This window comes from Chiloscyllium punctatum, chromosome 41, assembly GCF_047496795.1.
Source record: "Chiloscyllium punctatum isolate Juve2018m chromosome 41, sChiPun1.3, whole genome shotgun sequence".
Classification (NCBI taxonomy): Eukaryota; Metazoa; Chordata; class Chondrichthyes; order Orectolobiformes; family Hemiscylliidae; genus Chiloscyllium; species Chiloscyllium punctatum.
The window spans coordinates 51,187,619-51,331,797 of record NC_092779.1 but is presented as its reverse complement, the minus strand read 5'-3'; positions in this window follow the sequence as shown (position 1 = coordinate 51,331,797).

The following is a 144,179-nucleotide window of genomic DNA, read 5'->3' as shown; positions in this document are numbered from 1 at the left end:
ACTAAACTGAGTGCCCAACTGTCCCTCAGGTAGATTGTTACAACTCACTGGGTGTAATGCACTGGAAATAGAGTTCCACAATTCCTAGATTCATCACAAAAGATAAATCTAGAGTACACAAAGTTTCCAAATTCATCATGGTTTCAAATCCAGATTCATCAAAAGGCCAGGTTTTTGCAGTGAACAAGAATCACAAGAATTGTTGGATTTAATTAGACTCTAGCTATAAGTAAACGGTTGTAAGACCATAAGACATAGGAGCAGAAATCAGGCCATTCAGCCCAGCAAGTTTGCTCTGCCATTCAGTCATGGCTGGTAAGTTTCTCAACCCCATTATTCCGCTTTCTTCCCATAACCCTTGATTCCCTTGATACTCAAGAACCTAATGTAAACCATTACCAAATAATACTACTAATTAAAACTCTAATCCTCTTGTAAACTTCCCTTTGCACTCAGACAAAGCGACAGGATAATTAGGAAGAAACTGGAAAGATTTTTTTCCCCTATATTTGTGAATGAGATGATTCTTATGATTCTTCTGCTGGCCAGCACGTTTCAGTCATTTTTCTCCAGATACTTGACAGATTGGTCAGAGACAAAGATGGCTGGTGCACTCATAAAAAGTCTCTTACTCATTAGTTAAAAGTCATAGTTTACAACAACCCCTAACTCCCTAGCCCTTCTTTGGTGGAGGAAAGATAAGCTGATTTACTTAGTTTAAGTGGGTTTTTACTGTAGAGAACATAGACACTGCTCCTGAACAGAAGAGAAAACTGAGCACCTCTGTCTCACTGTAACTTGTTCCCAGCATCAAACAGTTCAGTTACCCAAGAACCAACCACACAACTGTTAGCAGGTAAAAAAGATCTCTGTCACTGGTAACTGGTTATTTGTCCATAAATCAAGTAACCTCTTGTTGCCAGAAGAAGCTGCATCTGGACATTTTCCTGACTTCCAAATCACCTATAACTCAAACTTTAATTACTATTTGTTCAAACAATTGTTTACAAGATGCTTTTCTTAACAGTGTGGTTACGTTTTTCAAAATCACAAACACCCTTCCAGAACCATGGTTAAAACCGCTTTCTAATTTCAATCTACTTTTTGAAATGGCACAAAATCAAAATATGTGGTCTTTACAAGAGGTAAATGATCCCACGCATTATTTTGAGGAAAAGTTGAGAGGAGATTCTGGTGCACTGGCCACTATTTATCCCTTAAACAACTTCACTAAAGTAAATGATCTGGTTAGTATGTAGGACCTAGCAAATCACTGCTGCTTATTCCTTATTTTATTATGAAGATTCCACATATGCAGTAGTTAATAGCCTATGAAATACTTGGGATATCCTGAAAGATACAATACAAATTTAATTTGTTCTTCATTCTTTCAGAGAATGTCCTTCATTGTCAGGCCAGTATTTGTTACCCTTGAACTGAGTGGCTTGCTAGGACATCTCAGAGGGTAGTAATGAGGCAACCACATTTGCAATGGGTCTGGAATTATATGTAGACCAGACTGGATAAGATTAGATTAGATTAGATTACTTACGGTGTGGAAACAGGCCCTTTGGCCCAACAAGTCCACACCGCCCCGCCGAAGCGTAACCCACCCATACCCCTATATCTACATTTACCCCTTACCTAACACTATGGGCAATTTAGCATGGCCAATTCACCTGGCCTGCACATCTTTGGACTGTGGGAGGAAACCGGAGCACCCGGAGGAAACCCACGCAGACACGGGGAGAACGTGCAAACTCCACACAGTCAGTCGCCTGAGGCGGGAATTGAACCCGGGTCTCAGGCGCTGTGAGGCAGCAGTGCTAACCACTGTGCCACCATGCCGCCCACAAAGGAGGAAAGATTTCCCAATCTGAATGAGATTAGTAAACAAGATGAGATTTTATCACAATTGGTGATAATTACCTTGGTCACCATTACTAAATCCATCTTTCAATTCCATATTTATTAACTGTTGTGGGATTTGAAGCCCTGGATTATTAGTCCAGTAATGTTACAGCTATAACATTGTCTCCCCTAAATGTATTGATTCTTATTTTGTGTGTTCCCTGTAGGATTTTGCACACCTCAATAAGCTCACCTCTGCTTTTTCTGATAAATAATCAGGGAGTTTATGTTCACATAAACTGCTTCAATGTCAGTCTCTAAACCACTTCTGAAATTTGGCTGTAATACTTTGGAAATCTGACTATTTTAATGAAAGGTTACTCCATCTTTTTTACTTCAAAAATTTACTTTATTCATAAAAATATCTTTATATATGTTATACAGCATCACTAGAATGGTTCTGTTCTATACAGTAGCATCTGAAGAAACAAACCAACATTGAAGCTTGACTCTATCCAAACAAACCTAACGCATTTCCTACTTGTGCAGGGTTATATTTACATATATTTCAGGCATGGAGCTGCTCGGGTTGAACCTCAACAAAACCCATTGTGTCTTTCTCCAGACTTCCTTTGCAAATGCACATTCCAGATGGGGATATGTGACAGTCTCTACTCACCTTCCCCATCCACACCCCCCCCAACTCCCCAACAGCTTTGAGGGCAGTGTGCAGTAGCACAGATCAGGCGTACAAGAGAGATCTGACAAGTTGTGCCCCTCTCAGCACTAGGAGAAAATGAGGACTGCAGATGCTGGAGAGTCAGAATCAAAAAATGCGGTGCTGGAAAAGCAAAACAGGTCAGGCAGCATCCAAGGAGCATGAGAGTCGACATTTTGGGCATAAACCCTTTCTCAGGAATTTGTAGAGGGAAGGGGGCTGAAAGATAAATAGAAGGGTGGATTGGGCTGGGGAGGGGGGGGGGAAGGTAGCTGAGAAGACGATAAATGGATGCAGGTGGAGGGTGATTGTGAAAGGTTGGTGGGAAGGGTAGAGTAGATAGATGGGAAGGAAGATGGACAGTTAGGACAAGGTCAAAAAGGCAGTGCCGAATTGGAGGGTTGGTTCTGGGATGAGGTGGGGGAAGGGGAGATTTGGAACCTGGTGGTCAATATTGATGCTTTGTGGTGGAAGGATCCCAAGGTGGAAGATATGGTATTCTTCCTCCAGTCGTCAGGTGGCTTGGATCTGGCAGTGGAGGAGGCCCATCCAAAGCCCGCAAGGATCCTTTCACATCCAGCAGATTTTCCTGCACATCCACCCTCCTCATCTCCTGTATCCATTGCTCTTGACGTAGTCTCCTCTACAGCAGGAAGACAGACCAACTCACAGAGCATTTCAGAGAACATCTCTGGGACATGTACACCAAGCAACCACACCACCCTGTGGCCAACCACTTCAATTCCCTCACCCAATTCCCCCAAGGACATGCAAGTCCTGCCTCCTCCACCTCCAAATCCAAGCTACCCGATGCCTGGAGGGAGAGCGCCTCATCTTCTGCCTTGGGACCTTTCAACCACACGGCATCAACAACAACTTCACCAGTTTCCAAATCTCCCCTCCCCCACCTCATCCCAGATCTAATCCTCCAACTCAGCACCGCCTCCTTGACCTGTCCATCTTCCTTCCCACCTATCTGCTCCACCTGTTACTAATCCCGCCACCTGCATCCACCTATCACCTTCCCAACTGTCTTCCTCCCAGCCACCCCCAGCCCCCTATTTATCTCTCAGCCCCTTTCTCTTTCACATTCCTGATGAAGGCCTTATGCCCAAAATGTCGACACTCCTGATCCTTGGAAGCTGCCTAATCTGCCGCCACATTCCTTCTGATTACTAGTGAAGCAATGTTGGAAGTTCTGATGATGAGGCATACAGACGTTACTCCATCTAGTGGCCAACATTAAAGGTGTTAAAACCCATTCCAATAATTGAGGAAGGTGATAAGAAATACATCACAACTGAAAAGTCCTACTTAATTGATAGAGGAGCTAATTTGTAGACTTTTTAAAAAAAATGCAAGAAATGGAGAGCTGTGTTAATGGGGGCACTTAAGTTATCCAAATAAAGGCTCTGTCAATAACGGTACAAAGGGCAAAAAATAGGGACAAAGTTATTTAAATATACACAACAGCCCAACAACTAAGAAATCAGTGCTGTGGAATTGGAATCCCCTTCAACTAGTCTTTATGAAAGACCCCATATGCACATGTATATATAAATAGTTCCTGCAGGATGTAAGTACTGTGAAATAAAAGCAAAGAAAAGTCAGTCATTAGGTAAAATACTTTGGATCAGCAAGAGGAATTCAAAATTGTCTGATTACTGTCATTGGATAATAGTACAAGGAAGTGCCATTACCTACAATTAACGGATGAATGTAAGAGATTTAATCACCCAATACAATAGTATTGGGATCTGGCCATTGTTACTATGATGAGTTTCCATTCAGGAGGGAAATGGATAATTCAAAAATGTAAATAAAGGACTGTGGTTGCTGGATACCTGAAACAAATATAGAAACAAATATTGGCAAAACTCAACTGGTCTGGCAGCCCAACTGTAGAGAGAAAAACCAAGTTAGTGTTTTAATTCTAGTGACCCTCTGTCAGTTCAGAGTAATGTTGACTATGAAACCATCATTGATTATTGTAAAGACTCATCTGGGTTGCTAAACTCTCTGAAGGAAGGACATCAGTCATGCTTCGCCAACGTGGCCTACTTGTGACTCCAGATCCACAGCCATATTGCTGATTTTAACTCCCTCTGAAATGGCCTTGCAAGTGCCTCAATTCATGGGTAATTAGTGATGGGTAACATTTTGACCTTGCCAGTGATGGGCACATCCCCTAAAAGTAAATGATCGTTGAACAATATCTGGCTGCGAGGGATTGGAGTCAAAGAAGGCAAATAAGCAATGGGAGGAGTTCAAAGAGGAGTTAGTTCCGGTACAGAAAATGCACACACGCAGGAAGGAAAGCATGATCATCTAAACGCGTTTCTTCACTGACTAAAGTTCGTGATTAAAATGAACAGAAAAGGGCGAATGACAAACACCAGATTCCGAATCTAGTGGAAAATCAAGCTGGATACAAAGATGAACAGTAAAAGGAAATAAGTGAGAGAAAAATGTGGAAATGTGAAACTAATACAATCTTTTAAAAAAATCTTTAAAAAAAAACATGTATACTGGAAAAGAATAGTTTAAAAAAAGAATGCAGCTGATTAAGAAGAAAGCACCTTCTGTGGGAGATAAAGGGGATTGCTGAATGATTACTGAGCGCTTGTCTTCTTCAAAGAAGTGGTTGTTACCAATATCATAGAAAAGGAGATGATAGAGAAATTGTATGGAGTCAAAAAGGGTGGTAGTTAAAGATTGGCAGTACTCAATGAAAAGCCATGTCCAAATGGGATGCATCCTGGGTTACTGAGAGAATCAGGGATGTGATAATGGAGGTTCTGGACATAATATTGCAACTCTCCTCGGATAGGCGAGGGGACTAGAGAATTGCAAATATGACACTCTGTTCAAAGTGACAGACCAGGTTAATAAAGTAATAAAACGTGTAATATCCTAGGATTTATAATAGAAACAGAGAGTACAAAAGTGAGGAAATTATGCTAGTAAAACACTAACTCCCATTAGAGCATAGAAAGGTGAAAGAACATTTGATAGGAGCAAAAATGGGAAGTCAGATACCGAGAGCTCAATACCATGGAAATTGTAGAAGAAGAGAATAGAAAGTACAGGAATTAAATTAAAAAAGAAATTAGCAACGTAAAAGAGGGCATGAAACTATATTGAGAGCAGTGAGCAAGAGGATAACTAAAGTAAGAGAAAGGCTAATTAAAGACTAAAAAGGCAATTTTTTTGTAATGATGAAAGACATGAACATGATTTAATTAATTAACATTTGTCTTCACAAAAGGAGATCAATGCAAACATTCTGGCTAAAGACATGGAGAGTGAAGTATTGAGTTGGACCAAGGGAGAAAACATTAATGTGTTAGGCATTTTTGAAAGTAGATAAATCATCAAGAAAAATAGCATCAAATTCACAAAACAAGATGATTTATTGATAACCAAATCTACCAGCAAATACAGAGAAGGAAGCATGTTATGCATTGTGAATTTCCAAACCTTACTGATTGTTTTATGTAGTTCTGTCATTTGCTTCATAGGAACAGCAGCTTGTCTTCATTTCCCTGGCCCCTCCCAATTAATTTCTATTTAGTTGATGATTTGCATATTAATTGCCCATTACAACTGTTGCAGGAAGTTAGGATTCATATTTAATAGCATAAATATCCTTTAAATGATATGATCATTGTTAATCAACTTCTGCCAGAAAGTGAATAATTTAAATAGTTGAGTTTCATTTCGACATGTTGTGAATTCTTCTTGTTTAAAAACTCACTTTAAAAAATTTAATGTTTCTCTTCATCAGTTTTTCTTTCTCTCTTTCAGATCATTATCTCCTGTTCTTATTTTTTTCTATTTAATTTTATTTAATTTGCTTTGTCTAGTTCATCCTTCTTCTGTATTGTCCATGCTTCTTTCCCAGTCTTTACATCATGTTTGTTAAGGGGGTCCAGTGTTGGTGCCATCAAACACTTAGTTCCCAGATGCCCCATTGCCTTCACAGATCCCCCATTCTCACTTCCAGCAAGTTGTGATGTAAATAATATTTGTGTGGAAAAACACAAGAAAACAATAGATTATGCTACAAGATGTCACACTCCAGCATAATTTGACCCAACATCTTGTAAATGATATATTAAAAAAAACTTTTTACCATTATAAAGAGTTCTTATATTTTTGGGTACTCCGTGGGCAAGAAAAACTTGTAATTTCACATACTTGATTTTTTTTCCCAAGCTCTCGTGTATTTCTGGGGAATTTTGTAATCAAAATATTTATGGCAATGGCATGGCCCAGCCATGAGACTAACACAAAGATGACAATCGTATTAATTAGCACTTAGTGATCCACATTGTTTGTTTATCATTAAAGAAAATCTAGAGATTGAAAAGGATAATGCAACAAATCACTATGTGCAAAAGAATAGCCACACTTCCAAATCTGTGGTCCAATCAAATATGTACAAATGCTGTTGCCAGGGTTATTCTACTATTCTGCTTTACAACACATGCGGTGAACATAATTGATGATAATCACATTGCAATTCAGGTTAGAGGTTAGAGGTTAGAGTTATTCAATGTCATATCCTGTCACCAAACCACCCTTAATTCACGTGTGGAGAATCCTTGACACTGATCCAACTGCCTCAGAGCTCAGACTCAACAGAATATCTGACACTCCTATTCTTATCTGTCAGCCAGGATTCCCTGTCTAGACCAGATTAACAGCCCCAATCAGGAAACTCATATTCTATGAGGTCCACCTGGCTGACCTCACTATAATCACTACACTAATCACTAACCTCTACCTAAATCATGGATGCAGGGACATCTGCTGAGTCGATAGTTGCCAATAGTCTTTCTATTTCTGTATTTATTTCTAAGAAGAATAAAGAAGATCCTTGCATTCTCCCATTGTTCTGACAAGATCATTTAAGTTGTGTTCCCCAATTCCTTTATCTATGCTTTGTATTTGGTAGAGTATATTCAGAATTCAGCTGAGTAAGAATGGGGCCCACAACCACCTGATGAAGGAGCAGTGCTCCGAAAGCTAGTGATTCCAATTAAACCTGTTGGACTATAACCTGGTGTTGTGTGATAAGTAACTTTGTACACTCCAGTCCAACACCAGCATCTCCAAATCGTTTAAGTCTTGAGTATGTATGCTTTCAGGATAAAAAAAAATTCAAAACAGTTAATGATTGGTGTTCAGAGAGGAAGAGATATAGCAAGAGTGGCAACAACAGATCCCTTTCAGGTGTAAAGGACAACAGACTGGCTTTAATGATCAAAGAGTTTTAAATTATGAAGGTGATGCTGTGGACTCGATCTGATTAAACCTCATTTTCTTTATTAGTTCCAAGGGAATGTGAGTATCACTGGCTTAGCCAACATTTATTGCCCATTCCTTGTTGCCCTGGAGAAGGTGGTGGTGAGTTGTCTTCTTGAACTGCTAAAGTCCCAGTGCTGTGGGAGTTCCAGGGTTTTGACACAGCAATGTAAAAACATATAGGATATTCAATGGAATGCTGTGTGCTGGCGAGCGGGTTAGATATCTTAGTAGAATTGAGACTTGGGTTACATTATGAACAGCAAGAATAAGATTTTCTAACTTGAGGGTTAGAATCCCAAGTGAGGGTATGAGGTAAGGTTACTGGAGTTAGAATCATTGAATCTCTAAAGTGAAGGAAGTGGCCATTCGGTCAATCTGCACCGATCCTCCAAAGAGCAACCCATCCCCATAAACCCACATGGTCTTTTTATCATGGCTAATCCACTTAATGAACACCACAGGAAATTTTTAGCTTGACCAAGCCACCTAACCTGCACATCTTTGTGACTGTGAGAGGAAACCAGAGTAGTGAGCTCTGAGGCAATAATAGATGCCAAAGATCTCCAACAACCCCTGCTCCACTCTCACAGGCCTTTAGCTCCCACCTTCTTTCCGTTTTCATTGAAGAATCATGACAAGTTTCACGGCTTGAAACTTGGTCACAGTGGGAAAAGGCTTTGGGAAGTACTGAGCTAGAACGCAGCACATGAACTACACAGAATGACTAAAGTCACAAAATATAAGTTATAACATCAGCCTCAGCTCGATTGTACCTCTCTCTTGTCTTTCAGAAAGTAATGGGCCTAAGCCCCACTTCAGAATCTTGATCACAATCTGGGCTGCTGCTCCAGTGTATCATTGAGGGACGATTGCACAGTCAGAGATACGATCAATTATGCGTTTAATGGGTTCTGTGATAAGCCACATTTGTTTCATACTCCATACTGAAGTTATAATGACAGAATTTTACAGCCAAATTCTGTTGGATAGCTACATGCAAGAAGAACTGCAAAATAAAAGATAGACAAAAAGAGGTGTTGGAGGTGATTTCCTCCTATTTCAGGAGCAGCAACTACTGTTTCATATGCTAGGTAAAAACAATGACTGCAGATGCTGGAAACCAGATTCTGGATTAGTGGTGCTGGAAGAGCACAGCAATTCAGGCATCATCCAAGGAGCTTCGCAATCGACATTTCGGGCAAAAGCCCTTCATCAGGAATCATATGCTTGCATTGTTTTAGAACTTTGGAGACAAAAATGTCAAAACAACAGCAGTTTTAAAGGGGAGAGGAACAGACAAAGGAAGCACAGGTGAGGTCAGTGCAGGAGAGAGAAAGAGAAAGAAACTGACAGAGCAGTGAACCTGCACAGTTACTGCCTTTGATGTTTGAATTCGTGTATCGCTGGACATCGGAGTGCGCCTGAGCAACTAAGTAGTGAAATTCACAACTGATTTTGGAGAAACCTGCCTAAGAAAGGTCGCCGCACAGAAATAAAAGTGAATATTTAAGTGTGGCCTTACAGTAAGTCTGTAGTAGTGAGTAGAGTGGGTTCTTTCTTGATTTTTTTTGAGATATGTCTCTTGATTAAACTTAAAAATGTCCTTCTAGTTCTGGACTCCCCCACCCCAGGGAAAAGACCTTTTCTATTTACCCTATCCATGCCCCTCATTATTTTATAAACCTCTATAAGGTCAACCCTCAGCCTCCAACACTTCAGGGAAAACAGCCCCAGCCTATTCCGCCTCTCCCTATAGCTCATACCCTCTAACACTTGGGCAGAAACATAGTCCTTTTCAAAAATATTTAACAATGAGCTGCCAGAGGAAGTAGTGGAGGCTGGTACAATTGCAACACTTAAGAGGCATTTGGATGGGTATATGAATAGGAAGGGTTTGGAGGGATATGGGCCGGGTGCTGGCAGGTGGGACTAGATTGGGTTGGGATATCTGGTCGGCATGGATGGATTGGACCAAAGGGTCTGTTTCCATGTTGTACATCTCTATGACACTATGACTCTAAGTGTCCACGTTGTGAGAAAAATAGACATACAATCAATTAATCTTTGAGGCAATAATGCAAACTAACATATCCTGTTGCATGCTGATTAGTACAAAAGAGACTTAGAAAAGAAAATAAAGGAGAAAAGAAAATAGGGTGGCATGTTGGCTCAGTGGTTAGCACTGCTGCCTCACAGCACCAGGGTCCCACATTCAATTCCAGCCTTGGGTGACTGTGTGGAGTTTGCACATTCTCCCCGTGTCTGCGTGGGTTTCCTCCGGGTGCTCCAGTTTCCTCCCACAGTCCAAAGATGTGCAGGTCAGGTGAATTGGCCATGCTAAATTGCCCGTAGTGTTAGGTGCACTAGTCAGAGGGGAAATGGGTCTGGGTGGGTTACTCTTCGGAGGGTCAGTGTGGACTGGTTGGGCCGAAGGACCTGTTTCCACCCTGTAGGGAATCGAATCTAATCTAATCTAGGAAGTGTAAAGCACATTCAGTACACTCGCTTCATTTCAAACTAAGCAATATATGGAACAATTCACAAGGAAGAGAATTCCAATGGAGGAAAGTAACCTCACCTGAAGTGAGAGGCGCATCTATTTATGACTGGGGAGGTGATCCTCTTGTACAAGTGGTAGATTTATAACATTAATTTTCCAGACAGGTTTTAATCCTGTTATACCCATCTCCAAGGAAATTGCATAAGATGGGAAACGTCTGTACTGAACCCGCAAGATGGATGGCACAGAAGGTCCAAGCCTGGGAATGCTATATGGTTCATGTACTTGTTTGGATATGGACTAATTATTCATATATTACTCCTTTACAGGAAAGATTAAACAGACTGGTGCCCTTTTGCCTCATAACAAAAGGTTTGAAGGGTGACCTAATTGAAATCTTTAGAATTAGGAAGAGGTTTGTTACAGTACATTTTGAACTGTTATTTACAAGTATTGGGGTATCAAAAACCAAAATAAAAGTTTGCTAATAAATCCAATAAGGATTCTCTTTACATAGAATTTTCTTTACCAAGAAAGTGGTTAGAATATACGATTGATTACTACATGGGTATGTAGAACAGCAGATAAATAAATGTGTTGAAGAGGAAATTTGGTAAGTGTATGAGGGAGTGAGGAATAGAAGGATATTCTGATTGATTAACTGGGGTAGGGTGGGACAAAACTGATATGGACCATAAACAGTGGCGTAAATTAAATGTATTGAATGGATTATTTCTAAGCTTTTTACATGCATGTGTACGTATGAATATGCATCCATATAAATTCAGAGCAGAACTTGGCAATTTGGCCCCTCAAGCGTTCCCCACCATTTAATAAGATCACAGCTGATCTGGTTACTGCCCAATCCTACCTCCCCATGATAGTCTTTCATCTCCTTGCTTATTAAGAATTTATCTACTCTGCCTTAAAAAGTTTCAAACATTCAGCTTCCACTTCTTTTGTGGAAGCAATTTCCACAGACTCACAACTATCTGTAAAATTAAATTATCCTCACCTCTATTTTAAATGAGCAAGCCTTTATTTTATAACACTCTTTTCCTGGTTATAGAAAGGAAACATCCGTTCTCCATGAATCTTGTCAAGGCCTCTCAAGACCATAAATGTATCAATGAAGTCATCTCTCACTCTTCTAAATTAAAGTCAATACAAGCCTGAGTCCAACCATTCTTCGTTTATGTAAGAAATCGCCATTATTCCAGGTATTTGTCTTGTAAATCTGCTCTGAGCTAGATCCCTTTGTAACCTCCTTACTTCCTCTTCACAACTAAACTTCTTATCTTTCTTTGTGTCATCAGCAAATTTAGCAGCCATACCTTTGGTTCTTTGATCCAAGAAATTTATATAAATTATAAAAAGTTGAGTTTCCAGCATTGATCCCAATGACAATATCTCATTACATCTTGCCAGTTTATGCCTACTCACTGCTTGTTATAAGCTAGCCAATCTTCTATCCATGCCAACATTTTATCCCTAACACCATGAGATCTTATTTCTTACAATAATTTTTGGTATGGTACTTTATTAAATGTCTTCTGAAAATCTAAGTACTGGTCTACTGATCCATTTTTATCCAAACCATAAATTAATTCCTCAAAGAGTCACAACAGATTTGTTAAAGATCATTTCCCTTTCACAAAACCATGTTGAATCTGCCTGATTAAGTTGAACTTCTGTATGTGCCCTGTTATAATGTTTTTAGTAGTAGCTTCTAACATCTTCCTGATTTCAGATGTTATGCTAACAGAACTGTAGTTTCCTGCTTTCTGTCTCTGTCTCCCTTTTTGAATAAATCTTTCCGATTTAATGGAATCTTCCCCAATTAAAGCAAATTTTGGAAAATTAAAATTATCTCACTGATCTTTTTGTTAAGACTCTGGAAAGTCTGTGTTTGTAATTCTATGTACGCAGAAAATTTCACATTTATTTCCTGTTGAACTAGGTTGACACAGATACAGTATGTGGTGGATTCCAGTTCTGCATTTATCCAATTGAGAATAATTTGTAGGGATATAATCAGCATCAGTCAGATATTTCAGTGATTTCTGTGGATTTCAGAACTTTCACAGAATTGAGTATAATTTGATTGGACATCATGTGATCAAATATCCAGTAACACATTAAAGCAGGATTGCTAATGCTACATCTGCCTGCTCAGATGAAGTTGTTGCAAGCTGATCTGCCATGATTTTAAATCTGTTCCATTAAGCAAGTGACAAATATATCTATTCAAAGCTGCAGTAGTCCTTTCTCACATATATATTTGGGCAGCTGTGTTTGTCCAAATACCACAAGGAAGTTTGGGTCCTTGCTATTTCCCAAATGATACAATTCACAATACTGCAAAACATGGTGTAACTGGTTCTCCACTGCATTGCATGACAATGTGGTCAATGTGTGTATGCAGTGATGTTTATCTCCTGAGCAAGTCATGTAGTTTGCTTGTCTGACACCAAACTCTTAAAGCTCTACTCAGAGTTCAAGAATTCAATGTCGAGAAATCCCCAGAAGTTATGGATAAACAGATCCATGAAGAGATCATCCATCTCCATGAACTCATTGGAGTCACTGAATCATAACCAATCAAAATGGAGAAGGGTCATCCAGGAAGGCATGTAACAAATCAAAAGAATTTGTCAGGAACATGGAGAGGTGAAGTCGAGGTGTCAAAGGGATTGTGCAAACCTCCAAACAACCCATCTACCCAACACTTTAAGCACCATCTGACCCACCCATGACAGAGTTTGCAGATCCCCTATTGGACATATCGGCCATCTCAGAAATTATCGAATCAGAGCAGAAGCAAGTCATCTTCAGTCTTAAGGGGCTGCTTAAGAAAGACAACTGTAGGAATGTTCTGATCTGCTACTAGGGTGGTGCCCTCCATTCCTTTTAGAGGGTCACTCATTTTCGTGATGATATTGCAATCATTGTTGTGTTATTATGACGCTTTCATCGGCTGTGTTCCAATGATGGTCCTATCTAAGGAGAGCTATGAACAGGTGCACTTTGCCATGACACCTTATGTTGGTTGCTTGCTGACTGGGAGAGTGGGAAACATCTATCGCTGGTCACCTTACGTTGTCACAAGGCTCTAAATGGTTGTATCAAGAGTGATATTGAGTGTTGCCTGACAGCAGTATTCACCCAACCTCTGTCAGAAGAAGAAAACACAGACAAAATGAAAAAAATGAAGATACCATAATGTGCACATTTATCGTTTGCTAGTGAAAACAAGTTATGAAAATATTAACATGTTTGAAATTTGTGAAAAGTGTAATATTCTTTCAAATTATGACCCAGATATTTTAATGGTGATAGACTTTTCCATAGTCATTCATCTCCTTGTTAATCTGATAATGCAAAATCTTAAACTCAAACTTCAAAAATAAATCACATAATCAGCTCTCGAGAAGATAGATGTAAATGAGTGAAAAGTAAACTTAGTATAAGAGAAATAATATTATCTCCCAAAGTGATAAATGTTTGAAATAGTATACAAAGCTGAGTTGTGGAGTTTTGAGGCTGTTCAGATTCAATATGTGAATTTAATGTAGTCAGGCATCAACATTCCAATCTTATTTCTGCATCCTCCGTTTTTAGATTCAAAACCATTTTTGAAATTTCTAGCTGCAATATGAATGAATGCAGTAGGTGGCGCACAATGATCAGTCAATGTGGGAAACAGGTTGGTGAACTGCCAGTTACTAACTGGGTTAGATGTCACTGCAGTTGCACAGCAGGTGGTCCAACTGAGAATATTTGGAGGTTGTTTTAATGAAAACTCATGTTGAGATTGAGTGACTATCCAGTACTTGCTTCCAGTACTATCTCTCATCTTGATAAAATTAATTCATATGTCTTCAATTACCTTTTGGTTAATGAATCTGAGGTTTTAATGCAAACCTTGAGGAGAGAAAACTTTTTTTTGTGAACGTAACCCTCTTAGATATTGAAGCTTTGGTTTTCTGCCAGTATTTTATTGCAAACAATGCTTTGAGGAAACAAAATGTTACAAGAAGCAAAATGTGATGGTGAGGAACATGCCTTTTATTTTGGAATGCATTAGTTCTATGTCTATGGCGCTCCATTAGCAACCTCGGGGTTCCAGATAATGATCATTTCCAACAAAAGAAAATCTAACTACTCTCTTGACATTCAATAGCGATATCCTTTTTAATCAAACCTTCTACCATCAAATCTATATCAGGTCAAAATGATGGAACCCCCTTCCCCAAGAGCATTGTGGGTCAACTTACATTGCATAGACTGCAGGGGTTCAAGAAAGCAGCTTCTCACCACCTTTTCAAGTGGAATTATAAGTAGCCAGTAAATCTTGTTCTTGCCAGTTATGCCCATATTCAGCAAATGAATAAATAAAATCAAAAATATATCTCATTTTGTAAGACTGCAACATTATTGCTCTGTTGAATGATGTGAAACCATATAACTGTACTGGCATCAGACACCAGTGGAATCAGGATGCAGGAATGACCCTGTCCCTTAATGATATTATTTGTCCAGAAGATTTCAACCTAAATGTCTAGATGGAATAGAAAATAGAGGAGAACTGGTCTACAGATACACAAATCACTAAAGTAATGACATGGTTTAACAAGGCCCTGTTAAAAAAAATCAAAGCACCAAGTTAATTTTTTAGAGGAAAGGCAAGTTACATTTAACTTCTGTAAAACATTATACACAATATGGGTATTGTATACAGTTCTGGTCTCCACATTATAAACACAATATCAATGCTCTGAAGAAGGTTCTAAAAGGATTTGTTGACATAATACCTGAATGGGAGGTTATACTTATCAGTAGAGTTAAAAACAGGCTAGTCCTTTTAACCTCTCCAGAAAAGAGAAGACTGAAGACTGAGCAATGCCATTATAATTATGACAGTGTTTAATGGAGAACAGATAAAGAAGGTGCTTCCAATGTAATTTATATTCGATCCTGAGATGTGAGCATCTCTCACTGGACCAGCTTTTATTGTCCATTCCTAGTTATGAGACCAGAACTGTGCACCTTAAATATGTCAGAAATAAATTCAGTAGGAAATTCATGAGAATCTTCTTCACTCAGAGAATTGGTAGAATGTAGAACCCAATAAGTAATCCAGGTAACTAAGTAGGATGTATTTAAAGGGAAGGTGAGCTAAACATGAAGGAGACATGAAGGATTTATGGATGAAGCTATTTAAAGATTGGGGGAGACCCATGTGGATCATAAATGCTGATGTAGACCTGTTCTTTGGTCCAATAATCCGAATGTGTTCGAAGGAAGGAATGAGTTGCATGGTCAAATGTTTTGTTCCATACTTTCCTGAGATGCTTCATTGATTAACTGTAATGGCTTTTACAATTGGAGTGTATTAACAGTTTAGCATGTGATATATTATAAAATTGGGGACCCGAATACTTGTTGCATTAACAAAATAGCAGCCATTAGAATGCACTGTTCTCCGTTATCCATGTTGTGAATGTCAGATTATCTTGCTGATAGTCTATTTAATAACACAGTTTACACAGGGAATATTTAACTCGGCAATTAATTCCATGGATATGTTTGCAATGCAGATCAAATAATTCTCCACACACAGTCTTATAAAAACTGTCTGCTGATTAATTAGCCGTAATTTCCCTCATCCTATAGAACCAGCTGCTGCACAAACCAAACCAACACAACCAGCAGATGGTGAAACAAACCCACCCTTTTATTGTTTAACTGAGCCAGGCAATTTACAGGGAAAGCGACTGCCGTACACACACAAGCAATATGTTGTAGTCATTTTTTTAATGAAAGATTTATAATCTTGGCCCTGTGTTTCCAGATACTATGCCCAAATTATCCTATAATTAACACATCTGCGATGTCAAATTTTTATTGCCCTCTTCAGCAGCAATTGCAAATTAATCCAATTAATCTATTATGCTTCTCTTCAGAGACAGGCAGTTTTATTTATTTTTCAAACCTTTGAGAACTCATGGTCTTTCAATATTTTCTGAACTGATGGATTCTTCCAACACAATCAACCCTGTTTGTGCATTGACATCTAATGCAGGCACAATAGACGTAAAGACCCATAAAGGTGAAACGTGACCATTGATTTCCATTGCGAAGACAATGTTTCTTTGAAATATTGTTTCACAAGTGGGAAATACACGCAAACCACAACACACATTTAAAGTGGCAGTGATGTGAGGGTAAAATGTGTCCTAGTTACAAACCCATTTGGAGCATCTGAGGGTCACCTGAAAGAAGGAACGAATCCCTCAAAAGGCATTGCTTTGATGTGGAACAGAAACAAAGACGACTGAGTTGGTTTGTTCGAGTCAAGAAATGTTCCAACTCGCCTGACCTGCTTTGGTAGAAACGTCCCTAATTGTCATGACTTTAGCTCTGGTAGCAGGGTGGGTGGTGGTCAAGTGGGAAATAGATGCAGGCATGTTGACTCCAGATACACAGCATAGATGGCCACAGAGGTGCATTGAGTACTGAGGCATACTGATTAACAGACCAACTTTAGTTCTCTGAGACATTACCTTCACTCTATTAAGGACTGATATGTTCTTTACTCACCCACCTCTATGTCACCGCCACACTCTTCATGATAACTCATGCCCTAACCTACCCCACATGATACCTCAAGCTCTTCATGCCAACCCATGCTAATTCTGGCACTTCCATGCCTATTGTCTGACATGGAGAAATTCTCTCCAACGGCATGATCTTTGTTTTGGGGGTTGGGGGAACATGATGGGGATGGAAAGCCAGATGGGATCAGGCCTTCTGTCCCGGTGCAAATCAGAGGTGACGCAGGTGTTGTCAAGTGTCAATCTATTTAAAAGACGCACTTCAATTCTCTTTGTCTCAATTGGTTAGTTAAATCTTAGGCCTTTTGTTCTGTACTGTTCCATCCCATCAAGCCACCTCCATCAACTATGTCAACTTAATGCCAACAGCTCACTATCTTAGCCCTAATATCCTCCATGCCAATTCACTCATCGGGCCCATTCCAGGAACCATGTTGAGATGAAATAAAATAAAGGCTTTAATATTTATTGCAGTCTTCACTGTATTAAAAATACACTCAAAAGCCCATGCAAAACTTTTACTTCTTTTATTCATAACCCACATCAAAGACATTTTAAAAAATATGTCTTTGAAGTGTGAATCTAGGACAGCTCTGCCAAGATATCTATAGTTTTTGAAAAGCAGTCAAGCATTCATAATGTCACAATTATAGTTCTTGGAAATTTCAACAAACTGTTATTACAGAATAGAATTATATAATTCTCATCAACACAGGCAGCTGTTTTTTTTTAAAAAGAGATACATTTAAACAGCTGGTGATTTAAATTATCTCACATCCTGACAGTTCTTTCCATCATTTTTAAATAGCTTTAGAGTTATGTCATTTCCACAAAATGCTAGGCAAAAGTATGTTACAGAAGCCAGAGAATTTTAGCTCAAAAAGCAAAGAGAGAGTAGACAACATTCCGAGGAAAGAGAGACAACAAGACAGGAATTAAAAGATGAGTGTTCATGAAGGGTAGGAAAATTGAATATTTAGGTTCTAGAGAATGGGCTCTAGGCCAAGACAGTGGGCGTTATGTTGCGAACCATCTTTTTGATCTGTTGTAGTCTGTGTGGTTTGGGTACACCTGCAATGCTGTTAAGGAGAAAATTCCAGAATTTTGATCCAGCAACAACGAAGGAATGGTGACACATTTCCAAGTCAGGATGTTATGTCGCTGTGGAGGTGGTAGTGTTTCCACACTGCACTTATTTATTGAGATGGCAGGAAGTTTGGCAGGTGTTTTTAAAGCAGTCTTGGCATGTTATTGCAGTGCATCTTGTAAATATTCGATATGACTGCCATTCTGGTGATGGGAGGAAGTGATTATTTATAATGGTGAATCAGATGCCGACCAAACTCTTGAGAAGGTGGTTGTGAGCGATCTTGAACTTCTCTGGTCTGTGTGGTGAATGTCCTTCCACAGTGACATTAAATGCTGTGTTCGGTGGATGTTTAGTTGATGGTTCGGCTATTGATCAAGTGAACCAATCTGCAGTATTGATTTTTCTAAATGTAGTTGGAGTTATACATACCCAGGGAAATGGAGAGTACTCATCACACTCCTGAATTTTACATTACATGTGTGATCAGCTTCCAGATGTCAGAAACAATGATTCCTCTAAGCTGTGCTTGTGCCCAGCCATGCAGCAACCATGAAGGCACGACATATATTGTTCATAGACTGACCCCTTGATGACACTGACCTTGTCCACAACTGAAAAGTTCTATGAACTGAAAAAGAAAAATACCATGAACATAAAACACAATTTAAAAAGATCACTGGGCAGGAGTTGGAGTTTCAAGATGTACAACATGGAATCAGACCCTTTGGTCCAATCAACCAACTGGACTTCCGAAAATGAACTCGCCCCATTTTCCTGCATTTGGCCCATATTGCTCTAAACCTTTCCTATCCATGCATCTGTCCAAACACCTTTAAGACTCATGATTATTTGGTGATGGCAATGCCATTGAATATCAATGTGATGTGGTTTCACCTGCCGGTGAGTGCATGTATGTTACTTGTTACTTATCAGCCTAAGCCTGGATGCTGTCCAGGTCTTGCTGCATATGGGGATGACCTGCGTCTTATAAGAGCAATGACGAATGGAGATGCAAACACCTGCAACCACCCCGATTTCTGATTTTATGATGAATGGCAGGATGGTTAGGATTCCTACACCATGTCTTAGGACCATAATCATTAGCAGCCAACATCCACACTTTTTCTCTGTACCAGATATGATTCCAGCTGTGTTCTCATTGATTTCAATTTTTACTGGATCTCTTTGCTGTACATTTGATTGAATGCTGCATTGCCATCGCATAAGACGAAGACTATAACAAATTCTGGAGCTGAGTGGTCCTGACAGATTCCAAACTGAATATTTGTGAACAGTTTTTCATTACTCTTGGTTATAGAAAATCATTGAGTGTTATTAGTATCACTAAGAATAACCTGTTTAATTTCACTGAGTTATTATTAGTTACTAGAGGAATCCAAGTTCCTCTCTCCTCTAGTTGTCTTCCTAGAAACTTTCCCTATCTCTTGTTTTTCATTTTCCACCTCTTTAGAAGTGACCACAAGGTTTTCAGAATGCCTTCTACAATACATGCTGCATGGAACCATGAGTAAAAGACAATTAATTATAGAGGATCCAACCATAATCGAATCTCCCGGGATAACTCAAATCAAAGTTGGCAACTCTGGGTACTACTTCCCATGCCTCTTCCATGGAAGTCCCAGGGCTCATACATTGATGGAACTGAAAGTGGCACTGTGAAGACCAAGGGAGTTGAATGTCAAGAAACAGTTTCCAATTCCGTACTTTCTGTTTCAAAACGTAGCCACACTCCAAGTTACAGATTGGATTGGTTGCATTCCAATAAAGTATTGTGTGTACAGTGTTCAAGTCTAATAAAACCTTCAAAGTAAGAGACCATTTACAGCCTCTTAAGACACAGAATGGTTGCAGTGAGTGTAAATGATTCTTTTGAGTTCACTTATGTCTCTTTTTTTGTGTTCCTTCATACCATTTAATACTTTGCCAGCCTTTACTCCACAGAGCTCCTGTGTACGTTTCTCAGTAAACAGTGAACACACAACTGGGACAGTTTATGATATTTTAGGCATGTACATCAACACACACCTGTATATGCCAACATGTGCACACAGTTTTTTAAACACTGATACTTGAGTTAAATAAAGTCAGTGACTCCGTTCACCTTTTTGTTTGGTAGAATATTTCCCCTAATTATAAACCTCATGAAAGAGATCCTACCAGGAGTTAAATAATAGCAACTCATTGTAGGCCGAACATAAAAAACATTTGTTTTATATACTGCTTCTCTGAGAAGGACTATTATAAAAAGATGTCATGTTCCTTTTATTGTATTGGCTGAGCTGATGGCACCTCTAATATACACTGTTCATTGTCACAGTGTCTGCACCTGCGTACCACACACAGAATCCACAGCAGCTGTGGATTGTAATTGGGAAACATCATTTCCTATGTCTCATTGAAAGCTCTTGTCGGCTTGTAGATGATAACATTTGTGCTTGCAGAATCATTTGTTCAGACAGTGAAAACAGTGCATTGGCTCTCTCCAATGAGCACATAATGTAGTGACATAGAGTTACTGTAGTAACCCCCTATGGCAGTCCTGGATTAAATAGGTTCAGATTGCATTTGCCATTATGCAGCCTTGAAATGTCTTGCTGCACCTGTCACTTGTATAGATGCCAACAGCTTTCCCCATTGGTAATGCTCATCTTCAATATTCCTGTTAAACAGCAAGTTCCCTTTCTTCAGTAAATGATGCTCTTCTATTTATCTCTCTATGTGCACCTTTAACTTCACACGATCTCTTCCCTTTTGAGTAAGCAAGTTTGATTGCAGCACTCCCAACACTGTCCCAGCTGATCTGAAGTTGTGTATTAAACCTGTGCTTTTCCTAATCTATATGGTTCAACTGCTCACCTGGATGTTTATATTATAGCACTCAATGTTGTTAAATCTTGTTGTTGCAGATGGATATTGCGAAGGTTTTCATGTTTTTACCTTAACTGGTGGCAAATTAAATGTATACTCTTCAATATGAAGGTGTTCTGTGCCTGAGAACAGATTCTTTACCCAAATTTTGCATCAAATCAACATTAAATAAAGGCTAAATGCAGAATATTAAAACTGGAGTGATATCAGGAAGCACCTTTTCCATGTATGAGATCGCAGATTTGTACAATTCTCATAGCCAAATAATTAAAATGATTATTACAGATATCAATAGATTTTAAAAGAATATAGGACTTACAAACTAAGAGTTGGCTGTTTTGCCTTTGGAACCTACTCCAATATTAATTCAGATCATGGCTGATCTTAATTGTAGTCCAATCACTCCTTTCCTGTCTGTATGCTATAAGCTGTGACTCCATTGTCTATCAGAAATCTATCTAACTCAACTTTGTATAAATTTAATGATACAACCTCCAGTATCTCTGATAAAGAGAATTCAACACACTGAGAGGGAGACCTCTTATTTTTAAACTTCTAAATTCTGATAAGTATGTAGGCTAAATCTGTTCAACATCTCTTCATAAGATAATGGCACTGTGGTTAGCACTGCTGCCTCACAGCGCCAGACACCTGGGTTCAATTCCTGCCTCAGGTGACTGACTGTGTGGAGTTTGCACATTCTCCCCGTGTCTGTGTGGGTTTCCTCGGGTGATCCGGTTTCCTCCCACAGTCACAAAGATGTGCAGGTTAGGTGAATTGGCCACGCTAAGTTGCCCGTAGTGTTAGGTGAAGGGGTAAATGTAGGGGAATGAGTCTGGGTGGGTTGTGCTTCGGTGGGTCGATATGGATTTGTTGGGCAGAAGGGCCTGTTTCCACACTGTAAGTAATCTAATCTAAAAAAAATCTAATAAGCCCTTCATCCCAGAAATAAATGGTGTTATTCTCTGCAATTTGTTTAAAAATTGAGGGAGGTCATGGAGAAATGGCAATGTCACTTAACTCACACTCCAGACTCCCAAGCAAATGTTCTGGGGGCATGTTTTGAAGCTCACCATGGCAGATGGTGAAATTTGAATTCATTAATAAAAATATCTGTAAGTAAATAGCTAGCCTAATGGTTATTTTTGTAAAAAGATATGTGGCTTACAATTTCTATAGGAAAATAAATCTGCTATTCTTGCCTATGACTGTACCTACATGTGACTCCAGACCCACGCAATGTGATTGATTCTTAACTGCTGTCTGGTTAATTAGGAGTGGGCATTAAATGCTGACCCAGTCAATAATGGCCACATCAAGTGAATTAACAAATGAATTAAGGCTGGAATATTCCCTGTCTCTGATCACCATGGGTAGTAATAACTCAGTTGGGAAAATGTGGTGAAATTGGAACTATGCAATTCTCTACATCATGAATAAAATTATGCAACTAGGTTTTGAACAGAGAAACCTACTTGCAGGCAAGATCTAATTTTGACTCACTAATATGCATTTTCCGATTCTCCCACACAATTAGACAGCAATAATTCCTGACATGAAAGTTAGAGTCGATACCTGGCAGCTTTAGCTTGCTGCTTGCTCCTCCAAGTGTCCAACAATTCAGGTTACACTCAGGCAGTGACTTCCCTCACCAACCCCCCCTACTGATCCCGTCCATGGAAAATGGCATTGGCTACTTTCCAACCTCACTGCACCATTATGGCGCATCTCTCACCCAGTTACAATATAATTCTTCACTACATTGCACTTCAGAGCACACTGGCACCTTTTTTTGTAAAGCTGCTGTCAGGACACTTTGCCTAGTGGGACAAGTAGCCTTCTCTTGGATTGGACCTGTGGTAGGGGATGGGGATTGGGGAGATTAGGGGAGGGGTGGAAGGGGTGCTGTCAGTGGGGGGAGCCAGGCTTAGGTGGCTTGTATCACTACAGTCTGCACACTAGGCCACAGTCAGTCCTCCAGGTCCAGTGCAACCAATCCTGGGATTTGAGGTAAGTAAGATGGAGAGCTGCACAGAGATCAGTCAAGGGTCTGGTCCCTAAACACTTGGGGCTGCGGGCTGTCTGTCCAACTCAATCAGAGGGTTATGTTCGGTCCCAGAGTCTGTTCAAGAGGGCCAAAGACAGTTATTGGAACTGCTACTGTGATAGGGAAGTTGGAGCAGTCAGTTTTGAGATTGGACTCACTTTGCTCGAATGCAGAGGGGACGATAATTGTGAAGTGGGGATCAACTCAACATATAAGCGGGGGGGAGAGGATGGTGTTAATTAATAGTTACAACCACCATAACTTCAATGGGTGGATCTGCGCAACACTGTACTTGACATGACTAAGCCGTAGGTTGATGGCCTGGAGATAGGTGGAAGATGAATATGTTAATGAAAAGTTCGGGTGGGAACATGTGGAAACTCAGAAATGATGAGGTTGATAGGTATTGCAAGGAAGAAAAGAAAACAAAAATCCAGAGAGGCTTCCATGTTACCAGGCTAAGCCTGTGACTCACTCTACCAAACATGCATTCCCTTTGTTGATTTTGGGGATGGGAAGTCCGTGATCACAGTTACCTCATATACGCAGCCAGCAATTTATGGCAATTTTTTGATAGTAATTGAGCTTGTTATGTTGTTTGTACTTTGGACATTTCAACCAGTTTATGTATTAAAAACACTTTACTTCAGTGTTCTTGTCAATGAGATAGACAAAGGGACACAGAATTTGGGTCAACTCGATTTTAGGAGCAAAATATTCTTTATTAGTAACACTGAACATTTCCCAAATTTCCGCAGTATTAAATGACTGTCTAACTCTGTCCATCTGAAAAAGGATATAGCCCACAATGATTCACATGTTTGAATTGAGTCATTGGAATCTTCCTCTCTTGATATAGGGCTGGCTGTCTTTCATGAACATGACTCTTGCAGATCAGGATAGATCTTCACCTGGGTCTTCTTGGGTTACGGCATGGTCTTTCACCGTGACACCTGCTGTGAGTCTTCACTGAGGATTGGCTTCCAGGTGTGTTCTTATTCCCTTTCTCCCAGGTCTCTCAGAATGTTCTGTGGTCTTTGGACAATGGGGTCATGAATAGGGCTGTGCCCACACCCTTTACTGTTCCTGTGCCAGGGAGGTATGGAGTGCACATCCCTCATGCACTGGCTGGAAATCAAAGTGCCAGAAAGTCGGATTGATACTTCTCCATTACACAACCCTTTGGTTGTAACCGACTCCCTCTCTTTGACCTTGGATTCCACTGTTCTCTGTAACTGATATCTGCTGTTAAATTTAGTTTAGCTAATTTTCTGTCAGACCCAAATTCTTCACCTGTGGGTCAGTTAATAACCCAGTTTTGGGCTTGTGGTTGCTTGACCATGGGTTAAGAGGCAGCAGGATAGATATGATACATCAGTTAATTAAGCAATGAAAGTTAAGAACCATGGTAATGAGAACACGTCCCTAATTCCTATAGAATGGAAGAGCTGGTGACCTTGTCTTTATCTTAATTTCTCCTTGAGCTGATGTGGGAGAACTCCTGGTCTCCTTCCATGGGACAGTGGTGTGATCCCTGGATCCTTTCTCTCCTCGTCTCTCTCCATCTGTTGATGTGCATTAATTTGAGAGTTGGCCGTCTTTGCTGTTAATCAGCTGTCTAAACACTTTGGCCAAAGACTTCTTAAGAACAAAATGTTGCTTTCAAAAGTACTGCACTCACAATACAGCAATGTGGTGCCTGATAAATCTTTTATTTACACTTGTAAAAGGCCAGTTTCTACTGTAACAGAGTTAAATGAGGTCTCAAGCTACACACAGGAAATACTAAATATGGAATATTAAATGAATACAGTTTGAAAGGAGAGTATAATTTCCAATACCTCCACCCTCATGCAAATTACAAATGTGCAATGGAGCTAGAAATGGCTGCAACCACATCTGCATCCTGTCTGAGTATGTGGGCTGTACTTGTCAGAGATGTGAGACCCTTCAAAAGACAATCACGTTAATCAGGCACTTTCAGGTTGAAGACATCTGGAATCATAGTAACCTGCATGTGAAATACATGCAGTGGCCAACTGTGTGGATGCAAATCCTGGTCACAAGCAATCTTGACCATGTTATTGGTCATTGCAGATTGATCATAATTTCTGAGAGGCACAGGTAATCACAGGCAACCTTAAAAGGGAGTCACCCTCAGGCCTCAATTCACAAAGGCAATCAAATATTACACAGAATGCCCATGATACAGTTCTGATTTCATTGAACTGTTAAGTGTTTCTCAACATGCCTTCAGATGCAATGCTGCCTTTCTTGGTTGATGTCAGGTTAGGGTGGGGGGTGACAAAATATCAGTAATCAAACTGCAGAGGATGGTTATGTAATGATGCCTATGTCCTTGTGAACTCTCAAGTTCATGCTTAGTTTCAAGGATCAGATGCTTTACAAGGAACATTCCTGGGAGACAAGGGCAACTCTCAGCAACTATGGATGTTGATTTAGTGGCACAAGCCCTGACTGAGGCTGAGTGCAAATGCAATGCATTCCTTTCTTCACTCAGGGCCTCAGAGAACAGGTCATAGTCCAACTGAGGATGAGATTCCGATGGTGGGATTGGTCTTGAGGGAGGTGTGAGGTGGAGGGGGTGGGTGAGTTGGTTCTTGCAGTATATTTTAGATAGAGTATGCTGCATTATCCTCACCTGCTGTACTCTGCACAACTGTGTGAGGCACAAAGGGGATGTGTTGGACACCAAAGAGCTGAGAGCAAAGCAGCAGTCTGAGGAGGAAGATGGGAACATTGGGCAGGAGGAACATTACCGTCAGCATAATGGAGCTGTGCAGTGCCAGCCACAACTAGCCAGACAAGACTTTATTGACACCTGGTTCCAAAAGATGTAACTTAGGTGCAATGATCATTCATTGACTGTAAATTTGTCCCGAGGATAAAAAAACAGATTTTCTTTGTTTTTCCTATGCTTTTGCTGCTGCTAATAAAAGTGAGTATTTTCAACACTTTAAAAGGCTTCCCAGCATGTAACGCTCCTACATTAAGTAATGCTGTGCATTAAGGAAAGAGTAGCACTCCCTTAGATATGGTCCTAAAATAGGATGTTGTTAAAATGGTGTTTGGTTCTTACAACTGTATGACAGTTGATCAGATAGGTGTTGATGTAAAATAGCAATACACTTACAAATGTGACCTTGTATTTCCAATTAAGTGCCATGGTGCCACCATGTACTCTCTGAGGCTTTTATTTTTCATTCCCCTCCAACTATATGTAGGGAAAGGCAGCTTCTGGCAGGCATTGCTTGACCTGGACTTTAAAATGGAACTGCTCCCAGAAGTTCTGGGAGGTCCTGCCAGTGGTGAGTACTTCCTTTATAATTTTAGAAATAGTGGAGACAATACCATCCTCAGAAAAAGAAATGTCCCTGTTTTCTGGTACAGGTATCCAGGGATATGGAGCACAATTTGGTTAAATGCAGTAAAGGTACATGATCTAATTGAACGGGGAAACAGATTTCAGGAGCTGAATGGCCTACTCCTGTTACACTGTGTGAAGTTCCCACTGATATGCTTTAACATTAGCAGAATGTCCCCATTACACTGATGTTAATGTGACATTTCAACTGCTTCTGATCAACCTCCATTTGATCCTTCTGAGTATAGTTGCCAGTTCAATACCCATTAGTACCAAATTACATACAATTTAGTTATACATGCAATTATATACTTTTATTTAAGAGCTCTCCAAATGTAGTCCAAAAAGCAGGACCATCGGGGCAGACAGCACATTGTTTTTAATAACCTTCTGTTGTCCAATATCTATTTCAGATTTGTGATATAATGTTCAACAATAGCACAATAAACAAAGCTAAATGTATCAACAGATTTTTAATATTAGCCAGTGTTAAACACATATAATAAAAGAGATAATTAAAAAGAAGAGTGCAAAGTCCTTGTCCAGCTGTCTAGATCTTTGACTGTTCCCCCATACCTCTGTGCTCCTTCTCCTTTCCTGTAAGAAAATCCCTGATAACTATTTAATTGGTCAGACATTTTATCATTTGTCCTCGTAACTGCTTACATTGTTTAGTATCAAATTACGTTTGATTACGCTTTTGTGAATTAGCCTGGGATGTTTTAAAGCACTATGTTAATAGATGTATACAATTGTTGTACAACACACCTTTGACAAGTTAGGCCATGGTGAGAGCTTTTTGTTTTTCCAGTTTGCACTTGCCAGTTTTCACACTGTCAAATTTTAATGGCTAATTTTAACTAGGTAGGCACATTCATTTTGAAAGCAAAAACCCATTTCACTGAGGACCTTTAGTGCTCATCATACAGAAAGAGGCAACTTTAATCCTTCATGTTGAGGCTGGAATGAGATCAGAATCCCAGAGGTGAACCAGATGATATTTCAATACATCACCTCAGAGCACTATGTTTTAACAGTCTGTAGAAAGAAAGCACAACCAAATAGCAATTTTGTGGAGAAGGATTTGAAATACTTCATGTGCATATTGTAATACACATGATATATAATTTAATGCACTGTGAAACTCTATATCTATCACATGTTACAAACTGGTGTTTGGCAAGTACAAAACTGTAACATACCAACTAAAGCAAAAGAACAGTTGTTTCATAACATGGTAATAACAATGCTGTAAATAATTAACAAGTGTGAATATTAAACCAGCTGCTGAAAAACTAGACTGATGAATTAATAATATTTCAGTAACCCTGCAAGAACAGAGCTAGAACCAACTCATAAATATTTATAACATCACGCGGGCTGCTTTATTAGTGCTGATTGAGAAATATTTTAACATCTTCCACTCACATTCAGCATTGGGTCCGAAGCTGTGCACCGTCCTGTATCACGTGCAATGCTCAGAGGTTATTATCGTGGAAATGGAAAACAGCATCTAATAATGAACAAGTACCCCACTTACTTGCTATCAGCTTGTCACAATTGCTAATTGTGGAGGTTATTGATTATTTAAGTGCATTATTATAATTACTCCATTATCATGTCATTGAGCTGTTTCTATTAACCTGTTCATTAATGATATAGAAGATGGTATTAGTAATAACATTTGCAAATTTGCTGATGATACTAAGCTGGGTGGGAGGGTGAAATGTGAGGAGGATGTTAGGAGATTACAGGGTGACCTGGACAGGTTAGGTGAGTGGTCAGATGCATGGCAGATGCAGTTTAATGTGGATAAATGTATGGTTATTCACTTTGGTGGCAAGAACAGGAAGGCAGATTACTACCTAAATGGAATGAAGTTAGGTAAAGGGGCAGTACAAAGAGATCTGGGTATTCTTGTACACCAGTCAATGAAGGTAAGCATGCAGGTACAGCAGGTAGTGAAGAAAGCTAATAGCATGCTGGCCTCCATAACAAGAGGGATTGAGTATAGAAGCAAAGAGGTTCTTCTGCAGCTGTACAGGGCCCTGGTGAGACCGTACCTGGAGTATTGTGTGCAGTTCTGGTCTCCAAATTTGAGTAAAGACATTCTGGCTATTGAGGGAGTGCAGCGTAGGTTCACGAGATCAATTCCTGGAATGGCGGGATTACCTTACGCTGAAAGACTAGAGTGACTGGGCTTGTATACCAGTTTAGAAGACTGAGAGGGGATCTGATTGAGACATATAAGATTATTAAAGGATTGGACACTCTGGAGGCAGGAAACATGTTTCCGCTGATGGGTGAATGCTGAACCAGAGGACACAGCTTAAATATACGGGGTAGACCATTTATGACAGAGATGAGGAGAAACTTCTTCACCTAGAGAGTGGTGGGTATGTGGAATGCTCTTCCCCAGAGGGCAGTGGAGGCCCAGTCTCTGGATTCATTTAAGAAAGAGTTGGATAGAGCTCTCAAGGATAGTGGAATCAAGGGTTATGGAGATAAGGCAGGAACAGGATACTGATTAAGGATGATCAGCCGTGATCATATTGAATGGTGGTGCAGGCTCGAAGGGCAGAATGGCCTATTCCTGCACCGATTGTCTATTGTCTATTGTCATTCATTCATTGTACCAGAACATACTAATTTAAATTAGAAAATGATTTCATTGGTTTTCTTCAAAACTACAATGTGTCTAAAGTAAGAACTTTGATCAAAATTTGTTGATATTTTGACATTTGATCATAAAGCTTGCCATTGGTCATTCAATGAGAAATACGTTGCTCCAAATAATTTCTAAGGTTTACAGGCAGGAGGCTGGAAGAACCCAGCAGGCCAGGCAGCATCAGGAGGGGGGAGAAGTCAATGTTTCAGGTGGAACCCTTCTTCAGGACTGGGGAGGTGGGTGTAAGTGGAACTGCAGATAATGGGGAATAAAACAGGATTCAGCATAGACTCTTGAGGTTGCACCAGTAATTCTTTTCCCCGTCTGTGTTTGTCACTGGCCTTTATTTTCTATTCTACTCCATCTGGGTTCTATCTAATCCAATTTTAATGGATCTAATTAATTCATTTCTTGTTTCATTAGCCTCAAACCTTTTAAAAACTTCATGTGAAACTTTAGCAACTGGCCTCTGAGAATTCCAAAAAATATAATATAAATAGCCTGCCTCCAAAAATACAGTTGTGTGAAATAATTTAGGAAGACCCTCAAAGATCAGCAAGGCAGCCTATGTGTGGAACTGCAGGAGATGGGGGAGATACTAAATGAGTTACTGTGGAGTTACTGCATCAGTTACTGTGGAGAAGGACATGGAAGATATAGAATGTGGGGAAATCAATGGTGACATCTTAAAAAATGTTCATATTACAGAGGAGAAGGTGCTGGATGTCTTGAAACATATAAAAATGGATAAATCCCCAGGACCTGATACAGGTATACCCTAGAACTGTGTGGAAAGCGAGGGAAATGGTTGCTGGCCCCTTGCTGAGATGTTTGGATCATTGATAGTCACAGGTGAGGTGCTCAACACTGCAAGTTGGCTAATGTGGTGCCACTATTTAAGAACAGTGGTAAGGAAAAGCCAGGGAATTATAGACTGGTGAATCTGATAACAGTGGTGGGCAGTTGAGAATGTGGTGCTGGAAAAGCACAGCAGGTCAGGCAGCATCAGAGAAGCAGGAGAATTGATGTTTCGGGCATAAGCCCTTCATCAGGAATGATGCTTGTGGGTTGAGTCACTGAGAGTGAGATAGGTGGATGAAGGAGGGGGAGGAGGTGATAAATCGGAGAGGAGGGTGACAAAAATTGTTAGGAAAAACGATGGACAGGTCAAGAGGGCAGTGCCGAGTTGGAGGCTTGGGATGGGGGTAAGGTGGAAGGAAAGGAAATGAGCAAATTGGTGAAATCCATATTAATTCCGTGTGGTTGCAGAGTCCCAAGGAGGAAGATGAGGTGTTCTTTCTCCAGGTGTCGGGTTGTGAGGGTTTGGTGATAGAAGAGACCCTGGACTTGCATGACCTTGGTGGAGTGCAAGGGGGAGTTGAAGTGTTCAACCACTGGGCGGTGGGGTTGGTTGGTGCGGGTGTCCCAGAGATGTTCTCTGAAATGATCCACAAGTTGGCGTCCTGTCTCCCCGATGTAGAGAAGATCACATCGGGTTCAACAGATACAGTAGATGACGTTTGTGGAGGTACAGGTAAATTTCTGTTGGATATGGAAGGATCCTTTGGGGTCTTGGACAGAAGTGAGGGGGGGAGGTGTGGGCGTAGATGTTGTAATTCCTGTCGTGACAGGGGAAAGTGTCAGGAGTGGGGTGAAGGCTGGTGGGGGGCATGGATCTGACAAGGTGGTTGCAGAGGGAATGGTCTCTCCGGAATGCTGATAGGGATGAGAAGGGAAATATATCCCGAGTGGTGGGGTCTATTTGTAGGCGTTAGAGGCTGATGCAATATTTACAGAGGTTAGGGGGATGGAAGGTGAGAACCAAGTGGGTTCTGTCCTTGTTGCGTTGGAAGGGGTGGGGTTCAAGAGCACTGGAGGGCCTTGTCGATCACATGGGAGATGAAATTGTGGTCTTTGAAGAAGGCGTCCATCTGGGATTTTCTATGGTGGAATTGGCATCCTGGGAACGGATGCGGCAGAGACAGAGGAATTGGGAATGAGGGGTGGCATTTTTAAGGGAGGCAGGGTGGGAGGAGATGTGGTCCACGTAGCTGTGGGAGTTGGTGGGTTTGTAGTAGATGTCTGTGGATAGGCGGAAATGGAGATGGACAGGTCCAGGAAGGGGAAGGAGATGTCTGAGATGGTCCAGGTGAATTTGAGGTCAGGGTGAAAGCTGTTTGTGAAGTTGATGAACTGTTCAACCTCCTTGCGGGAGCACGAGGTAGCGCCGATACAGTCATCAATGTAGCAGAGGAACAGGTGGGGGGTGGTACCGGTGCAGCTGGGGAAAATGGACTGTTCCACATAGCCGACAGAGACAGGCATAGCTGGGGCCTTTGTGGGTGCCCATGGCCACCCCTTTGGTTTGGAGGAAGTGGAAGGACTGGAAGGAGAAGTTGTTAAGGGTGAGGACCAGTTCAACCAGATGAATGAGGGTGTCAGTGAAAGGGCACTGGTTTGGAGGGTGTCAGAGGAAGAAACAGAGGGCTTAAAGGCCATCATTGTGGCAGATAGATGTGTACAGGTACTGGATGTCCATGGTGAAGATAAGGCGTAGAGAGCTGGGGAAACAAAAGCCTTGGAGGAGATGAAGGGTGTGGGTGGTATCCCAATGTAGGTGGCAAGTTTCTGGACTAAGGAGAACAGGATGGTGTCAAGGTGTGTAGAGATGAGTTCAGTGGGACAGGAGCATGCTTGCTTGGAAGGCAGCTATACTCACCACCATGGTGGCAAGTTGTTGGAGGGAATTCTGAGGGATGGATGTACATGTATTTGGAAAGGCAAGGACTGATTAGAGATAGTCAACATGGCTTTGGGTATGGGAAATCACGTCTCACAAATTTTAATGAGTTTTTTGAAAAAGTAACAAAGAGGATTGATGAGGGCAGAGAGGTGGATGTGATGTATGCAGAATTCAGTAAGGCATTCGACAAGGTCCCTCATGGTAGACTAGTTAGCAAGGTTAGAGCATATGGAATACAGGGAGAATGAGCTATTTGGATACAGAACTGGCTCAAAGGTAGAAGACAGGGTAGTGGTGGAGGGTTGCCTTTCAGACTGGAGGCCTGTGAGCAGTGGAGTGCCACAAGGATTAGTGCTGAGTTCACAACATTTTGTCATTTATATAAATGTTTTGGATGTGAACAGAGCCGATATGGTTAGTAAGTTTGCAGATGACACCAAAATTGGAGGTGGATAGCGAAGAAGGTAACCACAGAGTATGACAGGATCTTGATCAGATGGGCCAGTGGGCTGACAAGTGGCAGATGGAGTTTAACTTAGACAATTGTGAAGTGCACTGCATTTTGAATAAGCAAATCAGAGCATGACTTATACACTTAATGGTATGAGGATTATTGTTGAACAAAGAGACCTTGGATTGCAGGTTCATGGTTCTTTGAAAGTGGAGTCTCAGGTTAATAATATAGTGAAGAAGGTGTTTGGTATGCTTTCCTTTATTGGTCAGAGTATTGAGTACAGGAGTTGGGAGGTCATGTTGCGGCTGTACAGGACATTGGTTCGGCCACTTTTGGAATATTGTGTGCAATTTTGGTCTCGATCCTATTGGAAGGATGTTTGAAACTTGAAAGGGTTCAGAAAAGATTTATAAGTATAGTGACAGGGTTGGAGTTTTTGAGCTATAGGGAGAAGCTGAATAGGCTGGGTCTATTTTCCCTAGAGCACTGGAGACTGAGGGGTGACCTTACAGAGGTTTATAAAACCAAAAGGGGCATGGATAGGGTAAATAGACAAGATCTTTTCCATGGGGTGGGTGAGTCCAGAACTAGAGAGCAGAGGTTTAAAGTGAGACGGGAAAGATTTAAAAGGGATCTAAGGGGCAACATTTTCACACAGAGGGTGGTGTGTGTATGGAATGAGCTGCCAGAGGAAGCTTGGAGGCTGGTACAATTGCAGCATTTAAAAGGCATCTGGGTGGGTGTATGAATAGGAAGGGTTTAAAGGGTTATGGGCAGATGCTGGCAGGTGGGACTAGGTTAATTTAGTTCATCAGGTTGGCATGGATGAATTGGACCAAAGGTTCTGTTTCTGTGCTGTACATCTCTATGACTCTATGTTGAATCTGTAATTATTATTGTGAATATTCGAAAATAACTTAAGACATGATTTCATTCCACAGCGAGGTATGCAGAAATCAGGAGAAAGCCCAGCTCTGTGAACACGACAACTGTTTGGATTTTCAGTGTGGAAGTGTGGACTAGTTTGGGAGTTGGACAAGGCAATCCATGAAGAGCCTGGGAGGCTGCCCAGTTCCTGAGGTAGACTGGGCAGAGATCTGGTCTTGGCGCTCCAACACAGTGTTTTAAGTTAAAAAAAATTATAACAGAAAACATTCCCCTTACTCTCACTCCCGTAACTCTCCATACCCTCTACCCATCCCTACGACCCCTCTTGCCTCATGCCCACCAATGCTCCTTTTTTTAAACTTCCATTGCTCTCATAATCTATGTGCTGAAACATGCCCAGTATCCATCTCCCATTGTCCCTCATACCACAGATAATCCCAATCATATCTATGGCTCTTAAATATTCCCTATGCCAATGCAGTGCCAATCAGATCAGCATATACCACTCCATTTGGCTTACCCTGTCTTAGGAACAGGACTAGACCACTCAATCCATTGAGCCTGCTCCACCATTTAATACTAGTATGGCTGATTGAGCACTTCAATGCCTTTTACTCACCCCATCCACATAACACATAATATTGAGAATCGGAATCCATCAATTTCTACCAAAAACAGACTCAAAGGTTGAGTCTCCACAGCCACCTGTGGTAAAGAATTCCAATGGTTCAGAACCCTCTCAATAAAATAATTTCACCTCATCCCTAAGGGGCATCCCCTTATTGTATCCCCAGTTTTAGATTCCGACCAGGGAAAACATCAAACTTGCATCTAGACTGTCTGCCCTCACTAATATTTTGTACGTTTTAATGAGATCAGCTCTCATTCTTGGAAACTCCAGAGAATATAGGCCCAGTTTCACTTGATAGTCCTGCCATCCCTGAAACAGGTGTGGTGAACTTCCTATGAGTTTATGCATTTTTTACGCACAAACATGCCTTTTAACAATCCCAAAGGGTATTTACCTCCATCAAGGGTACCTTACATTTCCCAAAAAATAAAGTGCCTTACCTCCATCAGAGGTATCCCATGACAAGATCCAATTGGGCATTTTACCCTTCTAAAAGAGGAGAAAGGTAGAAATTCCTCCATTCCTCATCACACTCACTCCACCTCATCCCCATAATCCTTATGCCTCACCCATGCCCTTTACCCATATCCCGCAGTCTTTCATTTCCCTATGTCATCTTAGTCTCTACTTCCACCCACCATCCTATACTTCTTCAACTACTATGTCAACTTATTGACTATTCATGATTGCAGGAGAAAAAATAGTTCTTTACATATTTTTACATCTTAGACTCTCTATAACTATATTGAGAAAATTAGCTTAATAAATACACGTTTTGGCACTTGATAGTGCTTCTAGATGCTTATTGACAGGTTTACACTTGTGGGTATGCCTTGGCAAGTTGAACAGTTCCAAGAGATAAAAATGTACTCTATACACACAATTACTCCTATAGTTAATAGTTCCAAATACACCTGATACCAGACCAAGGATTCCTGACTCCTCCCCCAGGTGTCCTGGCATCATATAGAACATAGAACAACACAGTGCAGAACAGGCCCTTCGGCCCTCAATGTTGTGCCGACCTGTGAACTATTCTCAGCTCGTCCCCCTACACTATCCCATCATCATCCATGTGCTTATCCAAAGATTGTTTAAATCCCTCGAATGTGTCTAAGTTACTGACAATGGTAAGTAGGGCATTCCACACCCTTTCCACTCTCTGAGTAAAGAACCTGCCTCTGACATCTGTCTTAAATCTATCACCCCTCAATTTGCAATTATGCCCCCTTGTACAAGCTGACATCATCATCCACGGAAAAAGACTTTCACTGTCTACTCTATCTAATCCTCTGATCATCTTGTATGTCTCTATCAAATCCCCTCTTAGCCTTCTTCTTTCCAGTGAGAACAGACCCAAATCTCTCAGCCTTTCCTCATAAGACCTTCCCTCCAGACCAGGCAACATCCTGGTAAATCTCCTCTGCACCTTTTCCAATGGTTCCACATCCTTCCTGAAATATGGCAACCAGAACTGTACACAACATTCCATGTGTGGCCGCACTAGTATTTTGTATAGTTGCAGCATGATATTGCGGCTCCAGAACTCAATCCCTCTACCAATGAAACCTAACAGACCGTATGCCTTCTTAACAGCACTGTCGATCTGGGTGGCAACTTTCAGAGATCTATGTACATGGACCCCAAGATCCCTCTGCACATCCACACTACCATTAATCTTTCCATTTACCCAATACTCTGCCTTCCTATTATTCTTCCCAAAGTGCATCACCTCACATTTAGCTGCATTGAACTCCATTTGCCACCTCTCAGCCCAATTCTGCAGTTTATGTACGTCCCCCTGCAACCTGTAACTTCTTCCAAACTGTCTACTACTCCCCCGACTTTAGTATCATCTGAAAATTTACTAATCCATCCACCTATGCCTGCGTCTAAGTCATTTATAAAAACGACAAACAGCAGTGGTCCCAAATGGTACTGGATGGTCTCCAAAGGCATTAAACTAGCTATCCAAAACAAAGAACACTGAGGACAGGTTATAATAAATAATGGTCCATGTGCCTTGGCCACACTTGATCCCGAAGCAATATTAACAGGAAGTTACAAACAAAGCTGTGTGTTTAGCACCACAAGCAAGAAATGCACACACAAAGGAGAGCTACAAGCAGACGAGTTGAGGTGAAAGGCACAGATGCAGAAACAAAGAGAAACTGACAGAGACAAAAAGATAATTCTGATGAATCAAAGAAGTGAGTCACTCTCAGGAAGATGTCTTTTTTTAGCATTTGACAAAAAAAGAAGACAGGAGCTCTTGGAGTTACTGTAGGGGCTTTCCAAAAAATGGCCCAGAACCTGGAAAGCGGTGGAGCTTTTTTCCCCCAAGAAGTGGCTCTTTTATGAATTGGAATGTTATTGGTTGGTCTGTTGAAATGGAAACTTTGGAAAACTACACTGTCAGGATTGACATTACCTGAGGGGAAGAGGGATTGCATGACTGTGCCTTGTTGATGTTAAATCGTGGGCTTGTGAACCTTGAAGTTGAAAGCCTCCTGACCCACACTGCCCAAATAAAAAACAGCATATGTGTAGGTATGTGGTACCAAATGATTGCTACAGGTGATGTGGGTACTGATTGAGTCAGACATATTTTGACCTATAGACTATTAAAAGTGAAATGGATTTTTAAAATTTGAAAGATCATTTGCCCGTTCCTTCATGTTTGATTTGCATTCATTGATTCATAATAAAGTAGAAATTATAAACAGATATACTTTTGCAAATTTCCTCATTTGAGCATTCAGTAAAATTAATTATTTTTGTTTATAGTTTTGCAAAGGCCATTTTAACAGCAGGCTCTGTCTTCTCTTAAAATGAATGAATGATATCAGCCTATTTATTGCTTTATTTCCATAAAGATTGGTCTGAAGTTCAGAACTTAATCTGGTCTGAATTCCTTATTTTTAATATTGAGATAATAGTCCCACCTTCTCTGTCTTTCAAAGTCATGAAAATAATGAGAACTATATCTTCTCCTTCAGATTTTTGAAGTAGAAGTCTAAATACTTGAAGTATAGTCTAAATACCTTCAGTCATTTCTAACACTATTTTTAAACTGAGTACTCTTGATGTCACTGCCAAGTGAAGATGGAACTTTCATATTGAGCTAAGTTTGTTGATTTTCATGATGTTGATTTCTGTTGTGAATTCAACGCAATGCTGGCCACTTGCTGCTAGTGGGTTAAAACAAATCTTCAGCCATATTTTAGAGAACAATACAATTCAGTTTATTAAGAGTGGCCTTTCTGGATTTTATGGGAAAAGATACAATGACACTTCCATGTCAAATTTAGATCCAAAGTAGACAGGCTTCCTCCATTGCCTCAACGAACCAAACTGCAAATTGGAGGAACAACACCTCATCTTCGGCCTGGGCAGCCTACAGCCCAGGGGACTCAACATTGAAATCCTCCAGTTTCAATTAACCTCCCTTCCCATTTCCAGAACCGTTATTCTCAAAACATTGGATGGGCAAACTTTTCAGGTTCTCCCTCATTTGAATTTCCTGAAATATTGCATAAATACACTCCTGTATATACAGCTTTTACTAGGTCCAATGTTTCAGTGAAGATTAGAGTGGTGCTGGAAAAGCACAGCAGGTCAGGCAGCATCCGAGGAGCAGGACAATGGATGTTTCGGGCAAAAGCCCTTCATCAGGAATGTTGATGATTCCTGATGAAGGGCTTTTGCCTGAAACATTGATTGTCCTGCTTGTCGGATGCTACTTGACCTGCTGTGCTTTTCCAGCACCACTCTAATCTTGACTCTGATCTCAAGCATCTGCAGTACCTACTTCTGCCAATGTTTTAGTGGTTAGGGTACTTCTGACTGCAATATTTTATTTTCTTGGCTTCCCAGGCCAACGGGCAACATTCATATTCTTTCCCACAGAAAAAATCTAAATATATTTATACAATATAATATAACACAGGGACAGGCCGTTCGGCCCACCAAGCTTGCACCAATTCCTACTCCTTATTTAGATCTGCTACTTATTTCCTATATGTGATTTCTATCCCTTTGTTTGCCACCTGTTCATGAGTCCATCAAGATATGCCTTAAATGTTGGATTGTACCTAGGTACTCTGAACCTAAGATGGCACCGTATGTTGGTCACATTATTACACCGTAGCTATTCTTGTAACTGAAGAAACTGCACCTAGATACCGTCGTACCTAAGAGGGTGCTGTAAGTGGCACTTATAAACTTTTCACTGTACTCCTTTGAGTACATGTGATAATAAAGCTAATTCTAATTCTAAATGTTGCTAATGTGTCTGCTTCCACCACCTCCACTGAAAGTACTTTCCAGGCACCCACCACCTGCTGTGAAAATGTTTCCCTGCACTTTCCCCTCAAATTTCCCCCTCTCCCCTTGATCCCTGCCCTCTTGTAGTTGGCCTTTCCACCTTGGAAAAAGCCTCCAATTATCCACCTTATCTCAGCCTCTCATAATTTTGTAGATCTCTATCAGGTCACTGCTTAGCCTCCATCTTTCCAAAGAAAACAACCTTAGTTTATTTGACTTCTCCTCAAACCTAAATCTCTCTAGACCAGGCATCATCCTGGTAAACCTTCTCTCCAATCTTTCCAAAGCATCCACATCCTTCTGATAAGTGTGGTGTTCACAACTGCACGAAATATTCCAAATGTGGGCTAACTAAGGTTTAATACAGCTGTAACATAGCTTGTCAATTCAATGCTCTGAGCAATGAAGGCAAGCGTGCTGTATGCCTTCTTGACCACCTTATCCACCTGTGTTGCCACTTTTAAGGATCTATATGCCCAGATCTTTCTGTATGTCAATGTTCCTAAGCATTCTGCCATATATTGTACAATTTGCACATGAATTTAATCTTCCAAAATACATCCATTTGATTAGCCCATTGGATGATTGGTATGTGGAGCATTGCTAACAAAACTGACTTCTTATCTTAGGGTCACCCAAGATTGGAAACTTTAATGTGCACCTCACTGAACCTAAGTTCTTGAATGTTTTACTTGCCCTCAAGACTTCAGCAGTAGCATGCATCAGCATAATTTTCATTTTCAGTACATTGTAACTGGCATTGGATCTATTCAGAATGAATACCAGGTTAACTGCCCAATCAAACTTCTTAACCAAACAAAGATAAATAGAAATCATTGGAGAAACTCAGCAGATCTTCCAGCATTTTTTGGAGAAAGCCAGAGTAAATATTTCAAGTCCTGTGACCCTTCTTTAGAAGTAGGAGCAAGGAGGAAAGGTGGTATTTAAGATGATGCTGAGAAGTGGGAGGCTAAAGGAGCGAACAAATAGGTGGAGAGGGAGCCCAGACAGAGACAGCAAAAAGAATAGACAGCGAAAAAGATGTTGATAGTTTGCTCAGGAAGTCAAGAAGCTAGATAAATGATAATGTCGACTATGAGTAGTTGAAAATAGGTTGGCTTCTCAACCGGTCTGTTTCTTCTCTGGATGCAAAATCATCCTTTTGTAAGGACCTTGCTGGATTTATCAGAATGCGATTAACAGTTTGAGTAAGATTGCGGATCCATGAAAATTATTATGTTTAATGTCTGACCTGATCATTTTAAAGGCTCCCAAAACCTGTCTTCCAAACTTCAGTACCCTTTTTATTTATTCCATGACGCATCACTCCAATTCTGTTAAATGTCTCCACAAATAAGTGACGATATGCACCATAAAAATTCTTGCCAATTTTTCTTTGTGATACAAGTAGAACATTGTCCAGTCTGAATTAAACTAAATGAAACCCACTTTTGCCAAGGCAGACCTGACTGAGAAATGCCACCTGACTGTGCATTCAATTCATAAGCATGTTTGTTTTTATTTTCTACACCCCAGTCCCTTCTCTTTTTCTATCACCAGTTTCTTTTCGTAGTTTCAAAAATATTCTCTTTGAAACTTTACATGGCACAAAATTGCAGCTTTTAACGTTGAATGACTTGTGTGCTTTGTAGTATGTTTCTAAAAGATCTAAGAAGATCTTAGAGATCACCTTTTTCCTGCATTAGGGAAATCTACTCTAACATCTTGACCACGGGATTTGTCTTTAATGGTGATGGCCTTCTGTTCACTGGTTCCTTCTGGCATATAAATTACTTTGGTGCCAACTTTGGCTGATGCCCACTGGGGTACTTGTCCTGTGCCTCCATTGCCGTCTATGTTTAGTCACCCCTTCATTTGCCATAATCTTCAACCTATGCATCTGTGAATTATTTGGGGCTTTATCACTTTGTACAATTTGCCCAGATTGTGTAGATTTGCATCTGTGTCAATGAACCTTGCAAATTGCACCCTTACAGTTTGGTTGCTACTACTGCATTTCTAACACTAAATATAACCATATCCAAACCTTTCCACTCATTCTGCCTTTCTCTTTTGTAATATATGGCTCATTGTCCCTGAATTAAAAGATATTCTTGATGCCCTTATGTGGTACCATAAGGCTCACTGAATTTTGTCTGAAATTTAAAAGTTTTTGTGAAGATCGGGAGCTGGCTGAATTTGTTGTTGGTCTGTTTGCCAATCCGATAGGTTTGTTGGCAGATGTTTCATCCCCTTTCTTAGTGACATCATCAGTGCTGTGTTGCCTCCTGTGAAGTGCTACTGTACTGTTCTGCTTTAAATTGATGTGATTCTGTTTGAGCTGTTTCCGGCTGCTGCCAGTTCCGGATTTTCCGTTGCAGCAGTTTGTATAATAGATCCAGGTCAACGTGTTTGTTGATGGAGTCCAAGGATGAGTACCATGCTTCCCAGGAATTCCATTGCTGTTCTTTGTTTACTCTGTTCTAGTATCATTGTGTTGTCCCAGTCAAACTCATGGTTCTTGTTGTTAATGTGTGTATGGATATCAGGGAGAGTTAGTCGTGTCGTTAAGTTGCTAGCTGGTGTTCATGGATGTGGGTTGCTGGCTGTTGGTTTGTCCTACACAGTGTTCTCCGAAACCGCAATGAATGTCCCTGCACACATGGCACTCAACTACCCAGAAAAACCAGAAGTAATTGTAGTCCATTCCCATAAATAAAGGATCATTTATTACCAAAGGAAATTTTGGAGGAACTTTGAAAACCAATTGATGCGGGCTGTCATCCCCAACAATTGGCCGTGTCCTTCACATAGACTTCCCAGGCCACTTGGTTGCTCTGCTGTGACATTATGAAGCATCTTGTTCTTTACTTCATTACTTCTTTCACTCACTCCATGTTCACGAAGTGCAAGATATTTTTTCTTAGACTTATCCCTTATCTCAGGCCCATTACTTCAACTTTATTAAAAGTCTCTTGCTAATGAGGGACTCACTTTGGCCTGTGACAGTGCCTTCCTATATTATGTTTACATATATTTCACCTATTGCTCACTGTTCTATTTGATTCTACTTATTATTGTCACATGTACTGAGATATCGTGAAATGTATTGTTTTGCGTGCTAATCATACCTTACATAACTACACCAGGATAATAGAACAGAATGCAGAATATAGCATTACAGCTACAGAGAAAGTGCAGAGAAAGATCAACTCTGATATATGGGAGGTCCATTCATAAGTCTGATAATAATAGGGAAGAAGCGTCTCTTGAATTTGTTGGTATGTGTTTTGCCCGAAGGAAGATGGTGGGAGAGAATATAACCGGGGTGAGAGGGATCTTTAGTTGCATTGGCTGCTTTCCCATGGCATTCTGAAGTCAAGAGTGTGATGCTGGAAAAGCACAGCAGGTCGGGCAGCATCCGAGGAGCAGGAGAGTTGACGTTTTGGGCATAAGACCTTCATCAGAAATGAGCCTGAAACGTCAATTCTCTTGCTCCTTGGATGTTGCCCGACCTGCTGTGCTTTTCCAGTAACACCCTCTTGACTCTGATCTCCAGCATCTGCAGTCCTGTCTTTCTCCGAGGCAGTGGGAAGTATAGCTGAAGTTAATCGAAGGAAGGCTGGCTTACGTGATGGACAGGACTGCGTTCACAACTCTGTAATATCTTGTGGTCTTTGGCAGAGCAGGTGCTGTACCGTGCTGTGATGCTTCCGGAAAGGATGGATTATATGGTGCAGCTATAAAAATTGTCAAGTGTCATTGTGGACATGCCAAACATCTTTAGCCTTCTGAGAAAACAAAGTTGTTGGTGTCCTTTCTTGGCTGTAGTGTTGATGGTGATGGACTAGGATAGATTGTTGGTGATATTTGGTGGGTAGCATAGTGGCTCAGTGGTTAGCATTGCTGCCTTACAGTACCAGAGACCTGGGCTCGATTCCTCATCAGGCGACTGTCTGTGTGGAGTTTGCACATTCTCCTTGTGTCTGCGTGGGTTTCCTTCTGGTGCTGTGGTTTCCTCCCACAGTGCACAGATGGTTAGGTGGATTGGCCATGGGAATGCAGCATTACAGGGACAGGGTAGGGGGTTAGTCTGGGTGGAATGCTCTTCGGATGGTCGGTGTGGACTCAATGGGTGAATGGCCTGCTGTAGGGAAGCTATGATTTACTCCTGAGAGCTTGAAGCTCTCAAGCATCTTCATCTTGGCACCATTGATCCAGACAGGGGCCTGTCCTCCATTCTGCTTCCTGAAGTCAATGACCTGCTCTTTCACCTGACTGACATTAAGGGAGAAATTGTTGTCTTTACACAATGTCACTAAGCTCTCTATTTCTCTCCTGTACCCTGTCTTGTTATTGTTTAAGCTTCAACCCAGTATAGTGGTGTCATCAGCAAATTTGTAAATGGAGTTAGAGCTGAATTTGACCACACAGTCATGAGTTTATAAGGAGCATGGCAAAAGGGGCTGAGTAGGGAATCTTGTGGGGAAATGATGTTGAGACATATCATGGAGAAGGTGTCGTTGCCTATCCTCACTGATTGTGGACTGTGGGTCAGGAAGTCTCAGATCCAGTTTCAGAAGAGGGAGCAGAATCCTTGGTCTTGGAGTTTGGATGAGTTTGGTTGGAATTATGGTGTTGATGGCTGAGCTGCCAATAAAAAGGAGTCCGATCTAGGTAATCTTGTTATCCAAAAGTTCCAGGGACAAGTCAGGGAGATGGTAATATACTCATTGTCCCTTATTGCTGAATCCTTCCGTAGGATGTTTAACCTGTGCAAAGGTGGGCAAACTTCCAAAGCAGTTTTACAATAATTAGGAATTTAAAGGGAAAATAAAGGCTATCATCACGTGCCAATAACACCCAATCAACATTTTGAAGAAAGACGTTATCCTCTGTTAAATAGGAATTCAATAATGTTCAGGTTGTGAGAACTGTAACCCCACTGATTTCCCGAAAGCAATTGTCATGTGGTGTTCCAGGTCTGATTTCATTTGAGCCTGTCATAAACAGACTGCCCAACTGTAAAGGCATTTGACATGACATTACATTTGTGCTGATAAAGTGGTTTACCCCAGCTATGTCATAGCAAATCAACACTCCTTTTTAATGATTTTAAGCATGGTATCATTCCTAACCCTGTAACAGGTAGACCTCTCAAATTCCTTAACCTTGATTTGATTCTTACTATTTAATGAATGTTTTAACCAATTCAATTCACAGGCTAAGGAGATGCATTTACTACTGGATGAGTCTGTGTCTGTAGCATTTGTCACTGGGCTGAAGCTTCTGGTAACAAATACAATTCAATCTGCCTGATTAGTATCTCCATCTTCTATCTTTTGAATCTTCTATGATTTGTAATTTTTTTTGAAAACTTTGCTATTTCGTTTAGGACAATTAGTTGCAAAATGGTATTTCACATCCCACTCGTTGACCACACATCAGGCATTTCTGGGTTATAGAGTCATACAGATAGAGATGTACAGCATGGAAACAGACCCTTTGGCCCAACCCATCTATGCCGACCAGCTATCCCAACCCAATCTAGTCCCACCTGCCAGCACCAGACCCATAACCCTCCAAATCCTTCCTATTCATAAACCCATCCAAATGCCTTTTAAATGTTGCAATTGTGCCAGCCTCCACCACTTCCTCTGGCAGCTCATTCTATATATGTACCACCCTCTGCATGAAAACATTGCCCCTTTTATATCTTTCCCCTCTCACCCTAAACCTATGCACTCTAGTTCTGGACTCCCCCACCCTACAGAAAATACTTTGTCTATTTATCCTATCCATGCCCCTCATAATTTTGCAAATTTCTATAAGGTCACCCCTCAGCCTCCGATGCTCCAGGGAAAACAGCCCCAGCCTGTTCAGCCTCTCCCTATAGCTCAAATCCTCCAACCCTGGCAACATCCTTGGAAATCCTTTCTGAACCCTTTCAAGTTTCGCAACATCTTTCCGATTGGAAGGAGACCGGAATTGCACGCAATATTCCAATGTCCTGTACAGCTGCAACATGACCTCCCAACTCCTGTACTCAATACTCTGACCAATAAAGGAAAGCATACCAAACACCTTCTTCACTATCCTATCTAACTGTGACTCCACTTTCAAGGAGCTATGAACCTGCACTCCATTACACTTCCAATTTTGGTGTCATCTGCAAACTTACTAACTATACCTCTTATGCTCACATCCAAATCATTCATATAAATTACCTAAAGTAGAGGACCTAGCACCGATCCTTGTGTCACTCCACTGGTCACAGGCCTCCAGTCTGAAAAGCAACCCTCCACCACCACCCTCTGTCTTTGTTGATGTTTTTTCATCAGTAACTGGTCACTTAATCCACAGACCAATCAGCTACTTGTTGCTGGCTGCATCTCCACTGGAACACAGACCTAGGCTCCAGCACATCTTTAAACCATCACGACTGCATGAGCCAGCAGCTGTGTAAACAGTGCTTATAAATGAGTGTCAGGTTACTGGTTTCTAAAAACTGCAGAAATCCCTTGGTAATCTTCAGTTTTTGACATGTGCTTTTCTCATTTTAGTACCCAATTAAAAAAGAAAAAAATAATAGAAATACATGGTCCTTACATCAGCAAAAATTGGATGAGAAGGTATCTTGGCTAATCAGCTCAGAAAGTTTGTGAAGTTTCCTATAATAACAGATATTGCAGCAGAGTGCAAGATTTGCTTTGTTCAGTGACAAGGATAAATAGTTACGGCTCACAGTGCCAAACATCACCAAGAGAATAAGACAAGGCAAAACTGAAAATAATGTATTGGATGTTGGCGCTTTTGAGTTTTTAAAGCCTCATGACTGAAGGAATTAGAGAATGCACATTGAGTCTTAATTCCAATACATTGAGGACACTGTGAAGAGGGAGAGTGTCAGATGCTGTATTTGTAGCTACAGAGGGAAGGAATGTGGAACAAGTAACTGATCAGAACAATGTCACTGATATAAACATGGAGAAGAAAGATTGCAATCAAAGGATGTTGGAAGGTCCTGTCAGTAATGTGAAGGGTGCTCGAGCTGTGTTTCTAATTTGGAATGTTACCTGTCAGTCAGATGATATTACAGCCTGAATTTTCACTCCTAAATCAATAACCATCACAGAGCAAGGAAATTTCCTGGCCCCTTACATTCTCTATGCTGATCTCTATACCTCTACCTACCACAAAACCCATTATTGCCCGATGGTAACTTAGTACAAACTCATGGTCACCACCTTTTCACTTATTCCCAGTACATATCAAGGACAGACCTCAAAATTCATGCTTAACTAAAGTAACATAAAACTCTAAGCAGCCTTCCTTTGAATATTGTTTTCTTCGACATGGCCCTCTGTGGTTTATGCACGGCAGTGACTTCTGGAATCAAGTGAAGTCAATGCTGTGAACATTGTGAGCATGCTGAGTCCCACGCGTGGTCCCTCAGAGATGTGTGTATATCAAAATGCCTATGGGAGAGCATTTTGGAAATAGTGCCCATAATTCTGTAAGTTTTTAATATTCAGGGATAAGGACAAGAGTGAAATCAGATGAAGGTCTTAAACTGGGGGGAAGGCTAACTATAACCAAACTAGGCAAGAATTGAAGAATATGGATTGAGAGTGACTGGGGTAAACCAACATCTGACATGTGGGAGTCCTTTAAAGACCAGTTGATTAAAGAGCAGGGCAGGCATGTTCCTGTGAAAATGCAAGACAGGAATGGCAGGTTTCAGATGACAAGGGAAATTACCAGCTTAGTCAAAAGCAAAAGCATACCTAAGGTCTAGGCAACTAAAACAGACTAAGTCCTTGAAAAATAAAGAGGAAGTAGGAAGGAGCTCAAATGGGGAATTGGGAGGACTGAAGAGGGTCATTAAATGCCCTTTGGCAGCAGAGTTAAGGAGAATCCCAAGACATTTTACACATATATTTGGTGCAAGAGTATAGCTAGGGAAAGTGGAGAGAGGTTATGTGTGGAGCCAGAAGAAATGGGTGAGATCCTTACTGAATGTTTTACATTGGTATTCACCAACGAGGGATATTGATGTTAGGAAAAGATGTGTGAGTACTCTCAGGTAGGTCAACTAATGAAGGAAGAAGTACTGGGTGTCTTGAAATGCATTAAAGTAGAAAAGTCCTCAGAACCAGATGGGATCTAACCCAGGATACTGTCGGAGGCAAAGGAGGAAATAGATGGCTGCACCTTCTTTGGTCTCAAGGCAAGGTTCCAGAGGAATGGAGAATGGCCAATGTTGTCCCTTTGTTTAAGAAGGGATACAGAGATAATGGAAGTAATTACAGGTCAGTGAGCCTGACGTCAGTAATGGGGAACCTGTCAGGGAACATACTGAGGGACAGGATTTATTCACATTTTGAAGCGAAAGGACTTGTTAGTGATTGGCAGCACGGGCTTGTGTGGGGAAGGTCATGTTTCACCAACCTGATTGGGTTTTTGTGGAGATGACAAAAATGATTGATGATGGAAGGGCAGTGCACATTGTCCACATGGATTTTAGTAAGGCATTTGATAAGCTAGCTCATGGAAGGCTGATACAAAAGGTCGAGTCTCATGGATCCAGTGTGTGCTGACTAAATGGATACAGACCTGGCTCAGTCATAGAAAACAGAGAGTAATAGTGGAAGGGTACTTTATAGAATGGTAATCAGTAACTACTGGTGTTCCACAGGGATTAATGCTGGGACCTTTGCTGTTTGTAATATATATATAAATGGTCTGGAAGAAAATGTAAGTGGTCTGATTAGTATGTTTGTGGATGACACCAAAATTGGCAGTTGCAGATAGTGAGGAGGATTTTCAAAGGATACAACAGGATGTAGATAGATTGCAGATTAATGTCAGATGAAGTTTAATCCAGACAAATGCGAGGTGATGCATTTTGGATTAGATTAGATTCCTTACAGTAAAGAAACAGGCCCTTTGGCCCATTTTGGAAGATCAAATGTAGGTGCTAATTATACAATGAATGGCAGAACTCTGAGGAGGGATCTGGGTGTACAGGTCCACAGGTCCTTGAAAATGGCAACACAGGTGGTTAAAGTGGTCAAGAAGGCTTACAGCATGCTTGCCTACACTGGCTGGGGTATTGAATGTAAAAGTTGGCAAATTATGTTATAGCTGTATAAAACTTGAGTTAGGCCAATGTTGGAATATTACATGCAGTTCTGTTTGCCACACTACCAGAAGGGTGTAGATGCTTTGGAGAAGATGCAGAGAAGATTTACTGGGATGTTGCCTGGTGTTGAGGGTTTTAGCTATGAGAGAGGTTGGATAAACTCGGATTACTTTCACTGGAAGGACAGAGGCTGAGTAGCAACTTGATAGAGGTCTACAAAATTATGAGAGGCAAAGATAGGGTGGACAGTCAGGGGCTTTTTCCCAGGGTGGAAAGATCAACTACAAGTGGGCACAGCTTCAAGATGAGAGGGGGAGCGGTTAGGGGAGAAGTGTGGGGAAAGTTTTTCATAAGGAAGGTGGTGGGTACCTGGAGCACATTGCCAGTGGAGGAGGTGGAAGCAGGAATGTTAGCAATGTCTAAAGCATATCTTGATGGACACATGAACAGGAGGCATAGAAACCACACACAGTCAGTTCTTCTGTATTGCAATGGTTGCATTCTTGTACAACTCTGTGTTATAGAAAAATTACACTTTAGAAACAGTGCTTAAAGTGTTGCCACTTTAATCACATTACAGCCAACACATGTTTTAAAAGTTTACACTGTAGAAACAGCATCCCCGCTTCATCAAGTGTGTTACAACGATTTCATGTTGACAAAAGGCATGTTATGATAGAACGTCCTAGATGGACAATAAATACCAGGCCTAAATAAAGGGTTAGGAATTAGTGCAGGTTTGGTGGGCTGAAGGGCCTGTTTTCTGCTGTATGTTCGTTGTTCTTCATTCTTAGAGGGAATATTGACTCTAAGTGTTTATTGATGACTTTATTATATTAAAACAATGCACTTGGATTTCAAAATATTTCACTGCATTTAATTCTTCAACAAACTAATTCTTTATAAAAAGAAGCAGTTTTATTCATAACCTATGTCAAAGACTTTCTTGGAGTTCTCAACCAAATTGTGACCTGACAGGCACCCGACAGTGAAATGTGTAATAATTACTGTGATCATAGTATCATAGTAATAGAAGTAGGATTAGGCTATTTGGCCTATCAAGCCTGCTTCACCATTCGTTAAGATCATGGCTGATCTATCCATTGTCTCAGCTCTTCCTACTTGCATTATCCCCATAACTCTTAATTCCCCGATCAAACAAAAGCCCATCCAACTGTATCTTGAATATATTTAATGCAGCTGCCTTTATTGTTTCGTTGGGCACAGAATTCCATAGATCCACTACTCTCTCGGAAAAGCAGTTCCTCGTCTTCTCTGTTCTAAATCTACTCCCCCTAATCTTGAGGCCATGTCCCCTAGTCCTAGTCTCACTCACCAGTGAAAACAATTTGCTCGCTTCTATCTTTTCAATCCCTTTCATAATTTTATATGTTTCTATAAGATCCCCTCTCATTCTTTTAAATTCTAGTGAGTACAATCCCAAGCGGCTCAACCTCTCTTCATAGGTTAACCCCTCATCTCCAGAATCAACCTGGTGAACATCCTTTGTACTGCCTCCAAAGCCAGTATATCCTTCCTCAAGTAAGGAGGCCAGAACTGTGCACAATACTCTAAGTATGGCCTCACCAACACTTTGTTCAATATCTCTCACAATGAAAGCCAATATTCTGCTTGCCTTCCTGATTACCTATTGCATCTGTAAATCAACTTTTTGCAATTCATGTACGAGCACTCCTAAGTCCCTCTGCATAACAGCATGCTGCAATCTTTCATTATTTAAATAATACTCTGACCTACTATTTTTATTTCCAAAGTGGATAACCTCACATTTACCAACATTGTAATCTCCCTTCTCACCTCTCCGCTCCACCCTCCGCTCCGACCTATCACTATCACTCCCCACCTTCATCTACTTAGTGCCTTCCAAACCACATTCCCCCAGCCCCACCCCACTCCTATTTATCTCTCAGCTTCTTGGGCCCCCTCCGATATTCCTGATGAAGGGCTTACACCTGAAATGTCGACTCTCCTGCTCCTCAGTTACTGCCTGACCTGCTGTGCTTTTCCAGCATCACACGTTTTGACTCTGATCTCCAGCATTTGCAGTCCTCACTTTCTCCATTGTACTCCATCTGCCAGACCCTTGCCCACTCAATGTCCTCTCTAAATCTCTCTGCAGACCCTCCACATCCTGTGCACAGTTTGCCTTTCCACTGAATTTAGTGACATCAGCAAACTTGGATATGTTACACTTGGCCTCCTCTTCCAAATCATTTATATATATCATGACAAGTTGCAGGACAAACACTGAACCCTGCGGCACCCCGCTCAACACTGATCTCTAACCAAAGAAAAGGTCATTTATCCCACCTCCCTGCTTTCTATTGGTTAACTAGTCCTCTACCCATGCTAGTACATTCCCTGCAACTCCATACATTCTTATCTTATGGATGAGTCTTTTATGTAGCACCTTATCAAATGCCTTCTGGAAATCCACATATACAACACCCACCTTGTTCCCCTCCATTCACCGCGCTTGGTACATCCTCAAAGAACTCCAGTAAGTTTGTCAAGCACGACCTTCCTTTCCTGAATCCACGCTGCATCTGCCTGATAGAACCCTTTCCATCCAGATGTCTCACTATTTCTTCTTTAATGATAGCCCCCTGACTACCAATGTTAAGTTAACTGGCCTATAGTTACCTGCCTTTTGCCTACACCCTTTTTCAAACAGCAGCATAACACTCTCTGTCTTCCAATCCACCAAGACCTTCCCAGAATCCAGTGAATTTTGGAAAAATTACCACTAACGCATCTACTATAACTTCCACCATTTCTTTCAGCACCCTGGGCTGCATTCTATCAGGACCAGGGGACTTAGCTACCTTTAGACCCTCACGTTTGCTCAACACTACCCTCTTAGTGATAACAATTGAATTGAGGCCCTCAGCTCCCATCGTATCCTCAACATCATTCTTTGGCATGTGAGACACAACTTCCACTGTGAGGACCGACACAAAATAATGATTCAAGGCCTCAGCTGTTTCAGCATTACCCAATATAAATTCCCCTTTCACATCCTGCAAGGGACCTACGTCCACTTTAGCTCCCCTTGTCCGTTTTATATATTTATAAAAACTTTTCCTACCTGTTTTTATATTTTGCGCTAGTTTGGATTCTTAATCTATCTTTCCTTCCTTTATTGCTTACTTCATGGATTTTTGTTGCTTTTTCAAGTTTTCCCAGTCTTCCTTTTTCCCATTACACTTGGCTGCGTTATAGGCCTGAACTTTTAACTGGATGCCTTCCTTTATTTCCTTGGTTATCCAAGGCTGGTCCTTCCTACCCTTGCTATCCTTGTTTTTGACCAGAATATACTTTCTTTGAACACTATGAAAAATAACTTTGAACCTCTTCCACTGTTCCATTATATAACTTGTGTCCCAGGCTAATTTTGCCAACTCCTTCCTCATCCCATTATAGTCTCCCTTGTATAAGCATAATACCCTCATTTTAGATAATACTATTTCACTCTCTATTTGCATCCAGAATTTGATCATACTGTGATCACTCTTTCCAAGAGGATCCTTAACTATAAGATCATTAATTCTACCTGTCTAATTACACAGGACCAGCTCTAAGATTGCATTCTCCCTTGTAAATTTGGTAACATGCTGTTCAAGGCAGCTATCATGGGGCGGCACGGTGGCTCAGTGGTTAGCACTGTTGCCTCACAGCACCAGGGTCCTGGGTTCGATTCCAACCTCGGGTGACTGTCTGTGTGGAGTTTGCACATTCTCACTGCGTCTGTGTGGGTTTGCTCTGGGTGCGCTTGTTTCCTTCCACAGTCCAAAGATGTGCAGGTTAGGTGAATTGGCCATGATTAAATTGTCAATTAGATGCATTAGTCAGGGGGTAAAAGGGGCTTGAGTGGGTTACTCTTCAGAGGGTCGGTTTGGGCCTGTTTTCCTCCTCTCTCTACAAGAATCTCAGGGAGTCCCTCTCCCACTGCAACTCCCAGGTCATTTCCTATGCTACTTTCTCCCCACCCCCACCCTCCTCTAGCTTATCTCTCTACCCTTCAGGCTCTCTGCCTTTATTTCTGATGAAGGGCTGTTGCCCGAAATGTAGATTTTACTGCTCCTCGGATGCTGCCTGACCTGCTGTGCTCTTCCAGCACTACTAATCCAGAATCTGGTTTCCAGCATCTGCAGTCATTGTTTTTACCTTATTATTGAGGGGATTAGCCACAGGGGATCCCTGCACTGACTGCCTATACCCTTTCCCTTTCCTGACAGTTACCCAACTACTTTCATCTTGTAACCTAGGTGTGACTACTTTCCTATAGCCCTAACAGAATTAATATTTACTGTGAAATCTGAAAGAGAATGCCTTGCTAAATTTAATACTTTTCTGAACTTTGCAAACACTTTTGCTGAATTCCGCAGTTGAGGAGACAGCTTGCCTTTGCTGAACTTTGTAAACAGTCAACCTGGCCTTGTGAGCAGTTGAATTCAGCAAAAGAGCTAAGGAAAACATAAAGACAATTATCTCCATGGAAAGGGAATGAGAAAATAAGAACTGGAATGTTTCCCAGTCCTTGTCCTTGAGTATGTAATAAGAATGCTATAAAAGGAATATGTGAATTTTGTTCATCCCCCTTACACAAGGCATTTTTGCCAAGTGTATTGGTCCTGCATGCAGAGGATTAAAAATAAAGCTTTTTCTTTGCTCTTGCTAGCAGTTGAGTCGAGTCGATTTAATTTCCATGACAGTAAACTTGGGGGCTCGTCCCGGGACCCTGTGACTGGGTGAGATTCTGAAGATTCCCAGGAGGCATAGGCGCCAGCGCCTTGAAGGTTTTTTACTTCACCTCGAGTGCTGAATTGGCCCTTTTGAGTGAGAGGACTGGGAATCTGTGGATCACCCCAGCACCGGGACGAAAACTGGGTGCCGATGTCACCAAAATCAAGTATAGCTGGCCAGCCGTAAACGTCCATACCAGATCAACCGACCTGCAAGCGGAAGAGAATGGAGACTTTAATGCTTTTGTTGCAGCGCTGGCAATCGCCTGCAGGCAGGCATTCCCAGTGCGAATGGACATGACCAAAATTGCAATGTGTAAACAACAAGAAGGTGAGACAGTGTCCCAGTACCTTACACACCTCACTAAAGTCCATAAGGCCCATAGTGGATTGAGACCACCCGAGGACATAACGGCGGCAGAAATCACAGTGTATGAGGCACACCTGAGGAACAGCTTCATCAATCGAATGAAGGACGAAGTTAAAAGACACATGTATTACCTGGGACACGGGAAAGCTGAATTTGATAGAACAACATGTGATGCATGCTGAAAAATTGCTTATCCAAGAGAAGGATAAGTGGAAACTAAAGACGGAAAAGCAAGCACATAAAGCTCAGCTTACTATGATATAAATGGTCACCCAGCCATTGGAGGGAGATGCTGCAGGAAGAGAGAGAGGCAGAGGTGCTGGCAGAGGTAGATCTGGCAGGTGCTTTGTTTGTGGAGCAATGGACCACTGGGCGAGGCAATGCCCACACAGACAGCCTCAGTCAACCCTGGAGGCTGGACAGCAGGGTGACTGACAGGGGAAGGCTGAGGTGGAGGTGGGCAGCCCACAAGGTACAGGTAAGCCTCTTTCCCTTACGCTTGTCAACGAAGATTTGCTTATGGTAATCTCTTCTATTAACATTGCAGGTACTGAGACATGTCCCACCTCTATATTGAGCGCTGAGATTGCAAAGTGTGGACAATATGTTCAATATCACAATGATGCGTATAAGTCAATGCCTACCTCTATGTTATATGTGGAAGGTATACCTGTTACCTTTTTGGTAGATACAGGAGCATCATATTGAGTTCTTAAATTAAACCAGTTTAGACAATCAACATCAATAAAGATGAGTGGAAAGTTTCTGAAGACAATGGGGGCATCCGGAGTTGTGGTGCGAGAGAGATTTTCCGCGCCACTATTTTGTGAAACTAGTAATGGGGAAACATTCCAATTCCCATTCTTGTTATTGGAATTCTGTCCTTTAAATTTGATGGGTCGGGTTCTCATAGTGAGACTTGCGTTGGATTTGCTTAGTACTCCGACAGGCTTGCAGATAATTCAAAGGACAGATTTACCCGTGCAGGCTGTAAAATATAACCCACGACCCCTGATGTATGTCTATGAGTGACGATTAAGCCAGAGAGCGATAAGTTCAGTGAGCAATTCACTCGCCCTGGAAGCAAGTAACCATGTTAATCCTATTAGCACCGATTTTCTTGCTGGAGATATGCTGGACTGCACAGCACATATACACTGTGATGGCTCTGATGAATCATTTGAGAGGATTGATTCAGGAGATTGGTTAAACCAGATCAGTTATTATTGTGCGAATTTTATTGGAGTGATCACAGATGTGCAGTCAGTGTGAACTCATCTCAAGTATCTGTGACGGCAAGCAGTCCCTATCTTTTTGACGTGGAAGGCTCCGCTCCTCACCTGTCACTGGTGAAGGCGTCCAGTGACAGGTGGCAGGATTTGGAACCATGGGTGCCAAAGGCACAAAGAACTAAAGGTTGGGTCTTCAAGGACGATGTGGGTATCTGGTTCAATGCAGATATGCCGACATATACGAAGAAACTAAATTGGCTAACTCAGACAGATAGGACAGTCCAGGTAACCCCCAGTAGCCCTGAGGAGCCTAGGAGGGTAGCCTGGCGTTTTCCTAAGATAGACGTTTTGGACCCAAGATCAAAAACGGTCCCTACTGAGTTGTGGGCAAAGGGCAAACATGATGTGGGGCTCATACGGGGCTGTGAACCCATAAGAATAACCCAAAGTCTGAGTATCGTCCTTGCAGAGCACAATACCCATTAAAAACCAAGGCCATAGAAGGAATTACTCCAGTCTTTGAATCCCTCCTAAAGGCTGGAGTGATAATCCCCTGTGAACACTCACCGGTGAGAACCCTCATTTTTCCGGTCAAAAAGGCAAGCATTCCCGGTGAACCGGAGGAATGGAGGTTTAGTCAAGACCTGCAGGCAGTCAATAACACCCCACACGCCCCAAATGTTCCCAACCCCTATACTATATTAGCTCAAATTCCACCACACAGTAAATGGTTCTCTGTTGTGGATTTAGCAAATGCCTCCTTTAGTGTACCGGTGCATCCAGATAGTCAATTCTGGTTCGCTTTTTCATTCAAAGGGAAATCATAAACCTTCACGCGACTTTGTCAAAGTTACTGTGAGTTCCCCACCATATATAATGAGGATCTATGGAGGAGTCAGGAGACTCTTGTTTTAACCCTGGGCTCAGTGCTTCTGCAGTACGTAGATGATTGCTTGATAGCGGCACCAACAAAGGAACAATGTGAGAAGGATACCCTTGCGTCGCTCTGTCATTGAGCGAAGGAAGTCTCACAAAGCCAGTCTCACAACGCTACAATATGTGTGCAACAACAGGTGAAGTCCTTAGGTCACTTAATATCTGAACAAGGAAAGGCCATTGGTCAGGACAGAGTTCAAGCAATCCAGCAAATTCCACAGCCTCACACGAAGAAACCATTGCTATCCTTTTTGGGCATGTGCTCCTACTGTAGCATGTTTATCCCACATTACGCAAGCCCTGAGGTGCCCCTAAGTGATACAGCCCATGGCAAGGAGTTGCAGAACCAGAGTCCGTTGCAGTGGACCCCAGATGCTGAGGGTGCCTTTGCTGAATTGAAAAAGGCGCTCCAAACTACACCTACGCTGGGGATTCCAAACCCAAACAAGCTTTTTGTACAAACGGTAGATGAGAAGTGTGGCTGCATGACACCATGGGGAAATTGAGGCCGGTAGCTTATTTTTCAGCTAAACTAGACCCCATAGCGCCAGGATTGCCAAAATGCCTGTGAGCCGAGGCTGCAGCTGAAAAGGCTATTGTAGCATCCAGGGACAAAGTCAGCTATGGTGAATTAACCCTACTGGTCCCACATGCAGTATCCTTACTGCTTTCTGAGCAAAAGACAGCACACATGTCGGCAGCACCTTGGCTCAGATGCAATACTGTGTTATTGGAGATGCCTAACATTACAATAAAGCGATGGAACGTCCTTAACCCTGCTAGCCTTCTCCCCACAGAAGGAGATGGAGACCCACATGACTGTGTCGCTGTAACTAATGAAATTTGCAGCGCTCGATCAGATTTGCAGGATTCACCACTTCAGGATCCAGATATGGAGTTTTTTGTGGACGGGTCAGCATTCAGGAGCAAGGAGACAGGCCAGAATTGTGTTGAATATGCTGTAGAGACTACCTATGAGATAGTCAAAGTAGGATCACTCCCTTCTCATCATTTGCCTTGACTGTAAATTGCCTGAGGGAAGGACAGTGAATATTTACACTGACAGCAGGTATGCATTTGGGCTGTACAGGATTTTAGTATTCTGTGGAAACACAGGGGCTTCTTGGACTTCCACTGGAAAGCCCATCACACACCCTGGCCTGATGTCTGACTTCCTGGAAGTGGTCCTTTTGCCTAAATCAGTCACGGTGTGTAAGTGTGAAGCCCACATGAAAATTAATGATTCCATTTCTCAAGACAATGCAAGGGCAGACTCAGTGGCAAGAACGGCAGCCCAGCAGGTGCCAAGTGATCAGTTTGACATGTGTATGACAAAACTTTGTACCCCAACAGCAGACGTACGGGAGTTACAGTCACAGGCCACACTGGGAGAAAAGCATGAGTGGACAAAAGCAGGATGCAGTGTGAGGGAAGGAGTATGGTGTGGCTCCAGTGGTAAACCCTGTCTACCACGATCATTATTTCCATTCTGTGCCAAACTGACACACGGTAATGAGCATGTGTCAAAAGGGGGGATGTATGACAGTATTTCGGCACACTGGTACACTAAGGGATTCACTAACTACTCTCAGAAATATTGTGAACAATGTGTTATCTGTGTCACTAATAATGTGAGGAAGGGAATACAGATGGGTCGGGCAGCACAACCCCCAACCCCAAAGACCCTTTGAACATTTACAGATGGGTTTTATTGAACTAAGGGCTTTTGCCCGAAACGTCGATTTCGAAGCTCTTTGGATGCTGCCTGAACTGCTGTGCTCTTCCAGCACCACTAATCCAGAATCTGCAGTCATTGTTTTTACCTTTGTTGAACTAACGCCCAGCGAAGGGAAAAGATATTGTCGGGTAATAGTTGATACGTTTTCCAAATGGATGGAAGCATTTCCCACATCTAAACAGAATGCCAGTCCAGTAGCCAAGGCTTTACTAACTGAGATAATTCCGAAATGGGGCATCCCTGAAAGGATCAGTAGTGACAATGGGACACCATTTGTCAATAATGCCCTACAGCAGATCAGTGATTATTTGGGAATAAACATGAGACAACACTGTGCCTACCACCCAGCCAGCGGTGGGGCAGTGGAGAGAGAAAATACTACCCTAAAAAATAAATGGACAAAATGTTGTGAGGAACTAGGGGTGACATGGACAAAGGCACTTCCGATTGTGCTAATGTATATGAGATCTAGGACAGGACTAGCCAATCTTAGCCCGTTTGAGATTTTGATTGGTAGACCGCCCAACACAGGAACTGGCCCAAGACCTAGAGTAAGACAACTAACAGACCACTGTGAGGATGTGATGTTGTGTTACTGTAGAAAACTCTCTACACTTTTGTCTCAAACACAGAATCAAGTGAAAGCAGCACTATCCCAACCAGCAGGAGGGAAGTTGCACAATCTAGAACCTAGAGACTGGATCGTGGTGAATGACTTCAGGAGGAAAAACTGGAAGGCGAAGAGGTGGCTGGGACCGTTTCAAGTGCTCCTTACAACACAAACAGCTGTTAGGATCGCAGAAAGAGCCATGTAGATACACGCCAGCCATTGCAAGTGTGTAGCTGGGCCTGAGGAGACACCGGACAACACCAGAACCAATTAAGTGCAAGTAGTTATTAGAAGCCTCATACAAATATGGGGCTGCCCCAGCTCACACTGTTAGCAAGCGCCCTGGCAGGACTATTCATCAGGGCAGGGGCGTCCGGAATACGGCCGCAGATGGTAATCTTAACTGAAGGTTCTAAGGGGACCTTCACATGCGACCCATGGCCGTTTAGAAACCAGGACGACTATAGATGGGATAATAAATATTTATATAGGGATCCTTGTGGCACCGGTGACTAGCACTTAGTATTAGCAACCATGGCCAAAGGGACACCTGACACAGGAAATAGATATTCTATGATCAAGGTAGGAGGTGCCGGGGCATGGGTGACAATATCCAAACCTCAGAAGAGCGATGGGGGAGTCTGGTGGTGTGGAATAGATAGACCCTTCTCTGACATCTATAGGCAGATTCATATCTATTAACATTATTGTGAAATCTGAAAGAGAATGTCTTGCTTAATTTAATACTTTTCTGAACTTTGCAAACACTTCCATTGAATTCTGCAGTCGAGGAGACACCTTGTCTTTGCTGAACTTTGTAAACATTTTAAACATTGTGAGCAGTTGAATTCAGCAAAAGGCGAAGGAAAACATAAAGGCAGTTATGTCCACGGAAAGGGAATGAGAAAATAAGAACTCGAATGTTTCCCAGCCCTTGTCCTTGAGCACGTAATGAGAATGGTATAAAAGGAATATGTGAATTTTGTTCATCACCCTTACACAAGGCATTTTTGCCAAGTATATTGGTCCTGCATGCAGAGGGCTAAAAATAAAGCTTTTTCTTTGCTCTTGATAGCAGTTGAGTCAAGTCGATTTAATTTCCACCACACCTTCTCTATCAAACCCTCAGTCTCCTGAATGGTTTAGAGTTCATCCAGCTCCAGCTCCCATTTCCTAATGTCGTCTGTGAGCAGCTGAAGCTGGGATGCATTTCTTGCAGGTAAAGTCTGCAGGGACACTGGTGGTAACCCTGACCTACCACATCATGCAAGAGGAGCATGCAACTGCTATAGCCTTCATCCCCACTGCTCTAAATAAAAATGGAAAAACAACATTACCTGGCCTCACAGTAGCCACCTCTCACCAAAATCTCCCAACACAAAGTCTCCACATCTTTCTTCACACAGCACTATCTCTCAGCACGGCTGCTCCGGGCATGAAAATCTTTCCAGTCCTCTTCAAAGTGCCCCTTTTTGTTTTAGTTTTCTTTATTTTAAAAATGTACTTTATTCATAGAAAGTAATTTTTGGTACTTGTACAATTGGTGAAACCATTCAGATGTCTACTGTCTTTACTTTCAGAGAACACATTGAGTTATTCATGCTCACAATTCCCTGTGTTTACTATCAGCCTCATGGCATTTAGCTGAGGCATCACGTGGGGCCCAATTACTGCATGAATCCCTATCATTCTTCAGCAGAAGGACCTTACGCTGTGGTTCTTGTTTTATTTCAAAAATATACTTTATTCATTGAAATTTTTGGTATCTTTACAGTTGGTGATGCCATTCAGATATATACTTTGCATGTCTTTACATACAGAGGATAGACTGAGTTATTGGTACATAAAATTCTGTATGTTCACCATCCAGCCGCTTGGTATTTAGCTGAGGTGTTAGCAGAGCCCAAATGCTGAGTGCACCCCCCCCCCCCCCCCCCTCCCGATATTCTTTAGCAGAACGACTTTACACGGTGGTCTTTCTCCACTGTGTCTTGGCAGCAGCTGCCCCAAGCTTCAGCGCATCCCTCAGCACGTAGTCCTGGACCTTGGAATGTGCCAGTCTGCAACACTCAGTCGGGGTCAACTCCTTCAGCTGGAAGACAAGCAAGTTTCAAGCAGACCCAAAGAGCGTCTTTCACCGAGTTGATGATCCTCCAGGCACAGTTGATGTTCGTCTCGGTGTGCGTCCCAGAGAACAGACCATAGAGCACAGAGTCCCGTGTCACAAAGCTGCTTGGGATGAACTTTGACAAACCCCACTACATTCTTCTCCAGACTTCCTTTGCATAGGCACATTCCAGAAGGAAGTGTGTGACTTCATAGCCACTTCGAGGGCAGCGTGCAGTGGGGCAGAGTCCGGGCATGAGAAAGGATCTCACAGGCAGAGCCCTTCTCCCCACCAACTAAGCAATGTCCTGATGCTTGTTGGAAAGTTCTGGCGATGAGGCATTCTGCCAAATGACAGGATCCACCCTCACTGTCTGCACACTGTATCTGGCTGTTTGCTACCTACTCCATCATCTGATCCATACCTCCGTTTCCCACGCCCATGCCAATCTAGTTTAAACCCTCCTGAAGACCTCTAGCAAACCTTCTGTCCAGGAAACTCGTGCCCCTCCAGTTCAGGTGCAACCCGTCCTTCTTGTACAGGTCCCACCTTCCCCAGAAGGTATCACAATGATCCACATATCTGAAGCCCTCCCTCCTATACCAGCCCTTCAGCTACGTGTTCATCTGTACTCACTCTCTATTCCTAGCCTCACTAGCCTGTGGCACTGGTAGCAATCCTGAGATTAGTACTCTGCTCATCCTGCCTTCTAGCTTCCAACCTAAATCTATATATTGTCTTTTCAAGTCCTCCTCCCTTTCCCTACCTATGTCATTGGTACTGATGTGTACCACGATGTCTGCTGCTCTGTCTACACCTTAATGTAGGTGTTTACATTTTTGCATGGCAAATTATTCTAAATGTGAGCTGTTCCTGTCATACTGAGGAAAACAAGACACCTGGGTTTATACTTAATGGAGTTTAGAAGGATGAGGGGGTATTTAATTGAAACATACAGAATACTGAATAGTCCAGACAGAGTAGATGTTGAGAAGATGGTTCCTTTGGCAGGAGAGACTAAGAGCCAGGGACATAGCCTTATGACAAAGGGAAGACCTTTTAGAACAGAGATAAGGAGAAACTTTTTCAGCTAGAGAGTGGTGAATCTATCAAATTCACTCCCACAGAAGGCTGTGGAGGCCAGGTCATTGAGTGTATTTAAGACTGAGTTGATAGGTTCTTTAGGATTAAGGGGAACAAGGGTTATGGGAGAAAGTGGGAGAATGGGGTTGAGAAACTTACCAGCCATGACTGAATGGTGGAGCAGACTCGATAGGCTGAATGACCTAATTTCTGCTCTAATGGCTTATGTTCTTCTGGATCCTGAGTAAACAGGCAAGGTGTTTGCAAAATTAGCAGTTTAAGAACTACAGTACAAAAACAAAATCAAAACTGGAAATGGAAGATGGAGTTACGAGAGAAAAGGGAGTCATCAAGGGAAAGTGAAAATCAGCCTCAGATTTGAGATCTCCATTAACATTTAAAATGGAATGAATGTGATTCCACATTTGCATGAGATCATTTTCAATTTTGGAGAGGTTATTTTCCAATGTTGGCAGAATTAAACACAATTCAATTTTTGGTAGAGAATTTAGTTTGTACATATTGTGCAAGTGCAGCATCTTCAGGCAATTCAATGCACTTCCATAATGAATCAGCAGCGGGATACTCTTTTCTCAAATTTAGCTAACTCACAGAGAACCTTTTGACTTTGGAATATAAATTTGCCTGAATATTTGCACAGAAATAATAGCAGGAATAATTAGACTGGCTGTTTTAACATGAATAAGGAGAAAGTGAGGACTGCAGATGCTGAAGATCAGAGCTGAAAAATGTGTTGCTGGAAAAGCGCAGCAGGTCAGGCAGCATCCAAGGAGTAGGAGAATTGACATTTCAGGCATGAGCCCTTCTTCAGCAATGAAGAAGGTGTGCCAAGGAAGCTAGGATAAAAGGTAGATAGGAAGGACTTAGGGGAAGGGTATTGGGAATGCGATAGGTGGAAGGAGGTTAAGGTGAGGGTGATAGGCCGGAGAGGGGATGGGGCAGAGAGGTCAGGAAGAAGATTGCAGGAAAAGAAGGCGGTGCTGAGTCCGAGGGTTGGGACTGAGATAAGGTGGGGGGAGGGGAAATGAGGAAGCCGGAGAAATCTGCATTCATCCCTTGTGGTTCGAGGGTTCCTAGGCAGAAGATGAGGCGCTCTTCCTCCAGGCGTCGTGTTGCCATGGTCTGGTGATGGAGGAGGCCAAGGACCTGCATGTCCTTGGCAGAGTGCGAGGGGGAGTTAAAGTGTTCAGCCACGGGGCGGTTGGGTTGATTGGTGCGGGTGTCCCAGAGGTGTTCTCTGAAATGTTCCGCAAGTAGGTGGCCTGTCTCCCCAATGTAGAGGAGGCCACTTCGGGTGCAGCGGATACAGTAAATGATGTGTGTGGAGGTGCAGGTGAATTTGTGGCGGGTATGGAAGGATCCCTTGGGGCCTTGGAGGGAAGTGAGGGGGGAGGTGTGGGCGCAAGTTTTGCATTTCTTGCGGTTGCAGGGGAAGGTGCCGGGAGTGGAGGTTGGGTTGGTGGGGGGTGTGGACGTGACGAGGGAGTCGCGGAGGAAGTGGTCTTTCCGGAACGCTGATAGGGGAGGGAAGGGAAATATATCCTTGGTGGTGGGGTCTGTTTGGAGGTGGCGGAAATGACGAAGGATGATACGATGTATCTGGAGGTTGGTGGGGTGGTAGGTGAGGTCCAGTGGGGTTCTGTCCTGGTGGCAATTGGAGGGGCGGGGTTCAAGGGCAGAGGAACAGGAAGTGGAGGAGATGCGGTGGAGAGCATCGTCAACCACGTTTGAGGGGAAATTGCGGTCTTTGATCTGGGTTGTTCGGTATTGAAATTGCTCCTCCTGGGAGCAGATGCGGCGAAGGCAAAGGAACTGGGAATATGGGATGGTGTTTTTACAGGGGGCAGGGTGGGAGGAGGTGTAGTCTAGGTAGCTGTGGGAGTTGGTCGGTTTATAGTAAATGTCCGTGTTAAGTCGGTCGTCCGAGATAGAAATGGAGAGGTCTAGGAAGGGGAGAGAGGAGTCTGAGACGGTCCGGGTAAATTTGAAGTCAGGGTGGGAGGTGTTAGTAAAGTGGATGAAATGTTCAACCTCCTCGTGGGAGCACAAAGTAGCGCCGATACTGTCATCAACGTAGCAGAGGAAAAGGTGGGCACCATACGGGTGCCCATGCCTACTCCTTTGGTTTGGAGAAAGTGGGAGGATTAGAAAAAGAAGTTGTTCAGAGTGAGGACCAATTCAGTCAGTCGAAGGAGGGTGTCAGTGGAAGGGTCCTGGTTGGTACGGCGGGAAAGGAAGAGGCCTTCGTGATGGGGGATGGAGGTGTACAGGGACTGGATGTCCATGGTGAAGATAAGGCGTTGGGGACCGGGGAAGTGAAAATCATGGAGGAGGTGGAGGGCGTGGGTGGTGTCCCGAACGTAGATGGGGAGTTCTTGGACTAAGGGGGACAGGACCGTGTCGAGGTATGCAGAGATGAGTTCGGTGGGGCAGGAGCAGGCTGAGACAATGGGTCGGCCGGGGCAGTCAGGTTTGTGGATTTTGGGCAGGAGGTAGAAACGGGCGGTGCGGGGTTGTGGGACTATGAGGTTGGAGGCGGTGGATGGGAGATCCCCTGAGGCGATGAGGTTATAACATGAATATCAAGGCTGTGATATTCAAAATGATGATGGGGTTTGATGAGGTAAGTTAAGAGTAGTTGTTTTCATTGGTGGAAGGATAAATAACCAAAAGTCACAGATTTAACATAATTAACTAATGAACCAGCAGAAAGATGGGGAGGATACATTTTAAAGTGTTCTATCAAGAATTGTAAAGTTTGGTCTCCTCATAGTTTGTCACCATTTCTAAAATTCTAATATACTAGTGTCTCTTTTCCATCCTTTGATTCAAGTTGAAAGTGAAGGCATTTGGTAAGGTTCCCCATGGTAAGCTCATTCAGAAGGTCAGGATGAATGGGATCCAGGGAAATTTAGCTGTCTGGATACAGAATTGGCTGGTCGACAGAAGACAGTGAGTGGTAGTGGAAGGAAAGTATTCTGCCTGGAAGTCAGTGGTCTGTTCTTGGGCCTCTACTCTTTGTAATTTGTATTAATGACTTGGATGAGGAGATGGAAGGATGGGTTAGTAAGTTTGCAGATGACACAAAGGTTGGATGTGTCGTTGACAGCATAGAGGACTGTTGTAGGCTGCAGCGTGACATTGACAGGATGCAGAGATTGGCTGAGAGGTGGCAGATGGAGTTCAACCTGGATAAATGCAAAGTGATGCATTTTGGAAGGTCGAACTTGAAAGTTGAGTACAGGATTAAAGACAGGATTCTTGGCAGGGTGGAGGAACAGCGGGATCTTGGTGTGCAGGCACATAGATCCCTTAAAATGGCCACCTAAGTGGACAGGGTTGTTAAGAAAGCATATGGTATTTTTGGCTTTCATTAACAGGGGGATTGAGTTTAAGAGCCATGAGATCTTGTTGCAATCTATAAAACTTTGGTTAGACCGCACTTGGAATACTGTGTCCTATTATGGGAATATGGGATGGCGTTTTTACAGGGGGCAGGGTGGGAGGAGGTGTAATCTAGGTAGCTGTGGGAATCGGTCGGTTTATGGTAAATTTCCGTGTTAAGTCGGTCGCCCGAGATAGAAATGAAGAGGTCTAGGAAGGGGAGAGAGGAGTCTGAGACAGTCCGGGTAAATTTGAGGTCAGGGTGGGAGGTGTTAGTAAAGTGGATGAACTATTATAGGAAAGTCGCCCTATTATAGGAAAGATGTGGATGCTTTGGAGAGGGTTCAGAGGAGGTTTACCTGGATGCTGCCTGGAAGAGAGGGCTTATCTTACAAAGAGAGGTTGACTGAGCTCGGACATTTTTCATTGGAAAAAAGAAGGAAGAGAGGGGACCTAATTGAGGTGAACAAGATAATGAGAGGCATAGATACAGTTGATAGCCAGAGACTTTTTCCCAAGACAGAAATTGTTAACACGAGCGGTCATAGTTTTAAGCTGTTTGGTGGAAAGTATAGAGGGGATGTCAGAGGCAGGTTCTTTACGCAGAGAGTTGTGAGAGCATGGAATGCGTTGCCAACAGCAGTTGTGGAAGCGAGGTCATTGGGGATACTTAAGAGACTGCTGGACATGCATATGGTCACAGAAATTTGAGGGTTCGGTTTACCTTACATGAGGATCAATGGTCGGCACAACATTGTGGGCTGAAGGGCCTGTTCTGTGCTGTACTGTTCTATGTGCTATGTTCTATGTTCTAAACTACACAACTGCCAAGAGTATCTCACCATAGATTTCCATTAATAATTTCCATAGTTTCCATTAATAAAATTCCATTAATAAAACTGACATTAAACACTTCAAGAGGTTTGTTGTGTGCTGCTATGTGAACATCGATCGTACAGTGATGCACTATAAAGGTGACATTCAGGTGCTCAGACTGACTTTGTATTTCCTCGAGTTGTTTTGGCAACAGAGGCTCATCTCATAGTCTCCTTGGTGGAAAATGCACAGCTTTTAACTTAGGTTTTCACTCAGTTCCTTCTTAAAATGTAATTGAATCTTTTTGACTAATTAAGATCCTGTTTTTACACAAATTGATAGCTCAGCTAGCTCTAGGTGGCAACCTTCTCAGTGACAATTATAAGTTAGACAGAACCTGCTAGTAGGTCAAGTGAGAGACCTTCTCATTTGTAAATGTCTGCTTGCTCAAGTACCATTAGCAATTAGAAATAACAACAATCCCTGTTCACGGAAGAGATGAAGTGAGTTGCTTTAATTTTGTCCAAATTGCATATTGTCTTAAAACCTTAGACTACAGACAGCTGACCCTTGCACACTGACATTAGTTGCAGTCATAGACATAGAACATTACAGTGCAGTACAGGCCCTTTGGCCCTTGATGTTGCGCTGCCCTGAGAAACCAATCTGAAGCCTATATAACCTACACTATTTAATTCTCGTCCATGTGCCTATCCAATGCTCATTTAAATGCCTTTAAAGTTGGCGAGACAACAACTGTTGCAGGCAGTGTGTTCCATGCCCCTACTACTCTCTGAGTAAAGAAACTACCTCTGATATTTGTCCTATATCTATCATCCCTCAGTTCGAAACTATGCCCCCCTTGTGCTAGCCATCACCATCGAGGAAAAAGGCTCTCACTGTCCACCCAGTCTAACTCTCTGATTATCTTATATGCCTCATTTAAGTCACCTCTCAACTTCTTTAGTGAATACAGCCTCAAGTCCCTCAACCTTTCCTTGTAAGGCTTTTCCTCCATACCAGACAACATCCTAGTAAATCTCCTCCGCACCCTTTCCAAAGCTTCCACATCCTTTCTATGGTGACCAGAAATGTACACAATACTCCAAGTGCGGTCACACCAGAGTTTTGTACAACCGCAGCATGACCTCATGGTTCCGAAACTCGATCCCTCTACTAATTTGTGTCAATTTGTGTCTACATTTCATTGAAGATTTGACCTGCTAATGAACTAATCGACTACAAGGAATAGACCTCAATTAAATGTGGCAGGACAGACAGGAAATAAAGGTGTGAATACTGTGGAAAATAAGCTATAGCTGTGTAGCTGTTATTAATGTCTGAAATACAGTACTAAGTGAACTTAGATTGGTGTAGATCTTGACAGCTAAAAATGAGTTGATAATGAGTTGGCAACCAATTTTACATCTGTCATAGTGATTCGTGGAAATAAACAATTGGGAATAATGGAAAATGGGTTGTGAATTTCCTAACACCCACTTTATACTATTGTTCAAATCTATTTTAATGTTACCTGGTAATTACAAACAATTGAAACATGATTTCAGATGACATTAGAAAACTTGCAGATATGTGGAAATATAGGATGGCCATTAGCGTGAGAACAGCACCCACTTCCAAATTTAACTCGAACTGACGTTTGTGATATTGTCTACAGGTGACCTTTCACCCACAGCTGCACAATCACTGCTTTCAGTTCCCTAGAAGCAGCAGCAAGACCAGTCCAGGGTGGAGACATTTCGCCTGAAGGAATATTCATGGTTTAATTTATCTGGAACACTGAAGCAATTACAAGGCTCAGTCGTGTACAGAATGTGTCCTTTACTTTAACTGTCAGGGCACAGGAGTTATCTTTGCCCTCTGAATTTTTAGAGAAAGAATGAATTTTGGTCAATTGCTTAATTACGTTTTTCCAATGTGGTGCTGATGAAATGCTTCATGCAGTTGCTTTTACTGATAAGTACCACTGACACAATGTGTGGGACTCTGACTACAGATGATACCTCCTGCAATAATGGAGCAAAACTGAGTGATTGGAGCAAATTAACATAGGAGCCTACAGGGTCAGTGCCAAGTCTCCAGACATATATGAGGCTCCTACCAGAAGCCCATGCAAATATGTTTCATTCATGTGTAATATATTCTGGTGTGATGTGACTTATGTTTTATTTAAATGTAGTTTAAAATAATACAATAGACATTTCACTTAAGTACTTAATTGTGGTGTGATTGCAGATAGAACGAATGAAAAAAGGATGTGATAGAAATAACAGCAAAATGTAAGATTAGAGGTCAAATTAAAGTAAGGATTAAGGTTGACGTAAATTGTGAAGACAGAAAGTTAGAGAACATAAGTATTAGATAAGTGCCAGGATTAAAACAAATGGAATGATTCATAAAAGATAAATTAAAGAGCAGCGATGGGTGGTGTCGCATGTTAGATCAGTTAAGAAGTTACTGTAGTAGCGTACACTTTCACATGCATGCTGTTGTCTGCTGTTAAGAATAGTGATGTAGAGGCTCCTAATTTCTTTCTATCACATAGCTGCCTAGGGATCATGAGGGGCATGGATAGTGTGAATTGCTAAGGATTTTTTTCCCAGGGTAGGAAGTCCAAAACTAGAGGGTAGGGGATTAAGGTGAGAGGAGAAAGATTTAAAAGGGACCTAAGAAGCAACTTTTTCACACAGAGGGTGGTACGTGTATGGAATGAGCTGCCAGAGGAAGTGGTGGAGGCTAGTACAATTGCAATATTAAAAAGGCATCTGGATGGGTATATAAATAGGAAGGGTTTAGAGGGATATGGGCCACGTGCTGGCAGGTGAGACTAGATTTATTTAGAATACCTTTTCAGAGTTGGACCAAAGGGTCTGTTTCCATGCTGTACATCTCTATGTCTCTATGAATTTGTCCTGCACTCACCGCCTGCCTTTGGCTCATGCTGGAAGGACTTTAATGTACACCCTCCACCTGTTTGGCCTTGTTATGACAGCACCTATCCTCGCCATCAACTCCTGGGGATGGCATTCAAAAGCAGAGCTCCTGACTTGGCTGCAGGGACATTACCCAGTGTCCAACAAGACATCCCAGGCAACGAGTGCGATAAAATAAGAGAATTTAGAAAGCAGAGCCAGATGCAGTCAGATAACCAGACGGGCTGAACCAGCAAGACTGCAGCATGAGAAATTGATGCCATTTCCCCCTTGAGAGTTCAGTGGCTGACAGCATGTGTTCTTGTAGCAACCGGCTGACTACATGTTGAGTGGCACAGGGGCCACCCAACAGAAGGCCCAAGGCAGGTGGTTAGTTGCAGCAACATTGGACTCCTCTGCTTGACTGCTGCCTCAGAACAGGCCTGTGCTTCTCCTCGCCTGGCTGTCTCCAACTAAGGGTCTCGATTAGAGTGGTGCTGGAAAAGCACAGCAGGTCAGGCAGCATCCTAGGAGCAGGAAAATCGACGTTTCGGGCAAAAGCCCTTCATCAGGAAGGGCTTTTGCCTGAAACGTCGATTTTCTTGCTCCTCGGATGCTGCCTGACCTGTTATGCTTTTCCAGCACCACTCTAATCGAGACTCTGGTTTCCAGCATTTGCAGTCCTCACTTTTGCCTTGTCTCCAACTAAGGAGCTTACATGCAGCAAGAATGACAGAAGACAGAGCTCAGAAGGCTACATGATTTCGTCTTGGCTCCCTGAACATCCATCTCTAGACTGAGGATAAGGCAGGAGGTTCTCTTTCCGTGGGACAGGGATCAAAGAGTGGTCGCCTGACGAAACAAACTGTAACCGAGATTGGCAAGGAGTTCAGGAACTGTAGGGTCACCCTCTGAACCTGGAGCTGAATTATATCAGGGACCTACAGGTGGTTAATGAGGCAGTGGACACACAAATTAGTGTGCTGTGCCATCGGCGGCAGACCCACTGCCAATCCACTCAACCTCTGCCCTACATCAATTGGCAGCAGAGAGGGCATTAGATGGGGCTCCCAACTGTGGCCTAATTAAGGGCATCATTCTACAACTGCACTGATACAACTTGTCTAACCCTATGAGTTGGAAAAGCACAGCAGGTCAGGCGGTATCCAAGGAGCAGGAAATCAATATTTTGGGCATAAGACCTTCATCAGGAATGAGGCTTGTGGGCCAAGGGAGCTGAGAGATAAATGGGAGGGGGGTGGGACTAGGGGGAAGATAGCTGAGAGTGAGATATGTAGGTAAAGCTGGGGGAGAAGGGCTCATCCTGATGAAGTGCTTATGCCCGAAACGTCGATACTCCTGCTCCTCGGATACTGCCTGACCTGCTGTGGTTTTCCAGCACCACACTCTCGAATCTGATCTCCAGCATCTGCAGTCCTCACTTCCTCCGTATCCTATGAGCTGTTGATTAGTGAATTGTGAAGGGTATGGTGGGTTGCAGTGTTTGGTGTGGTGGTTCCTGCATCTTTCAGCAACCCCATCTGAACAGTTTTGTCTCCCTACACCCACCTTGTCATTTTATCCTTTCCAACATGTCTCCTACACCCCTGGCTCACCTGTCAGTGAGAAACTCAGATTTCCCTGAAGAAGAGTCACTGGACCAGAAACACGAACTCTGCCTTCTCGCCACAGATTCTGCTAGATGTGCAAAGTTTCTCCAGCTTCTTCTGTTTTTGTCTCAGATTTCCCTGAATGTCTGGACTCCCTCACTGAATGCTCTTCCCTTGGTCAGCCTACAGTACTAACAGTGCCCACTGTTCTTGCCCACTGTTCTTGCATGTCACTGCTGATATCCAAAAGTTCTCACTTGCAATTCGTTGGAAGATCTGTGAGGCAGGATGATCTACTAGAGATGGACAGAAGTCTTGCCTTGTACTATTTAAAAGGTTGTTTCCAGAAAATTTAAGCAGGGCAAGCCTAGTTAACAGACGCAGACTCACCAATCCCCAGTATTTACAGTGGGATGAAGAAGCCTGTTCTCAGTGCATACAACCAAGGCTTATTCTTGTGTCCCTATCATGGATAACTGAACCCCACCAATATAGGTATTTTACTGGTCTCCATGGGAAACATCTTGTGACTATAAGAAGATGGTACACAACAACATAGACAGGGCCAAGATTGGCTGAGAGATGCTATATCTTGATATCCAGATCGTCATGGAGAAGGAAGCACTGGAAGTGGAGGATACCAGAACAATTGAGTGATTGCAGATGGCGAGTGGAATCCAACAAGGTGAGTGGCTGTGTGGAAGGGCACAAATATGCATCTGGCACGATGGTGATTGTTCGCTGGAAACACATTGTTCCACTATTCATGTAATTTTTCTCTCAGGCAGAATCAAGATTGTGCTAAAGGATGATGGAGACCTCCAGAGACTGGGGGCCAGAGAACAGTGTCTGAGGAAGAGTTGAACTTTTCAGAGGGTGCAGCATCATGTTGCATCCCTGCACCCACTACCAATGCAAATACTCACACACGGGTGAGGTATGCACTTGTTCCAGTGTCCAAGCTACTGAGAACCTCATTTGATGCACCTCAGCAGCTGACAGAGGCTGTCAAAGCTGAGATCACTGACAATTGGAAGACTGTGCACATTCAAGTCCATGCTGAGCTCCAAGCTACTGAATGCCTCTGGAGAAATCTGCAACACAACACACAGATGGAGTGAAAGACCAGTGAACATCTGGGCAGTTTGCTCACAAGATATTGCACCCATATGTGCACCATTGTGGAGTTCATCCAGGCCAAGAATGTTGCCACATCTCGTGCACATGTGCATAACTTATTGCATTGAGAGGAAAATAATCCTCACGGGGAGACATGGAGCTAATGGCAGCTATTAGGACAGATAACCAAAGGCTTTGTCAAAATGATTTTAAAGGAGAAGAGTGAAGCATAGAAATTGCTGAGCTTATAATGCTGAGGAAGGATATGGAGATAGGGCAAGGGTCATGGAAGAATTTAAAGAAAAGGATGAGAATTTTAAATTTGAAGTGTGCTGGACTGATGGTCACTATTGATCAGTGAGCATAGGTGAGATGGGTTCATAGGACTCAGTGTGAGTTAGGATTCAAGTCAACAGTGCTTTGAATAATTTGAAGTTTGTAGAAAATAAGATGTGTGAGGCCAGTCAGAAGTGCATTGGAATAAGTCAAGCAGATTGTGGCAAATGGATTGGATAAAGGTTTCAGGAGCAGTTCGGCAGAGAGAGGGCAGAATCAAATTGTTTGATAAATTAACTAGGTACACAGCTTGGTTTACAAATATAAATACATCGCAATAACGATGATTACATCATCATTACTAATTGTGGGAATAACATTTGGACTTGTTTTTGGCTAATATGATGATGAATGAGCTTGATCAAGGTATTGCATATCTGCTAATTGAGCTACCAACCAATCCGTGACTGCACAAAATTATTCATCATTCATTCTTGAATGCAGATTACAGCTAGCAATCAGCATTAAATGGTCAGCAAAGAATGTCCCTTGTCCACTTTGCTGGGAGTGTAGTGAGAAAAAACAACTACTTTCTATCAGCAGATTCAATAAATATCATGGAGTTAAGAAGATTGGCCAAATCAGGAACAGGAATTCTTCCCAGGAATACACTATGTCCTGATGAACGGCTTATGCCTGAAACGTCGATTCTCCTGCTCCACGATGCTGCTTGACCTGCTGTGCTTTTCCAGTGCCACACTTTTCGACTCTGATCGCCAGCATCTGTGATTCTCACTTTCTCCTGTACACTGTTCTTATCAGGTCTGGTAGCATTGAATTACTATGACAAATACTTTTTCTTTGTTCACAAAATATATCTGGACCCTACATCTTCTGAGTCTGGATCGTCTCTCTCTCTCTCTGTCTCAGCTGTCCTCATTTCACTTCTTATTAACAATTATTAATAACTAAATTAGAAAATGGTGATAATGGCTAAGTTGAACATGAGGGGGTTGAGCAATTTAGCAGTATAGTGACAGATAAAGAAGAGGTGCTAAAAAGTGTAGCAGCATTCCCTGTAGAGAAGTCTCCAGGCCTGGGTGGGATGCGTCTGGATTGCTGAGGGAGGTAAAAGAGCATTGCAGAACTTTTGACAGAAATTCTGAACCCTCTGAATGTAGGAGTAGTCCCAGGGGACTGGAGAATTGGTAACGTGACACTGGTGTTTAAGAGAGGGGCAAAGGGTAACTCAGCTTGACAGGCCAAGTTAGGGTGGCGCAGTGATTAGCACTGCTATCTCACAGAGTCAGGGACCCTGGTTTGATTGCAACCTTGGGTGACCATCTGTGTAGAGTTTGCACGTTCTCCTCGTGTCTGTGTGGGTTTCCTCCGGGTGCTCCGGTTCCCTCCTACAGTCCAAAGATGTGCAAGTTAGGGGGATTGGCCATGGCAAATTGCCCATATTGTCTAGGCATGTGTAGGTTAGATGGATTAGCATGGGAAATGCAGGGTTAAAGGGATAGGGTAAGAGGTGTGGGTCTAGTGGTACGCTCTTCAGAAGGTCAGTGTGGAGTCAATGGGTGAAATGGCCTGCTTCCACTGTAGGAATTCTACAATTCTGTCTGAATTCTACAATGACTGCAAGTACAAGTCATTGAGCCTTCACCAATGAAGGAGGCTACTCAGTTTTATTAAGTCCATTGCTGGCTATCTGTAGAGAGATCCAGGCAGTCCTGTTCTACTAACACAAAAACAAATATTGCTGGAGAAACATAGCAGTTCTGGCAATATCAGTGGGAAGAAAGCAGTGTTAATTGTTTTGAGACCAATGACTCATCAGAACAGTTAGCAGCTAGGAAAAGGAGATGTTTATGCTCAAGATGAGGTTTGGGGAAGGGATGAGGTGAGTGGACTGATGGTGATGGAGCCCAGAGAGATATGAAAGGGATAGCTAAACAAGGAGATTATGGTCAGCAGGCTAGAGCAGAATAAAAACTGTATTAGTGACAATAAGAGCTAAGAATAAGAGAGAATGGGTGACTGTGCTAAGAGCAACCCATGTCGTAGCAGGACTGGTGTGGGTGGGCAAAAAACATGGAAGGACAGAATTAGATTGTAACTTTACTGAAGCCAGTGCTGAGTCCTAGAGGCTGCAGGGTCCTCAAACTGAAAATCAGATGTTGTTCTTCGAGTTTGCACTGAGGGTCACTGGAACACTGCAGCAGGTCGACAACAGAAATGTTGTCAGGGAACATGGTGGTGTGGTGAAGTGGCAGGCAATTAGAAGCTTGGGATCATTTTTGCAGATAGAACGTAGATATTCTGCAAAGCAATCATCCAGTCTGCATTTCATTTTCCCTGCTGGAGTGGAGACTACACTGTGAGCAGTGAACACAGAAGGCTCGATTGAGCGAAGTGCAGGTGAATCATTGCCTCACCTGGAAGGTGACTCTGGGGCTTTGGATAGTGAGGAGGCAGGAGGTACTCAGGCAGGTGTTACACCTTCTGCGATTGCATGGGAAGATGCTTTAGGGTGTGGGGACTTGTTGGGAATAGAGCAAGAGTGGACCAGGGTGTCGTGGAGGGAGCGATTCATGTGCAATGCTGACAAAGGAGAGGTGAGTATGTGTCTGTTGGTGGCATCCTGTCAGAGGTGACAGAAATGGTGACTAATAACCTTTTGGATGCAGAGGCTGGAGGACCCGGGGGTGTGGTGGGGGTCACCCTAAGATTTATGTAGAAGGGAAGAGAAGAGGTGAGGAGTGCCATTTTCCTGCAACTTCCCTAAAATGCCCATCCAATTTCTTTTGAAACCATTTCCTTTTCCATCATCCTCATAAACAGCGACTTCCAGATTATAATGACTCACTGCATAAAAAAAGGTCTTCCTCATATTTGGTCTGTATCTCTAACCTCAAACATTAAATCAGTGTTCTCTGACTGTGATTGGAACAACTTTTCTTCTGTGAATCTCATATAACACTGTCATAACCTTGCACAAATCTGAGAAACTTCCCATCAATTTCCTTTGCAACAATGAGAAAAACCTCAGCTTCTGCAACCTAGCCACGCAGGTAAAATCTTTCACCCCTGGCAAATCTCCTTTACATCTTCGCAGACGCCCTCACATCCTTCCTAAATTGTGATGAGGAGGATCTGGACAAAAGTTTGGTAAAACCTTCCTGTTTTTGTACTCAGTCCCTCTATTTATGAACCAAAATTCCACAAGCTTTACTAATTACTCTCTCAGTATGTTTTGTTAGCTTCAAAGATATGGCATCATAGAGCTGTACAGCACAGAAACAAAACCCTTTGGTCCAACTCATCCATGCCAACCAGATATCCTAAGTTAATTTAGTCTCATTTACCAGCATTTGACCCACCCATATCTTTCTAAAATCTTCCTAGTCATATACCCATCTGGATGTCTTTCAAATGTTGTAATTGTACAAGTCTACACCACTTCCTCTGGCAGCTCATTCCATACATGCACTGCTCTCTGTGTGAAAAAGTTGCCACCCAGTCCCTTTTAAATCTTTCCCCTCTCACCTTAAACCTATGTCCTCTAGTTTTGGACTATTACCCTGGGGAAAAGACCTTGGCTCTTCACCCTATCTATGTCCCTCATGATTTTATAAACTTCTGTAACGTCACCCTCTGAACACTCCTGGAAAAACAGCCCCAGCTTATTCAGCCTCTTCCTATAGCTCAAACCCTCCAATCCTGGCAACATCTTTGTACATCTTTTATGAACCCTTTCAACTTTCACAACACCCTTCCTAATGAAGGGAGATCAGAATTGAACATGATATTCCAAAAGTGGTCTAGCCAACGTCCTGTATAGCTGCAACATGACATCCCAGATCCTATACTCAACACACTGGCCAATAAAGGAAAGCATACCAAGCGCCTACTTCACTATCCTATCTACCTGCGACTCTACTTTCAAGGAACTATGAACCTGCACTCCAAGGTTCAGGTTTGTTCAGCACCACTCCCCAGGACCTTCCCATCAAGTCCTGCCCTGATTTGACTTTCCAAATGCTGTGCTTCACATTTATCTAAATTAAATTCCCTCTGCTACTCCTTGGCCCATTGCCCCGTCTGATCAAAATCCCATTGTACTCTGAAGTAACCTTCTTTGCTGTCCACCAAACCTCCAATTTTGGTATCATCGACAAATTTACTAACTATACCATCTATGTTCACATCTAAACCATTTATATAAATGAAAACAGCAGTGGACCCAGCACTGATCCTTGTGACACACCACTGGGCACAAGCCTCCAGAGAGAAAAGCAACCCTCCTCCACAACCCTCTGTCTCCTACCTTCGAGTCAGTTCTGGATCCAAATGGCAAGCTGACCCTACATTCCATTTGATTTAACTTTGCTAATCTGCCTACAATGAGGAAACTTGTTGAACGCCTTACTCAAATCCATATATATCACATTCACCACTCTGCCTTCATCAATTCCTTCTTCAAAAAACTCAGTCAGGTTAGAGACACGATTTCTCATGAGGTCGAAAAGCATGGTGCTGGAAAAGCACAGCTTGTCAGGCAGCATCCGAGGAGCAGGAGAGTCAAGGTGTCGAGCATAAGCTTTGGGGGTAGGGGAGAGGGTAGTTCCAAGCGGGCTGAGAGATAAATGGCAGCGGGTTGGGACTGGGGGGAATGTAGCTTGGAATATGATAGGTAGATGAACGTGGGGAGTGATAGTGATAGGTTGGAGCGGAGGGTGGAATGGATAGATGGAAGGAAGATGGACAGGTAGGACAGGTCAAGGGGGCAGTACCAAGTTAGTGGGTTGGGTCTGGGATAAGGTGGTGGCAGGGGAAATGAGAAAACTGGTGAAATCAGCATTGATCCCATGTGGTAAAGCCAAGTTGACTATCCCTAATCAATCCTTGCCTTTCCAAATACAGGTAAATCCTGTCCCTCAGGATCCCCTCCAACAACTTGCCCACTGCTGATGTCAGGCTCACCAGTCTATAGTTTTCTGGCTTTTCTTTACTAACTTTCCTAAATAGGGGAACCATGTTAGCCAATCACCAGTCTTCCAGCACTTCACCCATGGACATTGATGATACAATATAGACATATCCAATGATACAATATGTACATGTATACATAGGCACTCCTGAATTCCAGTGTTGCTATCCACTTTAGAACAGTGCCATAGAGTCATAGAATCATAGAGGTGTATGGCATGGAAACAACCCTTCGGTCCAACTCGTCCATGCCAATCAGACACCTTAAATAAATCTAGTCTCATCTGCAAGCATTTGGCCCACATCCATCTAAACCCATCCTATTTATCCAGATGATTTTTAAATGCTGTAATTGTACCAGCCTCCACTCCTTCCTCTGGCAGCTTGTTTCATACACACTCCACCATCTGCGTGAAAAGGTTGCCCCTTAGGTACCTTTAAAATCCTTCCCCCATCACTTTATACCTAGTTTTGGACTCCCTACCCTGTGGAAAAGACCTTGGCTATTCACCTAATCCATGCCCCTTTTGATTATATAAATCCCTATAAGGTCACCCCTCAGCCTCCATGTCATTTAGCTTCTATTGCCTTTTCCACCCTTCTGTTAGAATGCATCATCTCATTGCTGTAGGTATTAGCCTCCATCTGCTGCTTGCCTGTCCATTCTGATCACCTATCCATGTCCTGTTGAAGTCACGGATATCATCCCGACAGTCTGCCACACTCCACGTTTGGCATCATTGACAAATTTTGGAATGATACTCTGTGTTTCAACGTCTAAGTTATTTACGTGACTTAAAATTGTAGTGACCCATGCACTGAAACCTAGAAGCACCACTATCTACTATCTTGCAGTTCAGTTGGATTAGGATTTGATTTACTCTCTGTGAGTAAAGAAGTTAGCTACTTTTGACTTAATTTACTGTTAAGAAACGCTAATTCCCAGAATGCAACTCCCCTCTAGCAGAAACAAAATGGTGGAATCGGGTTCGTATATTTGTGATATTGCCACCTGAGATAGACATGAGTCAATAATTGTTCAGGTTCTGTAAGATTCTCAAGCATAAGATGGTCAGCTACAGGAATCTGCATGTAATGGAACACACTTTATAGAAGGGTTTGTGTTTCAGGTCAAACAGCACTTGAATATGTAATGTGAAATTGTTCCATTTGTAAATGATTTAATAATTACCACATTACCTCAGGGACTTTGTGATAATCATAATGAGGATTGGGCTTAAGTGCTGCATAAAGAAGGATGGAATTGGGTTGCATTAATGTAACGCTGGAAGAAATTTGGAAGCTGAACGTTTCAGGACACTCTTGCGAGAAACAATTCATTATAGTTTGAATAATAGGTAGAGATGCTGCTGGGGCTATGCAGGTTGATAAGACATAGAAATTCAATATTATGATCAAGGGAAATTATCTAATCAGTTGAAGAATTAGTTGAGAATTTAAAATGTTAGTAAGAATGACAAAAAGAGTGGAATTAGTGAATCATCAATGAGGAATCAGAAATGGCATAACATTTTTTTCACCTACCTTTATAAATTATTCTCCTTTTTAACTTAAATAGTGTGTGTGTGTGTGTGTCTATGTGTGTATGTGTCTCTGTGTGTGTGTCTGCATGTGTGTGTGTCTGTGTATGTCTGTGTGTGTGTGTCTGTGTGTGTCTGTGTGCATGTGTGTCTGTGTGTATCTGTGTGTGTGTATCTTTGTGTGTGTGTGTGTGTGTGTGTCTGTGTGTAAGTGTCTCTGTGTGTGTGTCTCTGTGTGTGTGTCTGTGTGTGTGCGTCTGTGTGTGTGCGTCTGTGTGTGTCTGTGTGAGTGTGTGTGGGGGGGGGAACGGTGCTGAGGGAGTGTGTCTGTTTGTGTGTGTGTCTGTGTGTGTGTCTGTGTGTGTGTGTGTCTGTGTCTGTGTGTGTGTGTCTGTGTCTGTGTGTCTGTGTGTGTCTGTGTGTGTGTGTGTGTGTGTGTCTGTTTGTGTGTGTGTGTGATGATTTTCTTTTTTTCTTCGAAAATTGAAACTTCTTAAATGACTCTTTCAATTTCTACTGAAATATGATATAATTTAAGTATGACAACTGAATGTTCGCAAAAGATGCCCTGTATTTGTTGTCACTGACCATGAATGAGTAAAAATGGATATGTAAGTGTAGGATTTGGTTCGCTCTCTCATGTTTAAAGCTTTTAATTTCTTTACAAATAATTAAGTAGTTAGGTGTTGTTCTTTTACAGGATGAATATGTCAGAGTTTAATTTAGCTGTCATTGATATTTTAGTGCTTATGGAAAAGACAGCATGCATAAAGTTCATGACCCTTGACTTTATTTCATGGACACATTGTTGAACAGTTAAACAGTTTAATAAATTAAATGGAACAATGAAAGTCAGGACAGGGAACCAATTATTTAGAAAGATATGCATTCTTTCAGAATATATATCAAGATCCCATATATTGTTTAATACTGTTGTTTAATACAAGGGACTTCTGCTCAGTGTCCTAGACAGTTTTAATCCCTCCATCAACACTGTTAAAAGAAAATCATCATTGCTGCTTGTGGCATCCTGTTGTCTGCGGCATTTACTACATTACAACAATGACTACTCTTTAATATCAACACCTTGTATTTATAAAGCACCTTTGACATAATGAAACACCCAAGATCTTTCATAAAGATATCAGAAAACTAAATATGATACCAAACCATGTAGAAGATATTAAAGCTGATTAGGGTATGAGAGCATCCTATTGTGAAACACACTATAGTAATGCATGTCCTTTCTTTATTACTAAAGTATAAAAATGATCTGAATTAGATTTCTTAATGTTCGGCATTTGCAATTAGGAACCTGCTAAAATGTTACTGTTTTGTTGCCCCTGATTGAACTTGATGCTTCTAATAACGGTTCAATGCATTACAGACTGAGCTGATTTTGTTTTACTAATTATAGGCTGTCTAGGGACATCGTCAATCCTGGCAGAGTCTCCTCTTACTTAGTAGCTGAGTGTGTGCTGAGCAAATTAAGATGAGTCCAGTTAGTGCTGAATCCCCATTCTCCCAGCAACAAGCTTATTATTTGCTCACTGGTCAAAATCTGATTATTCCTTCAGTTTCATAAATGTATAAATGGAGGACTTTGAATTATTTTTGAAGGTATGCTTATCAACAGGAAAAACAATCTTATCCATAGAAATAGTAAAGAGACTATCTTGCCCTCAGAACATCCCGAAGCACTTTGCACTGCATTTGAATTTCAGTCACTGTCAAACGTAGGGACAATTTGGTATTCCTAGAACTCTCTAACTAACAGCTCTGTGGATGCATCTTTACCTGACAGAATGCAGAGGTTCAAGAAGGCTACTCTCAACCATCTTCTGATGGCTAAGAAGGCATTTACCATGCTTATCTTCATTGCTCAGACCTTTGAGTATCAGAGTTGATACATTATATTGACATTGCACAAGACATTGGTGAGTCTTCTTCTGCAGTACTATGCCCTGTTCTGGACACCCTGGTATAGGAAGGGTATTATTAAGTTGGCAAGGGTTCAGAAGAGATTTACCACGATGTTGCCAGGAATGGAGGGTTTGAGCTATAAGGAAAGGCTGAACAGGCTGGGACTTTTCTCACTGGAGCATAGAAGGTTGAGGGGTGACCTCACAGAGGTTCATAAAATAATGAGATGTATTGTTAGAGATGATTGGAAGGTGCCTTTTCCCTAGGGTGGGGAATTTCAAGACTAGGGTGCACATTTTAACGTGTGAGGAGAAAGATTTAAGAAAGACATGAAGGGCAATTTTATTACAGACTGGTTCGGATGTGGAATGAACTTCCAGAGGAAGTGGTGAATGCGGGTACAGTTACAATGCTTAAAAGACACATGAATAAGAAATGTTTGGAGGGATGGTCCTTGAGTAGGCAGGAGAGCTAGTTTACTTTGGAATTATCATTGGCATGGACTGGTTGGACTGAAGAGTTTGTTTCTGCACTGTCTGACTCTGAGTGAATCACTTCAAAAAGAGAGATAGAATGTAACATCACCAGACTGGCGACACAATGTGAAGCAACTGAAAACAGTTTGGGTGAAAGCCAGGTCTGTGCTGTCCTCTGCCAGGAAAACACAAGAGAAGTGGTTTAAAAGCTAACTGCACCTCTATATGGTGCTAGACTGGTGTTCCAGTGCTACTGGGCTGGACTGTGCTGTGAAGGTTGTAGGTGAAGAACATCTATTAAATACTCCAGCACTTGCAAGTGCATAGACCAGACCAAACCCCCTCAAAATTTATTAAGAGGATAGCCTAGACCCTAACGTTTTCTTATTTTAAAGGCAAGTGCAAGATGTTGCATTCCAGATGCAATTGGATAGATCAATTTGATTTGGGTGGCACGGTAGTTAGTACTGCTGTCTCACAGCACCAGGGATCCGGGTTCGATTCCCACCTCAGGCGACTGTCAGTGTGGAGTTTGCATATTCTCCTCGTGTCTGTGTGGGTCTCCTCCCACAATCCAAAAGATGTGCAGGTCAGGTGAATTGGCCATGCTAAATTGCCCATAGCTTTAGGTGCATTAGTCAGGGGTAAATATAGGATAGGGGAATACATCTGGGTGGGTTACCCTTCAGAGAGTTGGTGTGGACTTGTTGGGCCAAAGGGCCTGTTTCCATACTGTAGGGAATCTCATCTAATCAAACTACCAGTCTTGAAGCAAAGCACACTTTATTCATACACTATATTTAAAATACAACAAAAGAAAGAAGCAATTGAAATAACTTAACTCTATTGGAAAACTTAACAGCATAATGGATTATTTAACTCTTAAACAGTAACTGTTTCAATACAGTAAAATCCCATAAAACACCCTTGGCAAAGGCAAATTCAGTAAAATAGATGGTCTCACACGCAATTTTCCAGCCTAGGAGGAGAAACATCAAAAGAACACTCTGAGGGAGAGAGCAACAGGGAGAGATGTACTGCAGCCTCCGAGCCCAGCAACTGCTACTGAAATACAAGACTAAAAATCCTGGCTCTGTGGGAGCTTGACCCCACCCATCAGGCTGCTTCTGGTGTTCCGACTTAAAAAAAAATCTAAGGTCTCATAATATGCTTACTTTAGTGGCCCTGAGTGCACTGATTGGCATCTCTGTCTCAACTTTTCTTCTTTAAAAAAAGATAAAATATATCTCTTTAAAGCCATAGTATCACCCCACAGCAAAAAGGAAATGAATAGAAAATCTTTCTCTATCTGTCTGTGTGATTGCTGGAAGCAAGTCTGCAGTCAAAAGCCACAATTGAACAGAAAACTAGACAACTCCTTTTAGCTAAGCTACAGAACCCAAAACCTCCAAACTAACCTCTCAACTGCCAGAGTCACAATCATCAGCATCATCCCACTTAGTGTCTACAGCATTCCATCTATTCTACACAGTCAAACAAAGTATTTATCATACAAGTTTTACACTGTTATCTTTTTACTTAACTCTCATTTCTAATCTGGGTATGCATGTGCACTTTTTGTTATTCATTCATGGGATTTGTGTTTTGCTGGCTGGACAGGAATTTATTGCCCATCCCTATTTGCTCTTCAGGAGACACTGGTGAGCTGCCTTCTTGAACCATTTGCTGTAAGTAGACCCACAATGTCGTTAGGATTTTGAGGCAGCAACAATGAAGGAACAGCACAATATCCTGAAGCCAGGATGGTGAGTGGCTAGGAGGGGGAACCTACAAGTGGTGGTATTCACATGCATCTTGCCCTTTTAGGTGGTAGTGAACATGGATTTGGAAGGTGTCCTGCTGAATTTCTGTAGTGCATTTTATAGATGGTACACACAGCTGCTGTGAGGGCGTCGAGAGTGTGGTGTTGGAAAAGCACAGCAGGTCAGGCAGCAGCCGAGGAGCAGAACTGTTGTTTTGGGCATAAGCCTGAGGTGAGGGCATGAATGTGTGTGAATGTGGTGCCAATCAAGTAGGTTGCTCTGAATTGATTATATTAAGCTTCTTGAGTGTTGCTGGAGCTGTACCCATCCAGGCAAGTAGGGAGTATTCCATCATTGATTTATGCCTGCAGATGGTGGGCAGGCTTTGGGGAGCCAGGAGGTGACTTATTTGCTGCAGAACTCCTAGCATCTGATCTGCTTTTGTCATCACTATATTTATAAATGGCTAGTCCAGTTCAGTTTTTGCTCAATTTTTTTAATTTCAAAAATATATTTTATTCATAAGAGTAATCTGTAAGTAAATACACAGACTCTAAATCATATCTGTACAGTCTTTGCAGAGAAGTAAAAAACATTGGAACTTTGACTTTTCTCAGAACTTCTTTATAGATGCCAAATTAAAGGCAGCAAACTATTTATGTTCCTTTTGAGGAACCGAGCAGGTCTGACAATTAACTGGACCCTTGTTATAATTTGGCAGAAAGAGTTGAGACATTGGTCTTTCCCCATTCTGCCTTTGCAGCAGCGCTCCAAGCTTTAGTGGGTGTCTCAGCACATAGTCCTGGACCTCGGCATGTTCCAGTCTGTAACACTGGTTAAGGTCACTATTGTGCTCTGGAAGACCAACAAGTTTCAGGCAGACTAAAGAGCATTTTTCACTGAGTTGCTGGTCTTGCAAGTGCAGTAGATGTTTGTCTTGATATGTGTCCCTGGGAATAGCCCATAGATCTATGCAGCTCAGGATGAACCTTGACAAGAAACATTGCATCTCTCTCCAGACCTTCTTTGGAAGTTCTGGTAATAAGGCTTTCTGCCAAATGAGTTTGAAAGTCTGCTCAGGATCTGTCCTCTCCTTTATCTGAGAACATTACGTGCTGATGACTGCCTGATGGACTTGTGGTCAAAGGTGTTTTTCTTTACAAATTTTTCCATGAAGGACAGGCGATAGGAACTGCCCAACTACTTGAGCTGCTCAGTGGCAACGAGACCAGACTCATCCTTAATAACACCAAGGACAGGTAGAAAGTCTTCTCTTCCTTTTCCCCTGTTCTTTCTGAGTAAACTTTACCCAAAGAGGTGAATTCTTTGTCGAGATCAGGTACTAACTCCATACCCAGCCCCTGCCTAGGCTGTACACTATCCTGCAGCTCCTCAGTTTTTCTTGGGGTCTCCTTTACCACCTTCACTAATGCCACTGGATTAGCTTCTTTTACTAAATCTTTTCCCACAGCGCCTTTCTTTAATGACCAGCACTGTGACTTTGCATGTCCCACTTTACCACAGCGGAAACATCTGAGGCCTTTCACCTCCTTTCCACCCTCTTGGGCTTCTTTTTTATCCTATGGTAAATTCTTACCAATTGTCTCTACTCTTGGTTTCATAGTGTAGGATCTCCCTTATCTATTTTTAAAGCATGCACCTATTGATCAAAATGACTAGATTTAATTATTTTGAACTCAACATAAGTCTGACCTGGTTTCCTCTCTGTATTTCTGAACTGCTTCTGGTACCCAATTCATAACCACTTAAAATAGCCTGTTTAACTTTGTAGGCGGCACGGTGGCACAGTGGTTAGCACTGCTGCCTCACAGCGCCAGAGACCCGGGTTCAATTCCCGCCTCAGGCGACTGACTGTGTGGAGTTTGCACATTCTCCCCGTGTCTGCGTGGGTTTCCTCCGGGTGCTCCGGTTTCCTCCCACAGTCCAAAGATGTGCAGGTCAGGTGAATTGGCCATGCTAAATTGCCCGTAGTGTCAGGTAAGGGGTATATGTAGGGGTATGGGTGGGTTGCGCTTCGGCGGGGCGGTGTGGACTTGTTGGGCCGAAGGGCCTGTTTCCACACTGTAAGTAATCTAATCTAATCTAAAGTCAGTATGCAGTGACAATTGATTTTTGCGTACCAAGGGTCTGCGCACAACTTGATGCAGCCATACACAAAGGAATGCCATCAGGGTGAGGGCACTATGGGGTATGTTCTTTCTCTTTATCCAGAGCTTTGTACGTGGTGTCCTTGTAGGTGCAGTCTATCTTTGATCTCCAGATGATGTAGAAGATGGCTCAGGAGACTGCAGTGATGGAGGCTCAGGGAAACGGCCTGACCTGTGTCACTGCAGCAACATCGAGAGTACCTCACAGCTGATGACCGTAATGCAAAGAGTGGTGCTCCTAACTGCCCAGTTTCCACCTCACCTTAACAATACTCTCCTCCCAAGTTTTTGTGCATGCCTCGATTTACCTTGGCTCCTGAGGCAGGTTTGAACTAGTCGCAAATGCTCATGATTCTCCTCACTGACAATGGCTACCAGCACAAACTGGTGACATCAACTATGTATAGGGAGGCTTTGATCTGTAGGCCTCCACTACCTGGAATAGTCACCCCTCTCAGTCTCGAATCTTTCCTGATGGACTCAGCAAAAACACAAACAAGGTAGAAGAGAGTGGGCAGCCCTGCCTGACTCCAGATTTGATTGCGAGCTTACTAATTCCCATCTGTCGATTGAGATTGCACTACTGATGTTGCTGTACAGCAGCCTGATCCTATTGCAAATTCCCTCTTCAGAGCCGAGTTTTGGGAGCACGTCCCACATGTAGAGGTGCGATATCCTGGTCCAAAAGCCTTCTCCTGGTCCAGGCTGATGAGACAGGCATCCACCTCCCTTCCTGCATGTAAGCGATTTTATCCCTGAGGAGTACAAAGATCTCAGAGATCATCCTGCCCAGTACAGCACAAGTTTGGTCAGGGTGAATTCACCAATCCCAGAACAGACATGACCTGGTTGATAATTACCTTAGACAGGATTTTGTAATTGGAATTCAGCAGTGACACTGTCACCAATTTCTGATTTTCTCCCTTTCCCCCTTCTATTTGTAGATGAGAGTGATGATGCCTCTCCTTATGGATTCGCATGTGCTACCTGCCAGCAGGATACCATCATACACCTCCAAAAGGTCCTGGTCAATTAATTCTTTCAGAGTTGAACACAACTTGGCGAGCAAGCCTTTGCTTCTAGGAGTTTTCTGGCGTTTGAACAGTTTCCTCCCTCTGTCTCTCACCTTCTGAACACCTTTGAGAAAGCTTCACATTCAGCTTCCACATTCTCCTGCTGGTCCGCTGATCACCCTGGAGATGACAGTTAGCCAGCAGGAGGCAGTGGTCAGAGAAGAACACTTGATGTTGGTGGGTCTGGCCAAGAACATGTGAGACACAGGAAATCTTTCTTTGAGGTGCTCAATCTGTATGGGTACTGAAGACATTGTGCAGATTGGTGACTTTAACTGTTTCCATCAGGAATCTGGACGTGGGGGCCAGTTTGCTGTCAGTCCCTCTGGATTGTCCATCTGCATCGATGATGCAGTTGAAATCTCCATCCAGAGTGACTGGCCCGACATCACCAACAGCAGTGGGAGCACCTGCAGGATGGTCAGGTATTCACTCTTTACTCTGGGATGTACATGTCAATTAGTCTTAGGGGCAAGTTTCTGCACATAATGTCAGCTATAAACAGGTGTCTGCCTGCCACCTCCTTAACTTCAGAGATGGTGAAGTTATCTCCTTGCAGCAGAATACCTGAGGCTGGTGGAATGGCACTCATTACCCCCAGTCAAATCGAAGCTCCACCATTTTCTGGAGCTGCTGAGGTGCAGTATCCTGCACTCCTGCAGAAGCACGAGGCCCACTTTGACGAGGCCAGGTAGGTCAAAGTGGCAATGTTGGCTTCTGTGCTCCGCACATTAATGCCGTCAATTTTCAAAACCAATTTATAGATTTTTAAGGTTACCAAAATGCTCAATATCAGTTCTCCTGTGATTTTATTGCTGGTGAACTCCTGCCTCCTTGTGGTATCGATGAACAGTTGAACCCTTGTTGCACTGGAGGAACTGTCCAGTTCCTCCCTGGGAACATTGTCCTGATCTGATGTCATCAGAGCAAGGTCCAGTACTGAATTGGACAGAGTTTCTGTTGTGCTCTGCTCTTTGTTCTGAGCATTGCTGCTTCTGGTTTTCGTGGAGCTGTAGGTGGGTATCAGTGGCCAGCCGAAACCCAGAAATAAAACCAGAGATGTCGATATGGGGAGGGAGGAGTCAGAGATGGACCAGGTGAATGTGAAGGCAGGGTGAAATTTGGAAGAGAAATTGATATACGTTTCCAATTCCGGATGAGAGCACTTCTCTGGTACCAGCGAGAACAGCCTTTTTTTTTAGATTAGATTACTTACAGTGTGGAAACAGGTCCTTCAGCCCAACAAGTCCACACTGACCCTCCAAAGAGCAACCCACCCAGACCCATTCCCCTACATTTATCCCTTCACCTAACACTATGGGCAATTTAGCGTGGCCAATTCACCTAACCTGCTCATTTTTTGGACTTGTGGGAGGAAACCGGAGCATCCGGAGGAAATGAGACTATAGTGGTCCCCAACAGCAAAGAGTCATGGATCCAGATGCAACTGTAAGTGGGCGGGTGGGGGGGCGGGTATGAGCAGATGGGGCTAAGTTTAGATGGGGCTAAGTTTAAGGTTCCAATGAGGGGAGATGAGGGCTGATGAATGCTGACAAAGATAGACAAAGGAGGGGAAGGGAATCTGAGGGGACTGGGGGAAGACCTTTGCAGAGGTTTGATAAGAGGACATCCTCTCACTACACCCTATGGGCCACCAACCAATGCAGTGAAAGTTGCCTAGTTGGATGCTTGACATGAGCCTCTCCCAATGCTGGTTAAGTACCAGGAGCAATGGGATGATGATCTTAAGTCGGCATCAGTTAGCCAGTTAAGGGCCTCAATTGACTCAAGGTCATTACCATCACCTCTTCACCATTGGCGAAGTTCCAGTGAGGGGCAGAGGTGGATGGATAGATGGCAGACATGACACTCCTAACCAGCACCCCCCTTCCTCCCAGTGCTGTTTAATGCAGTCTGTTAAACTAATCTTCAGTCAAATTGCCTGCCAGATTTAACACATATTTTAAAAAGTAATACTTTAAAATTAACATACTAGTCATACAGAAACTCCATGATCTGGACCAGTATGTGTAATTTATAATTTGGACTGGTTTTCCTACTGGGACATGAAGAATTAAATCAAAAGCCAGTTCTGCCTATTTAATACTTGGATATAAAATGTTGAATGCTTCAGCACTTAAGAATTGATATGCATTGCCACTCTCCTGAGGGGTTAAGGCAATTTATTTTTTGTCGAAATGCTGCCATTGGTTCACTATGTAGTGACCGACGGGTCTGTTTCCATGCTGTACACCTCTATAACTCTATGACTCTATGGCACTTCCTGCATATACAGTAGTGGGGTCTTAGGGTCTGTTGCTGACCTCTAGTGACTAGATCTTATCTTTTCAGTATTCCAATTGTTCTAAGTTTCAAAAGGCTTTGTATGTCTGACACATTATTTATGGTATGCAAAAAGTCTTGCTCTATTCTTTGCATTAGGCTGTAGTAGCAGAATCCAAAATAGGACCAATAGAGATCCGCAGGAAACATGCAACGCTTACTACAGAAAGTGAACTTGTTGGTTACAAGTTATGAGAAAGAAAAAAAAGTATTTTTATTTACAAAGGGCCTTTTATAACCTTAGAATGTTCCAAACTTTAATGAAAGATTATTGAAGTGTAGTCACTCTGTATCTGTGCTGTACGACTCTATGACTCTATGACTCCTGTTATTTGGAAAAATGTGGCAACCAATTTGCACAGTGCAGGCTCCCACAAAGAGCAATTACATGAAATGACCAAACAATTTTTGTTAATGAAACTTATTAAGGATAAAATGCATAAAAATGAGTCTATCTTAACACCTGTTGTTTGGGTGCTAACTTTACCATGCCCCTTTGTCAATATGGACTTCAGCAAGGCATTTGACAAGGTTCCACACAGTAGACTGGTTAAACAATATGGAATCCAGGGAGACCTAGCCATATGGATACAAAATTGGCTTGAAAGTAGGAGACAGAGGATAGATTGATGCTGGGTCCACTGCTTTTTATTATTTATATCATTGATTTGGATGTGAAACACAGGAGGAATGGTTAGTAAGTTTGCAGATGACACCAATATTGACGGTGTAGCTGACAGTGAAGTACAGCAGGACCTTGATCAGCTGGGCTGATGCACCGAGGAGTGGCAGATGGAGTTTAACTTCGATAAATGTGAGCTGCATTTTGGAAAGGCAAGTCTTAGCAGGACGTATACACTTAATGGTAAGGTCCGAGGAAGTGTTGCTGAACAAGGAGTGCATGCAGTGCATGTTCATATTTCCATGAAAATGGAGTTGCAGGTGGATAGGATAGTGAAAGAGGCATTCGGTATGTTTACCTTTATCGGTCAGTGTATTGAGTATAAGAGTTGGGATATCATGTTGCAGCTGTACAGGACATTAGTTGGCCCACTTTTAGAATATTGTTTGCAATTCTGGTCTCTCTGCTATAGGAAGGATGTTGTGAAACTTGAAAGGGTACGGAAAGATTTACAAGGATGTTGCCAGTATTGTGGGGGTTTGAGCGATAGAGAGAGGCTGAATAGGCTGGGGCTATTTTCTATGGAGCTTTGGAAGTGACCTTATAGAGGTTTATAAAATCATAAGGGGCATGGATAGGGTGATTAGCCAAGGTCTTTTTGCCAGGGTAGGGGAGTCCAAAACTAGAGGGCATAGGTTTAAGGTGAAAGGTGAAAGATATAAAAGGGATCTAAGGGGCAATATTTTCACACAGAGGGTGGTGTGTATATGGAATGAACTGCCAGAGGAAGTGGTGGAGGCTGGTACAATTACAACATTTAACAGGCATCAGGATGGGTGCATAAATAGGAAACGTTTAGAGGGAAATGGGCCAAATGTTGGCAAACAGGAGTAGGTTAATTTAGGATCTCTGGTCAGCGTGGACGACTATACATCTCTATGGCTGTAAGCCTCTGTGACTCATTCATCCACCATTCCTGTGATCGTTGTCCTACATTGGCACCATGTTGACTTCCACCTTGACTTTAAAGTTCTCTCACTTATGATTACATTTCTCCATGACCTCTCCCCTCCCTGTATCTATGATCTCCTCTCGCCCTACAACTCTCAACCACTCACAGCCAGTGGTCAGTCTGTCCTCTTGAGCATCACCAATTTTAGTTGTTTAATTACTTGGGGCTATGTTTTCAGGTTTCAATGTCCTAAATTTTGGAATTCCCACCCTAAACTTCTCTTCCTCTTTTCAACATATCCCTTTGATCAATCTTTTGTTCGTTTGCCCTAATCTTTCCTTATAATTTCAGTATCAAATTTTGTTTCAGAATGCTTCTGTGAAGTATCAAGGGATGCTTTAAAATTGCTAACCAAATACAAATTGTCATTGATAACATTAAAGGTCAAGATGCAGTTATGTTAAAAAAGCCGTAAACTCCAGGCTATTGGCATATAGGATCTCAGAGTCATTGAGTTTTTACAACACAGAAAACACTCTTTGGCCCATTGCGTTCATGCTGGTCATCCAGCAATTATCTATTCCAATCCTATTTCCCAGCAGTTGGCCTATACCCTTGCATGTTCTGGCATTTCATGTGCTCATCTAAATGCTTGTTAAATGTTTTGAGGATCCCTCCTCTACCTCCCTTTTAGACTGTATGTTCCAAATACTCACCATCCTCTGGCTGTTAACTAATGTATATTATCCACTCATAGTTAACAAAGGCCAATCAGATCCCAACGTCGCATTGCATAAATAGATAAGAAGGCCTTGTTGAATTTTTCATCAATCAATTCCTCCCATTTCACTTTAGTTTAAAATAATTATTTAGCCTCGTTGTTATTACGCAACATGGCATATGTAATCACCTTTCTCAATTGCTTACCTTGCTGTCATGTTCTTGTACTCTCTATAGTCACAGAACTGCTCTCATCATCTGTAACTGGCAGCAAGAGAAAATGGTGAAATCATGAGGAACCCAGCTGGTCAAAACCAAAACCTGAAGAAAATAAAAAAAAGGAAACTGAACTATGATAAAAGGATAAAAATCCCAATGAATTAGGAAGAAAAGAGCAAATAGGTAAATGGCCAGATAGAGTGTTGAATTAAACAAAACTGCAGATGCTGGAAATTAGAAACAAAACAGAAATTACTGGGGAAAGGTCAGCAGGTCTGACAGCATCTGAAGAACCTGAAATTTTAATTCTGCTTTGTCTTCACAGACTTGCTCTTTTTTCCAGCAATTTCTGTCTTTGTTTGTGAGAGCTGCATTAATGGATGGCTCAGTGGTTAATACTGCCATTGCACAGTCAGGGACCTGGATTTGATTCCAGCCTTGGGTGACTGTGTGGAGTTTGCATGGTTTCCTCAGGTTTCTGCTGGGTACTTTGGTTTCCTCCCACAGTTCAAAGATGAGCAGGTTAGATGGACTGGCCATGGTAAAGTATCCAGGGAGGTGCAGCTAGGGGTGGATTAGCCATAGTAAATGCAGGATTATGGGGATAGGGTTGGGGTGGGATGCTCTTCGGAGTTCAGTGCAGACAAGTATAGCTGAATGATAAATTCACTGTACAGAAGTGGAATCATATTTATGTGTACAGGTAGACAGTGTTTTATCCGAAATCCTGAAATCTGAAAAGCTCCAAAGTCCAAAGGTTGTTTTATGAGGATTGTTCTCATTAACAAGGTTGTTTGGCGTGTAAACAGTTAGCCCAAGTCAATGCATGTCACTCAGATGCGATGTGGGGGGCATGGCCTAGCACTGGCAGGCCTCGATTTTCTCTCAAGACCTGTTTTACATGTGAGCCATGCTCCTCGGGTAAGATTTTTATGAGTTTCACCATCAAACTGTCACTTAGTGTGAAATTTAAAAAATTCAGAATTCCAAAAACCAGCTGGTCCAGAGCATTTCGAATAAAGGATTGTGCACCTGCACTAACTTTCTTTTTAAAGTAGATTGTGCAATAGTTACATAAGTTAGAGCAGTAGTATGTTGTATAAGGTATGGTTCCAAAGGGTTAATATTCACTATTTATGATGCCACATATAGTCTGTAGGTGGAGACAGAAGTTCTCCTCTGGCTTTCAGTGCACCAATTTGCACCAATTGGTATAATGCAATAAACCAATTATCTATGAATATTTCCTCTTCTTCAGATACTCTGTGGTAATGTATCATCTAACACTTATCATAAGATGGGCCGAAGACAAAATGAAAATGGAGGCAGCAAACTTGGTTCTATGTGTTGGCAAAGATAGCGAATATCACAAGGTGCCAGCAGTGGTCACCTGGGAAAATACCACATGGTTGCAGTAGTGATGATCCGGGTTCAATGCAAAGATTTCCACCACAAGGAGCAAAAAGCCAGAAAACCCAGAAGAAAAGAAAATGAAACAAATGAGTTTTATACATTAACAGCTTTATTGCTGTAAAAAGGATAAAAATCAGGCATCGAGTGAAATGCAGTTACTGACAAAATAATTAGCAGCAGTTATAGAAGCAGTGCAGAGGCCTACGCAGCTCTCCAAAAGCAAAACTTCATTCAGAATCTGGCAAGGGACGCTGGAGCAAGAGAGCATACCAGGAAATCAGAGGAAATCTGGCCACAAAGTACAAAGGCCTGAGCATATAAGGCTTTGTTAGGAGTAACTAAAGGCTCATGGAATTCAAGTAGAGATCCCTAAGGGAAAAGAACAATCTTTATGGAAAATGGTCAAAACACTAGAAAGGAAAGGCAAGCAAGTATTGAATATTTTTATTGCAGTAGCAGATAGAATCTTGACTAAGCAAGGGAACAAAAGGTTAATGGAGTCATCATTCAGGCTAATCAGCTCAGCCATGATCTTGCAGAATGTTAGATCAGGCTTGAGGGGCTGAGTGGCTTACTGTGGTTCCTAATCAATCTATTCATTCAATTGTTTGCATTTTCTGATTCAACCCTACTTTCCTGCCTATCTCTATAACTCCTTATTCTCTCAGAGACCAAAAACTGATGGATCACCATCTGAATAGACTCCACGATGGAGAATCCTAAATCTATGGTGAGAGAATTCAACAATTCACAAACGGAAGGAATTTCTCCTCATTGTAGTCTTAAATGGTTGATTCTTTTATCCTGAGAATGTGCCCCTGTATTCTATATACCCAAGACTGTGTATATCATCAAGTCCCTTCAATATTTTATATCTTTTCATCAAATCACCTTTTGTTATTTTAAAGGGAACAAAGGCTCAATTTATGCATTCTCTCATTATAAAGTGATCATTTCATCATCCCAGTAACCTATTTATTGAACCTTCAGTGTACACTTATAATTTTAACTAGTGACTAGCTCACCACGTTCCCACTCATCCCCAGCTGATCTTCAGAATACGCTGGGTAAGTAGGCTCTGCAATTGGCAGCCCACCCACCATATGTAAGTAAATAATGAATGGTGAAGCCTATTGGCTTGGAGAACATGCTGCTGGGATAACAAAGCTGCTGTGATGGGCAGGTGGGTGGAATGGGAGGTTGGTTTTTAAGACTGAGCTGAAAAAAATGAAGATAGCCAGTACATCATTCAGCTGCCATTCTATTGCTCTGTACCCCTGCCTATACTCTATAAACCCTCTGTGCCCTAAAAACCTTTGACCTTCCTTTATGGAGGACCATGACCTTTTTTGTGCTTGTACCTGCAGTTCCTGTAGTGGCCAGCACTGAGCTCTGGTACTGCCAGGACTGATTTCTCTTACCGAGTGGTAGAAGCCCAATTCTGCACTAATTTACCCTCAATCTAGCCAACAGATTATGTTTGCAGGGTGGTATTTCTCAACTTCCTGTCAACATTTTCTTCCAAGAAGGGAGAGCAAATAGCCTGCATCCATCCTGTATAAAGTGCAGCCCAAGGCAATCAAAACTCCAGATTTTGTTCTGCCCATATGACCAACCTGTCTATATAGTCCTGAAGTCAAAGGTTTTCATTTTTGCTACTCAACACTCAGAACTTTTTGTGGCATTTGAAAACCTTCTGATCAAAACACCTCAATTCATGTCTGGATCAACAATATACAATACAAACAGCAAGTGATGCAGCAGCAAACCCTGTATTACTGGACACAGGCTTAGAGTGACAAAACAACTTTCAAACATTATCCTCTGCCTCCTGCTGCTAAGCCACTTTTGAATCCTCTTTGCTAAATTGCCCAGGATCCCATGAGTTCTTACTTTCTTGACTCGTCTCCCATGTGAGACCTTGTAAAGCTTTACCTAAGTCCATGAAGACACCTGGCACATATCCCTCCAAACCCTTCCTATTCATACACCCATCCAAATGCCTCTTAAATGTTGCACATCCTCTGGTAGCTCATTCCATACACATACCACCCTCTGCGTGAAAAGGTTGCCCCTTAGGTCTCTTTTATATCTTTCCCCTCTCACCCTAAACCTATGCCCTCTCGTTCTCGACTCCCTGACCCCAGGGGAAAGACTTTGTCTATTTATCATATCCATGCCCCTCATAATTTTGTAAACCTCTATAAGGTCACCCCTCAGCCTCCGACGCTCCAGGGAAAACAGCCCCACCCTGTTCAGCCTCTCCCTGTAGCTCAGATCCTCCAACCCTGGCAACATCCTTGTAAATCTTTTCTGAACCCTGTCAAGTTTCACAACATCTTTCCAATAGGAAGGAGACCAGAATTGCAGGCAATATTCCAACAGTGGCCTAACCAATGTCTTGTACAGCCGCAACATGACCTCCCAACTCCTGTACTCAATACTCTGACCAATAAAGGAAAGCATACCAAACGCCTTCTTCACTATCCTATCTATCTGTGACTCTACTTTCACGGAGCTATGAACCTGCACTCCATGGTCTCTTTGTCCAGCAACACTAGCTAGAATCTTACCATTAAGTGTGTCAGTCCTGCTAAGATTTGCTTTCCCAAAATACAGCACCTCACATTTATCTGAATTAAACTCCATCTGCCACTTCTCAGCTCATTGACCCATCTGGTCCAGATCCTGTTGTAATCTGAGGTAACCCTCTTCACTGTCCACTACACCTCCAATTTTGGTGTCATCTGCAAACTTACTAACTACCTCTTACGCTTGAATCCAAATCATTTATGAAAATGACAAAACGTAGAGGGCCCAGCACCAAGCCTTATGGCACTCCACTGGTCACAGGCCTCCAGTCTGAAAAACAACCCTCCACCACCACCCTCTGTCTTCTACCTTTGAGCCAGTTCTGTATCCAAATGGCTAGTTCTCCCTGTATTCCATGAGATCTAACCTTGCTAATCAGTCTCTCATGGGGAACCTTGTCGAACGCCTTACTGAAGTCCATATAGATCACATCTACTGCTTTTTGTTACTTCTTCAAAAAACTCATTCAAGTTTGTGAGACATGATTTCCCACACACAAAACCATGTTGACTATCCCAAATAAATCCTTGCCTTTCCAAATACATGTACATCCTGTCCCTCAGGATTCCCTCCAACAATTTGCCCACCACCGAGGTCAGACTCATTGGTCTATAGTTCCCTGGCTTGTCTTTAACACCCTTCTTAAACAGTGGCACCACGTTTGCCAACCTCCAGTCTTACAGCACCTCACCTGTGATTATCGATGATACAAATATCTCAGCAAGAGGCCCAGCAATCACTTCTCTAGCTTCCCACAGAGTTCTCGGGTACACCTGATCAGGTCCAGGGATTTATTCACCTTTAACTGTTTCAAGACATCCAGTACTTCCTCCTCTGCAATCTGGACATTTTGCAAGATGTCACCATCTATTTCCCTACAGTCTATATCTTCCATATCCTTTTCCACAGTAAATACTGATGCAAAATATTCATTTAGTATCTCCCCCTTTTCTGTGGCTCCACACAAAGGCCACCTTGCCGATCTTTGAGGGCTCCTATTCTCTCCCTAGTTACCCTTTTGCCCCTAATATATTTGTAAAAACCCTTTGGATTCTCCTTAATTCTATTTGCCAAAGCTATCTCATGTCCCCTTTTTGCCCTCCTGATTTCCCTCTTAAGTATACTGCTACTTTCTTTATACTCTTCTAAGGACCCTTGTGTATATTTAATGCTGAGATAGATTCTTGAACAGCAGTGAATAAAGAGTTATTGGGAATGGATAGGGAAGTGGATGTGAGGAATTTCAGATCAGACAGGATCCTATTGAACAGTGAAGTTGGCTTGAGGGGCCAAATGGCCTAATCCTGATTCTAGTTCTTATGGTCAAATTCAATAAGATCTGGACAATATCTAGGCATGGCCTAACAAGTGACAAACAACATTCATAACACAGAAAGGCCAAGCAATGATCATCTCCAATACAAAACAATCTTTGTCAGTGTTCCTTGACATTCAATCATGGTACAATTACTGAATCCCTCACTATCAGCATCCTGAAGGCGACTAGCCATACAAGCAGAATGGCTACAAGAGCAAATCAGAGGCTGGGAATACTGCAGTGAGTAACTCACCTCTTGATTCCCCAAAGCTTGTCCGATATCTACAAGCATAATTCAGGAGTGTGATGGAATACGTCCAACATGCATGGATGGATGCATCTCCAACACCACTCAGGAACACTCAATGATTCAAGAATCTAAAACCTTTCTTCTATACCAACTCTTCATCCACTCTATGCACCTAGTCCTATGCTCAAAATCATGTGGCACTAGGAGGAATCCAGAGATTACAACTTTTAAAGGTGATCCAGTTCCCTAAATTCTTGTTGTGTAGAAACATAGAGAAATAGAAATTAGTAGAAGGACTAGGTAATTCTGCTTTCAAGCCTGCTATGCCATTCAATATGATCATGGCCAAATCTCAATGCTATCTGCAGGACCTTAGCCCTCTTTCTACCTATGTTATTGGTAACAATGTCAATCACAACCCCTTACTGGTCAACCTCTCTCTTCAGAATGTCCTGCACCTGTTCAGTGACATTGTTGTTTATGTCTGAAATGCCTGTCTGCACTCTTCCCCATTAGATCCTTTACCGGTATATCTTCTCATCCCTTCCTGCTCCCACTTTGTGCAGCTGGTCTCTGTCTGCAGCTTGTAGAAGCACCATCATGTTCACCATTTTTCATCACAGAAAAGCTTTACTTGAGTGAGATATCCCATAGGGAGTTCTTGATTACCTGCTTCTGACTGATGGTTACCATTCCTTTTCTGTCTGAATTTCTTTTTGCTTTGAAGTAACTGAGTCTAAAGACATGTTGTCCACACAACTCTTAGCCTGCAGCGCCACCAGCCATCAGTTAAGTTCCAAAACCAGTCACTCAGTCTGAACAAACTGTGGCACTTCCTGCGGATGTGAGTTTTCAGATTGCCAGGGGCTTCTGGGAATTCTCATATACTGCAGGCTGTGCAACACACAGGATTGAGATCACCTACTATACTTTTTGTGTAAGAAACTCTTACTCTTAAATTAAGCCTTGTAGAAAACTAATCAAGTTTTCTTTTAAACAGGAGCTAGATCTCAAATTTTTCCCTAATATATTTTTAAAGTGGGTAAAAACCATTTACCCATTAACCATCGATCAGCCCATTGTTTTGTGCTCATATCACTTTCATTAGGTATTTTGAATTTTGTTGGGGTTTCTGTTGGAGTTCAGGGCTTCTCCAACTGAGTTCAATCTGGCCTTCATTCCTCAGGCTGTTACCAGACACGGATGTAAGTTTGCTCACTGAGCTGTAAAGTTCATTTTCAGATGTTTTGTCACCCTACTAGGCAATATACTTAGTGAGCTCTGGTGAAGCGATGGTGTTATGTCCCACTTTCTATTTGTGTGTTTAGGTTTCCTTGGGTTGATGATGTTATTTCCTGTTTGGTGATGTCACTTCCTGTTCTTTTTCTCAAATGGTAGAAGATGGGGTCCAAATTGATGTGTTTGTTGATGGAGTTCCAGTTGGAATGTCATGTTTCTAGGAAATCTTGTGCATGTCTCTGTTTGGCATGTCCTAGGATGGATGTGTTGTCACAGTCAAAGTGGTGTCTTTCTTCATCTGTATCTAAGGATACTACTGAGAGTGGGTCATGTCTTTTTTATCAGACATATCTGAATAATTTTCCACATTGTTGAGCAAATATTAGTAACTTGCTGTTGAGGAAAGGCTTGGCTAGGGGTGCAGCAAGTTCTGGAGCACAGGTCTTTAGTGCTATTATTGGAAAGTTGCCAGGGTAGTCATCTGTGCCTTCAATCCTTTCACGAGATCACATGGAGTGAATTGAATTGACTGAAGACCAGTGTCTGTGAAAGCTTGGGACTACTGGAGAGGCCAGAATGTATCATCCATTTGGCATTTCTACCTGAAGATTGTTGTGAATGCTTGAGTCTTCTCTTTTACACTGATCTGCTGGGCTTCACATTAAGAATAGTGAGTTATTTAATCATCCACCACCATTCAAAGTGGATGTGACAGGACTGAAGAACTGAAGGTTATTTGGTTGTGGGATTGCTTAGCTCTATCAATCACATGCTGCTTATGGTGTTTGGCATGTTGGTAGTCCTGTTTTGTACCTTCCTCATCCCTTCCTGCTCCCACTTTGTGCAGCTGGTCTCTGACTGCAGCTTGTAGAAGCACCATCATGTTCACCATTTTTCATCACAGAAAAGTTTTGACACCTCATTTTTAGGTATTTCTAGTATTGCCCTTGACATGCCCTTCAGCACTTTTCTTGAATCAGGGTTGATCACTTAGCTTGATGGTAATGATTGAGTGGAGTATGTTACAACACGAGGTAAACCCTCTGCTAATTTTAAATCCATCACACAGAGAAGCTCACCACATGCCATAATCTGTTAAATTTCAGAGATAAAGAACTATCCCAGAGGTCACCATTTAAAGTAAAAATTAACAATTTTCTTATTTTAGTCCAACAGAGAGTACTAAAATCAACAACTATTTACAACTCTTTTCTCTTAAACCTATCTTTTACTTCCCACTCTATAATACTCGTCCAATAAATTCCCTCTTAAATTTACGGAAAAAGTCAATTTCAAACCCAGATATAGTCTTTGGATGTTGAGATTTCTCTGTAGATTCCTTTAGGTTGACTTTGGTGTTCTGCTGCACAGATTTCATACAGACCGTTACCTTTCAGAGAACTATTCAGCTAGCAGTCTGTTTATTAGCACTCATTGCTGTTCTCCCCCTAACTGCTCAAACTGTCTGATCTTATACCCCAAAACATCAGATCATTTCATTGGTTTGATGTCAACCCAAACAGTAAAATTCAAATTCAATTGGATTTTGATATCTGGGGCATAATTTAAACTGATTGGCCGAATTTGAATTTGTTTTTGTTCGATGGCAACACTCGCCAGCTATTTGTGTCAACCAAATGTTACATTTTTAAATCTTTCAGCACACTATGTGCTTCATTAAGTCCTTGCCAGCTTCCTCTCTCATAAAGGTACAGTACACTCCTATTCAATCATAATAGTTACATGTTGGAAAATGAGTTTGTAGAGTGTGTGGAGTACAATTCTGCTGCTGCTGAAAGCCCACAGCACCTCTGGATACCCAAATCAGTTCAAAGTCAATCTCATTTAGCTACACAACACGATGGAGGTATTCTCAGGGTGAAGTTGTGATTTTGACTCACAAGGACAGTGTAGTGGGTACTGTTACTGATACTGACATGAACAGATGCATCTGCAGCAGGCAGATTGGAGAAGATAAGGTCAAATATGTTTTTCACTCTGGTTGATTTCCTCACCACTTGCTACACACCCAGTCTAGCAGCAATGTCTCTTAGGGTTTGACCAGCTTGACATGCAGTGTTTTTGCTTTATAAGCTGCTGGTACATGGTGTAGGTGTGAGATTGATGTATCGGACTGACATACAACAATATGTATGACTGAGGGCTGATGACCAGCAAGGTCAGCTGCCTGATGTGTGACTGTGTCATTTGGAACAGCAATGCAAAGCATGGATGTTTTGAGCATGCAGATAGGTATTAAGTGAGTGAATATTATGAAAGCAAGAGAGTAGCCCTGATATGCAGCCTGGTCAATCTGTAAGTTGCTTTTCAATATGAGTTACTGGTATACCTTGCAATTCAAGGCTGTACACAATTTGATGGAGAGGTGCCATGATGGTTTTGAAGGACTGGCAAATGGCAGACACCAATGGTTGTAGACAAAGGGTGTATGTGTGGTTGGCGTCCATAGATTATGCCCTGCTATGCGGTTTGGTCACATGCAAAATGGAGGCCATTCAGAGCAAGATGCAACATGAATCTGGCAGGTGCCACTTTGGTTTCCATGTCATGTTTTCTCAACGTCTAGTTTGTTTGGTACTTTAGCTAAGAAAGAAAGCTGAATATTATTGTGGCTAGTAGGGCCATTAATAAGCTGTTTAGCAAGCAATAATGCCCCACAATTGATATTTCGCCACTGTCTACCTCGAATTTGCTTCCACGATCTTTATCAGAAACATAAAAGTTAGGGTAAGATGCTCCCAACTTCAAGATGGGCTTTGCTGGACATCTTGGCAATTCTGCCATAAATCTCATCATTACCCACATTGCTCAGGTCCATATAAAAGTCAGCCCATGAAGATACATGACCTGGTCTTAATTATTTTGCTACTTGAATGACCTTGCTGGGTACAAATTTGCGACTAGATTCCTACATTAAAGTGACTACCCTTCAAAAATACTCAGAGATGGTGTGGACTGTGCGGACATAGTGAAGACTGCGGAGATAGTGAGGACTGTGGATACTGGAAAGTCAGAGTCGATAAAATGTGGAGCTGGAGAAAGCACAGCAGGTCAAGCAGCATCAGAGAAGCAGGAGAATCGACGTTTTGGGTAGAACCCTTCATCAGGACTTGGTTGAAAATAAAAAATACTTGGTTGTGAAGTGCTTTAGGATATTCTGGAATTGTGCTATGTAAATGCAGGTTCATTCTGATGTTGAAAAATAGAGAACAATTCACATTTTAACATGACTATCTGCATTTCCTGTGTCTTGTTACTACAAGAATATACCTCCAAGAGTTTTTTTTTGTTATCTTATATTGCTGTATTTTCTTAATAATTGTCCTTTAGTGAGTGAATTTCATTTGAAAAATGGCTATTCTTTGCAAGTTTAATATCCATATCAGTATTTTCCAGCACACAGCAAAGAACAAAAATGACTAAAGACTGGCTCCTGGGGCTAGGCAGAAGGTTTTGTTAGTATATCAAAGGAGCTCAGCTATCAGAAAAAGTAACACAACCCTTAAAGCTAGTAGGAAAGGAATTAAAAATATGAAAATATATTTGAATCTGCTAATTTATTTATTTTTAGATGACAGCTCTATGTCTATGGCGAAAGCGACTATCTAGAATATTTAGTTGAAACGTTGTTAAACAATGCCTAAAAGATATATTCACCAAAAACAAAACTAATTGAACAGGTTTTCAAAGATAAGTGTAGTCACGGCAATTTGCTGCATTTATTTTTTTCTCTCTTTTACAAATCCAGGAAAGAAATCAATTACAAAACACACCTGAACCTTATTTCCTCCACAGAAATCCAAATTACTCAGCAACTTATCACACACTATTGCAGGCCTGGTATTAGAGAAAACAATCAGGACTGCAGGATTAATCTCTGACAGCTGCCTTATCTTTACCTTGCACCTTTTGTTATTGTCTGATGAGCTTCTGCTTTTCACTGTCACGTTGTACTATACCTCACTGGTTCCTTTCATTTTATCATCAGGGAATGGGCAAGGACCTTTCAGTTTATTAAAAAGAAATCTTTATTTGTCAAGAACAAAGAAGAGAAAAGAGGCAAACAATGAGGTCACACAATCTCCTTTCTACCAGGAGTCACTCACCTGTTATTTGTGGGTACTATCAGTCAGAGCGACTTGTGTCAGTGAGAATAGGATTCTGACAGGGCACTCTTTTAAAAAGCAAACTGACGTATATCAGCCTCCAGCCAGGGTCCATTGCATTCTGATAAGGTGAAAAAATGCCCTTTCTGCCACCAGCACTGACTAGTTGAAAGCACTGGTAATGCGCTTCGGTTAAAGAAATCAAGAAGAAAGGGAATGAAAATATTTCTCATCACTTTGTCTGTAGAGAACTTGTTTAAAATCAATGTCAACTTTTCAACTGATAACTTTTAAAGACGGTTGGAAGAGGGTAAGGAGGAATCATTATGGAATATTCAAAAATGTATCTCAGAAAGATAGTTTTGCAGATGAATATAGAACTCTCTGGTTCTGATGCACGTAATTGATAATTCATCATCTCGAGTGACACTGGAATGACATTTGCAACATTGCGTGATGATTCCTTATTTTATGATGTTCATGAATTGCTCAAGTTTATGTGAATTATGAATTGCAAATACAGTGTAATTGTGCTGCAGCTGTCTTGTTATGCATTGATCCCTCTCACCGCAGCATGTTCTTCAACATATATTTTCAAAGTTAATTTTATTAATATCGAATGAAGGCATGAAAGGCACAATGGAACGGAAACTGTCCTTTCACCACTGGATCTAGGTTCAGATCCAATTTTACTGGCTCTGAGTGAAATGAATTTTGAACAGTCTCATTCCATTCCCTAATGAACACATCAGTAGCTTAATGCCATCCTCTCCAGGCCAATTAGGAATGGGCCGTAAATGCTGACCTTGCCGGTCATGCTCAAGTTCCTTGAAAAATAGTTCAAAAAGAAGAACTTGAGATTTATGTAGCACCTTTAATGGTGCATCAGAGGAGCATTTGTCATCAAATCACATTAGGTGATATAAGGATAGGAGACCAAAAACATGGTCCCAGAAATAGCTTTTAAGGATTACCTTAAAATAAAAGAGTTGGTGAAGTTTAGGGAGGATAAAGAGAGCATAAACATGAGACAGCTGAAATCATGGCTGCCGAAGGTTTTGTGAAGAACAATGAGGTTGTACAAGAGGTCCATGTTGAAGTTCTGTGTGGATTGTGGGAACTGAAGTGATTACAAAGTCAGGGAGATGCAAGTCTTTGGATGCATTTAAGCCCGAGGATGAGAATTTTGAATTTAAGGATTGCTGTTGGAGTAAGTTTTGATTCTTTCAACCTGCACTGGCTCTCATAGCAGAACAATGTGGAAACCTGAAAAACCAATAAATGTCTTTACTTCACTTGAACTTGGTCCAATTTCACTTTTGATTATGTAAAATAATGGTTAGACGGTAGTAAATGTCTATATTGATAGTTCATTTATGTTTACCTTTGGTTAGAATCTACTTACTTGTGATAAATAGTAGTTGTTTAATTCAGAAACATGGTTTGTGATTTCTGTTAACAAATAAATTGGGAATTTTGCATACTGTTACAAAATATTTAACTTTGGTCATGAATATGGGAACAGAAGAGCTTGATTTCCAGTGTTCTATCTAGACAGCTATTACCAATGTTATTGACCAGACTAAACCTCCAGGAATATATCAAGGAGATGGCCTAGACCTTAACTTTTATGTGACTTAAAAGCAATGTAAGTGCTGTGTTCCAGATGTATTTTGATTGGTCACACTAGACTTGAAGCAAAACAATTTTTACCCCCAGTGAAGTCACAAACAAAAGAAAAAAGGATTGGTATAATTTTAACTCGACTGGAAACCTCAACCAACTTCAAAGCCCCAGCAACTGCTGAAAGCTAAACTAAAACCCTGGTTCTGTCGGAGCCCGAGTCAACCCATTCATGTTGCTTCTATTGTTCTATATTTGTAAAAAAACCAAGGCCTCACAAGCTGTTTATTGTTTATTTGGCCTTTAGCTCAAAACTTCTCTTCAAAATAGCACAGGACAAAATGCATCTCTTAAAGCCATAATATTGTGACACCAACTGTATAGATTCTTCATTATTTGGCATCCTTTATATTGAAGAGTTGCTGGTAATTTTAGTTCTAATTTTTAAATGCTGGACCATGAAATTGCATGCTTGTCTTCTGTAGACAGTGTTTTCTTCACCATGGAACTCTATCTAATAATATAGTAACATTCATTCTGGAGTCTAACTATGAATTCATGAGATAACTATTGATATAAATATCATCTCCCCAAAATGTAAGATATGGATCACTTCTTACCTTAGGAACACTTAGGTTTTCTTCTGATGTAGAATATGCTACTTTATTAAACTTTGTTTGGGTAGTTATTTGATTTGTCCAGAACTAGAGGGCATAGGTTTAGGGTGAGAGGGGAAAGATATAAATGAAACCTAAGGGACAACTTTTTCACGCAGAGGGTGGTAAGTGTATGGAATGAGCTGCCAGTGGATGTGGTGGAGGCTAGTACAATTGCAACATTTAAGAGGCATTTGGATGGGTATGTAAATAGGAATGGTTTGGAGGGATATGGGCCGGGTGCTGGCAGGTGGGACTATATTGTATGTCCCATGTCTATGTATTTTTTTAAAGTGATCTATTGTGTGATAGTTAATTTGCACTTAATAGATGGGCATAGGCAGTGCTTGTGAGTTTTTTTTTCTCCACCGAGCTGACAAAGACATTTAGTTTCTGGTGCCTATCCTGATTGCTGTTCTCGTTTCTAACATGTGGTGTTCTTAAATTTGTAACTTACGAATTGAATGGACCCTGCTGATGTCCAGCTTGTGCATAAGTTGATGTTCCCCTCTTAGGATCAAAGTACATTTCATTTGGACTTCTGCCTCACTCATCACCTGAATGGTTTTCTCTACATTCAGGCTGTCTTTGCTATATAATAAGTCTGACAAAAATAGATCAACAATTCTGACAACAATCCTGCCTTTTCTGAATTCTGACTTGCAGTTACCATAGTCTAATTTGTGGAGCTCCTTTTTGAGATCAACTAAGGATTTCTCTGGATGTTGAGTATGCCCAATTGTGTATAGAAGTGAATGTACTTGTTTAGTTTATGATTTAGTATCTAATGTGAAAAAAGTTTATATCTCAGAAATTGTTTTCTCAAAGATGTCCAATTATATGATCTATTTGCCTCTCTCTGAAATAAAATATTCCTAGCAATATTATTTCTGATGCCAAGTCTTCCTAATGTGATTGCATATTTTAGAACATTTTTTTGCTTCATAGTAATAGCAGTTTTACTGTAATACTGGAGGGTCTTTCCCATGTTTTACAGATAAATTGGAGAATTCCCACCTTCTTGAGGCAAAATAGAGGATTCTGACCTTGTTGCCTCCAGATGAAGGTTTTCACTTCTTCTTGAACAAAATGGGGGACTTTCACCTTATCTGTCACTTCATTGTGTGAAACATACTGTTTGTAGCTTTAATTCACAATTTCCACTTTATTCACAATTTAATTGAATAATCCTCACTCTTGGTGCTTTAAATAATTGATTCCTGCTTTTATCAGGGCACTTATGAAGGATCTTTTGCCTTTTCTGTGGCTTCCATCAAGTCTCACATACTTTCTGTCTCTATCTAAGCTTTTAATCTGCTGAATGTTATAATTTTAATTGTTGGCATTGTGAGGTCCCAAGCCTGGGACTGCAGATTAACATTTTTATTTGGCTCTTTTCTTCTGTTTTTGTAGTTGATCCATGTAGTGCCCATTTGCTTTTGATGACGATAATCAACTTGAGTTTTAAATAATTTTTTTATCTTCCCAATTTTCCAGTCTGGAATACTGTGCCAGTTTAAAGTTCCCACGGTCCAGCAGAGTTTTAAGACATACTCAGTGACATTCTGTTTGTTCACCATTGGACTCTGACTTGAGACCAATCCAAACACCTCTGCTTTGGAGAGTTTTTTAAAAAATTATTCATGGGGATATGGGCATTGCTGCTGGAACAACATTTATTATCCATCCCTACTTGTCCTTAAGAATGTCGTGGCGAGCTACCTTATTGAACAGTTGCAGTCTGTTTGCTGTACGTAGACTCATATTACTGTTGGGAAGGAGTTGCTGAATTTTGACCCAGCAACTTTGAAGGAACAGGAATAGATTTTCAAGTTAGGATGGTGAGTGGCTTGGAGGGAAACTTGTGGCTGGTGTTGTTCCCATCTATCTGTTGTCCTTCTTCTTGTTATATTAGATTCCCTACAGTGTGGAAACAGGCCATTTGGCCCAACAAGCACACACTACCCTGAATAACCCACACAGACCCATTCCCCTACATTTACCCCGATGAATAAACCTAACACAATGGGGCAATTTAGAATGGCCACTTCACCTGATCTGCACAACTTTGGACTGTGGGAGGAAACCGGAGCATCCGGAGAAAACTCCTGCAGACACGAGGAGAATGTGCGAACACAGGCAGTAGACTAAGCTGGAATTGAACCTGGATCCATGGTGCTGTGAGGCTGCAGTGCTAACCACTGAGCCACCCTGCTGCCCACATTAATGGTCATGGTTGTGGGTTTGAAAGGTATCAGCTAGGGATTCTTATTGAATTTCTTCATTGCATCTTGTAAGTGGTATATTCTGCTATTACAGTGTCACTGGTGGAATAACGCAATGTTTGTGGCTTTGGTGCCAATCATATAGATTGTTTTGCCTTGGATGTTGTCAAGCTTCTTGAGTGTTGTTGGAGCTGCATTAACCCAGGTAAATGGATAATATTAACACTCCTAACGCATGCTTATAGATGATGGACAGGTGTTGGGGAGTCAAGAGGTATGTTACACACTGCAAGCTTTAATAACATCTGAACTGCTCTTATAGCCACAGAATGTACATGGCTAATCCAGTTCAGTTTCTGGTCAATGGTAACCCCCAGGATATTGATGCTGGGGGAATGAGTGATGGTGATGCCATGAATGTCAAGAGGAGATTCTCTGTTTTTGGAGCTGGTCATTGCCAGGCACTTCTGCACAAATCTCACTTGTCAATTGTCAGCCAAAGACTAGATAGTATCCTGGTCCTACACCATTTGAACACATACTGCCTCAGGCATTATGAGTGGAGGAATTATGAGTGGTTCTAAAGATTGGCTGATAATTGCACAATGTCTAAACTTCTGAGGAAGCTCATTGATGAAGCTGGTGAGGATGGCTGGGCTGAGAACATTTTCCTGAGGAACTCCTGCAGGAATATTGTAGAGCTGAGATGACTAGCCTCCAACAACCACAGCCATCTTCCTTTGCATCAGGTTTGACTCCAATCAGTGGAGAATTTTCCCTCTGATTTCATCTGACTCCAGTTTTGTTAGGACCCCTTGATTCCATACAGTCAAATGCGACCTTGATGTGACCAATCACTTTCGCCTCACCTCTGGAGTTCAGTTCATTTGTCCATGTTTGAACCAAGACTGTAATAAGGTGGCCCTGGCAGAACCCAGAATGTCTTTGAGTAATGGTTAGCATTGCTAATGATGCTTTCTATCACAAATGAGGTCAGTTGTTAATTTTCTTCTGTAGGGAGTTGCTAACTCCTGGAATGTCAGTTACCCAGTCTGAAATGCTTTTACCATTCACTGGAGGTTTCTTCCTTGTTCAGGATTGCCAGTAGACTTTTTTTATGGGTTCTTAAATCTTCAGCTCAACACAGTTCTTATCTATACTGTCTGAGTCTGAAGATCTCACATTGCTGCTCATCTGCTTTGCATGAGTAGACAAAACAAATCCATACTGCTGCCTACTGTGTTGTATGGGCATCCCAATTCACTTCACTGTATGAGGTACTGATCAGGTTGTAGATTGCTGCCAGTATCCCCCCCTCAATGTAGGCATTAATAAGGCTTGCAATGCCAATTGTGGTAGCAGAAATCCACCTCCCTGTTATTAATCCTGTGCCCCTTGGCTTGGTTATTGCTTTATGAAAGACATAGTTACAGAGACTTTGAGGAGGACTGAATGTTTGGTCTCACCCCTTCAACATTCTAAGTTGCTCTGTCCATAAGTTCATTTGTAGGTAATGCTTATGGCAATCCTCAGTATTAACCCTTTCAGACTGATATACAACAAAAGGGAGATGATTACAGAATGTCTTGTTAGAGATGGCACTGTATGGCACCTGTGTGGCATGCATATTACTTTCCAATCATCAGCCTAGGCTTGAATGGTGTCTTGGCATTACAGCATAGTGGACATAGTGTGCTCAGACTGCTACATTGTCTGAGGAGTTGCAAGTAGTAATGAACATTGTTGAGAGTGTGGTGCTGGAAAAGCACAGCAGGTCAGGCAGCATCCGAGGAGCAGGAGAATTGGGCATAAGCCCATTGTGCAAAGTTCAGCAAGCTTCTTCACTACTGGCCTGGAGATAGAGGGAAGATCACTGATGAAACCACTAAAGATGCTTTTTTCTCAATACACCTTAAGAAATCCCTGCATTGATTTTAAGGGATTCAGGTAATTGGCTTCCAACAACAACTCTCTTCTTTAGTGCGAGGTTTGGCTTCAATCAGTGAAAGATTACCCTTGGTTTCGATCACTTTATTTTAACTGGAGCTCCTTGATGCCACGCTTGGTCAAATGCTGCTTTGACGTGAAGAACAGTCAATCTCACTCCATTTATCAGTTTAGTTCTTTTTCCCCATTTAGGATCCAGGCTATCTTTGGCCCTAGCAGAACCTGCATGGAGCATAGGTGAGCAGGTTACCACTGTGTAAGCATTGTCCACATTAAGATCCACCATCTTGCTGATCATCAAGAGTAGACTGATAGAGCAGTCATTGGTCAGTTGGCTTTCTCCAGTTCTTTAGGGCCATAATTTATCTGGAAAATTTTTCACATTGCCGAATAAATCCCAGTGTTGTCCCTCTCCTAGACCAGGTTAGCTAGCATAAGAATAATTCTTGAGCACAAACTTTACTTGCAAGAATCGGGATGTTATCTGGGCCAAAGCCTTTGTTGGATCTAATATTTTCAGTTATTTCTTGATATCAAGTGATGTGAATTGACATGAGTGAATGCTATGATGGTGGGGATCTCACAAGTAGGCTGAGATAGATTGGCACTTCTGACTGAAAATCCTTGCATTTCTACTTTGCATTAAGGGTTCCCACCATATTGAAAATGAAGATTTTGTGCATAATCTCTTCCTGTTTATTGTTTAATTGTCAGCCACCATTCACAACTGGAAGTGCCAGAGCTAGAGAGCTTTGATTGGTTTTGGTAATGTTTAGGTTTGTCGATAGTAGTAGCTTCATTAGATAGGCATTTGATTTTTAGGTATGTCTGGTGCTATTCCTGACATGCTCTCCCACAATCCTCATTTGAACCAGGTTCTTCCCCTAGCTTGATGGTGATGTGATGGATATGCCAAGAAATGGATTTAACAGACAGTTCTGCCACTGCAGATGACCCATATGCCTCAAGGATACCTAACCCAGCATTGAGCCAATGTCATTTAGCACAGTGGTCATGTCACATAACACAATGGATCCTCCATGTGGAGATGCGACTTCAATTCCACAAGGGCTGTGCGATGGCCACTTCTACCATTTATCTGTGAAAGACAGATTGATAAGGATGAGATCAAATAGTTTTTTTTCCCTCTCATTGGTTCCTTCAACAATGCTTCAAATGCAATCTGATAGATATATCCTCCAGGACTCTGAGAGCTGGGTTAATAGTAGTGCTATTGAGCAATTTTTGGTGTTGGACATTGAAGTCTCTCAACCAGTGTATGTGCCCTTGCTATCAATAGCACTTCTTCCAAATGGTGTTTAACATGGAGGAGTACTGATGCTTCAGCTGAGGGATGGCAGTAGATGGAAATTAGTGGGAGGTTCCTTGGTCATGTTTGACTTGACACAATGAAGCTTTAAGGATCTCATCTAATATTAAAATTCCTCTGCATATCACTGTGTAATGAGCTCAGGTGGCTGGTGAAATAGGACATAGCTAGGAATGGTGATGGAGATTTTTGGGTCTTTGGCTGATTCAGTGAGTATAACTATGTCAGGTTGTTGCTTGACTAATCTGTGGGACACCTCTCCCAAACTTGACACAAGCCCCCAGCTGTTATTGAAAAGGATTTTGCAGGGTTGATGTAGCTGGAAGCGAGGTTGTCAGTTCTGGCACTGAGGTTGTGGCCAGGTGGTTTCCTGTTTTTCTTCCTTTCCAAATCTTTGCAGCAGTGAGGTATGCCATTTGCACAGGGCTCAGTTGTAAGGAGCTTTTCCATTATTTGTAGGGCTGTATATTTACTAGAGATGGCAATTAAATAAATGTCATCACCTTTATCAGCAGCAGAGTTTACTCTCCTTCCAGATATTATCTACTCATTTTGCAATGGTAGAAATACAAGTAACTCAGTTAATATTATGTGCAAGTGTAGGGGATGAGGCCTATATGAAGCACTTACTACCAGACATGAATGAACTGTCAGCTCTAATCCAGTTCGCTTTGTATAATGCTTGACAGAAACATAACACAAGTCGTACAGGATCAGATAGAAATGAATTGCAAGCTTTCACCCCAGCATGCTCTTGACAACATTTGACAGAGCCATACAAGTGCCATGATGCATTGGATGTATGTGAATTGTCAACATTAAATCCAGGTTTTACTGGACTGGAATTGATAAAATTTATACATCAGCTATACAGTATCAGATGTAAGTCTATTGTCTATATTAACCAAATCTACTCTGTATCCTCTGGCAGCTGACAAGTTGCTTTCATTTGCCTTGCATTCTGGAACTCACAGTAACTAGCATTTCCTGACTGTTCATGCTGTCAGTTTCCCCTAAAGCCTTGGACTGGGTTATTAGTCTTTCATTTGCCTGATTATGCCACTATGAAACACCTTAAATGTTTTACTATATCAAAGGCATGATATAAATGCAAATTGTTGTTGTATTACCCTTGAGAAAACTAAGGTGATATAAGGTGGTAAGAATGATTTTTCTGTGATAGCTCAAAGCTTGTAGGTGGGAACTGTCTTTATTTCAACTGTAATAAATATGTCATACATAAACCCATAATTATTCAAATGTCCTATACTTCACAGTTAAAAGATGAAAAATTGGATCATTAATTGTATCCAACCTGAAGATACAGACCATTGAAGTCAAAACATTCTTTTTGAATAACAATTGTTTGCAGATGAACTTTTATTTTTGTTCACTTTGCCTTATTTCAGATCAATTTTGCTTATCATTGCTTTTTGATTATTTTGCAGGTTAATACAGACATATCAATTATAATTCCTGAGTGAACCGAGATGCCATTGTATGTTCATTACTGTTTCCTATGGCATTCAGCAGGAAAAAGAGAGTGATCTAATTTTAAACAGGGCTGCCAGACACTATTCCTTTGGGTTTCACAGCCAGACTCTCCCTGGTAATTGCATCTAGACATTCCAATCAATAACATTTAATACAATTTCATTCTACATGGGGCTTTTGACCCTTTAAGATCAACTTCCCTTTGGCTAAGTTGAGTTGTTTTGTCAGTTTTAGATAAAACCTGTTGCCAAATCACTTTAAAGGACAATGTGTAGGCCAATGTTTGTGATTCCCCATAGACTTGGATTCCTGGTTTTAGCTGAATCTACGCAGAGTGAAAAATACAATCACTTTTTGACTATCCCTACCTACATGGCATTGTGAATTCTGATTTAATTCAGAAGTCAGTGAATGCTCCCCAACTATTATAGGACTGGAAGAGATAGTGACATTGAGGGATCAGAAACAGAATAACTTTGGTTTAATTTTGGATTATAATTAATTGTAATCTTGAATATTTAGTATTTAAGGCTGAAAGAAGGAGGGATTTCTTCTCTCAGAGGGTTCAACGTCTGTGGAACTCCTTGCCACAGACAACATTGGGGACCTTCTGTATATTAAGGCTGAGATTGATAGATTATTGATCAGTTAATTAACTGATCAGTTTTAATCAAGGCTTATGGGGAAAATGCAGGAAAGTGGACATGAGAAATGTCATATCAACCATGATCCTATTGAGTGGCCGAATGACTTACTCCTGTTCCTATTTGTTATGCTTTTATGGTCCAGGTGTAGCTGACAATTTAATAATGAGAAGTTAAAAATCACACAACACCAGGTTATAGTCCAACAGGTTTAATTGGAAGCACACTAGCTTTCAGACCGACACTCCTTCATCAGGTGATAGATGAAGGAGCATCGCTCCGAAAGCTAGTGTGCTTCCAATTAAACCTGTTGGACTATAACCTGGTGTTGTGTGATTTTTAACTTTGTACACCCCAGTCCAACACCGGCATCTCCAAATCATAATGAGAAGTTGTCATGATATTGAATAGGATGAAATAGATAAAGGTGATGCTGAAAAGTTTGAAAGTCTTCAAAGTAAACAAGTTAACTAATCCAGATGGAATGCATTCCTGGTTACTGAGGTAAGTAAAGGTGGAAATCACAGAAACACTGAATGCAACTGTCTATTCCTCTTTGGGTTTGGGTCGTGGAAACAGAAGATGGGAGGAATGAGATTCTGCAACTGCTCCAAGGGTCTGTGTCCACCGATCAGGGTGCTGATGTTATTTCAGCATTGACTTTCAGATTAGGATGTTGCTGTTGTGCATGGACCTCGGAAGTCATAGAGATGTACAGCATGTTAAGAGACTCTTTGGTCCAACTCATCCATGCTGACCAGATAGCCTCACCTAATCTACTCCGATTTGCCAGCACTTGGTTCATATCCTTCTAAGGAGAAAGTGAGGACTGCAGATGCTGGAGATCAAAACTGAAAATGTGTTGCTGGAAAAGCACAGCAGGTCAGGCAGCATGCAAGGAACAGGAGAATCGAAGTTTCGGGCATAAGCCCTTCTTCAGGATTCCTGAAGGGCTTATGCCCGAAACGTCGATTCTCCTGCTCCTTTGATGCTGCCTGACCTGCTGCGCTTTTCCAGCAACACATTTTCAGCTCATATCCTTCTAAACCCTTCCTATTCATATACCCATCCAGATGCCTTTTAAATGCTGTAATTGTATCAACCTCCACCACTTCCTCTGGCAGCTCATTCCATACACATACCACCCTCTGTGTGAAAAAGTTGCTCCTTGGCTACCTTTTATATCTTTCCCCTCTCACCCTAAACCTATGTCCTCTAGTTCTGGACTCCCCCACCCCAGGGAAAAGACCTTGTCTACTTACCTTATCCATGCTCCTCATGATTTTATAAACCTCTATAAGGTTACCCCTCAACCTGTGACGCTCCAGGGAAAACAGCCCCAGCCTGTTCAGCCTCTCCCTATAGCTCAAAACCTCCAATCTTGGCAACATTCTTGTAAAGGTTTTCTGAACCCTTTCAAGTTTCACAACATCCTTCCAACAGGAAGGAGACCAGAATTGCATGCAATATTCCAAAAGTGTCCTATATAGCCGCAGCGTGACCTCCCATCCCCTATATTCAATACTCTGACCAATAAAGGAAAGCATACCAAATACCTTCTTCACTATCCTATCTACCTGAGAGTTCACTTTCAAGGAGCTACGAACCTACACTCCAAGCTCTCTTTGTTCAGCAAACTTCCCATTAAGCGTATAAGGCCTGTTCTGATCTGCTTTTCCAAAATGCAGCCCTTCACATTTATCTAAATTAAACTCCACCTGCCACTCCTCAGCCCACTGGCCCATCTGATCAAGATCTCATTGTACTCTGAGGTAACCTTCTTCGCTGTCCACTACACCTCCAATTTTGGTGTCAACTGCAAACTTACTAACCATTCCTCATGTTCACATCCAAATCATTTATATGAATGATGCAAGTTAGTGGACCCAGCGCCAATCGTTGTGGCACACGACTGTTCTCAGGCCTCTAATCTGAAAAGCAGCCCTCCACCATCACCCTCCATCTTCTACCTTTTGAGCCAGTTCTGTATCCAAATGGCTAGTTCTCCCTGTATTCCATGAGATCTAACCTTAATAACCAGTCTCCCGTGAGGAACCTTGTCAAGCGCCTTACTGAAGTCCATATAGATCATATCTACCGCTTTGCCCTCATCAATCCTCATTGTTACTTCTTCAAAAAACTCAGTTAAGTTTGTGAGACATGATTTCCCATGCATAAAGCCATGCTGACTATCCCTAATCAATCCTTGCCTTTCCAAATACATGTTTAGATTAGAGTGGTGCTGGAAAAGCACAAATCCTGTCCCTCAGGATTCCCTCCAACAACTTGCCCACCACTGACATCAGGCTCACTGGTCTATAGTTGCCTGGAATGTCCATACCACCCATCTTAAACAGTGGCACCATGTTAGCCAAACTCTGGTCTTGCATCACCTTGATGATACAAATATCTCAACAAGGGGCCCAGCAATCACTTTCCTATTTCCCCACAGAGTTCTAGGGTACATCTGATCAGGTCCTGGGGATTTATCCACTTTTATGCATTTCAAGACATCTAGCACCTCCTTCTTTTGTAATATGGACATTTTTCAAAATGTCATCATCTATTTCCCTCCATTCTATATCTTCTATGTCCCTCTCCACTGATGCAATATATTCATTTAGTATCTGCCCCGTCTCCTGTCGCTCCACACATAGGCTGCATGGGTGACCTTTGAGGAGTCCTATTCTCTCCCTTGTTATCCTTTTGTCCTTAATATATTTATAAAATCCCTTTGGATTCTCCTTAATTCTATTTGCGAAAACTATCTCATGTCCCCTTTTTGCCCTCTTGATTTCTCTCTTAAGTATACTCTGACTGCCTTCATACTCTTTAAAGTATTCACTTGATCTTTGTTGTCTATACCTGACATATGCTTCCATCTTTTTCTTAACCAAAACCTCAATTTCTCTAGTTGTCCAGCATTCCCTACACATACCAGCCTTTGTTTTCACCCTAACAGGAATATACTGTCTCTGGACTCTCGTTATCTCTTTTGTGAAGGCTTCCCATTTTCCAGCCATCCCTTTACCTGTGAACATTTGCCCCCAATCAGCTTTTGAAAGCTTTTGCCTAATACCGTGAAAATGAGCCTTTCTTCAATTTAGAACTTCAACTTTTAGATCCGATCTACTCTTTTCCATCACTATTTTAAAACCAATAGAATCTCTGGTCCCAAAGTGCTCCTCCACTGACATCTCAGTCACCTGCCTTATTTCCCAAGAGTAGGACATGTTTTGCACCTTCTGTACTAGGTACATCCACATACTGAATCACAAAAACTTCTTGTACACACTTAAAAAAATTCTCTCCATCTAAACCCTTAATACTATGGGTTTAAATGGAGACGAATTTGTTAACTGTGTACAAGAAAATCAGTACAGAGGAAAACAAAATTAGAAGCAACGCAGATTAAAAATATGATAGGGAAGTCTTATAGGTCAACATTGATGTTGGAGAAACATTTGGAGACATAATCTGATTCAAAATTAATTGACATTAGAAACAAATCAATTAATAAATGAAAGTCTTATAGATGTGAAAATGGCAAGATAAGTCAAGAAAGCTAACAAAAAAGCATAAGAGATTCTTGGCTTTATTTATTAGAGAAAGTGAAACTGCAGATGTTAGAGATCAGAGTCGAAACGTGTGGCGCTGGAAAAGCACAGCATGTCAGGTAGCATCTGAGGAGCAGGAAAATCGATATTTCGGGCATTAGACCTTCATCAGGAATATGGAGAGGGGGGTAAGGGAGCTGACAGATAAATAGGAGGGGAGGTGTGGCTGAGAGGAAGGTAGCTGGGAAGGTGATAGGTGGATGCAGGTGGGAGGGGGGAGGGTGAAGATGATGGGTTGGAGCGGAGGGTGGAACCGATAGGTGGGGAGGAAGATGGACAAGTGGGACAGTTCAGAGGGCGGTGCCGAGTGGATCTGGGATGAGGTAGGCAGGGGAGATGAGGAAACTGGTGAAATCGACATTGATGCTGTGTGGTTGGAGGGTCCCAAGGCAGAAGATTTATTTATTCAAGGACAACCAAACAAGTTATGTTGAAGCTTTATAAGACACTGATTAGGCTTCAGTTGCATTATTGTAGTCAATTTCTAAGCCACACTTTCAGAAAGATGACAAGGGCTTATGGAGAAGAGATTTAGTAGAATGGTATTAAGGATGAGAGAAAATTGGAGAGGCTGAGATTGTTCTGCTGAGAGCAGAGAAGTTTAAGAGTCTGAATGCATGCAGCATTCACAACAATGTACATGAACTGATGGCACAAACAGAAGTAAAGTAGTTTGATCTAGTTGTCATTTTGGGGCTATTGTTGATTGGACCAAGACTGCGAACTGTATATTCCAGATTTAGAAAGGACACATGAAAAGGAAATGGAGGGTAATGCTGGAAATAAGGATGGAACCACATATTAGTTTGAGAAGATCTGAGATCAGTAAAACAAAATACAGAATCTGTTTAGCTGAAGCTAAGGAACAGCAAAGGCAGGATACATTCGTAGGAGTTGTTTCTTAGCCACAAAACAGTGGAGGTAATAAAGGGCATAATACAAGTCAGGAAAGTAAAGGTGTATACCACAAGTGAAATGCAGTAATTATGGTTAACCTTCCTCAATGCATAGGTAAGAAATCTAATGAGACCCAAGGCTGTGGAGGGCAAATTTCTGGAGCAAATACAGAAAAAGTTGGAGAAACTCAGTAGGTGTGCTGTCATCTGTAGAAAGAGAAACAAAGAAAAGCATTCCTGGAAAGTGATCAAGATAGTTTTTCAGAGCAGTGTGTCAAGGAACCAAATCGGGAACAGAATATTTTGGGACTAGTGTTTTGGAATAAGATGGGTGTACTTGATAATCTTGTTGTAAAAGATCATTTACGCAAGAGTGACCATAATATGAATGATTGTCCCATTAAGTTTGAAAATGGTGTTGTTCAATCCAAAGCTATGATCTTAACTTTAAACAGAGGAAATTGTCCTTGCAGCAGTATTTGAATGGTAGCAGCTAGTCCAACATGTGATGCAATCTTGAACTGAAGAAGCACGCTCTAAATTGGCTGTGGTGTATTACAAAAATAAGTTAAAAAGAATGATGGTAAATAAGCAATGGTGAGTTTTTGAAGATGTGAGACATAGTTTACAAACAAAGTACAATTATTTAAGGCACAAAATCCAAAAAGAAAATGACTAACAAAGTAAATTAAAGATTGTATTTGATAAAAGAAAGATTCATTTATAAAATTGCCAAGAAAGTTTTAAGCCTGACAATTGGAAGTATTTTAGAATTCAGGAAAGGGTGATGAAGAAACTGAGAAAGAAAGGGAGATGAGGATATAAATATAAACCAACAAAAAACATAACAATTGACTGTACTATCTTCCATAGATATGTAAAAGGGAAAAGATTAGCAATGACAAACCTGTGTCTATTAGAGACAGAATTCTCAATGCAGAAATCCAAGCAGGTATCTGGCAACTTCAGATTGCCACTTGGTTCAAAGAAACACCATGTTAGACCATGATCATGGACATTCATATCTGATAAGTGCCAGCCCCTGGGAAGCCTAATGACATAACTCCAATCCATGTGCAATACGCTTCTACATTTCAAAGTTGCATCACTGTTACTTTCATTGCAGGGATGTTGTATTCTCAGGGACACGCATCCAATTCGTGGACTGGCCCAAGTTGTATGTCTGGTCTGGTCACTTGCTGTCATAGTGCTCACTCACTTTGACTCTACGTAGATGTTCACAACATCCCGACCTTGCATTGCTTTGTCTTCCTTTTTTGTGCTTTGCCCCTCAGCCAGCGATACCAGGCTCACAGTACTCAAGTCAGGACATTTTGTCATGGTTGTCAGTTGTCGTCAGTCAAGTCAAGGAAATAGCCATTGCTCAGGGAGTCCTGGCACAGTAAATCAGGGAAGTCTTGTGGATACCAATCCAGAGGCTTGGACAGCTTCAGGATGCCCGTGACATAGGGTGTGATAAGCCAAAGGTCAAGCAGCACACCATCAGACTTGACTCTTTCCATTTTGTTGCCAGCTGTTTTCTTTCCAGACTGCAAGAGAGATAGGTATTAAGGAAGTGAAAGTGGGTGGTACTGCTATTCCAATGATGGAGGTGGGAAGCTGTCCTGAGCGAGTGAGTTGGCAACACAGAGGGATGAAAAGTTAGGGATTGTGGTGGATAAGATTAAATGGGGAAAATGCTGTAGGCAATAATAAGATGGAGAAGTAAAGCATGAATCTTTATGAAAGATGCGCATAGTAGCAGAGGTAGAGTGAGTGTGAGGTATTGGAGAGAAGATGCTGGCACCTTTGTTTATTTCCAGAGTGGGTTGAGCCAGTATTTATTATCTGTACCTAGTTGCCCATCAGAAGGTGTTGGCAAACTGCTTTCTTGAGCCACTGCACTCCATTTGTTGTAAGTAGACTCATGATGGCCTTAGGGAGAGAATTACAGGAATTTGACCAAGTGAAACTGAAGGAATGGTAATTCATTTCCAACTCAGGATGATGAGTGGCTGTGAGGGGAACTTGCAGGTGATTGTGTTCCTTTGTAGTATCTCCTGCCCTTGTCCATCTAGATGGAAGTAGTCATGGATTTGGAAGGGGGCTGTCTAAGGATCCTTGGTGAATTTGCTGCTACTGAGTGTCAATGGTAGAGTGACTAAATGGTTGTAGATGTGATGCCAATCAAGTGGGTTGTTTTGTCCTGGATGGTGTTGTAGTAACATGCATCCAGGTCAGTGAGGAGTATTCCATCACAGTCTCGACTTGTGCCTTCTACATAATGGACAGTCATTGGGAATCAGGAGGTGAGTTACTCACTGCAGTATTCCTAAACACTGACCTGCTCTGTGGCCACAGTACTGTATTTATGTGGCTGACACGGTTCAGTTTCTAGTCAATGGTAACTCACAGGATGGTAGGGTGTGTCTGGGTGGGATGCTGTTTGGGGGGTCAGTGAATACTCAATGAGCTGAATGGCATCTTTCTGCACTGTAAAGATTCTATGGTGTACCTCTGATTCTTGTGACAAAAACCTCTCCAAAAATTGATGCAGTTGGCATTTAGCTATATAAAAAGTAGGATTCAATCACATGAGCCTTACTGATAATAGTATGTAAGGAGAAACTGCTTCCAGTGGCAAAAATGTAGTAATCAGAGGTCACCGTTTTAACCACAGTTTTAGCTGGTTTCAGCAAAAGAACTAGGAAATTTATTTTATGCAGGGAGTTGCAGTGATCAGACTTGCCCTGCCTCCAACCTTTGAAAACTTTATAGCATTACACAATCTCTGTGGATCAACATTATCATTCCATAATATATGTGAAGGATCTTAAACTTTTCCCGTTTTGCAGCAAGAACAAGCTGAAATTTCCGAACCTTTCACCATACTTTAGGTTGATGAGAACTACAGGTCAATGTTGCGGTATTAAGGTCAACCCTCTCAAGGCAGGAATATCTTTATACTGGTTGAGCGATCTGGGTTCTGTCAAGCAACTAAGTGTTTATGTTTCATGCTGGTCACTTATCGGATGTGCATGTTTGTCAATTTTCATCCACTGAGAAGGATGAGCTAAAACTTGGGTCAGTCACTAGCAGAGGGGTAAGGTGTTTCAGCACCTATAGTAGACCTTAGGGTTGAAGACTGTGTAGATACCTTGGGCTGTATCCCTGACATTGTGAAAATTAAGAGTACTAAAGAACCTCATATTGCAACATGCTATCTCGGGAAACAATGAATTTTATTCTACTTCCTTTGATTTTCATTTTGAAATGTTTTATAATGTACTCCTTACAAATTTTTAGAATAAAGTATTGTTTTGGAAAAGAACTTTTATTCTCTGAGTTCTTACGTCCGTAACATAGCCATGCATTGTTTATCATGATTATTCAAAAAAGTACCTCCAATAACTAATGTTATTATATTGCTGCATTATCAGTTACTACCCCTTTAAGTAAAGCACTACAGCTTTTCTTAGTCTTGAGAAATCGTCAATTGCCTCCTTATCCTCAAATTCCTTTGAGGTTGTATCATAGTGAATATTAATGACACCCTGTAGTTGCATAAATGGGAGAAGGTTCATATTTAGCAGAGAATATATGACTAGTCATTAGTTTAATTGTGTAGGGAATATTAAACCATCCGTCAAATGTGACTTATAGCACATACAGCAACTGCTCATGACAAATGTAGAATTGGCAGTTTCGCCTTTTTTAGTGTTAGGCCCACCACTGAAAAAATTCCTTACTTTAATCATTTTGTACATGTATATTGTTTGGAGGTTTGATGTGACACACAACATATATGGACTGCAGTCATTACATTTTAAGTGACCAATATCACCAAAGATTTTTGTATGTTTATGTGTTAATCAAGTGGCAGCAATACTTTAAAGTATGTCTTTGAAGATGGGGCACCAGTCACTTTTTTACAGGATTGAAAACCTTAGATTTTTCAAAACGCTGAGCAACATTCCCAATCAAATAAAAATGGGAAATATTTTTGTCAATGATTGATGACAAAAGAAATGAAAACAAAATAAAATATTGGGCTGAATGTTTCCCCTTTCTTTGGCAAAGTGCTTTCTCAAGTGATGTTCAGGGTGGCTGATTCGTCATGATCCATGACAACTTTTCGAACACAAACGTCCGCTCTTCAGCTCATTAATTATCCAATGGCTTCTGTGGTGCTCAGCTCATGGAATTGTACAGCAGGAGAGGCAGCAGTGCTCACTGCTTCCGGGCTTTGCAAGGTTAACGTTGCAGACACCATATTTAAACCCCATCTGTGCAAAACTTTGGCTGCTGCAAGCCAGGAACTGCTGTTCACACTGTGATTCTGTACTGTTATCCTGAAAGAAATGTTCCAGAAATGGAAATTAACTCTCTGGTTTGCTGACAGGTTCCTGGAGATGCTGGTGGATGAGGTTATTGGAAAGGCAAGGCAGTACTTTGTCTTGCTGATCAGCATAGGAGGCCATGCCACTAGACCTAGCCAGTCTGGACAGAGATAGCAGCCCAGGTCAGTGCAATGTTCTGGGTGAGTTGCACAGCAGTACAAGGAGAAGGTTAATGGTCTTCTGTGCGCTGCAGGGGTAAATGCCACCATCTTGTCTCTGCCACCTCATACTCACAAGACCACCACTCACTCCAAATTTGTCTCAGCACTTACCTATTGCCAAGGCTCATGGATTACAATGCTGACTGTTGCATGTCAATAGCTCTCACTCACCTCATCCCAACTACGAACCCGTCCTGCCCTTCTGTGCTTCTCACTCACACACTGGGGACAACTTTCCTGCACATGGATCACTACTAATTGATCTTGCATTCATTGTCATCATATCAGCACCTCTTTTTGTCTCTCTGCAGGAAATATTGGTCAACTCCCCCAGAATGGAATAGGATGATCTCCTTAACAAACTATGGTGGCATTCTCTGAATGACCATAGCCCCTTTTATTCTACTAAGGTCTGGTCCCCTTTTACTTTCATGCACGATCATTTGGTTGAAGCATATACAGTGTGTTTGCTACTTTAGCTGCTGGTACATGCTGCAGGTGGCGATTGGTATAGCATGGTTCTGTACAGCAAGGTGTTCAATCCTTGACTGCTCAGTGCTCTGTGACAAGCTGTTGTCTGTCTCTACACACTACAAAACAATATTTGTCATAGAGGCTAGCTGTCTCTGTGTAAGCACGAACTAAGCAGGTGCTAACAGATGAAGCTAAGAGCCATAAGATACATCCAGCACAGATACATAGTGTGTGTCTCTACACACAAAATGACCAACCAAATGCACAGAAGTCATAGTGTCCTTGAGTTCCAGAATGAAGTGCTGAAGTGGTGTGTGCGGGTGAGTTGGTGGGAGTGAAGGCATGATAATGTGGAGAATCTGATGGTTTGCTGTCTCACTTGTACAAAAGGTAGAGGAGAATGGTTGCTCTGGGAGCAATGTGACATTGTGGTGAAGTCAGATGAACTGGCTAATAAGCACCAAACCTTTGCCACAGGTTAACTCTCTGACCTTCATATTGGGAATTGGCGCCATCTATGTTTATTAGGGAAGGAGAGGAGAATTTAAAGCTGCACAGAAATTAGGCAAATTGGGCTAATAATGAGATGCAAATCTATGGAAATAAGGTATTCACTGCTCACTATTAAGATTCTGAACTCGCTGTTAAACTATAATCGGAAAATTGGAAATTCTTTTCTTGACATCAAGAATTTGATTCTTTTCAATTTCACTATATTCGGCCGCATTTCCCACCGTTGCTCCTGCCTCTCAAGGCAATGTTGTAAGATTCTGCCCTTTGGCTCAGTATTTAATCTGCGTTCAGGTTCAGAGTACAACCACTACAACCTCACTGCCTTTGAATAATTAATGATGACTTTCAATAAAAATTATGTGTTTGATATAGTTGCTCAACATCCAACATCGACTTCCTCTGCAAATTTATAGAAAATGACTGAATTGAGCAACAGGGGTAGTAGTTGGAAAATTAAGGAATCTGTAATATTGTGCAAATATGAATAATTAATAGAAGATAGCAGTCAGATCAGAGGCAAGCATTGCTGTTTATTAAAAATATAAGATATCACAAAATTTTGTAGAAACATCATTGTTGTCTCCTTGTCATTTATCCATAATGTAAAGTCATGACATAAATGAGATGCAATGTAATGAATATTCATTGGGTTGATTTAGCTGACAACTTTGGAGAAAATCATTTTGAAATCCAAATTAAAGAGGAAAGACAGGTATAAAATTCTTAGTTTCAATTCATAATACAAAATACCATAAACATACACTTAATATTCTTTTTGATATTGAAGGCTTAAATTGGGTTTATTTTTCACTGTACCTACATTATAAGGATCGAAGCCTCAGATTTAGAATGATTGCTAAATGCAAAATGACACTAGACTAAGGATAATACAGGCTGCACAGTATTAAATCTAGATGCGAACAGCATTACATAACAGTCCTCAGTTTGTCACTCCCAGCAGTTTACAGCATAGATTTCAAATATTATAAAGGTACAGTTAAGGCTGCTATTGCACAGTTTAGTAGCAAATACAGTACATCTGATCATTCTAGACATGTTAATGTCTCATCAAATATTTCCAAAAGTTAATGCACTATAGGTATCAGCTGACTTTCCAGTTTAGAAGAAATTAATTAAATGTTTTTGCTACTATCTACGCTTTCTGCTATTAATGTCGAACACAAAGAAAAATGTTGCAGTACATGACACCATCCTGTTCTCACTGTCTACTGCTTAAAAGTCATTGCAAAAGTGTTCTCATTTCTAGTCTTGAAACTAGAGTGTTGATCTACCACAAGAATGGTCAAGGACAGGACCCAGCCATACAGCAGAGCCTAATGCAGATGCTTTTTTTTCTCTTTTCTCTTCGTACTTCAAATCAAAGGCACCATCTGCTGTGACAAGTGTTCACATTCACCTTTTCCCTCTTATCTGCACTCTCGCAGGGAAGTGCTCTGGAGGCTGTTTGCGTCTGACAGTCTAATCCAACTGCTGATACCACATTTCTCTATTCATTCTGCCCCTCAGGCTTTGGACACTATTTTTATCAAGTTAAAAAAAAGGACAAAAAAAATCACCACAGGATTAGGCTCGGGTTGATAAAAAAGTAAAGGCACCTTTTCTGTTGTAGAAGTTTTGATTGAACAGCTGCCTATAATTTTATTGCGTGATACAGTTGTAGAAAACTCCTAAAATTTCTGCTTTGCTCTGCCTCAATGTAATACTTTAAACCTACAAAATATTTTTTCTCATGTTTAGTTGAAAGCTTTATGTTTAATGTTTTTCTATTTCCCAGGTGGTGGGATTAATGTCATATAAAATGTACTTCCAGAAATTCATTGTGAAGTTAGTTTGTGAAGGTGGAATTTTGGGGACAATTGATAATAATTTTCAATGTTGGCAAAGTCAATTTTAAAAGCAGCAAATCATTACAATGTTTTGTTTAAAAAAACATTCCAGCACATTCCAGTTTTCCCATGTGTATATTGTAAATGGAGAATTGTACTTGTATTTTTTTGACCAACAAGCATCAATGTTACAAATTACCAAGCTATGAAAATGCCCATATTTTCCACGTGGTTTTTAATTTAAGAACAGAGCTGTAAAATAAGCTAAAAATTTTCCAAAGTCAGACTGACTTTAATGAGACTTCTTCAAAGGTTCTCCCTGAGGAGCAGACAGCCTTTGACCAGATGCACTGTTATTAAATAGATACATTAACCCTTTACAAACTGAATGTCCTTCACTGCCTTTGATGTTCAGGGTGTATTGTTATGTGGAGCTTTGAAAGTAGTTTACTGCTAGTATTGAGTTGTAAAGAGAATCTAACTTTAATTAGTAACAGTCTTACAATTTTTTATATGATAAAAAGAACCTTTTTAATGAAAATAAGAAGGTCAATAGTTAATATAAATGATGAAATATTTTAAAAGTTTTCTTGAATGGTTTTATATGATGCTTTCTGAGTTAGGGACAACCCGAAATTAAAGAGTCACATTTTTCAGATCAAATTATAATTTAAACTGAAGGGTGGTGTGAAATTAAACATATTAATGAGTTTCCCTCTGTTAATGGGTTTCCAGTTTTTTACATCATCTTCCAACTTAATTGCTTATAGTTCTTAGTTATTTGGAAAAGTCCCATCTGCTTCTCTAGTCTGAACTTTATGGCCCTCACCCACCTATCAGGAGTGTACTAGCGGGCCATGATAGTGGTATGTTGAAGGTCAGATGCCATGGCCTGGCACACTGCTCTCTTATGGCCACTTAAGGGCTTAATCCACCACCACTAGCATTTTGCTCCAGGAAGGGCTACTCATGTCACTTCAGGAGACCATCTGGTGAATCTTTGGTAATTTTGGTCTGAGCCAGGGGGAGCTGTGGTTGGGGCATTTTGTAGAGCTGCTGGAAAATGTGATGAGTTGTACACGAGAAAACTGAATGGAGGAATGTGTGGCAGACACCTGATGGTGGGGAAACTCTAAGCAACGAAGTCAGATGAAGAAAGGGAACAAAATGGGAAATTCACCGATTCGTGGTGTGAAACTCATGGATATGTTTAATTACCCACTTGCAAATAACTTAAATGCAATTCAATGCAACCTTACCCAGTCTGCTGGTGATTTATATAAGGCTTTCTTGACTCTGAGTAAGAGTCTTTTGTACTTGCAGGGAGTTAAACCACAGGCACTGGATTGATCTTGGAGATGTTTTCTCTGTGTAAAACATGCTGAGCCTCAAACAGGAAATTCAGAAAATACACTGGGTTTAAAATTAGCTAAAGCAGTGCACAATGTGAGGCCATCCCTTAAAGTGCTGTCAGACATTTGAATCTATAAGGGTAGGGCACTTAGGAGACTTCCAACAAGGGGAAGGAATGAGGTAATGGCAGCATGGAAATGATTCACCCTGTCCTTCTTTATCCTTGAGCACTGGAGAGGAAATATTGGCTCGGCTATGATATTTCAGACCTTGGTTGAACCACTGAATGGTCTTGCATGATGGCGAGGTGTCTTCTCCTTTAGATTTTAGAACATCTTTTCGTGTTGGAGCAACAGAAATGCATATGCTGAAGCACAGTAGCTCAATGGTTAGCACTGCTGCCTCACAGCGCCAGGAATCCAGGTTCAATTCCACCCTCAGGCATCTATCTGTGTGGAGTTTGCACATTCTCCACGTGTCTGTCTGGGTTTCCTTCCACAGTCCAAAGATGAGCAGGTTAGATGGATTGACCATGCTAAATTGCCCATAGTGTCCAGGGTATGCGGTTTATGTGGATTAGCTATGGGAAACGTAGGGTTACAGGGGCAGGGTAGGAGAATAGGTCTTGACGGGATGCCCTTCAGAGACTTGATGGGCTGAGTGGCCTGCTTCCACACTGTAGGGATTCCATAGTGGAGTTTTAAATTGCAGAGCTTTCTTAGAATGCCCGTAAAATGATCTCCAATTTTTAAAACAGGGCTGGTTACCCATTAAATATGGGACTAGCTCTTACAACAGTCATCAATCTCCCCAAAGCCACAGTCATTCCTGCATATGATCTTGTAGCAAGTCCATATTACCCACATCCATGAGCTTGCTGTCACATGATCTGGTTCAGACAACCACCACTGACTCATGCAGGATTCTGGACAACTTTCTGTGCTTCCATTAGGTCCCAAATAGTAGAACTAAAGCCAGATGCACAAAGGTAAACAAAGAGAGCACATCACCACAAATCGAGTTATCAACCTTTCCATTTGGAATTGAAGATTAATCTCCAGGACACTGAGGACAAATATTGTAGCAGCATTAATAGACAATAGACAATAGGTGCAGGAGTAGGCCATTCTGCCCTTTGAGCCTGCACCACCATTCAATATGATCATGGCTGATCATCCTTAATCAGTATCCTGTTCCTGCCTTATCTCCATAACCCTTGATTCCACTATCCTTCAGAGCTCTATCCAACTCTTTCTTAAAGGAATCCAGAGACTAGGCCTCCACTGCCCTCTGGGGAAGAGCATTCCACACACCCACCACTCTCTGGGTGAAGAAGTTTCTCCTCATCTCTGTCCTAAATTGTCTACCCCGTATATTTAAGCTGTGTCCTCTGGTTCGGCACTCACCCATCAGCGGAAACATGTTTCCTGCCACCAGAGTGACCAAACCTTTAATAATCTTATACGTCTCAATCAGACCCCCTCTCAGTCTTCTAAACTCAAGGGTATACAAGCTCAGTCGCTCCAGTCTTTCAGTGTAAGATAATCCCGCCATTCCAGGAATTGACCTAGTGAACTTACGCTGCACTCCCTCAATAGCCAGAATGTCTTTCCTCAAATTTGTAGACTAGAACTGCACACAGTACTCCAGGTGTGGTCTCACCAGGACCCTGTACAGCTGCAGAAGAACCTCTTTGCTTCTATACTCAATCCCTCTTGTTATGAAGGCCAGTATGCTATTAGCCTTCTTCACTACCTGCTGTACCTGCATGCTTACCTTCATTGACTGGTGTACAAGAACACCCAGATCTCTCTATACTGCCCCTTTACCTAAATTGATTCCATTTAGGTAGTAATCTGCCTTCCTGTTCTTGCCACCAAAGTGAATAACCATACATTTATCCACATTAAACTGCATCTGCCATGCATCAGACCACTCACCTAACTTGTCCAGGTCGCCCTGTAATCTCCTAACATCCTCATCACATTTCACCCTCCCACCCAGCTTAGTATCATCAGCAAATTTGCTAATGTTATTACTAATACCATCTTCTATATCATTAACATATATTGTAAAAAGCTGAGGTCCTAGTACTGATCCCTGTGGTACCCCACTGGTCACTGCCTGCCATTCCGAAATGGAGCTGTTTACCACTACTCTTTGTTTCCTATCAGCCAACCAACTTTCAATCCAAGTTAGTACTTTGCCCCCAATACCATGTGCCATAATTTTGCTCACTAGCCTCCTATGTGGGACTTTATCAAAACCTTTCTGAGAGTCCAGGTACACCACATCTACTGGATCTCCCTCGTCCATCTTCAGAGTTACATCCTCAAAAAATTCCAGAAGATTAGTCAAGCATGATTTCCCCTTCATAAATCCATGCTGACTCTGACCTATCTTATTACTACTATCCAGATGTGTTGTAATTTCATCCTTTATAAGAGACTCCAGCATCTTTCCCACCACTGAAGTCAGACTAACTGGTCTATAATTTCCTGCTTTCTCTCTCCCACCTTTGCTAAAAAGTGGTATAACATTAGCCACCCTCCAATCCGCAGAAACTTAACCCGAATCTATCGAACTCTGGAAAATAATCACCAACGCACCCACGATTTCTCGAGCCACCTCCTTCAGTACCCTGGGATGTAGACCATCAGGCCCCGGGGACTTATCAACCTTCAGACCTAACAGTCTCTCCAACACCAATTCCTGGCAAATATAAATTCCCTTAAGTTCAGGTCCTTCAGCCACTGTTACCTCAGGGAGATTGCTTGTGTCTTCCCCAGTGAACACAGATCTGAAGTACCAATTCAATTCTTCTGCCATTTCTTTGTTCCCCGTAATATATTCCCCTGTTTCTGTCTTCAAGGGCCCAATTTTAGTCTTCATCATTTTTTTGCTTTTCACATACCTAAAAAAGCTTTTACGATCCTCCTTTATATTATTGGCCAGTTTACCTCTTACCTCATTTTTTCTCTGCGTATTTCCTTCTTAGTAATCCTCTTAATCAACAGCAATTCCATTTTCATTCAGAACCTTCATTTACTAATTACAGAAATACAGTCAATTCTTTCATAATGCAATAGTTGCATTTTTGTGCAACTCCGTGTAATAGAAAAATCGTGCTTTGTAAACAACTCTTAAAGTGTTGGCGTTCTAATCACCTTATAACCAATACACATTTTAAAAGTTTGTTCTGTAGAAACAGAGTCCCAATTCATCAATTGCATTACAGTGAATTTGCATTGATGCAATGTGCGTTGTAACAGACAGCATAAAAGGTAATGTGCACAGAAGATGACTCAATGGTAAAGGCAGAGTTTGGTTGCTGGTGAACAGGGGCGAATTCAGTGGTGTATAGATTGAATCAGGGAATCATGTGTTGAATCCTTCAGGAATAACCCCTGCCAGATTTGATAACCCTAATGTGAAACTGAGTGCTATCAGACTTCATCCAAAACTTTGCATTTCTTCTCCAAGAAAATTGTTTGGGAAGTAAACACATGTGGCATAATTGAAGTTATTAGCCACCTCAAATTGTTGGATACAATTTTAATTCCTGATATTTCAGTTGTTATAAACACCACAGCTATCGTCCACTGTAAAAAATAGGCAGAGCACCAACACAATTAGAGGAACACTTTGTCCACCAGTGCCATCTTGTGCACTTTATATAACATAATAGGAAATGCTTATTTTTCATTTCCTGGAATCAGAAGACATGGACCTGGTGAACTAAAGCTTAAACAAGACTGCCAAAGAGGGACATTGTTGAGAATCTATATCTAGTGACCAAACCATGTGGAAAATATTTAATTCAAAAATCAATAAACTGGACAGCTTTGAGGATTTTCAAACAAACTTATAACTTATGGGTGCCTTCATCATCTTAATTGGACAATTTATCAGTTCACATTTTCTGGTGCAATTTCTTTTTTACAATTTCACTAGGTCATGCAACATTACCCTGCTGGAGGACAGACAGATGAGCTAGTTACCAGGAGGGTGCATGGAAGGAGGTACAGCTGGCTTGCCATCTGATTTTTCTTCCTTCCCAGTAGAGGAGCAGCTGGCCTCTGCTTATGTCCTTCTCATGAAGTTACAAGTGAGGCTAGGCGACCGCAAAGAGGGCAATCACAAGCACAAGTTCCTCTCCCACCAACACTGAAGCATCATTCCACTGGGACTTTACGCCTTGTGGCCTTCTCTGCTGGGTGACATGATTTCTCATGTTTAAAAAGGAATCATTTTGTAACAATACAATGTCAGTAACCGTCCAATAATCCAAGAACTGGCAGGGAATGTTTGGCCAGAGATTTGCAGTTGTAAAACGCATTGTTTATTAACACCTAGCCCAAAGTATATTTTCTTTTGTCTGACAATGCTTCCCCTTCTGTGCTAACTCCTTCCAAACCTGTGCCCTGTACCAGCTAGAAGAGCAAGGGCAGCAGATATAGGGGAACATCACTATTTGCAAATTCTCTCCAAGCCAGACATGATCCTGACTTGGAACCACATCATTATTTATTCGCTGTCATTGGATCAAGATCCTAAAACACCTTTCCTACCAAGATTGTGGGCTTACCTATACTGTGAGGACTATAACAAGAAAGCAGCATGCCATCACCTTCTCAAGGGATTTTAGAGTTGAGCAACAAATCTTGTCCTACTGCCATTACCCACATCCTGTTGACAGTTAAAATAAATTTTGCATAGTTTCCTATGTTCAAAGCTCAAAAGCTATTTTTTTCTCTTTAGTTAATTCTCAGGACAGGATGTCACAGGCAAGACTAATTGCAATCACTAATTATCCTGGAAAGATTTCTTCCAACTGAGTGGTTTGCTGGACTCCAACTTCACAGGACTGTTATATTATGTTACATAATAATGCATTACAGGAGCTATGGACAGACCAGACCAGATAAGGACGGCTAATTTCCTTCCCTCAAGGATTTGAATGAATGAGTTGGGATTTTAGAATAATCCAACAGTTCATGGGGCTAGATTTTCAAAAAGGTGAATGGGTATGGGGCGCAACCTTCTGGTCTCTGAACAACATGGATCGTGGCAAGAAATCTTGGAAAAATGGATGAGATAACCATCGAGGAACTCCTTGATGTTGACTCTAAAAGGTTCTAGTTTTAAATCAAGCATTGAACAGCAACATGAGATTCTTGGTCTCTAACAGCAAGAGACCTATTAGCTTGAATTGGCATAAATTAACATCACATTATTACCTAATAGCAGTTTATTAGTATGCAGTTTCCCATGCTCCCACCCATCAGAAAAAACTGGATGCCAAAAATTCCCAGTATGAAAGTCAGAGCAGTTACCTGGAAACTCCAGCCCATTGCTTGCTCCTTCAGGCTTCCATCCTGAAATCCTGCCACCAACATCTCAGACATGCTCCATGGATAGCGACCACACTTACCTACATCCGTGGACATTGGAATCCAGTATCACTGCCCCTTTATGGCACATCATAGATTCCTTTACAGTACAATTCTGCACTTTGAAGCGTACCAGCACCATTCATTGCAAGGCTGCTGCGAGGCCACTGCATGGTCATGGATGGACACCCATCGTATGGTTTGGACCGGACTGTACCTCAGGCTAACTTGCTCACTTTGCTGTCATTCACTTTGTGTTTATTTCAATGCTGGATTAGAGTGGTGCTGGAAAAGCACAGCAGTTCAGGCAGCATCCCTGCCCCCCTGCTCCTCGGATGCTGCCTGAACTGCTGTGCTTTTCCAGCACCATTCTAATCCAGAATCTGGTTTCCAGCATCTGCTGTCATTGATTTTACCTAGTTTATTTCAATGCTCACAACATCAAAGAAACGTCGAGACATAAAAACAGGAGTAATCCATTCGGCCCTTCGAGCGTGCTGCACCATTCAATATGTTAATGACTGATCATGCAACTCAATTCCCTGTTCCTACTTTCTCCCATACCCTTTGATCCCTTTAGCCCTAAGAAATATATCTAACATCTTCTTGAAAACATTCAATGTCTTGGGCTCAACTGTTTTTAGTTGCAGAGAATTCCACAGCCTCATTATTTTTTCGGTGAAGATCTTTCTTTTCATCTCAGTCTTAAGGCAGTGAACCCTGGTTCTGAATTCCCTGGTCAATGGTAAAAATCCTTCTGCATTACCCTATCTAGTCTGGTGACAATTTTATAGGTGTCTGTGTGAACTCCTCCCACCCTCGTTCTTCCAGTGTAAAAAAAAATCCCAACTGATTTTCAGTCTCTTTACATACATTAGTCAGAACATCTTTCCTGAAGTAAGGACAATCAAAATGTACACAGAACTCCTGATATGGCCTCATCAAGGCCCTGTACAATTGAGCAAGCCATCCTGTTCCTATACTTGAATCCACTCATTATGAAGGCCAAAATACTATTTGCTTTCTTCACTATCTGTTGCACCTGCAGGTTTACGTCAGCAAGTGGTGTACAAGGACACCCAGGTCTCATTGCACCTCCTCCTTTCCCTATCTATTGCTATTCAGATAATAATCTGCTTTTCTGGTTTTTTTTGCTACCCAAGCGGATAACCTCGCATTTATCCACATTTTAGTTCATCAGCCATGCATTTGCCCACTCATTCAACTTGTCCAAATCACACTGAAGAATCTCTACATTCTCCTCATGTGTCATCCTTCCACCCAACATTTAGTCACCTGCTTTGTGTCCTGCATTGCCTTTGTGTTTTGCACTTTACCCCCTCAGCCAGAGCTTAAAGGTTCACGATCCTTCTGTCCTGCCTTGCTGCTTAGTGCAGATATAAAGTCAGATAGTCTGCCATGCTTGTCAGCAGTCATCAGTCAAGGAGGTTGATGTGAAGTATAATACAAACAAAGCTGTGCTGCATCAATGCTACACCTGCATTACGTACCAGCTGGATGTACCCAACTGCATGTTTGCTTAGACATCACCTTCCAAACCCACGTCAAATAACATCTGGAAGGACAAGGGCATCAAATAAATGGCAACACCACCACTTCCAAGTTCCCCTCTAAACCACCGTTCCTTGCCTGTCACTGGTCAAAATCCTGGAATTCGCTCTCTGATGGCATTGTGGGTCTACCTGCAGCCCACAGACTGCAGTGATTCAAGAACAAAGAACAAAGAACATTACAGCACAGGAACAGGCCCTTCAGCCCTCCGAGCCTGCACCGATCCAGATCCTCTATTCATATCTGCTGTCTATTTTCTAAGGATCTGTATCCCTTTGCTCCCTGCCCATTCATGTGTCTGTCTAGAAAGGTAACTCAACACCTCCTTCTTAAGGGCAACTAGGGACTGGAAGTAAATTCTGGCCAAGTTATGTCTTAAACTCTACACGGTGGATAAAATTCAGTCAGCTCAAGTGAGATATCCTTCAGGCAGGGTTCCTGGACACAGATTATCAAAGGAAGCCTCTGGTATCAGGCCTGGGGATTGACATGGTCACACAGTCACTTGGAGTAGTCATGGTAAAGGCGTCTTACCTTGATGTTCTGTGGAATGGGTCACAGTCAGCTCTATTGATCCAGCGCCAACCAGTCCAGGCAGTCACAGGAAGATAGTCAGGATGCTGTACAGGCAGCAATCAGGGATCTGAGGAAACGCAGGTAAAGAGAGTCGAGGATGATCAGATCAGCCATGATCTCATTGAGCAGCGGAGCAGCCCTGATGAGCAGAATGGTCAACCTCTGCTCCCATACCTTATAGTTACTCATTATTCAGGGCTGCCCAGCCAAGTCGATCAAGGAGCTGGCCACAGTCAGTCCTTGAGGTCTGTCCACTAAAATTCAAGGAGTACTATTAAGGGTCTCTGCAGGAGAGAAACTGGGGAACTTAATTATGGGGAGTGGTGGCAATCTGCTGGATACAGAGAGAATTATAATTGTGAAGGAGGGCAACTCAATAAATAAGAGGGAGAAATAAGCATCGAAGGGAAAGGAGTAATGAGGGAGTGGGTTCATCGACTTTCAGAAGCACCCTGTCTGTGGCTGAGATCGTAGGTTTCTGGATCTGACATGTTTACTTGTTATGAGGATGGGAGATAACGGGGGAGATAACAACTTAGCAGACAGGCTGGGTGGGGTCTTGGGGAAGTTCAAAGTCTGTGGGATTTACAGGGATGGTTAACAAGAAACCAATGTGTATATTTAGGGGTTCATCCTAAACTTCACTGCTTGAGAAGTGACTGCTTTTTTTTCCATCATGCAGTAAATAATAAGTTCACCGTGGGGATGAAAGTGGGTTTGGTAAGTGGGTTTGGAGTGGGTTTGGTAAGTGTTTCATTCTGTGAGGGAGAGGGCTTCAAATTCGTGTGATATGAGGCCTTTTGAAGGGGAACAGCATGGCATAGACACTGATGCTGAAACACACCTGAGAACACCACATTCTTTGTGAACTCCTGGCCATACCCTCCTATGTGCAATCTATATGCTTGTACCAAGCTCTCTTGACCTCACCAAGAATCAGTCTCACTAATATCTGTGATGTGCAAGTCATGGTCTGGATAGATCGACACGTTGGCAAAATGTTAAGCACCTTCCAAGTGCACCTAGTGCAAGAATTACTCACTTCACATCTTGGACCATCACATAGCTATAGGGAGACATTGAATAGGCTGGGGTTGTTTTCCCTGGAGCGTTGGAGGCTGAGGGGTGACCTTATAGAGGTTTACAAAATTATGAGGGGCACGAATAGGATAAATTGGCAAAGTCTTTTCCGTGGGGTAGGGGAGTCCATAACTAGAGGGCATAGGTTTAGGGTGAGAGGGGAAAGATATAAAAGAGACCTAAGGGGCAACATTTTCATACAGAGGGTGGTATGAGCTGCCAGAAGAGGTGGTGGGAAGCTGGTACAATTACAGCATTTAAAAGGCATCTGGATGGGTATATGAATAGGAAGGGTTTAGAGGGATATGAGCCAGGTGCTGGTAGGTGGGACAAGATTGGATTGGGATATCTGGTCGGCATGGATGAGTTGGACCGAAGGGTCTGTTTTCGTGCTGTACAGCTCTATGACACTATACCTTCAATGTTGTCATTGTAGCTGAACAGACATTCACTCACACAGCTGATGAAGAAAAGGGAAAATATATTCACAAATGTGAGAATTTATTTACGGTGATGTGTCAATTGTGCCAAAGTGCCTTCAGAGGATCTTTGTCTTTCTGTTCTGTCCCACTATGTCTCTGGGTAGTCTGTGCCATGTTCTGCAGCTGGCATGGAGACAGCCTGCCCTGCACTAGAGTCTTGCAGATTGGGCCAGGGATTCCAGGGGTGTTTGTGTTAAACATGCTGAATGTGAGCTACTTTGAGACAGGTGCACCTTCCTTAACCTGACCTCCCACAGGGCTGACAGTGCCTGGAAGAACCAGCCACCTCTGGAGTGTTCTGAGAGGCAAGGTCTGTGTCTGGTTGCTACTCCACTGGGTACCAACTGGCACCACCTTGGCTTCTTGTGAGGATGGGGCACCTGTGCAGTGAGCTCTAGGTTATTCATCTTCTTGTCACCTTGCTGTTGGTGCTGATTAGATTGAAGGAGTGCAGCTCTGTGGGTATATCCAATAGGCTCTGGGACTGCTGACCTTGGCTCTCCATTGAATCCGCTAGCTTGTCCAGAGATGTAGCAGGGTCCCGACTGCATTGCTGCAATCCTACAGCCTTTGTGTCAGGTTGCTCGGTGGCTGACAAACCTTTCTGCTGTTCCTGCCTCTGCTTCTGCACAAAGTCAAAAGTCACACAACAGCAGGTTATAGTCCAACAGGTTTCTTTGAAATCACAAGCTTGTGGAGTGCAGCCTCTTTGTTAGGGGAAGTGAAGAGAGCATCCAGGCACAGACTTTGTATAAGATACATCGCATCATCCACCAACATGTCCGACACCTACAAACAGACCCCACCACCCGGGGATATATTTCCTCTCCCACCCCTATCTGCTTTCCGTAAAGACCGTTCCCTCCGTGACTATCTCGTCAGGTCCATGCCCCCTAACAGCACACCCCTCCTGGCACCTTCCCCTGCCACCACAGGAATTGCAAAACCTGTGCCCACACCTCCTTCCTCACCTCCATCCAAGATCCCAAAGGAGCCTTCCACATCCATCAAAGCTTCACCTGCACTTCCACACGTCATCTACTGTATCTATTGCTCCCGATGTGGTCTCCTCTACACTGGGGAGACTGGACACCTACTTGCAAAGCGCTTCAGAGAACATTTCCGGGACACCCGCACCAATCAGCTTATTGCTCCGTGGCCAAACACTTCAACACTTCAACTCCCCCTCCTATTCTGCCGAGGACATGCAGGTCCTGGGCCTCCTCCATTGCCATACCTTCACCACCTGACGCCTGGAGGAAGAACCCTTCAACCCCATGGCATCAATGTGGACTTCACCAGTTCCCTCATTTCCACTTCCCCCACCTTACCCCAGTTCCAACCTTCCAACTCAGCACTGTCTCCACGACCTGTCCTACCTGTCAATCTTCCTTCCTACCTATCACCTTTACCCCACCTCCATTCACCTATTGCACTCTCAGCTACTTTCTCCCCAGCCCACCCCCTCCTATTTATCTCTCCAACCCCCCAGGCTCCCAACCACATTCCTGATGAAGGGCTTTTGCCCAAAATGTCGATTTTCCTGCTCCTTGGATGCTGCCTGACCTGCTGTGCTTTTCCAGCACCACTCTAATTACAGACTTTGTAACCATCTCTTCATCCCTTCACTTGTTATTCAGGTGTTAACATATTACTCACACTGTCTGACACTCATGATCACCTGCAGAGACCTAATATTCGGGCCTGTCGACACTCCACTCACACCATTTGTATGATCTTTGATCTCTCTGGTTATAAAGTTTGTGCCTGAGTGCTCTCTTCACTTCACTCAATGAACGAGCAGCGCTCCAAAAACTTGTGATTTCAAATAAACGTGTTGTACTGTAGCCTGGTATCGTGTGATTTTTGATCATGTCCACCCCAGTCTAACACCAGCACCTTCACATCGTGCTTCTTCACAACAATGAAGTCACCTTGTGGAGTCCTCTGCTGCCTGGAGATGTGCATGTTTTCCTCAGCCAGCAGCACATGCTCTGATCTGCCTGTTGTACCTATTGTGCCTATTGTACATATCTGAGCCGGATGGACAGTGTAGGAAGCAGCCTTGCCAGTGCTTCCTCCGCGGTTTCTGTAGACTCTTCCTGAAAGGTACAGGAAGGGATATTTTGCAGAGCCTGCTTGTTGACCACAGAGACTGTGATAATGCCACTTGTATCTACAGGAGATATAAGAGGGAATGTGTCATGGACGTGGAGTAGAAACTATAGCCTGTTAAGAATAGTTTGATTATTAAGACAGTAGCACAGCGATCGACAGTGTTTATTTCTTATTTGGTTGTTGACATATGGATGGTTCTATGTCTCCACAGGATCAGTCCCTGTCCTCACTGACAAAGGCTAAGACACTCTCTTTGTAGAGAGGGAAGAGGCGAAGGATGGGTATTGCATCTCCTGTCCTGGCTCTTATGGCCTTATTATGGGACGTTTTCTTCTGGAATTAGAGAAAGTGAGGGATTGAGTAAGGTAAAAGTGATGAGGTGTTCTGAATGAGTGAGTAGGCAGTGTTAGTAAAATGGGAGTTTGGGGTGGGATTGAGAGAGCGAGGGAAGAGTATAAGCTTTGGTGGGAGGTGGGGAATAGAAGAAAATGATGGCACTTACTATTGTGGAGCAGAGAAGGTCACTGATTTTGATGTGGCACTGTTGTGCGTTCCTCAAACAGTTGAGCCTGTACAGATCTGGGTGGCATCCTTGGATCAGGCTGTCAGCGTCTGCTATCATGGCCTCCCTTGCCCGACCTGGAAGCCTTTTCTGCACTACCCCTGATTTTCCAAGTGGGGTGCCAATTTCTTCTGATTTACTGTATCTGGGTAAATGTCTCGAGCTGTGCAGGGCAGCTCCAACTGGGCTGAATCTGCTTGGCTCAGCGATGACTCAAATGACTGAGATCGATGTCACAGTCTGGAATATTTGGTGTTGCAACTGAAGAGGTTGTCAATCTGTCATGTTGGGAGACCAATAATAGAAGATCCTGCTATATCAGTGGTGGAAAAGGCTTCAGGCGTCCATCCTGTATTGACATTAAAGATGGATATTGCCACCCATTGTAAGGTCCATCTTATGTGGACCACTCTGCATTGTGCCAACTTTCTGAGTACATCTCTGCTGCAGTATTCAGAGAAATGTTATTTGCACTTGTAACATTGTCAATCATGGCATTTTTGTGTGTTTTCCATTCCTTTTGGGATCTAACACTTGGATGAAGGTAAGCACTTCCACCTTCCTGATAACATTTACTTTGTGCATCAAATTGACCACATTAGTCACATCTGGTCGGGGCCTGTAAACTGTATCATTGCAGATTACTCTTGGACTTGGTTAAAATACTTGTGTGCCATGGATGGAACTTTAGAAACATCCTTGATATTGAAATTTTATTGACTCCTCTTTATACACTGCAGTAGAACATTGTGTTCCACATTGGGTTTCCCTGGGCAATTGGATTTCTTGCATATTTTAACCTAATGTCCTCTTGTAGAACAGAGCTTACATTTGTCATTAATTTTTTAAAAATTCATTTGTGGGACTTGGACATCTCTGGCTTGGCCAACATTGATAGCCCATCCCTATTTGCCCTTGAGAAGGCGGTGGTGAGCTGCCTTCTTGAATTGCTGCAGTCCACTTGCTGTGGGTCAATCTACAATGACGGTAGGGAGGGAATTCCAGGATTTTGACCCAAAGACTGTGAAAGAACGGCAGTATATTTCCAAGTCAGGATGGTGAGTGGCTTGGGGGGGAACTTGCAGGTAGTGGTGTTCCCAAGTACCTGCTGCCCTTGTCTTTCTAGATGGAAGTGGTCATGGGTTTGGAAGGTGATGTCTAAGGATCTTTGATTAATTTCTGCAGTGCATCTTGTAGATAGCACACACTGCTGCTACTGAATGCTGGTGGTGAGGAATTGAATGTTTGTGGATGTGATGCCAATCAAGAGGGTTGCTTTGTCCTGGATGGTGTCGAGCGTCTTGAGTGTCGTTGGAGCTGCACCCATTCAGGCAAGTGGGGAGTATTCCATCACATTCCTGACTTGTGCCTTGTAGATAGGGGATAGATCTGGGGTGTCAGTAGGTGAGTTACTTGCTGCAGTACCCCCTAGTCTCTGACCTACTCTTGTAGCCACTGTGCTTATTTGGTGAGTCCAGTTGAGCTTCTGGTCAATGGTAACCCCAAGGTTGTTGACAGTGGGGGATTCAGTGATGGTAGTACCATTGAATGTCAAGAGGTTGTGGTTAGACTGTCTCTTATTGGTGATGATCATTGTCTGGCATTTGTGTGGTGCAAATGTTATTTGCCACTTGTCAGCCCAAGACTGGATATTGTCCAGATCTTGTTGCATTTGAGCACAGACTGCTTCAGTAGCTGAGGAGTCACGAATAGGGCTGTAAACTGTGCAATCATCGGCAAATATCTCCACTTCTGATCTTATGACAAGGGAAGGTCGTTGATGAAGCAGCTGAAGATTGTTGGGCCTAGGACACTACTCTAAGGGACTTACGTAGAGATGTCCTGGAGCTGAGCTGACTGACCCTCCATAATCATAACCATCTTCTTTTGTGCCAGGTATGACTTTAAAAAGCAGAGTGTTTGTCCCACGATACCCATTGATTCTAGTTTTGGCAGGGCTCCTTGGTGTCATAGTTGGTCAAGTGTGGCCTTGATGTCAAGGGCTGTCACTCTGACCTCACCTCTGGAATTCAGCTCTTTTGCCCATGTTTGAACCAAGGCTGTAATGAGGTCAGGAGCTGAGTGACCCTGGCGAAACCCAAACTGGGCATCACTGAGCAGGTTGTTGCAGAGCAGGTGTTGCTTGAAAGCACTGTTGATGACCCCTTCCATCACTTTACTGATGATGGAGAGTGGACTGATTGGGTGGTAATCGGCTGGGTTTGATTTGTCCTGCTTTTTGTGGACAGGATGTACCTGGGCAGTTTTCCACATTGTCAGGTAAATGCCAGTGTTGTAACTGTAGTGGAAGAGCTTGGTTAGAGGAGCAGCAAGTTCTGGAGAACACGTCTTCAGTACTATTGCCGGAATGTTATCAGGGCCCATTGCCTTTGCAGTATCCAGTGCCTACTGCCGTTTCTTGATATCACGTGGAGTGAATGGAATTGGCTGGAGACTGGTATCTGTGATGTTGGGGACCTCTGGAGAAACCCGAGATGGATCATCCATTCGGCACTTCTGACTGAAGATTGTTGAGAATGCATCAGCCTTATCTTTTGCACTGATGTGCTGGGTTCCTCCATCATCGAGGATGGGGATATTTGTGGAGCTTTCTCCTCCAGTGAGTTGTTTAATTGTCCACCACCATTCACAACTGGATGTGGAAGGACTGCAGAGCTTAGATCTGATTGGTTGTGGGATTGCTTAGCTCTGTCTATCACTTGCTGTTTATGTCATTTGGCACGCAAGAAGTCCCATTTGGTAGCTTCACCAGGTTGACACCTCATTTTTAGGTATTGCCTGACGCTGCTCCTGGCATACCCTCCTGCAGTCTTCCATTGAGCCAGCTTTGATCCCCTGGCTTGACGGTAATGGTTGACGGGGGGATATACCAGGCCATGAGGTTGCAGATTGTGCTGGAGTACAGTTCTGCTGCTGTCGATGGCCCACAGCACCTCATGGATGTCCATTCTTGAGCTACTAAATCAGTTCAAAGTCTGTCCCATTTAGCATAGTGATAGTGCCACACAACACAATGGAGGTTATTCTCAATGTGAAGGTGGGACTTCATCTCCACAACCACAGTGTGGAGGTCACTTTTACCTAGGATAGGTGTCATGGATAGGTGCTTCTGCAGCTGGCAGATTAGTAAGGATGAGGCCAAGTATGTTTCTTCCTTTGTTGGTTTCTTCACCACCTGCTGGAGACCCTGTCTCACAGTTACATCCTTTAGGACCCGACCAGCTCAATCAGTAATGCTGTTGCCAAGTCACTCTTGGTGGTGGACATTAAACTCCCCCACTCAGAGAACAATTTGCGCCCATGCCAGCCTCAGTGCTACCTCCAAGTGTTGCTCAACATGGAGGAGTCCTGATTCATCAACTGAAGGAGGACGGTACGTGGTAATCAGTAAGAGGTTTCCTTGCCCATGTTTAACCTGAAGCCACACAACTTCATGGGGTCCGGAGTCAATGTCAAGGACTCCAGGGCAACTCTCTCCTGACTGTATCCCACTGCACCACCACCTCTGCTGGGCTTGTCCTGCCAGTGGGTCAGGACATATCCAAGAATGGTAACGATGGTATCTGGGGTGTTACCTGTAAGGTATGATTCTGTAAGAATGACTATGTCAGGCTGTTGCTTTACTAGAATGTGAGACAGCTCTCCCAATTTCGACACTAACCCCTGGATATTGGTATGGAGGACTTTGCATGGTCGACATTGCTGTTTGTGTTTTTGCTGTTGTCTTTTCTAGTTCCAAGGTCGATGCCAGGTGGTCTGTCTGGTTTCATTTCTTGGTTGTGACTTTCTAGTGATCCATACAACTGAGTGGCTTGCTCGGCCACTCAGATTTATTTTAGCTCTTAATGAGCTACAACTCCTGAGCATAATCCAGAGGGCGCAATTCTTTCAGGGATCTCTTGCTGTTCAAGAGATATCTCCTTCACGTGAACTATTGGTCTCTCTCTTTTCTGAATTGACATGGCCCAGCCCATATTAACAACTGGAAATACCAGTTCATGTGCTAAATAGGATATTTTATAACCACTTAATAATCTCTATTTGGCCTCAGTTATCCAACAAGAAACCAATCCAATGCTGAATCATCCTTTTTCAGATCAGCAGCTCACTTCCAACTCCATTGGTGAGGTTGTTGATCACTGAGTGAGGGACATGGGTCCTCCAATGTTGAGAGCTTTACTTACAACAAACCTGCTCACAGCCATTGGGACAGGAGTCTCTGCACAGCCTGCTCCTGGGCCTTTAACTCACTGGAGTATTGATAATGATGGAGAGTGTGCCTAAAGTATGCTGGTTTGGGTTGGGACCCAGAGTTAGCCACACTTCGGTCAGGTCTGCTTCCTTGAGCACTCATTAAATATTCAGCTCATACTCTTATTGAAACAGATTCTGTTTCTTAATTGACAAACTGTCCTGTTGGGATCCAAACTTACATTATCTGGATTGTAAATCCAGGCTGGATAATTAGGCTCATGACATAAATCAAATCCAGTCTCTCAGTTGCCTATTGGCCAAACCTGCAGGTAAACACATCGTCCACTAGATGGAGCTTCATAACCCTGAGAACTTCAGAACACTGAGTACCATTCCCAGCAGGAATGGGAACAGATAGACAACACTTTGTTTCTTCATTGCTTCCTTTGTTTTGCTTTTATTTTAATGATTCGTGAAACTTTTCTGAGAGTGTTTTTCTCTGTTTGTGAGATAGTTTCTTCAGGGCGCTCCCTGCTTTTCACTCACTGAACCAATTTCTGGAGCTTTCAATTGTCTTTTTATAAAACATTTACTGCCCTATGTTTCACTTGCATGGTGTTTTTATTAGCCTTCTGGGTTTTATCTCTCTCTCGAGGGATCGGTTTTGCTGATTGTTTATAGAATGACCCCTCTTTTCTCACCTGCAGCAGTGCCATTGTGTGATTAGATGCTGCAGATCTTCAGCTTCATCCCACGGAGTTGGGGGAAATTTGCTTTGTTCTGACTTTTCACGAGAAATTCACTAGAAACACATTAAAAGTCTCTCGTACAGTTTGCAGTTCCTGTCAGTGACATTATTATTTTCTGTCACACCACTTTCATCACAAACTGTGGTAATGGTTGTGTTGTTTGAACTAGTGCTGCCTCTTGTGAACTATGAGTAATGCCAAAGACAAGCAGGTAATCACATTGCATTGACAAGTGAATGATTTACGTCTTTTATACAGTATTCCATTTTCTACAGGGGCTTGATCAACAGATTTTAGCTGTGCAACACAGTCTCTGCAAAAGCACATGGCAATCCTAGTCGTCTGCCAGAGGATTATTTTTCTTTGCAGGGAAACACATAGATTATAGAATGAGAAAAAGAATAGTTGATCGTTCGCAGGAAAGGGAGAAGCAAGAGAGATAGAAGGTATACATCTTCATGTTCAAACTCCTCCATATGTTGAAATTTCAAAGGTGGGACATTGCAAGATGGGTGAATTGAATAAGACAAGATGGTGTTATGGACCGGACCAGAACCGCTCAAAATATTTTAATAAGGTAGCCTAGACCCTAACTTTTTCTTATTTTAAAGGCAAGTGTAACGTATCCGTTCCAGATGCAATGCAACTGGTCAAATTACTCGACATTAAGGAAAACACAATTTATTTAAATACTGTAGCTAAAATACAATAAAAGAAAGAGGAATTTAGAATAACTTAACTCCTTTGGAAAACTTAACAGAACAACAGATACATTAACTATTACTAATTAACTATTCCAAAAACAGTAACCACCCATAAACACATGCATTGGCAAAAAGGAAAAAGGAAAATTCAGACATAGACTCTCACCTGCAGTTCTCCAATGCAAGAACAAAAAAAAAACATCAAGTGAAAATTCAGAGTGAGTAGCCCCCAGGAAACATTCATTGAAACTTCCAACTCTGCTGAGACCCAAATAGCTTCTGATGCTACCCAGAAATCCTAACCAGTGAGAGTTGGCCACACCCAGTTAGGCTGTTTAAAACAAAACCCAAGGCCTCCCAAACTGTTTATTCAAGTGGTGCTCAGTATGCCTCTTGTTCAATCTCTCACTTAAAAGAAATCAGAACAAAATAACCTCTTAAAAGCCACAGCATTGTCATTATAGGAATATAGCTGAAAATGTGTTGCTGGAAAAGCGCAGCAGGTCAGGCAGCATCCAAGGAACAGGAGAATCGACATTTTGGGCATGAGTCCTTCTTCAGGAATTATAGGAATATACTCTTCTTCATCATGCACAAATCATAAGAGGTAACCTATGGGTGCTGAAGAATATCTGAATGATGATGAATACTAGTCTGATATTCCCTGTCCTGTTCTAACATATATGTCCGTGAAGAAAATTATAGCATTTTTATACATTATGGGTGCTAATAAAATGTAGGTTCTCCAATCCTAGAATAGTACATGTTTAAAAACATCAGGAATGCTTTGCCAGCAACTATTATGAACTTCCCATCAGGGTTTTTGATCTATCAAGACATGTTCTAATTGGATCCTGAGGAAAGCATATTTTATGTATCAACCTCCATATGGACTTGATAACCTAGATCTAGGAAGACCTGGATCTTCCTCTGTATGACCTGTCTTAACCCCTTGACATCCTCTGTATTGCCAGACTGCTTGCCTGACATAGTAGGACAGAATTTTTCCATGGTTTGAATGTTGTGGGCAATATGGGAAAATACTACGAGAATAAAAAAATTCAGATTCTTATTGTTGAGAAAATAGTTTCTGATTTTCACCTCAAGGCTTCAACAGTGAAAATCTCACTGATTGGTGTCAATGATCCAATTTTCCTTCATTTGCATCTCATTAATACCCTAACTCATCTCATTTATAAGCAGCTTGCAACATTCCCATCCTCTTTTGAGAAGGTAGACAGTGACAATTCCCAACTTGATGGTCAGAGTGATTGTCTGAGAGATGCAACTCGCTGCTTGCTTCTCTGGGCTTCTGGCTTATTGTCCCTTCATGTCCTTGAATGCTCCTTGAACAGTGTCCTCTCCACTCCATATCCAGAGAAGTCAACGTCGGCAGACTGTCACATTACCATGATGATCTCGGATTAACTCAGAATCCACCTCTGTCCTTTTGGGAATTCACTTTGCCGTTTGCTGACATCTTTGGCTTGAATGTGTCTGCTGGGTCACTTTGCTCTCAGGGACACACAGCCATTTCATTCATCTACACAGCTTGCATCTTATGGCTCTCAACTTTATTTATTGGGTGCTCAGTCACTTTACACTACTTAGAAACTAGGTAAAAACAATGACTGCAGATGCTGAAAACCAAATACTGGATTAGTGGTGCTGGAAGAGCACAGCAGTTCAGGCAGCATCCAACGAGCAGCGAAATCGACGTTTCGGGCAAAAGCCCTTCATCAGGAAGGGCCTTTGCCCGAAACGTCGATTTCGCTGCTCGTTGGATGCTGCCTGAACTGCTGTGCTCTTCCAGCACCACTAATCCACTACTTAGAAACTGTCAGCCATTGTGGATTGCATAACCTTTAACCAGAAAGCAGGAAGGATTAGTAGCTGTGGAGGAGGATGAGGTCGGTGAGAACTGATAAGTGGAGATGCAGCAGTGAGTTTGTTTGTCCACGAGCTTTAGTGATATTTTTCTGCAGTGGCAGAGTGAGTGTCAGGTAACAGAAGATGGAGCATAATTTCTTCTTTCCTGCAACATGATAACTGGGGAAGGACACCAAATAATTAGTAAGATGGGGAGCGGATATTGCATTAAAAATGTCACTGTGAGCCATGATGGGACTCCCACATGAAACTTCCTCAAAGAAAACGCATCCCAAAAAACTTGGGAAAATAAAGCCAATTAACTTGACAGAACTGCTATAACCTCCAACGACACCCTAATTCACTTTCTACAGAGTCTGCCACAAACTTCAATTCCTTGCCACCAAATCCATTTCCCAGTCCAAACCATGTCCCAGTTTGAAGACAACCTTTCTATTTGATCCCAAGTTGAATTTCTAACTCGATGTCCTCGTCATTAGAAAGGCTGCCTGGCTCCATAGATGGTCACAGAGGATAATAGGGTGGAAAGGCCAAATATCACCCCTCCCAAATACTGAAAATACTTAGAAATGCCAGAAGACTAGAGTGGGAGTGGAGATCGGACATAATAAACTTACGTAACCATGTGTCTGTCATTGTGCTCTTGCATGAGGCATACGTTTCAGCATTGTGAGGTCATCAATGTGGTTATTTTCTATGCAAATTTTCTGGAAAGTTTTAAAAAGTACAGCATATTAGTTATATTACATACAACTCATTCGCTAAATGAGCCCCTGGCTTTAATTGCAGTCAGCTTCGGTTGATATTGCATGAAGGTAGAGTAGGAGCAGAAGTGTTGGGTTTTACCTCAGGATGGGATCACAGTTTTAGTTGTGTCAGAACATCAATGTACTCTGTTTTATATCTGTTTCCCCATAAATTGAAATAACTTTGTTGACTATACTGTGTTGATGCCTCAGAACATTTTGTTTTTATGTTCATTGGCATAAAACTGTAGGATGATCCTCACAGTTATTTGTGAAATGTGGAAAGAAGACCTCAGACAACTGAGTGACAATGATATTCAGGTTTATTAAACATGACTGTTAAAGATTAGCTAACTGTCCAGTTATTATCTACAGCAGGTTTATTTTGACAGCATATTGTTAGAGTACCTCCACTTTTGTATGTCATCTCTGGTGTCTGAGGAAACTTGAATGATAAATAAATAAATAAATAACATCATCAACCAAGTGAAATTTTCATCATTCTTTGGAAATAAAGCAATTCTGAGACACCACAATCTCCCTTCCCAACTTCTCAGGCTAGCTACCCTAATTGAACTTTGTTTATGTTGTATATAAGGCAGACCATTACAGGATACCATGTGGCTGCAGGGACCATGTAGGCACAGATCCTTTATATAACAAATGGACAGTCCCAACAACAATGGACCTGAGGAATTATATACTTGAAACTGGGTAAGCTCAGGACTGGAAGCCATTGTAATGTATCTCATGTACTGCAGATTGCTTGGATAGTAAAATAAGCCTTTTTCATTTGCCACTGAGATCTTTAAATGAACTGTTTGAACCTCTTCAAGAGGTTTACAATTACAATTGGTAATTTCAGCCCATAGAGTTGATAACTTATCGGCTTTAGTTGTAGAATATCTGCCAAAG